Genomic DNA, 144,179 nt, shown 5'->3' on the forward strand with positions numbered 1-144,179 from the left:
AGTAGGGACCAGTTCAGCCACCTCCCTGCTGGGCCCCCCTCGGGCCCCGGGAGAGACACGCCTGGGCCAGGGGTTAGCGAGGAGTTAGTTAGGGTACTTCTGGAGAGGCTGGATATGTTCAAGTCCGCTGGTCCGGACGATCTTCACCCTAGGGTTCTACAGGAACTGGCCGAGGTCATTGCGGGACCCCTGGCGCGGCTCTATGAGCACTCGTGGTGCTCTGGCGAGGTGCCGGAGGACTGGAAGAGGGCCAATGTGGTCCCTATCTTCAAAAAGGGAAAAAAAGAGGACCCGGGAAATTACAGGCCAGTTAGTCTTACCTCAATCCTGGGTAAGCTCTTTGAAAAAATTATCCTGGCACACATCCAGGAGGGCCTTGCGGGGGAATGCATGCTCAGGGGCAACCAACATGGGTTCATCAGTGGCAGGTCTTGTCAGACCAACCTGGTGGCCTTTTACGATCAGGTCACCAAATCATTAGACGCAAGGGTTGCTGTGGATGTAGTCTTTCTGGACTTCCGGAAGGCTTTCGACACTGTCTCTCACCCTGTCCTCATCAAAAAGCTGGGAGACTGTGGTGTCGATGCCCACACGGTCAAATGGGTCGCCAACTGGTTAGAGGGCCGCACCCAGAGGGTGGTAGTGGATGGGTTCTTCTCGACCTGGAAGGACGTGGGCAGTGGGGTTTCGCAGGGCTCGGTCCTCGGGCCCGCACTGTTCAACATCTTCATCAGTGACTTGGATGAGGGGGTAGAAAGCACCCTGTTCAAGTTTGCTGATGACACTAAGATGTGGGGGGATGTGGGTGCACTAGAAGGGTGCAATAGGCTACAAGCTGACCTTGACAGGTTGCAACAGTGGGCGGATGAGAATAGGATGGGGTTTAACACTGATAAGTGCAAGGTGTTGCACATGGGGAGGAAGAACCGGCACCACACTTACAGGTTGGGGAACTCCCCTCTTGCCAGCACGGAGACGGAAAAGGATCTTGGAGTCGTCATTGACTCCACGATGAACATGGGCCGGCAGTGTGGGGAGGCAGTCAAGAAGGCCAACCGTACCCTGTCATGCATCCACAGATGCATCTCGAGCAGGTCCAGGGAGGTGATCCTCCCCCTCTATGCGGCACTGGTCAGGCCGCAGCTGGAGTACTGCGTCCAGTTCTGGGTGCCACACTTCAAGAGGGACGTGGACGATATGGAAAGAGTCCAGAGGAGGGCCACTCGTATGATCAGGGGTCAGCAGGACAGGCCTTATGAGGAGAGGCTACGGGACCTGAACCTGTTTAGCCTCCACAAGAGAAGGTTAAGGGGGGACCTTGTGGCCTGCTACAAACTGGTCAGGGGGGATCAGCAGGTATTGGGGGAGTCCGTGTTCCCCCGTGCGCTGCCAGGAGTGACCAGGAATAACGGTCACAAGCTGGCGGAGGGTAAGTTTAGATTAGATATTAGGAGGCGCTACTTCACAGTCAGGGCGGCTAGGGCCTGGAACCGGCTTCCAGGGGAAGTGGTGCAGGCTCCTAGCCTGGGGATTTTTAAAAGGAAGTTAGATAAGCACCTTGCCGGGGTCATCTGACCCCGGTGCTCTTTCCTGCCAAGGCAGGGGGTCGGACTAGATGATCTACCTAGGTCCCTTCCGACTCTAGCTACTATGATACTACTACTATGATACTATAATGGGGCCAATAGTGTCAAGGTGGTCCATGATGCTAACTTTATTGGCATCCACTGTGTGGCACACAAATTCCACCTCACAGTCAGGGAGGGGAACAGTGATTGTGGCATCACTACAACGCAGCTGATTTCTAAATGCAGAAAGATGGTGGGCTACTTCCACCACAGCATCAAGGGGGGAAGATGCTGCTGAGCAAACAGGCAGAGGTGGACATCCCACAGCACAACGTCATGCAGGATGAGGAGACTATGTGAATTTCATAGGCCCATCTGTGAAAAGTGGTTTGTAAATTCCCTTTGAGGATCAGGACTAAGAGACTGGAGACAGAGTAGTTTTCTTGTGAGAAATGTGCCCCAACAGGTAGTTGGGTATTCTTGTCTTTGATAGATTCTGGTGCATCGTTTGTGGGGGTTTCTGGAGATACATTGGAAGGTTTTACGTGTCTTGTCATGGCGTGTTCTGGATCCATTCAGTGTGTTTTGGGCTGTAGGAAGTTGGTTTTTGGTGATGAGATTAGTGAGGTTAAGAGCTTGTTTGAATTTACAAACCACTTTTCACAGACAGACATAGGAACTTCACTTCATCAACCTCCTAGAAACAGAAACTCATGGACTCAATGTAGACATTGGATTTATGACACACTGCAACCTGCCTGACATCTGACTTCCCAGGTAGCGGGTACCTCTCCACTTTTACCTGCTACATCCCCCTTCTACCCCTCAACCCCCGCCCCCACACACCCTCCCAGCCTGTGTCTCACTCCCTGATTCCTCAATTTACATTTTCACTGACTGGCTTTCTTGCCTGCACTGCATGCCAGCCTTTGGCTTCTTTGCTATTCCTTCCATCCAGAAAGAGCACACACACCAACTAGATGCTTCCTGAGCCTGATGAAAAATCTGTAAACCTGAAAGCTTGCAAAGAATTTCTCCAACTATTCAGTTGGTCTAATAAAGGATACCAGATTGACGCTAAGAATCTTGTCTGAGCTATGTTCTTAGACCAACACGACTACAATGTACACCCCTTAACACACACAAGTGACGTGAATTTTGCTTTCAGCTGTTTGAGGTGCAGTTTCACAGAAACCACTGCACTACTCTGCCTGAAATCTGGCAGGCCGCAAACCCGCATGAGGGGCTATGTATGTGGCAGGACAGGTGCTAATGAGGTTGGCCATTTAATGCCCCTCTCTCAGAGCTGGAGATGGTAGTTTAATTTCTCACCAGCCAGCAGGGGAAGAACATCTCTCTGTTAAGTTCCTGTGCCAGGAAGGACTTTCAGGTTTAAGGGCTGGGGCTGTATGAGGAGGAGGAGGCCCCACATCATCCAGGGCATAACCTAAAACTGCACCCTGCCAGGGTAGGGAGGCCTGGGTGGGACTGCTGGTGGCGTGGCAGCCCCAGGAAATGCCAGGACCACAAACTTCCCCAGTGAAGGACAGGTAGGAGGCACCTGAAAACAGTCCTGGCTAGGGAAAGCCCACACCTGTAAGATCTTTGAGATGCCTGAGGCTTACTAGTTGCAGTGGAGTTGTGAGGGTGAGAGCAGGGGCTACCTTACCTGAAACTTTCATCCTGCTGCACCTTAACACACACACAAAGTCACACATATAACTAGTTTTGCTTTGAACAGTTTGGTACCTGGGGCAGTTTCCCAGAAACATCTCCTTGAAACCTGGCAGGCTGCATGCCCTCAATAGGGGCTACCACCCTGCTGATTTCATCCAAACATGCCAAAAAAATGACAAAGTTACAGGTATTTTAGTGATTCCCCATTATAGTCTATGGCCAAATCACCAAATGTCTCTGAATCGGCTCCAAATCTTCTGAAGTTGATTTGGCCGAATCAATTTGGGACAGTGATCCAAATCTTTGAATTGAATCACTGTCCTCTAAATCAATGGAATCCAAATTGAACACTTCCCTATTCACTCAGGCATAGTACCTATTTTATTATTATTATTACTATTATTGTCTGAATCTAAATCTAATGTTTGTACTCTGGAGGTCCTGAGGCTTTGATGGGGGCTTCCTATTTTCTTCTCATTTAACATGAGAAGGTTAGTTGAGAGTGAGTAAAGGGAAAGTATTCACCCATTATGTAAAACATAATGGAAGTTCCTGTATCCTCAAGAGTCTAATAGTTCAATTCCATGCACGCTCTAGGGATTTCACCAGAGATTTGGCTTGAGTTTTAGCAAAAGTTTTTGTTTTTGAATGAAGACAGCCAAAATCTATTTGTTGGTTTCTTAGGATATATTTTACTTAAAACAGAGGATCAAATTATGGTACTCTTATTTACACTGAGCACCTTACTATTCAAGAAATGCAACTTACTTTGGTGAAATATTTTTGTGGAGCAAGGTGTTAATCTAAACAAGCAATGGCTTCACAATCCAGCTATTGAAATAGAAACTGTATCTAAAATCAGAATAATCATTTAATAGCATATTCAGTTGGCATGTGAAAAGATACTGGCGAAGTCCCTTCCATAAATAATTTTCAGATTCACTTCCTTTACTTTTTCCCTTTACCTCTTTATGATGTCTAGAATAGTTTTTCAGCCAGACAAAGTCAGAGATAATTCTGGTTTGCTGGTTGGGGTTTTTTTTCCAACTTGAAAATGTAAAAATTTCCAAAATTCATGAGATGTTAAGAAAGACATTAAGACCCTGGTCCTCATGGTGCTGCATACCTCAGGAATGAGTGTTAAAATGTAGAAATAAGTTTTTTACTCATTTGCTTTGTCCCAGCCTTTTCTACCTCCAAGAATTATCTTGTTCATACCCATGGCTTTCCACTTATATTTACCAAATTATTTTATTTAGATACCTAAAAGAAACATTTCAATTAAATATTTGTGGACTTTCAGACTAAAGCCTTTAAAAGGGACTTGTACTCCTATGCCCCTTAACAACCTTTGAAAATTCCACCTTCAGGGCCTAAAACTGCACTGAGCCTAGTATAGGAACAGCAATTATGTTCAAACTAAGTTCAGTGCTAGATTGGGCATTCTCTTCTTTGCGTAACATATATTGCCTTTAAACTATTTATTCGAAATTTGGGCTAAATATGAAAAGCAGGAGCAGACACAATGTACTCACTTTTTGACATGAGAGTGAAATGATTTTGTATGCCAGTGAAAACATTGCCAAAATGAGTAGTAGGTGTTTTGTATTTAGGAGCTCAGTGTCACAAATTCACTGCATTCTAACTCACTTCTGAATAATACATGGGTACCAAAATCTCAGCACTTCCAGCAAAACTACCCGGGTAATAAAATATTTAAAACACATTAAAACAATAAATGAGATCAAATATATTTAAAGAACCAAAAAATAATATTTTCACAATATATAGATTTTTTTTGTAAAACAAATTGTCTTTTTTATCTAAGTAATACATCACACTAGAGAATAAATTTAGAAAGGGTAGGTTATTACCGGGTAGTTTATTAGGTGCAATCAACTGTACAAGCAGAAAGGACATCCTGATGAGAAGTCAGAAGTCTTGAGGAAACTACTGTCATTGTATTTGTAACTAAGGACATGCCTACAGAAAGGCTTGGATTAATGATCTGTTACTTTCTGTAAACATACATTTCAAACCCCATGAATGCTTTACAACATCTTGAAAATTACTTAAAATAATAAATGCATTTAATGTTTCTTGGCATTACAGCTATAAATACCAACGGATTTGTTAAAAACAGTTATTCCACTAAAACATCAACCTTTTTACATAAACTATATTCTTACAGATAACTTTCTGGACATGAGAAATAGTTAACAGTTTAATATTGATAGCAATATAAAGAAACAAAACACTTATAGGTATGTTTCTTGATGGTGATGGTGATCTACCCACTAAATCATTATGTTGCCAAAGTTATCACAACAACCCAACAGTCAATGAAGTCAACAGAACTCTTTTCACTGATTTCACTGGGATCTCTAGCTGTTCCAACAGATATATAAAATCTTCTACATAAATCACTCCCTGCTTACATCCCAATCCATTTTTTATAAAATATGCCACAGTCAGACATCACACCAAGAATGAGGTTCTCATTCAGTATATGTTTAATTTTTTATATAAAGGCTGGACTGCAAATATCATAAACTTTGTATTAATAATTTTATTAATCATAAATGTTTAGGTGTAGGTATAACAGAGAGCTGAAGGTGGGGAAAATGGCTCATTATGAACTTCCAGGGAACAGATATCCAGGTATTTACCTGTTACAGGTACTTACTACAAAACTAGTTGTGCTGCAGTAGCACAACAGGCTAAAGCCCTGCATGGGAGACAAGATATTATTGCAGCAACAGCAGTAAACCTCCCTGGGGTTAAGCTGGCAAGCTAAATCAGGAACATGTGCAGCAGCTCAGGGAGTCACCTGACTGAAAGGGGACTAGCCAGGGAAATTATATATAAACACAAGCCCTGAGCTAGGGGAGGTGGTCTATCTCTGGAGGCTGCAAAGGAAATCACTCCAGAGCAAGGAGAAGCAGGAGAGTTCCTATCTGGCACTGAGGCTATCTTGAGGAAGGCAAACAGAAAGAGGAATGTTTCCCAGAGTAGGGGAAAGGCTTGTTATGCAGGCAGATAGAGGGGTTTAGTTTGTGTTCTAGCCGGGAGGCTTACTTCTTGGTTACAGTTTCAACTGGTAATTTAGCTGCAGCTGAAAGGGGAGAGTGCAGAGGCTGTGGTGGGACACCTGTGGGTCACATGGTGGTTTAACCCCCACAGTGGAGTACCAGGGGCACACCAATGTTTAGAGCCCTGCTACGGGCCTTGCTTCAGGGCATACCATACATAGGCTTAGGCCTGAGGGAGAGTTTAAAGCATAGAGAAAGAGAGAGAGAGAAAGACAGTAAGGCTAAAGCTTAGTTTGGACAGGAACCAAATGATGGCCGGGGGGACCCCAGTGCCCAGGAGAGGCAGAGCCAGGGCCAGGGGATCCTGTGTATGAACAGACCAGAGCCAAGGGCCAAGAGTCCCAGGGACCTTAAGCAGGCTTAGCAAGAGTATTGCCTAGGACAGGGCAAAGGCAAAGCTGGATTAGGCATTCAAGAGATGAAACCCAAAAGCCAGGTCAGGCACAGTGGGCCCTACTCTAGGGGAATCAGTGAGAGAAAGGGGCCTGATGCTGGTAAGGCTGAGGGCCCCAACAAGGATGCAAAGGCCTGAAGTGGCCTGCTATTGGGATGGGGCCAAGTACTCACCAAAGTTATTAATTGGTAACACCTGTGAGGCATATGTTAACCTTAAGATCCAATCACAGCCTCTTACCACATGCCCTGGGGTAGGGGCCACCTAGAGGAGGCAGGGTGGAGACCAGCAAGATCCAGGAAAAAACTAGCTGGTATCTAGAAGAACTGGGTCTAGCTCTAGGATCCATTAGACAGTCTCCCCACCCCTTTCCAATCAAACAACTGCATCAAGGCATGACAAAGCAAGTAAGAGTGGGAGGATGCCCTAGAGCTGGAGCAGGGTAAGGGTTGGATGGTTACCAGGGAGTGTCACAGCCACCCCTGGAGCCTGAATATTGTTACAGCAGGAGAAAATGCTTTTAATCTCTACATGTATGTTTTCTTATCTGCAAAACAGGAATAGTGAAATGTGGCCCACCTGCCAGATGATGCTGGCAGCAAAAAAGGGCTGGGTTCAGTTTTCACAGAGCTCCTGCTATTATTAGGTCCTAAAAGAAGATCAAAAGAATTAAATTCTTCATCTGCTTGACTCTGAAAAGCAATGCTTCTTTACTGAAGAGTCAAAAGATATAAAACAAATGGGAGGAAGAGATGAAGATAGACAGTAAATGTGGCAAAAGCAGCAATTGATAAAATCAACTATATCTATTAGATAAAACACTTTTACCTAGGAGGGTATCTCACAGGACTAATATTAGTATTGTCTCTCACATTACTAAATTTGGGCAGGTCTGTCTCTCATCCCTGAAGGGGGTGCTCTACATTTTAGCTTCTGCAATCTAATCAACCTGGAATGATTGCAGTTTTGGAGCTGGTGAGGGAGGGTAGTACTACAGTAGTACTACAGTACTTTTGCTAAGCTGCTACTCTCTGTGGTTTTGACCCAATATGACTCAGCTCCAGCTGCAGCCTTGACAATCCTCAGTCCCATGCTGAGTCTTTAGAGATATCTCAATACCCTTAGCAAAATCCCCACTATCAAGGAGACAATCCCAAAAGAAATCTGATGTGGGACCTTGTCCAAGGTCTCTGTCAAACCATTCAAAGACTTTGAAATCCAAAGTAATCCCTATCCAGGGATCTAGCAAACCTCCTGAGGCTAATAAGAAAGGCCTACAAAGGATGGAGGATGGGATTCACCTCCAAGGAGGATTATTCTGCATTGGTCTGGTCCTGCAGGGAGCAAACCAGGAAAGCCAAGGCTGCAAAGGAACTCCAACTAGCTTTGAGCATCAAGGACAATAAAAAGTACTTTTCCAGATATGTGGGGAGCCGGAGGAAAAGCAAGAGCAACACTGGACCCCTACGGAACCAGATGGGGCAACTGACAACTGACACCCAGGAAAAAGCCAACCTCTTAAATAGGTACTTTGCGTCGGTCTTTCATTAGTCCCATGGGACGCCCATGCCCACCATGGGACAGGGAGGTCCGGGTGAGGGAGTCCCCTGCCTTTCATTAATGCTGACCTCGTGAAGGAACACCTTGAGAAGCTGGATACCTTCAAGTCAGCTGGTCCTGACAATCTGCACCCCAGGGTACTCAAGAAGCTGGTAAGCATCATAGCCCAGCCTCTAGCATGGATCTTTGAAAACTCCTGGTGCTCTGGTGTAGTGCCCAAAGACTGGAAGAAGGCCAATATGGTGCCTATCTTTAAGAAAGGGAGGAAACTGGATCCGGCTAACTATAGGCCCATCAGCCTGACATCTATCCCGGGGAAGATCTTAGAAAAGTTTATTAAAGAGGCCATCCTTAATGGACTGGCCAATGCCAACATCCTGAGGGATAACCAGCATGGGTTTGTTGCGGGTAGGTCTTGCTTGACCAATCTTATTTCCTTCTACGACCAGTGACCTATCACCTGGACAGGGAAGAAGAGATTGATGTCATATATCTTGACTTCAAAAAAGCCTTTGATCTGGTATCCCATGGTCACCTCTTGGCAAAACTGGCCAATTGTGGCCTTGGGTCCACCACAATCCACTGGCTAGGAAATTGGCTCCATGGTCGGACCCCGAGGATAGTAATTGATAGAAGCCAATCATCATGTCCTGTGACTAGTGGGGTCCCCCAAAGCTCTGTCCTTCGACCCATTTTGTTCAACATCTTCATTAATGATGTGGACATTGGAGTCAGAAGCAGACTGGTCAAGTTCATTGATGACACCAAACTTTGGGGCAATCATCCACACCAGAAGACAAGCAGGTGATCCAGGCTGACCTGCACAGGCTCAGCAAATGGGCAGATGAGAACCTGATAGTGTTTAACACCAAGAAATGAAAGGTTCTGCACCTTGGGAAGAAAAACCTGCAGCATCCTTCTAGGCTCGGCAGTGCTACGCTGGGTAGCGTTACGGAAGAAAGAGACTTGGGGATCATGATTGACCACAAGATGAACATGAGCCTGTAATGCGATGCTGCAGCTAGTAAAGTGACAAAAATGCTGGCTTTCATCCATAGATGCTTCTCAAGGAAATCCCGGGATGTCATTCCCCCATTATACTAGGCCTTGGTGAGGCCACAGCTGGAGTACTTCATCCAGTTTTGGGCTCCACAATTCAAAAAGGATGTGGAGAAGCTTGAGAGAGTCCAGAGAAGAGCCACACGCATGATCAGAGGTCAGAAAAACAGACCTTACGATAACAGACTGAGAGCCATGGGGCTCTTTAGCCTGGAAAAGCTCAGGCTCCGGGGTGATCTGATCACCACCTATGTAAATGAGTGAAATGCATAGGCAATTCCATGCTAATGAAGTAAACCGTAAACAGAGGCGAGGCTTGAAATAGAAGGGAATATGGGTGGGACAAAGGAGAGGCAAAGGTGGAATAAATGTTAATGAATATGAACCAAGGTGTATCAATGTGGAAAGAACTAATGTTCGCTGCGGCTCCCTGGTTTCTTTGGGAGCTAGTCCAAAGCTGCCTCCATTTTGAATAAAGTTATTGGCTAGCAATGTGTGCTGGTGTTTGCTCCCTGTTTGCTTCCAGAGCAACTGGATCCATGGGCAATTGGATCATCATCTCCCTAGTCACTGGGTGCCGCATGGAGTCAGGGTCTAACACAGGTAAGAAAGACAGTCAGTGAAAATAGAAATGGAGGGTGAGGGACAGACAGGGGGAACAGGGATGTAGCAGCACAGGTGAAAGTGTAGAAGTACCTGAGGAGTCAGATGTCCGAGTTTTGCCTGCCTGTGGCCAGAGGTTCAGGGCCCCAGAACCCAGATTCTCCCTGCAGTTTTCACCCTCCGCCCCCGGTGCCTTAACACACACACAGTGTCACTTGTCATGAGTTTTGCTTGTTAGCAGTTTGAGGTGCAGTTTCCCAGAAACCCCTGGACCTATCCCCTTGAAACTTGGCAACCTTTGTGGCCTCAGCAAGAGCTACTGTCTGTGCAATTTTCACTCCATTGTGGCTTAACACACATGACATGAGTTTTGCTTTCAGGATTTGAGGTGAAGTTTCCCAGAAACCCCTGCATCTATCACCTTGAAACTTGTCAGCCTTCATGCCCACAGCAGCAGCTACCATTCCTGCAAGTTTCATCTGAATCAGCCAAAAACAACAAAGTTATAGATATTTCATTGATTCCCCATTATACCCTATGGCAAATCTCTGACTCGCCACATCTTTTCCAAATCTTTTCCAAACTGATTCGCCTGAATTGAATCAGAAAAGTGATTCAGATCTCCAAATCAAATCAGACATATCCAAATTAGCTGAATCTGAATCCAAATCAAATAGTTGCCTCTTTGCACAGGCCTAGTATTTGTGTCATAGAGGTCTGTGTTGCTAAGTCACCATAGGAAATACAGTCTGGCTAGAAAGTCTGATCAGAAGGAAAATGAAGAAATGAAAGGAGAATAAAGAAGCATGGGGAGACCAAAGTTTAACTCCCTTACAGGCACTTGAGCTAGATATCAGAATAAAAATAGATACTTTGTCTTTTTTGGATATTTAAAAAAAATATATTTGGAAGGGAAATATTTTCCACACAATCCAAAATCTATCTCAGAGTTGAAAACCCAACTTTGTCAAAAGCAGTTCTGATAGAAGATGTTTGACCTGCTTTATCTGCATCACATTTGAAAATAATTAGATTTATAGTGAGAGGAATGTCACAGCTCAGTGGCAGGTTTACTTTGTATGGGAACCATAGGAAGATCACAATAAGAGCAGTAAAATCTATGGACACCCATGCCTCACAGCTACTGTCTTTACCTGGAGGAAGCCATAAGTAATTATAGATATGTACTTTATATGGCTATTTATTTTATCCAGAATGGCACATATTTTGTTCCCATCTCTTAGCAATTGCCACTGCCTATACTTTCAGTTGTAACCCAGCCCAGGTCAACATACTTCACCAAAATACTACTAATCTGTTAAGGACAATGAAATAAATGGCTTGTCTCGTTGCAAGAAATGAAGTGTCCAAATTTAGCTTTCAGAATGCCAGTCACTCTACATTTAGAGTATTCAGACTTGCTTGTCAGTTTGCAGCAATATTCCCTGCTGCACTGAAATGTGCTCAGAATAAACTGTAAATGAAGAATGGTCAAAATGCTTTTCTTTGTAGAAAAAAACACAAATAAAGCAGAGTTGTTTGGGATTTTGCTGATTAAACTTCGATCTGTTCCCCTCACCTCCTTTGACGCTCTAAGGCAACTGCCATCCTAGCTTCAGGCTCTGCCTTGCTCAGTGAGTGAAATCATAATGCAGTGGCCATATTCTGAGTGGGCCAAAGCCCAAGGTAGAGTGGGAAAGTATGATAAAAAGTGCAACTGAGTTATTCTCAAGAACATAAACAGAGGCCAGTATTCTGCAATAACTGAGTACTAAAAAGGTTACTCATTTATAAAGCCTTGACTTAGTAAACTGGAGAAACATGTGTTTGATAGACTATTAACTAGTTGAACTAAAAATGGTAGAAATACAAAAGCAACTTATAGACATAGTGCACAATAACGTGACTGACAGGCAGTAAATCCAGAGCAATGAAAACAGAGAAAAAAAGAAACCAGGACAGCAAGTCAGATCATAAAATAAACTATAGGGGGAGTCATAGGAAAATAAGGCTGTAAAGGACCTCCTAACATCATCTAGTTCAGCTCTGTCCTCAAAGCCAAGTGTCTAACCTGCTTTTGAAAACTTTCAAGAAAAGAGATTCACAATTACTTTAGGTAGCCTGTTCCAAATCTTAACCACCCTCATAGTCAGAAAGTTCTCAATCTCCAACCTAAATTTCCTATACTTAAGCTTTAGGCCATTGTGTCATACCAGGTTATGGGCAGCCAGGTTTGGGGCCATGCAGAGATCAAGGTGCTGCCTGCAATCAGGGGGAAAGAGCAGATTCCAGGGACAATCCAGTGAAGAAGGCAGAGGGCAATCCAAGAACAGGGTCTAGGAACAGGCCATGTTAGGAGGCCTGAGGGCCAGAAAGCAAGTTGGATCAAGAAGCCAGGAGACAGAGCAGCGAGCAAACTGGTATCAGGTTGAGAGACCTGTTCCCTAGATACTTCCTTTTCCAGGCTAAGGGTTTATACTGGGGAATTGAAGTTTCAGCTGATCCTGGCCAGCCACTCTGATGCTAGTGAATGGACATAGGGTTAGGCCTGGCTGGAGGTTTCAGGACAGCCTTGCTTGACCAGCCTGGGTAATCAGCTATAGGGTTAAGCAGCCATGCTGGTCCAGACTCTGAAGATTTCAATAAGAACTTAGTAAGGTGGAAGTAATAGTGGACTCCTTAGCAATATTCTCAGGGAGAGGATAGGATAGTCTGTTAGATACTTGAACTGTTCATACACTAATGCAAAACTAATGGGGAACAAACAGGAAAAATTGGAGGTCCTAGTAGAATCACAGAATTACGATAAAATTGGGATTAGGGAAAGGTGGTGGGATAGTTCATGTGACTGGAATATGGTTATTGATGGGCATAGTTTGTTCAAGAAAAACAGGCAGGGGTAAAAAAGAGGTGTTGCCCTACCTATAAAGGTGATGCACATGTGTTCAGAGGTATCATATGAAGTGTAAGTAGGTCCGTTGAAAGCCTCTGGGTAAAGGTCAAAGGGAAGACCAATGGGGGCAAGGAAGGATGTCATGGTGGACGTCTGCTATAGGCCTCCAAACCAAAAGATGGACACAGAAGCTTCAAAATAGTGGGACTTTAATTATTGGGACATTCACTGCAAGAGAAACATAGCAGTGCACAAGCAGTTGTTTCGTGGTCACTGTCACCCAACTTACGTTCCACCTTCACATTCTGAATCAATTCTTCCCTGTCTGTAAGCAGTAAGTTGACAAGATCTTTTCTCCTCTCTGGCTCCTCTACCATTTGCATTAGAATATTATCTCCAAAACACTCCAGAAACTTTGCTTGTGAAGATCCCAGAAAACTCTCCAACATGCATGGAAGCAGCATATTGCAGATGTGCTAATCAAACTCTCCTATTTATCTGTGTCCAACTGTGAGCTGATTCTAAGCTATCCTGCATTTAGAGGATCAGGCAGAAGGGATACAAAAACCATGAAGAATTAGGCCGCTGTGTGAATGGCAGAAAACTCATGAATCTGGAATAACTCCTTTGCCTGGGTTTATTTGCTTGGGGTAAACAAATTGCTACTAAACCCATTACTAACTGGCATAAGTGTAGTTCATATAACTACCAGTCAGAAAAAATGATACTTTTTGCAGAGATATATTTAGGGCACAAAATGAAAGGAACACATTTAAACATAGAAAGATACAGTAGCTTATTGACAATATATGATATATTATTAAGAAAGCAACCATCAGAAGTAGTTTGAAAACAATTGCATTTTTTCCCACAAAATTGTAACTAATTTCTTATGATACCCTGGAAATCTATATTCCATAAACACTGGGTAGGTAACAGCTGGACCAAAAGGCAGACAGTGAAAACAAACAAAAGTGGTAACAAGGGGACAGAGGAAATAGAGATCATCTTTAAATGAATCCTTCAAAATGTCAGTGATTTGTTGGGATTTTCAGGATCTATCTTAGTGAGAGACTCTTAGACTAAGAATAAATAGGCTGTACCTCTTATGAAGTTACTTGCTTTCAGCCAGTAATCATCAGCCACATAAACTCTTCTATAACAAATACTGCATTAGCAAACCAGTCCACCTACCCTGAGATTAATGCTGGACCAATGGTAAATATTTTCCACACGCACTTGTTGAACCTTAAATTCTTAGTGATTTTCAATGCAATGCATTAATGATAATTTTACCTCCTGGTGGATAAGGCACTTGTCCAGGGAGAGGGACAGCCGTGTTTTATGTCCCCCTCACCTATATGGGTATAAATCTTAACCCCATAATTGCTATCCAAGTGTTCTAGCCACCAAGATATTGGCTTGATATTGCCCAGAATATCCTCCATCTCTGGCCCCCTGGGCAGTCAAGAAGGGACAATACACAGAGCCAGAGTAAGATAGCTGTGTATTGCCCTTGATGGGAGGGGGCTCCCTGCCCCAGCACCTTCTCTGTCCTTTAATATTCATTCAATAAAATTAATAGCTAACAAGGTTTTTTGAATGTTTTAACAATTACTTTTTACGATATTTTATTTGGTTCAGTTAATATGATTCTGCATGCAACTGAGATAAAGTCACAGCCTATCCAAAAAAAGCTTTAGGGCCCTGGAGCAAATTGGATGTAACACTGGAGGTAGGGACAGAAATTACACATAAACTGATATAAGTGATCAGAAACCAGTTCAAACCTGTAATACAGCAGAAGTTTGGTGCACATAAACCATTTCCAAAATGGCTGAATCTGATTTAAAATAGACTTGGATGGGTGTAGTGTAATACTTAACTGATTTCGGTTAAATCAGTTTATTGATTTTCTGTCCCAGATCCCTTCCAAATTAAAGTTAACGCACAGTCTTCCAGCATCTCAGGATGCTTTGCTCCTTCCCTGCAACCCCCACTCCCCGCTCCCTTGCAGGGTGGGTGGGTTAGCCTTCACCCAAGCTGTCTGCTCCAGTCAAGTAGGAGCCACTGCAAGCATGGGGCTAAATTTCCGGAATCAAAAGTGATGTCTGTTCACTTACTTATCGGTTCAACCTATGCATCTTAGATTAACCTGTGAAGATTGAATTGATTCAGCCTCAGGCTTTTTGACTGTCTGCACTTAGCCTGGTGAAACATTATTTCATTGAAACAAAGTATAGACAATGAATGGATAATAGGAGTGAAGTAGTCACCATTAGGAAATTATTATTTACAAGCCGTAGATGACTTGAAACAGTGATGCTATTTCATACATCAGTTGGTATGGAGACAACGGTATCTCTCTTACAGGCAGGCAGTAACTATTAAAAAAATTCTTGAATTTAATGACAACAACTGGATTAGATAATATCCAGGTTTTATACATGAGAGAAAATGGAGCCTTCTAGCTAGTCCTTGAAATGGCTAGTTACAATTGTAGTGGAAGTACAGGGGCAGTTAAAAGTGTGATTGCAGTTCGTGTAGTCATTCCTGAGCCACTTTTAAGTAGGTATTGCTAGCAGTGTAGTCAGGAGCACAGGATTTAGTACAGACTAGACACTTGCAGTGGACTTTTCTGTCTATACTGAACCCCATTATGTAGCATCTGTATTGTTAGTGTCCAATCTAGGCTCTTAAAAGCTCATTTCTACTTAAGAACAATTAAGACTTTGATCTGCAAAGCAGGCTAGAATGTGAGGGGACTGTGACCTAACTGGAGTCAGGAGGGGATCTGGAACAGAAGGCCGATTAGACCAGTCTAACCTAAACCAATTCAATCTGATACTATATCCATCCAAGTCCATCTTAGACCAGGTTCCTCTATTTTTAAACTATTCTCTGTGTGTTGAACTGCTGTTCTTTTACAGGTTTAGACCAGTTTCCAATCACTTATACCTAGCCTGATGTACTGAGTTGCTCAGGCTGACAGCAGAGAAGGATTCATTCTTGAAAAACAAGAGGAGAGAAAGAAATGTCCTCCAGGTTTATCTTCTCTGTAACACAGAAACTATATTTTGTTTTACAGGAATGTCTGAAAAAGTTTAATCCAACCCTATGATTTTTCATTTGAATGGACACAATGTTATTGATATGTAAAACCAGCTGAAACCACAATCCATGAATTTGAGTTGGGTAGAGCAGAAATGAACCTGAGCCATATAATTTCTTTTCAAATCAGAAACGAAAAGTTCCAAGTAAAGCAAACTGATTTGTGTTATTACTAAAAAAAGGGCCAACCATAATACTCTTGCCCAAATTTCATATTAAAATCAGCTAGAGGCTACGCTCAGTCAGGGCTGGACACAGGCATGGGTGAACTAAATATTTCCTTTTTCATGCCTAAGGGCCTAATTTCACCAGAAGTTTTGTCAGCTGCTTCAGTGGGACTAAGACAGAAGCAACTTTCTGAAAGTTCCTGGTTGCCTCAGCAAATCCAAAAATGCAATTGCACATTTCTCAGCTGTAACAAGCTGGCTTAATCTACAGGCAGAAGATCAATCTGTTTGAAAGTATTAAAAAAAACCCCATATTTTCTTAAAATATTAATCTTCACTTTTTCCCCTTTTTCTTTCTTTTCTAAGGCATCCTGCTTTATATCCAAATAAAAAATAGATTAAATAAAAACACTGAAAAAGTCTGTTAAATATTTGAAAGGGTAAGTAAGTAGTTTTCCTCTTATGTACTCGCACTTTGGACTACATTTTTAAAAGCTGACCTCTTTTCTAGAACAGCAATAATGTATAGGCACAATTCATTTCACTTGGACATCTTAACAGACTTACCTGTGCCCAGAAAATTGTTGTAGCAGGAACAGAAGCTGCCAAATCCAGGTCATTGTATTACCAGTGTCATCATTTCATTTCAGCAAGAGTTTTGTGGTTTTATTAATTTTTAAATTCGTTCAGCCCTTATTCAAGTCAGTGAGTGCTTACTTCTGTTAAATTTCCTTATTCCCAGCAAGAGTTTGGGTTGAACCCTCAAGTATATATATACTTACATTTTTTTTCTTCACAAAGTTTGATGGAGATTATAAACCTTGTCTGTTTTTTGCTTTTGAGTATTTTTATTCCTTTGAAGTATTAAACTGGAAGAAGATACCTCATGCACCATCAGGAAGGAATAAAGTATTACTCCAACAAATTCTGATACCAAAAATAATAAGGCCAGAGTGTATGTGATGATCAAGCATTGGCTATGTAGATAGGCATGCATTGGACCAGATTACCTAGAGAAAATGTGGAATCTTCATCTTTCATCAACAGTAGGTTCGACAGACACTTAGCTAGGAATGGCTTAGGAGGGACAATCATGCCTTGAGCAGGAGGCTAGACTAGACTAGACCTTGTGAGGTCTCTACCAGCCCCTCTTTCTGATGATCCTACCTTTCAGCCACATAATCTGGGAAAGGATTGTGGTCAGCATCTGAAGATTAATTATCTCATAAAACTAGGAATCACAATTTCTAATAAACTAATATCTACCAGTTCAGAAGTGATATACAATAGATCAGATGCAGTGCCAGACAAGACTTCCTTCTCCTGAGTAAGAGGTTCAGTCAATTGAGTTAAAATGATTATATTGTGCCTTAAAGTCGAAGAGAAAAAGGCTGCAAGGAGCATCGGTTTTTTATTGTGTTTATTATATTATGGCAGTCGTTGTTCAGAGATCTGTTCTGCTAGATACTTCACAAAAACAGAACAAAGATATGTTATGTAATTCTAAGCATAAGAATGTCTCTATCTGGAGTTTTTGAAGTTTCTGAATATGGGTGGGCAACAATGACTGGTTCTATCTTCCACCTCTTAAGTATATTCACCTTAAAGCTTCTGAGGAGTAGACACCTTTTGCTAGCTTCATCAGATTGTTTACAAAAGCATCTCATGTTCACAAGAACTTTGCAAATTTTAAAACATCAAAACCTTCCAATGATTCAATGGGATGAGGATTTGACCTTCTATAAATAGCATACCAAAAGCCTGAAAACCATTCTTTCCAGATGTAAAACAATAGATCTGATTATATAACACATCCTAATAGTAGAAGTAAAATAACCAGACTAACATTTAATTGATAAAACCTCATTTATAAGGAGGATTTCAGAAAGGTGTTGAGTGCTTCTGGATACCAAATCATATGGATAATTGAGAAAAGGCTATTTGAATCATTAAATGCAAGAAGAACAATTTTGAAATCAATTCTTTCTTAATCGAAAGCTATTACAGCATAGCTTGTACTGACTTAATTTAATGCTAGTCAATATTTGAACATCATGGGTTTGAACAAGCAGTAAAAAGGTAGATTTTGGAAGGATTATCAATAAACACATCTAATAGTTAAACCATGAAACTAAAACATGAGTAACAGAACCTTAGGGAAAATTATGGCAAAGTATAGGTGTTTGAGAAGCCCATGGCAAAAGCACTCTAATTTTTGAGCTTTACTTTAAGTGCCCTGTTGTGGGGTCGGGGAGTGGGCTCAGACCTCCCTGCATGCCCTGTGGACTCCCCAGGCTGTTGAAGGTTCCTGAGTGGAGCCAAGTGGGCAAGCCATCCCTGATTGTTCCATAGGAATATCATGGATACCCATCTGAATGCCTCCCCACACAGAACCCAGGCATCCTGGACACTCACACACACACAGAACCCAGTCATCTGGGACACAACTGAGCCATAGACTTTCATGTAGAAACTTAGGCTGATGCCCACCTCTTGCACAATTTTCCTCTGGGTCATGAATAATACATGCCCCTAGAGGCTGGGGGGCACAGCAACTGGGGGTGTCAGCAGCAGGGGTGGACTGAGCAGGGAGCTCCTGCAGGCAACTGCAGTGGTGTTGGCAGCAGGGTGGGGTAGCCAGTAGTGACCAGCTGTCAGCGACCACCCACAGCCAGCAGCAGTGACGGTGGCTAGAGGCAGATGCCTCTGGTGGTGTCAGCCGCGGAGACAGGGGGGCAGGGTGTGGCAAGCAGTGGCTGACCACAGGTTCCACAAGCAGCATCAGAGTGCTTTTTTCACGGAATTTAGTGCCAATCTCAGGAGGCGCACATGAATCTGCATGTACCTCCTACACGTCGCCAATGCCCTGGAGTGATAGAGAGTGTCACCAATGTCCTGGAGTGATGCTCCTGGAGTTCCTGATTTCATTATTGGTGATGTCATCCCCCACCCAATCCTCATTGGGATCCTGCACTACCCCCTCCTGCCCTAGCTCATGAACCCCTATGGGAGACAACTGAACCACTAAAAGGAGCACTTCAACTATGGACTCAGCCTAGCATGAGCACATATTGCACAGGGATAGGGAAGATGAGCCCCCTGCTGATGTGTGTGGCACTGGCCCCACACTGTGTCAGGTTGTCCAAGTCTATCAAGACCTGGCTGACTGCCATCTCACCCACATGGACCAGGAGCCCTCCCATGATGAATAAGGCCTGAGGGCGTGGAATGCCTATGCCCTGGCAGTGGACTTTGGGTCTCTTGCCACAGGCTCCTCTGGCCCTGCATCATTTCCCACTGCTTATTGCTGCTCAGACAGAATTATCCACAGCCCAGGCTGCCCAAGTACTGTTCCCCTTCCCTTCTCTTTCTCCTCTCCCTCCCCCCTCCACCCAGGGCATGCACTGGGGTCTGTGGGACTGCAATACAAGGGAGAGATATGTCTCATTTTAATCAAATGTTGAACCTGCCAAACTGTTAGTGGGTTGGTGGGATATGTCCCCTACTCCTCCCCACCATTTTCTTCGGAGCCCTGCACCTATGCAAATTACTACCAGTGACTGGGCTTAGCAAGTTGGCCCTGAAAGGCAGATTGAATGCTGGCCCTGGCATCAGGTTTGGGCAGCCTAGTCCCCCTTCCCTCCCACACTGCTGCTTCATGGAGTGGGCCCTGCCAGATGCCTTTCTGGCTCTTCAGACCACGGGCCATGGCTTGCATGCACCATATCACCTGCTTTTGGACTCCCCTGCCACCCAGAATCTCCCAATCAACGCACAGTGTGTAGTGTTCCCCTACAGCTGCCATCCAGGCCCTCTCCATTGGACTTTCAGGCATGTTGTCTGTCTGTTGGGGTCTTCTGCGGTAAGGGTTTGTGTCAGGTGAAACCAGGTAAACATGCTGGCTTCACTCAGCAAGGTAATACAACGCTGAGGGATGGGGTGGTCTGTTGATGGATCTTCAAAAACTCGTGGTGCTCAGGTGAAGTGCCCAAAGATCGGAAGAAGGCCAATGTGGTGCCTATATTCAAGAAAGGGAGGGAAGTAGATCTGGGGAACTGTAGGCCTATCAATCTGACCTCTATCCCAGAGAAAATCTTGGAAAAAATTATCAAAGAGACCATTGTTGACAAACTGAGTGAGGGCAACATCCTGAGGGATAGCCAGCAAGGGTTTGTTGCAGGTTGGTCTTCCCTGACCAATCTCATCTCCTTCTATGACCAGGTGACATATCACCTGGGCAAGGAAGAAGAGATTAACATCATATATCTGGACTTTAAAAAAGTCTTCGATCTGGTGTCCCATGATATCCTCATGGAAAAATTGGCCAACTGCGGCCTCGGCTACATCACAGTCCAATTGCTGGGGAATTGGCTCCAAGGTCAGACCCTGAGAGTGGTTAACAGGTGGAAATAAATCATCATGGCCAGTGGGGGTCCCCCAAGGATCTCTCTTTGGGCCTATAGTCTTTAACATCTTTATCTATAATGTAGACATTGGTGTCAGAAGCGGACTGGCCAAGTTTGCCGATGACACCAAACTTTGGGGTAAAGTGTCCACACCTGAAGATAAGCTGGTGATCCAGGCTGACCTCGACATGAAAACCTGATGGCATTCAACACCAAAAAATGCAAGGTACTCCACCTTGGGGAAATAAAACCCACAACATGCTTATAGGCTCGCCAGGGCTATGTTTGCTAGCACCACATCCAAAAGGGACTTGGGGGTTCTAATTGACCACAAGATGAATATGAGCCAGCAATGCGATGTCACAGCTGGTAAAGTGAGAAAAATTCTGGATTGCATCCATAGATGCATCTCAAGCAAATCCCAGGATGTCATCCCAGGATGTACTTGGCCTTGGTGAGGCCACAGCTGGAGTAAGAGGGGCTTCACTGACTCTTGTCAGCTACAGCCCCGGGGCAGGATCAGCCTACCACATGGGCAGAGGAGTCAAGGTCTGGCCAAGTCTAGACTGCCACCTTGTAGGAGGGACCAGGATACTACAAAGCTCTATGGGAGGTTAGCAGAATACAACATAATGTGAGTTGCAATCGGATGTGGCACAGATATTCATTATGGCATTCTAACGTACACCACTGAAGCCTGATACCACATCAATGCAAGGTTATCCTAGAGTGGGATCCACCATATTTATAGTGCTCTATGTGCCCTAACTGTTTGGTTATGGTTATACAGTGTTTTCTTAGTGCCTACCATGCAGTAAATGTAACTTCTGTACCTGGCCTATGAGTTCAGTTGACATGCACTGTGCTATTTAGAGAATAAGTATAAAGATTATTATCACAGAACAGACCCTCTTATGAATGCATTGCAACACCAGCAAAATGTGAAATACTATAAAGGTTAAATTCTTTTAAATATATATGAATAGCTTCGTAAATTATTTATCTTAAAAGGACTTGTTGTGATGATGTAGGGTAAGATTCAGACTGATTTTTAGGCATAGGTTAGGCACTAAATTCCATAGAATAATCCAAAATGGTCCTGCCCCGATACCTAAAAACACAATATGTGCTTCAGTTTTGGGCTGCGAAGTTATCTAGGGATCAATGCAAGAGCTTTGTCATCTAGCTCCTAACTTACTTCCACTGAGTAAGTGGAAACACCTAGCTCTTAACTTACTTCCACTGAGATTCAAATTGATAAGGTAAAGTGTTTATACCTTGCTTAAGACAGTGTGGGTGCCATGCAGCTTTCATTCAATTGTTTAGTGGTTAGATAAGTCCCCTGGGAAAACTTGGGCTCTAAGTCTTCTTCAACCTCACAGGACTGAAACCCACAATTCCCTCACCCAGGAGAGTGTGCTAACCATCTGAAAAAGAGAGTAGGCTAGGTCCTTTGTTGAATCTAGGATACTCAGAAGCTAAGAATGCACAAGCCATAGGGCCTAAGGATTATCGTATATACTCGATTATAAACAAGTTTTTCCCCCATTCAACATGAGGAAAATTAAGCCTCTTCTTATGATGGCATATGATTTACCTCAAACCAGAAAATGCTCATGACCAGCCAGCAGAGGGCTCCTGAACTCCCTTCAGCATGCAGATTTTCTGGCCTGAAGGCACAGGGTCACTCCAAGTTGCAGCTTGCCAGCATGTGCCAAGTTGCTTTGATATCCTCTGGCTGGAACCCCACATACAGCTCAAGATGAACTGTCAGGCACTGGCGAGGCATGGTCACTGCATCTTGTGGTGTTTCTGAAAAGCGTGTGTTGAGTTGCTCTAAGCTGCTGCCCAGCAGTAGGTGCTGGAGCAACTCATCACATGCTGGCAATCTGGCCAGGTCCCTTGTGGTGTGTCAGGTTGCTCCAGCACCTACCAATTGAGCAACAGCTCAGAGTGACCCAGTGTGCTGGCAAGAAATCCTGCATGCTGCAGAAATAGTGTCTGGCCAGGGCTTGCCAGGTAATTTTGACGTGTACAAGGAGCTTAGCCAGTGCATGCTGAGTTGCATCAGCACCCGCCAGACAGGCAGCAACTGGGAGCGATCTGATGACCTGGCAGATCACCCAGAATGCTGTGTGAAGAGGCTGGTAAGGCAGACAGCAGAGAGGGATGCTGGAGGGGCCAGCCAGCACACAGGAGGAGAAACCCCAGCCAGCACACAGCAGGGAGAGACCCCACAAGGGATGACCAGCACTCAGGGAGGAGAGACCCCCAGGGGCCATCCAAGTACCCCACATGCTGCAGGGAGGGACCTCACCGCAGTGACAAAGGACCTAGCACTCAACAAAGGACCCAGAGTGCAGTGAGGGACCCAATGCATGGCAAGGCTCCGGGCTGCAGTAGGGAGGGATCCAGCATGCAGTGAGACTCCTAGCAACAGCATCAAGGGATCCAGAACATGGCAAGTTTCCCAGCACTGGTGGCAAGGGACCCAGCATGTGGCGAAGCATGCAACATGCAGTGGTGAGGGACCTGGAAGCAGTGACAAAAGACCCAGAACGCACATGCTGACAAGGGATCCAGAACACAATGAGGGACCCAGAATGAGCATGCCAGTGAGTGATATAGCATACAGTGAGGGTCCTCTACTCAGCAGTGGAAAAGAAACCAGCATATGACAAGGCACCTGATAACAGCAAGGCAAGGCACCCAGCAGAGAGGCAAGAGCAAGGGAGCCCCAGATGAAGTAGCAGGGAAAGCAGCATGTTTACAGGACCTGATCACCACTGACTGGCCAAAACTTAAAACCACAGAAACACATGGTAAATTCTGTGGGGTGAACAGTGGCAGGGAAGCCCCCATGACAGACCATGTAGAAAAGAGAGGAAGTAGAGGTACAAATGCAAAGATACCAAAAGTAATGAGGTACAGCTATGATACAAATTTTAAAACGAAGGTTATAAATTGTGCCAAAAAAAAAAAAATAATTGTGAGGTAGGAAGGAAACGTAATGTCCCTGAAGCAAATGTGCTTCAATGGAGACAATTAAAAGGATAACCTGAGAATGAGAAGTCCATATGGAAAATGAGAAGTCCATATGGAAAACATTTGGATGTCCAGAACAAAGTTGATTTCCTGAAATTCATAAGCAATGTAGCAGGCACGCCAGCTGCAACGCAGCTTGTAAGCATCCTCTCAAATGCTTATATAACCCCGGTGCTGCCGATGGCCCCAGCCCCAGGCCCAGCCACATGGTGCCGGCAGGCCTGGGCCCAGCCCCAGCTGGCACTATGTCTCTACATGGAGCTCTCTCTCTCTCTTATGCAAGTCCTCACCCCCAGTGGAGCTACTTTGCAGGGCTTAGTTTCAATGGGGCTGGGTTCCTCCAGCTACTGACTCAGCTGAACACATACCTACACATACACATACAGAGATAAACGGAGCACATCTGAGAAGGCAGGGTTACTCAGGCTGATACCCTCATGTGCCACAGACTCAGCACAGGAACAGAGCACATCTGAGCCAGCCAGGTCAATCAGCATTTATAGGCTGACACCCTCATATGCCATGGACTCAGCACAGAACTTAGTTCAGAAGGGCAACAATAAAATGCAGTCAGACACATGCACACAGGTTAACAGAGCACATCTGAGCAGACAGAATTACTCAGCATTTACAGGCACACACCCTCAAATGCCACGACTCAGAACTTCCCAATCTCTTGTCCCACTTGTCCTGATAGCAACTCCCTTGATGAGCAGACCCCACAGGATTTTGGGGCTTTACAGGGATCTTTGGCTTAGGTAAAAGGAGTGTTGATGCAGAGCAAATGGTGGGGGGGTGGAGGTTGAGGAAAGGAAAGAGTAAAAAAGGTTCATTGAGACAGTATACCAACCGGCTTGACCATAAGTTATTTTATTACCAGGTATATGAAACTTACAATGATACTAGTAGTAATAACCATACAAAGAAAAACAAACAAAACAGTTATAGTATTACATGACTTGAATTGGGTATTTTGGGAAATCTAGCTCAACTCCAATCAACAAAAGTCAGGTTTATAAAGTAATGCCCAGAGAAAAAGAGGAGAGAGAGATTAAATCAACTCTGACGCTAAGAAACTGGTCTTAAACACATAAAGAGAGAGAAAGAGTTGGGGGTCTCACCATTCCATGAATCTTGAACTGGTCGAGGTTCCAATGTTTGTTGGAGCTTGCAGACAAGCTGTTCAGTTTCAGGGCCAGAGAACTTGAGACAGGCAGAGCCCCCAGCATGATCAGTGGAGGTATCCCAGGCAGAAAAGGAGAAGGGGAAGTCCCCATGGAACTGGTGCAGCATTGGGATCCAAGCACCAGAAGAGAAACTTGAGCTTGGGTAGGTGTTTTTGTAGGGAAACAACAATGGTTTGAGGGCAAACACTAGGTTCATTTATCGGTAAATGATGGCTCAAGAGAGTATACCAGAGTTGTTTTGTTATGCTGGAGGATGGGAGCTGATCATTCCTGGCTATGGATGACTATTACTCTGAGAGAGCTCACAATGCGAACAGGCAGATTTAGCGTTCTGGGTACCAATAAAGGAGTCCACAGAATTGGTCTGATAAATGCTGAGCTGGGTGTGTGCAAATGTGGGCTAATTAGCATTTGGAGCAGAGATCCTCCATCATGCAGTGCTCCCCTGATTCTTGGGTCCCAGAGTTCAATGCAGTCCTTGCCTTGGAATCTGTTCTCCAGTCTGAATACTAATGGAGGTGCCTCCTTGTCCCATCTTCGATGTAAATGAGACCAGGGGAGCTGCCTTACTCCTATCACCCTTGTCTGGAGGGGGTTAGGAGCGTCTCCTACTGCATCTTCTGATCAGTTTTGGTTCAGCATGGAGGGGAGGGGAAGGTGAGTCCTTTGTGAATCAGACAGCCTGGGTACTGCACCAGGATTCCGCAAGAACATTGAACAGACAGGTAACACGACATGTTCTGGAAATCATATTCTTCACTTCTCATTAAATACAGCATATGGAATACAACAATGGAAGATTGTTCCTGCTACTATTATTATTACTACCACTAAGGTTCAGATTTAAATCCTTTCCTATTTAAATCCTATGTAATTAGATGCTTCCCTATACAATAGCTTTCCTTTGAAAAAAGAATTCATGAGATTTAGCATTTTCACATTTGGGAAGTTCCAAATCTAGAATTTATTATTTGGAAAATTACATATATTTTATCTCAATATACGCTTTATATGAGACAAGTGAACATTTGTGAAGCTTAAACAGAGAATACTAGCATTAAATATAGAGCATTGATTCTTAAGTGTTTGCTATATTTGGGCCTGAACATAGAATCCTGTCTAAGATGTCTACTGCTCTACTCCTTTGGTGGAAGAGTGGGTACAGTATAGGCACACGAACAGACTGTTTTATTTGCCAAACAGGATTTACAAACAGGATTATGTTTTTCCTTTTACTTTGTATATGATTATGAATAATGTAGAAATATATTTTGGGGTTATTTTTAACACATTTTGGGAGTAGTTTTTTTATTTCTGAGTTAAGCAAAAATGAAAATGAAATAATATAGTACTGTAGATTTATTGCTTAGAAGTCTGCAGGTTCGCCTCTAGCTAAAATGTACTACTTGCAAACACCTTGTTTTAAAGCCAAATAGCATGTCTAGATACCTAAATATAAAGTATAACATTATTATTTTTGACTGTAAGAAAACTTGCTCTTAATTTTTCTTGTCATTCTGCCTTCTGGGCTCCCAGGATGAATCTTTAGAATGTCCATGTTAAAGATGTTTATATGTTTGAATTCAGGTATAATAACAATAGCTGACATTTATATAGCACATTCCTACTGAACAACTCCATAAATTTTAGAAACTGTTTACAAATTATATTATCAGGGATCACTTCCCACATCACTGAAATCCCTAACTCTGGGGTGGAAAGCAATAGCCTTTAAAACAAAAACATGCACACCAACAGTATGAAACAGCTTGAGATAGAAATGATAAATATTGTGTTAATCTGAAACCTAGATAAAATGTGTGTAGGCAGACGGTGGAATTTAATCAGAACATCAAGGTAAATGCTACAAAAAGGGCCATAGTTTTCAGTAGTAAAAGAGATGATACAAATAAATCTGGAAGAATCAGCATGGTTGCCTGATCAATGAAACAGTATAACCTCTTCAGTGTATTCTGGCATAGATAACTGGACTGACCAGAGGCAAAGGAAAATCTGGTCTCCAGACAGGGTGGATCCAGGGCAGTGCACTTTCACATCCCTTTCACACCTACTCTCCCCAAAATTTAAAACCAGCTGCCTAGCAATGGTAGCTGTATTTCTAGTCAGGCACTGCAGAGACAGTCAATTGAGTTCATGGCTCATTATAATCTACCAGATTCCTTCTAAATTCTTCATTCCACAGGTGTTAACAACCCTCTCTTCATTTTAATGGCTAAACAGGATATCTTTTGTCTGGTTGTTCTGCAATTCTGCAGTGTGTTAGCTGCTCCTGGTAATGAAGCTTCTGTTTCACATCCCTGTAGATTTTTTTTAACTTAGTCCAATTAAGTTACATTTGCTTATGCTTCAGTCTTAAACTGAGTAATACATCCTTAGGCACCTAGTATGTTAGTAAAGCTTCTCATTTGTTTAACTGGAGAAAAAAATACATGCTCCTTCGAATGTGATGGTGCACATCAACACGTGCATCTCCCTTTTCAAAATTCTGGTTCTTCCCATTCCTCCAGGTACAGAGTCACTTGAAAAAAGTAGGATTCAGTGGAGCTTTTTTGGGTTCCACACTTTTTGCAAGACATTAGTCCCCACCTCACTCTTCCTAAACATCCCAGGCCTAGGTTTTTAAGTGAAAGCAACCCTAGTGGTTACCTTGCCATAATGTTACAGGGGAAGAAGCCCACGTTGTCAACCCTAAAAGACCCAGGTTATCTAGATATGGGCCAAATTCTGTCTCACTTTATGCCCTGAATGCTACTTCTCCCTTTTGTCCCATAACCTGTTTACATGGTGACTTCACTTCAATAAGAGCGGAAGACACTTTCACTTTAGTACAGACCTAAAGCTTAGTGCTTAAGGCAATTTCCTGAGAAGTGAAATATGTGGGTTACAACCCTCTTAGCCTGGGGGTGCCTAGAACTCAAGTCTTGAATCTCCCCAGACAAGTTTCCTAATCAGTAGGTCATAGAACTACTCACCTTTTACTAAATCTCCTTCAGAAGTTAAGTTTGAGTCATGCAATATTCAGCCCTAAGTCAGACTCCAGAGAGGGCAGGAGCTCATACGTACCACTATGCCTGGAATTCCCTCCTGGTGGTCTGTTGGTAAATAATCTGCTCAGTGCCTATGTGCTTGAGGTACATCAGGCTGCCCATTACTGTAATAGAAAAGTGTGTGCCTCCCCAGCTTGGAACAGGATCACCATCCTCAAGCCAGACACAATTTTTGATTAAGCAGCTGCACAGGCCTAGACATCAGGCAGGCAGAATAGGATCCGAGCTCACAGGCTTTTGACTACTCACTGACAGCAGTGGCCATCTTGGTTCATCCCAGAAGAGCCTAGAAGGAAACTTCTGTATCACAAGTAAGTAGAAGAGTAACTGTTTGTCCTTTCATGATCTTAAAGATGAAGTCATGCCTTTAGGCCTTTCCCTGTAGAGGGCTGTTCCAACTGTCAAAGTAATTAGGAACAGATAAGAGAAATAAAGGTATTCTTCTAATACTTCATATAATAAAAGATAATACCTTTCAAACTACATCCTGCTCCAATATTTTGTTTTCAATTAGTTACTTGTCCAGTTAGATGACCTGTTTGAATAATAAACAATTAAATAAACATGATATAGAAATTATATTATCATGAATATTTTAATTATGGGTTTATGGGTCCTCTTTGTATTTTATAATCCCATAAATACTATCCTAATTTAATTTAACACTAATCTGTATATTTTTTCCTCTTATAAAAATGTTATCACATTTATTTGTCACTACCTCAGTAATTTCCTGCGCCACTACATTTTACAAAATAGTATTCAGGAGGGCAATGGAGGATTAATGTGCTAGATACAATAATTGTGTTTATTGGGTTACAAATTACATGGAGTAATTGTTTTATGTATCAAGAGAGGAGAAAACAAACTATTCTGGAAATTAAAGGTCTGACAATGTGCTGCACAGTTCCCCTGTGTATTGAAAGATTAATTAAATGCATTTAAGAAAGCAAAGTAAATGTCACAGCAAAAGACTTGAAAGAAAAGAATAACTATTACAAATAGTGAAGGAAAGAAATAGACAAAATCATTTTGAGTCTTATGTTAGCTAATGCATAATAAAGCATATAAAGTACCATCCTCCTTTTGGATCCAACATTAGTCACAAATAGATATTGATAATAATGATGATGTGTAATAGGTAATGGGGTACCTTGGGATTATGGTAAAGATATGATTTCTTTTCATGTGTATATTAACATCTTAGAATCTGCAAATAAAGAAACAAAGCTCATATTTATATAAAAGTTTCTGGTTCATCTGTGCTAGATTTTCCTTTTCTAAGTAAAATTTGAGAGATCTTGAATGACATACTGTGGAATGATATTGGGTAGAAGTCTGACCCAGTGAAAGCACAAAGAACATTAATGTAAGGAAATAGGAATTACTTATGTATAAGCAGAATATCATCAATGGGAAATTCTTGATTAAAGTATTGGACACTTTATGGACTACAATGGAATGTTTTCAGTCTTAATAGCTTTAGGACAAGGACTGATACTGAGGATGGGTTTTCTTCCTGTTTCTGACCTGAGTTTGGGTAAAGCAGTAAGAATTCCTAAGACAGCAGGTTGACAACGGGTGGAAAAATGGAGACAGAGATGGAAGGTATGAGTAGATTGGGGGAGAAGGGTGAGGGAGGCAATAAAAAAAAGAGAACAATAGGAAAAAGGGATCTATATTCTTTTCCTCTCTGTGTTACTAGCTCCTCCTTTTTTCTCCATTCCTCTGCCCAGTTTTACTGCAGTCCCTCTCTGACTTTCCCATCAGTCCCAATTTACTTCTTCATGTCACATGTCCTCTTTTTCGTTTTCTCTCCTCTCTTGCTTTTATACTTTTTGCATTCTCTTAGGATTTCTCAATAACTTCTACCATTTAGCCCTTTCAACAAAACAGCCTTTTTTTTCCCCTGGCAGTTACCGCGCAGTCATTTAGTACTTGCTTCAGCAGTAACAACTATGCAGTTGGGTGCATAGGTAGATGCATCCTTGTGATCGATTTTGATCTCAAGACTTCATCATGATAAAATAGATCTATAATTCTGCTGATACCTGAAAATAGCATATACCTTATTTAACAGCCTGGCCACTGTTATAACAACTCCTTTGAAAGTATTGACCTCAGGTCTCAGCTCTACCATTGCTTTGTTTGCTATCCCTAACAGCCCTTTCAACTTATCTGATACAATAATATCAAGCAAGTAAACTGAGCAACATAGCATATTCATACAACGTAAAGTAGATTTTACCTACCAGATGTATATATGGTAAAGAACCAGAGAAAGTGAACTGCAACAAGTCTATTTGTAATCAGTTAAGCTTTGACATGAAGCAAGAAAGAATAAATTTTGCAACCACAAACATAATAGTTGAAATAAAGGCTTTCAAGTCATTGAACTCATTCTTCAAAGGATTCTTAACACCAGAGGAAAACAGAACATGGGTAAATCAGATGAGGTATTGGCATGCAATGATTTTAAATCTCTCTGAGCTTCTAAAGATATTTCAATATTCTTCTGAGAAGCAAGAGATTTTTTTCTTATCTTGGTATACACATCAGATTGACTAAGAATTATTCGCTAAATTATCATTCATCCACCTCATTTCTCTGTATATGCACAACTGTGAATTTGTATTTCAACAGCACACACAGCTGATGTATAATATTTGACTGACAGCATATTCAAAATTGAGAGATAAAACTTCTAGGAAATAATTTCATCACCTATATTTTGGCTCATCACTTTACAGCTGGACAACAAAGCTTCCAATCAACTCTTAGATTAGAAATTGACATCACCAGATTAAATGAATCAGCTGTGCCAGGATCCATTTCATGGGGAGCAACGCTGGAGGGGTCCAATTCTGTATAGTAATTCCTGGTAGTGGCACTGCAAGCCCCTGGAGCACCTGCTTGGGGCAGCTAAACAGGAAAGGCAGTTGTTAATTGCTGGTGCTCTCACACCATGAAAGAATCAGACATCTGTATCTAAATAGGACTACATTTTTTATTGGTGGCACAAAGGTAATATCTGTTTCCACCCTAAGATATGGCTTAATAACAAAATAGAACAAAGAAGAGCAAAGATAAACATTATGTTAATGTTTGTATGTATTCAGCTTTCAATGGCCTTATTTCATAGATTTCATAGACGTTTGGGCTGGAAGGGACTTTGGAAGATCATCGAGTCCAGCCCCCCGCCCAAAGACAAGGAAGTCAGCTGGGGTCATAGGATCCCAAAAAGATAAGCATCTAATTTGTTCTTGAAGGTGTTCAATGTAGATGCTTGAACCACCTCTAATGGCAGGCTATTCCAGACCTCGGGGGATCAGACAGTAAAGAAATTCTTCCTTATGTCCAGCCTGAAATGGTCTCGCAGTAATTAATGCCCGTTCAACCTCGTCATCTGTTGGGGTGCTCTGGTGAACAAACCCAGATACTGGTGGTCACCCCTAATAAACTTATAGGTGGCAATCAGATCACCCCTCAGCTTGCACTTTTCCAGGCTAAAGCGCCCACCCCATGGCTCTCAGCCGGTCGTCGTAAGGAGTGTTTCCCTGACCTCTGATCATGTGCATGGCTCTTCTCTGTACTCTCTCAAGCTTCTCCACATCCTTTTTGAATTGTGGAGCCCAAAACTGGATGCAGTACTCCAGTTGCGGCCTCACCAAGGCCAAGTACAAGGGGAGAATGACGTCCCAGGATTTGCTCGAGAAGCATCTATAGATGCAAGCCAGCGTTTTGGTCACTTTACTAGCCGCAACATCACATTGCAGGCTCATGTTCATCTTGTGGTCAATCATGACTCCCAAGTATCTTTCTTCTGTAACGCTACCCAGCGTAGCACTGCCGAGCCTAGAAGGATGCTGCAGGTTTTTCTTCCCAAGGTGCAGAACCTTGCATTTTTCGGTGTTAAACACAATCAGGTTCTCGTCTGCCCATTTCCTGAGCCTGTCCAGGTCAGCCTGGATCATGCGCCTGTCTTCTGGCGTGGATGCTTTGCCCCAAAGTTTGGTGTCATTGCAAACTTGGCCAGTCCGCTCCTGACTCCAATGTCCACATCATTAATGAAGATGTTGAACAATATGAGTCCAAGGACAGAGCCTTGGGGGACCCCACTGGTCACAGGACACCATGATGAGTGACTGCCATCAATTACTACCCTCTAGGTCCAATCATGAAGCCAATTTCCCAGCCAGCAGATCATGGTGGACCCAAGGCCACAATTGGCCAGTTTTGCCAAGAGGTGATCATGGAATACCAGATTGAAGGCTTTTTTGAAGTCAAGATATATAACATCAATCTCTTCTCCCTTGTCCAGGTGATAGGTCACCAGGTCGTAGAAGGAAATGAGATCGGGCAAGCAAGACCTACCCGCAACAAACCCATGCTGGCTATCCCTCAGGATGTTGGCATCTGCCAGTCCATTAAGGATGGCCTCCTTAATAAACTTTTCTAAGATCTTCCCTGGGATAGAAGTCAGGCTGATGGGCCTACAGTTAGCCGGATCCAGTTTCCTCCCTTTCCTGAAGATAGGCACCACATTGGCCTTCTTCCAGTCTTTGGGCACTACACCAGAGCACCAGGAGTTCTCAAAGATCCGTGCCAGGGGCTGGGCTATGATGCTTGCCAGCTCCTTGAGTACCCTGGGGTGCAGATTGTCAGGGCCGGCTTACTTGAAGATATCCATCTTCTCAAGATGTTCCTTCATGAGGTCAGCATTTATGGGGGGCATGGGATCTCCCTCACCCGGACCTCCCTGTCCTGTAGTCGGCATGGGCGTCCCATGGAACTGATGAAAGACCGATGCAAAGTACCCATTTAATAGGCTGGCTTTTTCCTGGGCATCAGTTGTCAGTTGCCCCATCTGGTGTTGCCCTTGCTTTTCCTCCAGCTCCCCACATACCTGAAAAAGGACTTTTTATTGTCCTTGATACTCAAAGCTAGTTGGAGTTCAGTTGCAGCCTTGGCTTTTCTGGTTTACTCCCTGCAGGACCAGACCAGTGCAGAAAAATCCTACTTATATTCATATGTAATTATATATAAAAAGCATGTAGAGAGATATATATACATATGTAGACAGACACATGTATATTCATAGATTTTTGTGTCAGAAGGGACCTCAGCAGATCAACAGCCTGACCCCCTGGCCTGGGCAGGAAAGAGTGCTGGGGTCAGATGACCCTAGCAAGGTGCATGTCTAGCCTCCTTTTAAAGACCCCCAATGTAGGGGAGAGCACCACCTCCCTTAGAAGCCTATTCCAGATTCTGGCAACCCTCAACATAAAGAAGTTCTTCCTAATGTCTAACCTAAATCGTCGCTCTGTCAGTTTGTGGCCGTTGTTCCTAGTTCTCCAAGGGGTGCCCTGGTAAACAGAGCATCTCCTGCTCCTTGCTGCCCACTCCGCCCCCCCCACCATGAATTTGTAGGCAGCCACAAGATCACCTCTCAGCCTTCTCTTGAGGAGGCTGAAGAGACCCAGGGCCCCCAATCTGTCCTTGAAGGGCTTTGCCTGCAGACCCCTAACCATATGAGTGGCCCTCCTCTGAATCATTTCAAGGTTATCCATATCCCTCTTGAAGTGTCGCGCCCAAAACTGGATGCAGTATTCCAATTGTGGCTTGAGCAATACCGCATAGAGGGGAAGCATCACCTCCCTGGCCCTGTCTGTCAGGCACCTGCTAATGCATGATAAAATGCAGTTAGATTTACTAATTGGTTTGTCACATTGATGACTCATGTTCATCTGGGTGTCAACAATGACTCCAAGATCCCTTTCCACTGCTGTACTGTCCTCTCCTAGTTTGTAAGCATGCTGGTGCTTCTTTCTCCCTAAGTGCAGCACCTTGCACTTGTCCTCATTGAACTGCATCCTATTCTGTTCTTCCCACTTTTCCAACCTTTCCAGATCTGCCTCATTTCATTCCCTACCCTTTAGTGTGTTAAGTTTACCCCATAATTTGGTATCATCTGCAAATTTGGAAAGAGTGCTTTCCACACCCTCACACAAGTCACTGATGAAGACATTGAACAGCATAGTGCTGATCCCTGTGGGTCTCCACTGTCCACATCTTTCCAGGTCAATACCAACCTATACATCAGTGCTCTGGTGTGGTGCCAGAGGACTGGAAAAGGGCCAATGTGGTTCCCATTTTACAAAAAGGGAGGAAGGAGGACCCAGAAAACTACATCAGCGACTTGGATGAGAGGGTAAAAAGCACCCTGTTCAAATTCACAGATGATGCTAAGATGTGGTGGGATGTGGGCATGCTAGAAGGGAGAATTAGGCTGCAATCTGACCTAGACAGGTTACAGGGGTGGGCAGATGAGAACAGGATGGGTTTCAACACTGACAAGCACAAGGTACTGAACCTAGGGAGTGAGAACCAGAACCATACCTACATGCTGGGGAACTCCCTTCTCATCAGTGCACAGGCAGAAAAGGATCTTGGAATCATTATTGATGCCAAAATGAACATGGGCCGGTAGTGTGGGGAAGCGGTCAGGAAGGCCAACCATACCTTGTCATGCATCCACAGATGCATCTCGAGCAGGTCCAAGGAGGTGATCCTCCCCCTCTATGCGACACTGGTCAGGCCACAGTTGGAGTACTATGTCCAGTTCTGGGCGCTGCACTTCAAGAGGGATGTGGACAACATGGAGAGGGTCCAGAGAAGGGCCACTCGCATGATCGGGGGGCAGCAGGGCAGGGCCTATGAGGAGAGGCTACGGGACCTGAACCTGTTCAGCCTCCAAAAGAGAAGGCTGACAGGGGATCTAGTGGCCATATACAAACTAGTCATGGGGGCATAGGGGACCAGCAGGCATTGGAGGAGTCCCTGTTCCCCCGAGCACAGCCAGGAGTGACTAGAAATAACAGTCACAAGCTGGCAGAGGGTAGATTCAGGCTAGATATCAGATGTTTCTTCCCTGTCAGGGTGGCTAGGATCTGGAACCAACTTCCAAGAGAAGTGGTGCTGGCTGCTGTCATAGGGTTCTTTAAGAGGAGGCTAGATGAACAACTTGCTGGAGTCATTTGACCCCAGTACTTTTTCCTGCCATGGCAGGGGTTGGACTTGATGATCTGCTCAGGTCCCTTCCAACCCTACAAACTATGAAACTATGAAACACCATCACTCTCTGGGTGCAACTCCAAGGGAATTTGCCACCTACTTGACCATGTAATCATTTTATGTCAGAGCCGCTCAGTTTATCTGTGAGAATAGGATGAGATATCATATTAAAGTCTTTCTTAAAATCCAAGTAGATGATATCTACCTCAATTCCTGCATCTAAACAATTTGTAACATGGTCATGAAAAAAGAAACATGGTTCATCAGGCAGGATCTACCCTCTATGAATTCATGGTGATTGCCTTTCAGCATTGTTTTTCCCACTGGACTCCCACAAATGTGATCCTTAATAAATTTTTTCAAAGGTTTTTCTGAGGTTAAAGTTGAGACTATCTGGTCTGTAGTTACCTGAATCCTCCTTCCTCACCTTATTGAAAATAGGGACCACACTGGCCCTTTTCTAGTCTTCTGGGACCTGGCGTGAGCACCAAGAGTGCTCAGACAGCCTTGCCAGTGGCTCTGCTATGACACTGGCCAATTCCTTCAGCACCCTTGGATGAAGATCACTCAGGCTTGCTGACTTAAACACATCCAAACCCTCCAAGTGTCCCTTTACTAAGTCAGTGCTAACAGTTGGTGGGCTGGTTTTCCTTTTGTGCCTGCCTATGGTCCAATTGGGAGATTTGTCCTGATCCATGATCATGAGGAAAAAAACTCATTGAAGAGCTCAGCCTCATCCCCCTATCTGTCACTAATTGCCCTAGTTTATCCTGTAGGGGTCCTATGCTATTCTGCACCTTCTTTTTACTGCCTATATACCTGAAAAATAACTTTTTGTTGTCTTTAATTTTTGCTGCCAACCTAAGTTCCATTTCTGCTTTGGCCTTTCTGACTGCCTCCCTGCAAATGCAGGCCAAGTAGGTATACTCTGCCTTGGTAGCTACCCCATGATTCCACAACCTATATGTCTCTTTTTTCCCACAGGCTTTCCTGGATTTCCCTGTTCAGCCAAGAGGGTGTCTTGGCCCCTTTGCCCCCATTTCTGAGCAGTGGGATTGTCTCCTTCTGCACGTGTAAGATTGCTCCCTTTAGGAACAACCACCCTTCCTGGACTCCCATCTCACCAATGCTCCTGTTCGTCAGTGCCTCACTAACTACATATACATACATGCATACACACATTTTATGAATTAGAGTTTTGGAGGTGATATAGCAGGAATAACCTTTTAGGAAGGATGTGACTATAAAGGTTTGTAGCTTTTTCTGTCCAATCATATTGGTAAGAGAGCCCAAAGTTTGACCGATCAGAACTAAGCTTTGAAACGTAAGAATGCCCAATAAGCAGAAAGGAATGAAGGTAACTGACTCTGTTGGATGCACTTGTACATTTGTCATCTGCTCCCAATATTATTGACTACAGTCACCAAACCGTTAACAACCATTAACGGTTAACAAACTTCAGAACTTAGCAAGGGGAAATTAGAGTCAGACTTGACTTGCTCCATTCATTTACTCCTGAATAAATGTAGAAATCAGTATTGGACACTTGCATTTCATTTTTCTGGAAGATTCCACAGGATTTATAGTTGTTAAGGTACTGGGGGTGGGAGGATTTTTTTTTTCTTTCTTTAATAATAAAGTAGTTTATTGTGATCATATTACTTGTCTTTAATTGTGCAGTTCTCCAAGGCATGGCTCATGATCCCCTGTGATTAATATTAATCACACCCTTGAACTGGTAAAAGAGAGAGAATTTTAGGATTTGGCATAATAGTTTTGGTTTATTTGGATAATAATTTTTAGTAATCTTTGAAAAAATATGATATTAAATACCCTGTGTTTGTCTCTTTGACTGTGAATATAATCTATGAGACTTATCTCATGGAATGATATTGTCATTATTCATGATAAGTGTATAGTATACCACAAAGTGATGCCATTTTCTCAGTAACATATGTAAAAGGTTGATAGCTTCAGCATTCTTCTGTATATCCAGTTGACCACATCTCAAACTATATTTTCACACTTTTGTTAATATCTTCCACCAGCAAACCAAAAACCAGTACCTCAATTCAAGTCAGTTAGTCTTAAATTTATGCTGAACTGCTTTCTTATATTAAAGCGCCAAAAAACATGGGGAGTTAAGGAAACTATATTCTCATCCCTACAGATTCCATAAGGAGTAGTGGTGAGAAACAGAAACAAACCTGTTATGCTATTGCTTAGTGTCAAGCCGGAGTTGGTAAACCAAGCTCACGGTGTCACGGTGGGGCAGCCGGGTGGTGGCAATTGGGCACAGAACAGGTGGGATCAGCGGCGGTGGAGTTCTGAGCAACACAGAGGCATGTGGTTTTCAAACAAGGGTGATTTATTCAACTTACGCTTTGAGGCGTAGGTACTGATGTTCTTCAGTTACAGTGAATAACGAAACGAGAATAACAGCAACGGGGGTATGTTGGCCTACGAGGTTCCAGAGTGAGCCCTTGCTTTCTAGCCAAAGGTAGGTGTGGCTGCCCACTCCTTAAGTCCCAGGGCTGGTCAACAGCTCATAGGTGGGGAAGACAAACAAAACTGTAACGCGGTGAATGATGAAATGAGATGTGACGCCAGTCCAAAAGGGACGGTCGAGGTCAATGAAGAGCGGTGCCAGAGTTGAATGCCAGGTACGGTGGGACAGATGGATGGTCGAGGATGAAGGCCGAGGTCGGAAGCCATGGAATCAAGGTAAGTTCGGTTTGAGAGTCCGTTAATCAGTATTAAAGTCATAGTCGTAGCCGGTGCCAGTGAGATCGAGAGCCAAAAGATCAATAGGATAAGCGCAGAACGAATCAGAAGAACCGCAATGGAGGAGACCGATAGGCCGCAGAGCCTAACTGAGGGACAGTCCCTGAGAACCAGCCTCTGTCCTCAGTTGAACGGATCTCCCCCCGAGGGAGGGGCCCTCAGACTTTTTATAGCAGCCCTATAGCCAATCAGGCTGCTTGGCTGAGAGAAATTTCTAGAGGTATTACCTCACTCCAGTTGTACACTGGGCATACTCTGCAATACGGTCTGTGTAGCAACTGAGCACGCGCAGGGCTGAAAGTGGGCCAGGGCTGATTGACAGCTCCTGAGGTCACCCAGGGGGCACATACTGGGTCTGTTTCTATGGCACATGCTCATACAATTCCTTAACTCCTGTAGTGTCAGCAGTCAAATGAAAATTTACCATGACACTTAGGATGCATCACACTATAGCTTTGATAAAGCTTTAAAGTTCTAGAACAGTTTGGTGCCTTTGATAAGCAGCAACATAATTGTTTCAATATTCAAAGTTATAAAACTGATTAATGATGGCTGAAATTCATGAAGTCTGGCAGCATATTGAGTTGCTTATAAAAACATATTTGCAAGAATCTCTGCTGGGCTTGATCCAGTACCACTGAAGTCAGTGTGAATTTTTCCTTTGACTTCAGTGGGTAATGAGGCAATGAATAGATTTTCAAATGTACAGTGCTATCTATACTCAAGAAGTACAATACATTACTTTAAGGTTGCAATTTCTACAAAAAGTGTTTAACTATTTAGCCACTAGTTAGAACACATGTTTTCCTTTCTTCTTTTTCCTGGTTGACCTGTCTGAGATGCAGAAAGAAACTAAATAGTTAATGCATACCATCATTGGTACAAATAATTTTTCAGGAATGAAAGTGTGACATATGTGACTTATTATTATTATTTTATTTATTTATTTTACACAAGAATAAATCATTCTGCCCTTTAGCTGTCAGGCTGTCAGCTTCACCTCTGTAATTTGGAGACAGCACTTCCTACTCTTTCATAAAATGGCAGATTTCAGGTCTGCAACCTTCTTTGTAAGTAATTGCTAGTTTCATGAGAGTCAACACTCTCCTTCCATAATAGCTCTTAATATCTTCAGGAATTAATTATTTTATATAGAAAGAAGTCTCACCACATATTTCCTTCAGTCTAAGTAATTAATCCTGTGTATGAAAGGGAAAAATATTCACAATTAAGATTTCACAAACATATTTTGTTTCTGCCATATGTAACAGAAAACTGATTTTGAAGCCATTCGTTTTTTCCAGAAACATGGTGTGCACCAAGTTAAACTTAGTTGTTTAGAGCCAGATTTGTATGGATTTTTGGGTACCTAGAGAGAAAGCTAGACACCAAGTGTGGTTTTTAAAAGGCATCTAAGGATATAACTCCAATTACTACACCTTGGCCACAACTACATGAGATGCTTACTGTACAGTAGCTTGTTAGTACTACACAGTAGCTCATTAGTACTTCACAGTAGTGTTGCAGGGCACTGACCTTGATGTAATGTTACTGCACTGTAGTAACAAGCAACTGAGCAGTCAGCATCACCCAGAAGCCGTGTGGGGACGCTACTGTTCAGTAACATCAGTTACTACAGTCATTTACTACTTGGTTATGCACAGCCAACAGCCCATGTAGGTGCAGCCCTTTTGTTCAAAATGTATTGTCAACAGACCCTGATTTAAGTTGATTACATCAGGATTAAATTTGACTTACTTTTCCTGCTTTGTTTCCTCATCCTGTAAAATAATAGCTGTATTACCCAGATGTTATTGCTGTTTTTTCTTCTACACAGGTTTGCAAAAATATTGCTAAAATAATGGTTAGAACTGTTGTGTAATCTGGGCAACACCAATATACTTCAATATCAGTTGCCTCATATATCTTAGCCTAAACTGCTCTTGAAGAATTTATACTGTATAGTAGAACTGGCAAGAGAGGGCATTCCCTTAGTTAACTGTGAAGGAATCTGCTATATCTAATATAGTTTCAATAATAGCACCAACAGCATGGTTGTAAAAATAGATTATGAAACAGTATTATTTCAGCTAATAACAACTAATAATTAAGAGCTCATTCCTGCAGTCATGTCATACACAAGACTCCTACTGATTTTGTTTATTCCCTTTGTGTCCTACACATGGAACCACTGAAGAATTAATTCTGATACTGGAATAATTCATGAGGTTTACATATAGATAAGATGGGAATGATTGGTCCAAAAGTTCAGAGAGCTTCAAAGGGCTTGTTTTTTCTGGTTAGCAATCACGTTTTTTCCCAACAATTTCTGAGGGGGAAATTCAAAGACACACCCAATACAGGGCCATAAGCAACAATATAGTAGATTTGCACAACATATACTCTACCCAACATATATTTATAACTCTATAAATATATGTGAAAGTACTTATGGGACATGTCTACACATTGCTGTATGGTAATGTTGCTATGGTGCCATGCTTTATTACTTCCAAAAGAAAGTACTAAAGCATGGCACAATAACTACCCATGCTGTGTTGTGCATGCAGCTCATGGTTAGATGTCACTGCTACTTTAGCAGTGCACTAAAACAAGGGAGCATGCGTCTATGGCAAAGTAGCTGCTGATCACATGTAGACTTCCAAAAGAATTAGACTCACATGGTCATTATATGACTGTAGTGTGCTGTACGGTGATGTAGCATGTCTCTACGGCAACACAGGGTGATGTGTAGACATGCCCATGTGAATGCATAGGTTTAATGACAAAATCTGATCCCAGTGCCTAGGTCAAGTGGCTGGATCAAGTAATAAACAGCTGAATAGGAGAGGGATGAAAGAAATGAAATTTGGGACAAGACTTATGAAGGACTAGCAGTAGCCTGGTGGTTTGTATCTCTCCTGATTGGCAGGGATGAATAAGGTTCCCCTGCTTCCTGGAGAAATCCTCTAATCAGTAGGCCAACATATAACAGGTGGATAGCAGAAGCATCATCACCACCAACTTCTTCTCTAGCTGTCATAATGAATGAAAGTGTAAATGTACCAATCCATTCAGGACCCTCAGGGAAGAGAGCTTTTTTGTACATCTCTAACAGACTTAAGCAGGATACCAATGCTGAAGCATTCAGCTCAGCCAAATCATAGCACTTCTGAATATGCACAGTAGCTGAATTTTAGGCACCCAAGTAGATTTTCTTCTGGGTATCCGAGGGTTGGGTTTCTGTGACTCAGCTTCTTGGATTCCTAAATTCTACTCAAGTCCAATGTTAAGCAATTAAGTTTCATTGTGAATCCTACCATTAGATGTTAATCTACACAGCACCTGCCAAACTACTTTCAGAAAATGATAATAGTTCAGTACAGCTCCCTTTACTTTCCATATGGATTCTTGCAAAGAGAGAAATGGGAGGATTCATACATCAAGAGCGATATCTTTGCTTTCTTGTTCTGAACATTCAAATATTCTTTCCTAAAAAGCTTACCTAGATCAGAGCCACTGCCTGCACTCTTTATATAACTTTGGCTTTGTACAGACATTCAGTTTCTGTGACAGGTTTGTGATCCAGGGGCAGCCATGATGCCTCCTGGTGACCACACAATTCCTGCCTCAGCTTTAACTCTAGAGGCCCTTACATCTTCTACTCACTTGGCATACCTCTGATGTTGTTTGGAAAGGAGGGAGGCTGCTTGAGGGACCCAGAACAAGCCTGTCATTGTTCCTGTGTCAAGATTCAGCCTTCTCAGCCTCCGCCCCTTTTTCCTCTACCTTTAGTACACTGACTGAACCAAGCTTTGGGATTTGCAGCTTCCTATCTGACTTCCAACACCTTATCTTTGCCCTTTCTCAGGCTGCTAAGTCTCCTGGTCTCTCTCTGTTTGTCTGGGCCTCAGGCTTATCTGTTCCAAGTCCTGCGTTACCCCTTTCAGGCACTAAAGGATCACCCCTCACAAGCTCTATGAGACAACCCCTCTGGGTGTGCTCAGTGCACCTCCCTAGGTTCTCTGCGATTGCCCCCACGGGCTCTATGAGATCACCTCTCTAGGTATGCTTGGTGCTCCCCTCACAGGCACTATAGGATTGCCTCTCTCAGGCACTTTAGGATTACTGTGCCCCCTAGATGCTTTGAGGTTACTCCATAGGCATTCTGGGATTGCTGCACACCTCTAGGAGCTCTGGGACCTCCAAGCTATCCCTCACAGTCCCCATACACCACTGGGTCTTCTCAAAAATCCTTCCCCCCCTCCCATATCTTCCCTGCCCCTGGGAGAAAATGTTGCCCTCAATTCTGGTGCTCCAGCAGGGATCAGAAAACACCCCCTTCACATTCTGCAGGAATACACAGGCTGACCATGGGCCGTATGGTGCCCCTAGTACATGTCACCAAACAAAAGAAGGGAACCGGCAGAGCATGTTGAGATATGGGCACAGAGCTCCTCCCCACTCCTGCAGATGCACAGTGTCAGCCCTGCAAGTTTTTCAAACTTCAGTGCCTCAGCATTCAAATGTCTGCACATGTGTTTTTGAGTAAATTTCTGTACCAGGAGAACAAACCTGGATGAATTCTCCAAGATTATTTAAATGTGTGTAAGTAGCCTTGGCTTAAATATTAATACACCAGTGTTAAGTTTTGTGTGTAACAGCTGCAAAGACTAGCTTTGCTGCAAGCTGAGTGAGCTGCACCTAAGAACTTTGCAAGAACCATGGCAAAAAGTTTGCAGAGGGTGCAATAGCTTTTTCAGGCAGGAAGGTATGCTCTGCACAGTGCATGCTTTTTACTGGAACATTTGAACTGTGACCAGAGCTCCCACTGCAGACCAATACTGGAGATAAACTACACATGAAATTCATTAGGTTCGTTTCAGCTTCTCCCTGACACAAATAACATCTACACTGTGCCAGAAAGACAATCTATATAACATTGTTTCAGATAAACAGAGAAACTCTAGGGCAGAATGGGTAGTAGAAAGCAGATACCAAGGTCTCAATACCTTGCTCTATCCACTTGCCTATGTTGTCTTGCACTGTTACGAGCAACTTTGGCAGCAATAACTCAAAGGGACAGTATATTTGATACAAAAATATAATTCCTATAAACAAGGAATCCTTAAAACACAGGCAACATTTCCTCTCCCACAGCATTGGCAAGTCAGTTTAGCTCACCATTGTCTGTGCACTGGCCAGTGTGAAAGGGTTTGTCTCTTTCAGTAAATTTTGTCCCAAACCATTCTTAGCCAATGAAAGAAATAGCAATGGCTCAGCATGGTACATCTTTTAAAAATGTTCTCAGGTAACACTTCTCCACAATTAAGATCCAGTTAGAATTTAACTGCTACTGATAAAAATGTGAACGTGAGTATTTCAGTTCATATCCAGTACATTCAAATCATTTTCCTTCTGTCCCAGGGGAAGAACAAAATTATATTGCAAAGGATAAAGGCTGCACTAGAACATTTGCTGGGCATCCCATCTGTCCATTCTTTTACTTTAATTACATAAATGTAATCCCTTTCCTAAAGAAATCAGCAGGCTGGCTAACCTGCTCCACTGGGCTTTAAACTAAGCCCGCTGAGGGATGGGGGGACTACTGCCCCTCCTGGCCCACTGAACGGCCCTTGCAAAGCCAGCGGACCAAGGCACTTAAGGGGGCACTTAAGGGAGCCCACCCCTGCCCCAGCCCTGGCACAATCTGTGGGCAAGGCAAGAGCCCCCAAGGGCACACTTGCCTGCCTGGACACTAATGCCAGGAGCCTGGGCAACAAGCAGGACGAGCTCGTCCTCCTGCTCAGTGCAAAGAAATATGATGTCATTGGGATAACAGAGACCTGGTGGGACTCCACCCATGACTGGACCACAGGGATAGAGGGCTATACCCTGTAAAGGAAGGATTGTGTTGACAAAAGGGGTGGGGGTGTAGCTCTCTATGTGAAGGAAAGCTACATGTCCCTGCAAGCTGATGTTGGTGACCGGCATGGACAGCTAGAGACCCTCTGGGTAAAAATTCATGGGGAATTCGGCACAGGGGACACAACGGTGGGAGTCTACTACAGACCTCCCACTCAAAGTCCCCAGCTTGACCAGGAGTTCGCCCGGGAACTGACTGAGGCCGCTTGCTCCAGGACCTTGGTTGTCATGGGTGACTTCAATTACCCGGACATCTCCTGGGAAGATCACTCAGCAAAATCCATAGTAAGCTCGAATAAGATCTGTCCACCACCACTCTCTGGGTGTGCACATCCAACCAACTAGTGACCCATTTGACTGCGTAGGTGTTGACGCCACAGTCTCCTAGTTTTTTAATGGGAATGGGGTGAGAGACAGTGTCGAAGGCCTTCCTGAAGTTGAGAAAGACTACGTCCACTGCTACACCTGTGTCTAAGGGTCTTGTGACCTGGTCATAGAAGGCCACCAGGTTGGTCTGATAGGACCTGCTTCTAATGAACATGGGTTGATTGCCCCTAAGCATAATATCCTGTGCTGGCCCCTCACAGACATGCACCAGAATAATTCTCTCAAAAAGTTTACCCAGGATCAAGGTAAGACTGACTGACCTATAGTTTCCTGGGTCCCCCTTCCTCCCTTTTTTGAAAATGGGAACCACATTTGGGTTCCCAAATGGCTCTTTTCCAGTCCTCTGGCACCATACCAGAGCACCATGAGTGCTCATAAACCCATGCCAGGAGTCCTGCAATGACCTTTTTTAATTCCCCCAGCACTCTGGGGTGGAGATCGTCAGGACCAGCTGATTTAAATATGTCCAGTCCCTCCAGAAGTTCTCTGACTAGGTCCTCACTGACCCTAGGCCTGGGTGTGCCTCCCCTGGGTCCTATGGGGATTTCAGGGGGGAGGGGGTGACCTGCTCCCTGCTCAGGAAAATGGAGGCAAAGAAACTGTTAAATAGGTTAGCTTTGCTGTCTGGTGCGATGACCAGATTTCCTATCATGTCCTGCAGAGGCCCCACATTACCTGGTACCTGCTTTTTACCCGCTATGTATTTAAAAAAGGACTCCTTGTCCTTAAACTGGCCCCTGTGGGCTCCTGTGGCCTCTTCTCATATCCAGATGTTGGCTCTGCAAAGACAAGAGACAGAAGGTTTTTGTGAAGGTTTGCAACATTTTAGAGATAAGATGCTCAGCTCTATGGCCCTGACCTGCCTGGCCTCAGATTGGAGGTCAGCTGCATGCAGGTGCCCAGGGACCATAGTAAGCTCACTGGGCAGGCCTGGGTGCTGCCCGAGCTCCATGTCCCCACTTGCTCCCTGGGGGCTGGCCACAGGCTGACTGCATCCCCTACCCCCTTTCCAGGGTGGGCCAGGCCAGGCTGCTGGCAGCATCTTCTGCTACAGCTCCAGCCCCTGCTGACCCCCACCCTTGAAAGCCCACTGTTCTGCAGCACTGTTGCTGAGCCCTGGAGCCTGGGCTCAGGGTACAGGGATCTCTGGGACAACTGGAGTGATGAGCTGGCTACACCCGTGGCCACCCTGCTTGGGAGCCTCTCTGGGAGAGCACCCCAGAGCTGGCCATCTGCCAGGCTGCCACTGCTTCCCAAGTGTTCCCCCCCTGTGTGTGCCATGGGTGGTGCATGATGAGCTGTTTGTACAGGTTGGGGGCTACCCAAGCCACTATGCCTTGCTGCTGTTGATCCTGCTGGTACCCTGGGCACACCTGTGCCCCTGATTTGGGACCCTGAGCTATGATAGTGCAGAAGGCAAGTTTGGCTTGCCCTGCAACCTACAGTGCCACTTGAAGGGCTACCTGTTTCAGCTCTACACATCCCTGCTCCCGGCTGCCAAGAAGGAGACCACCACTGGGATCAATGCCTTCCTTGGCTCATGAGAGGTCCATACCAACCCAGCCACAGGAACATGAGCTGCTCAATAAAGGTCTGACCTGTGTCCTTTCTGTGTGCATGCTGTGGGGTAGAACTTGAGGCCAGGGGAGTGTGGGCAGGTCAGGCTAGGAGTGGGGCCAGGGCTGGAGCTGGTGCCAGGGACAGGTGCAGGGAGGAGGGAATCTGGCTGGGCCCATCCATTGTTCTGAAGCTGGTGAGGCTGGACACTTAATGCATGGATACTCATCATAGATAGCATCCAGCTCTTTCCAGTCTCCATGGCCTACAATGTCTGGCAAGCCCTCTTCCTTCACCCCTCAGGGAGGGGTTGGTGCTTCTGGTGTCTGGTGATGGTGTAGCTGGGTGCTCCTCATGGGCAGCTGTGGGTCAGATCTGAAGCTGAGGCAGTCATTGGCCAGGGTTCCCCAGGCTGCCAGTGGGCACAGCAGCCAGGGAGGAGTGCAGGGTAGGGTGCTGAAGAGCCGTGGTCCCCTCCTCCAATGATGTGTCATTGGAGGTGTTAGTGTAGGGCACAGGCATGGGATATTAGGGTGCCAAAATGTTGTGGATCAGCTCCTGCAAGAAGGGTGGGGGCATGGTCCCGACCAGACTGATGATTGTATCTAATCATGGCCACCCACTGGGACCAGGTCCTTGGCCTCCATGCAGTACTGCTGCTCCAACTGGGAGTGGTTCCACACATGCAGGCTCTGGAGCGGTGAGAGACACGCGGGTGAAGCCCGCTGCGCCCCCACTCCCCCTCAGCAGCCGCCGAGCCCCCTGCCAACCCCCAGCACAGCCGGAGGTGAGCGGGCTCTTGGTGGGAAGGGGTTAACTCCTCGCTTGCTGGGAGGAGGCTGCTGCCTGGTGCCGGGCCGGGTCAAGCCCCCGCCAAGGCCCCTACTTGGCCCAGCCCCCCACGGAGAGAGGAGTGAAGGAGGGGGTACTCACCAGTCCCCCTCCTGTAGGGCAGGGCCCCCCAAATCCCGGGCAGGGCCCCCCTGGCCTGAGAAGCCAGTGTTCCGCGATGGCAGGCCCACTGCGCATGTGCGTAGTTTAAAAGGGCCCGCCAAACAGGGGAAAACAAAAAACAAAAAAACACACTCAGGCAGGCTCTGGAGCGGTGAGAGATGCGCGGGGGAAGCCCGCTGTGCCCCCACTCCCCTGAAGCCCCCCAGACACCCCCTTAGCAGCTGCCGAACCCCCTGCCGACCCCCAGCACAGCCCGCTGAGGGATGGGGGGACTACTGCCCCTCCTGGCCCGCTGAACGACCCTTGCAAAGCCAGCAGACCCAGGCACTTCAGGGGGCACTTAAGCGAGCCCACCCCTGCCCCAGCCCTGGCACAATCTGTGGGCAAGGTACGAGCCCCCAAGGGCATACTTGCCTGCCTGGACACTAATGCCAGGAGCCTGGGCAACAAGCAGGACGAGCTCGTCCTCCTGCTCAGTGCAAAGAAATATGATGTCATTGGGATAACAGAGACCTGGTGGGACTCCACCCATGACTGGACCACGGGGATAGAGGGCTATACCCTATACAGGAGGGATCGTGTTGACAAAAGGGGCGGGGGTGTAACTCTCTATGTGAAGGAAAGCTACATGTCCCTGCAAGCTGATGTTGGTGACCGGCATGGACAGCTAGAGACCCTCTGGGTAAAAATTCGTGGGGAATACGGCACAGGGGACACAACGGTGGGAGTCTACTACAGACCTCCCACTCAAAGTCCCCAGCTTGACCAGGAGTTCGCCCGGGAACTGACTGAGGCTGCTTGCTCCAGGACCTTGGTTGTCATGGGTGACTTCAATTACCCGCACATCTCCTGGGAAGATCATTCAGCTAAATCTGAGCAGGCACAAAGCTTTCTCTCGTGCATGGATGACCTCTACCTGACTCAAGAAGTCTATGGGCCAACGAGAGGCAAAGCGCTGCTTGACCTGGTACTAGCTACGGGGGACGACCTAATCGGCAACCTAGTGATCAATGGGAAGCTGGGTGACAGCGACCACGAGCTGATCACCTTTCACCATCCGCCGTAAAGCTGGCAAGTCAGTCAGCAACACAGAAGTCCTTGACTTCAGAAAAGCCGACTTTGACAAGCTCAAGAGGCTAGTCAGTCAGGCCCTCAGGGACCATGACCCCAGGGAGAGGGGAGTTCAAGAAGAGTGGTTGCTTCTCAAGGAAGCGATCCTCAGTGCACAAGCTAAATCTATTCCAACATGGAGGAAAGGCAGCAAGAAGGCACAGCAGCCTCCCTGGCTCTCCAGAGACCTAGAGGACCTACTGCGGCTAAAAAGGAAAGCCTACAAAGGATGGAGGATGGGATTCACCTCCAAAGAGGATTACTCTGCGCTGGTCCGGTCCTGCAGGGACCAAACCAGGAAAGCCAAGGCTGCAACTGAACTCCAACTAGCTTCAGGCATCAAGGACAACAAAAAGTCCTTTTTCAGGTATGTGGGGAGCCGGAGGAAAAGCAAGGGCAATGTTGGACCCCTGCTAAACCAGATGGGGCAACTGACGCCCAGGAAAAAGCCAACCTATTAAATAGGTACTTTGCGTCAGTCTTTCATCAGTCACATGGGATGCCCATGCCTGCTATGGGACAGGGAAATCTGGGTGAGGGGGATCCCCTACCCTCCATCAATGCTGACCTCGTGAAGGAACACCTTGAGAAGCTGGATACCTTCAAGTCAGCTGGCCCTGACAATCTACACCCCAGGGTACTCAAGGAGCTGGCGAGCATCATAGGCATGCCCCTGGCACGGATCTTTCAAAACTCCTGGCGCTCTGGTGTAGTGCCTGAAGACTGGAAGAAGGCCAATGTGGTGCTGATCTTCAAGAAAGGGAGGAGAGTGGATCCCGCTAACTACAGGCCCATTAGCCTGACTTGTATCCTGGGGAAGATCTTGGAAACGTTTATTAAGGAGGCCATCCTTGAGGGACTGGCCCAGGCTAACATCCTAAGGGATAGCCAGCACAGGTTTGTTGCGGGTAAGTCATGTTTGACCAATCTCATTTCCTTCTACGAGCAGGTGACCTATCACCTGGACAAGGGAGAAGAGATTGATGTCATATATCTTGACTTCAAAAAAGCTTTTGATCTGCTAACCCATGATCACCTCTTGGCCAAACTGCCCAGTTTTGGCCTTGGCTCCACCATGATCCACTGGCTAGGAAATTGGCTTTGTGGTCAGACCCAGAGGGTTGTGATTGATGGCAGTCACTCATCATGGTGCCCTGTGACCAGTGGCGTCCCTCGAGGCTCTGTCCTGGGACCCATACTATTCAACATCTTCATTAACAATGTGGACATTGGAGTCAGGAGTGGACTGGCCAAGTTCACCAATGACACCAAACTTTGGGGCAAAGCATCCACTCCAGAAGATAGGCGGGTGATCCAGGCTGACCTGGACAAGCTCAGCAAATGGGCAGACAAGAACCTCATGGTGTTTAACACCGAAAAATGCAAGGTTCTCCACCTTGGGAGGAAAAACCTGCAGCACCCTTATAGGCTCGGAAGTGCTACGTTGGATAGCACTACAGAAGAAAGAGACTTGGGGGTCATCATTGACCAGAAGATGAACATGAGCCTCCAATGCGATGCTGCGGCTAGTAAAGCGACCAAAATGCTGGCGTGCATCCATAGATGCTTCTCGAGCAAATCCCGAGATGTCATTCTCCCCATGTACTCGGCCTTGGTGAGGCCACAGCTGGAGTAGGGGACTCTTTATCCTGGAAAAGTGCAGGCTCAGGGGTGATCTGATGGCCACCTATAAGTTTATCAGGGGTGACCACCAGGATCTGGGGGAATGTCTGTTCACCAGAGCGCCCCAAGGGATGACGAGGTCAAACAGTCACAAACTCCTGCAAGACCGTTTCAGGCTGGACATAAGGAAGAATTTCTTTACTGTCCGAGCCCCCAAGGGCTGGAACAGTCTGCCAGCGGAGGTGGTTCAAGCACCTACATTGAGCACCTTCAAGAGCAAATTGGATGCTTATCTTGCTGGGATCCTATGACCCCAGCTGACTTCCTGCCCTTTGGGCAGGGGGCTGGACTCGATGATCTCCCGAGGTCCCTTCCAGCCCTAATGTCTATGAAATCTATGAAATCTATGAAAATCCCAGCATTTGTGTGCATTCCCTGGGCAAACTGCCTCAAGACATCCTTGCCACCCTACACTGCCACAAGGTTGCAGACCTAGTCCTGGGTCCAATTTGCATCCCTGGGGCTCCAGACAGATGAGCATATGTGGACAGGGCCAGGGCTGAACGTGGGGGAGGAGGGGGACATCATGCCCCATGCTGGCTGACTGGCCCTCTCGTGGCTGGCCCTGTGATGCTGGACCTGGAGTGCTGCAAGGAGCACCCCAACAGGTGCATGGCCCAGGAATTGCAGCCACATGGCTGAGGTTTCCAAATTGTCCTGCAAAGAGAGAGATGGGATATGAGTAGCAGTGGGGAGCAGGTGCTGATCATGGTGATACAGTCAGCAGGGCAAGCAGCCCTAAAGGGAATTACAGGGCTGGGCAAAGGACACTGCACCCACCTGTATCCAGAGAGAAGCTCAGGAGGAGGACAGCCCAGGCAGGCCCAGCCTGTGGGCTGTCCAGGGGGTGCACCTGGGGCCTGCTGGGGTGCTGCAGCCACAAGCAGATCCTGCTGGCTCCCTGGAGTATGTTCCCTAAGGCACAAAATGGCTGCAGGCTTTTATACCTTGTAGCTAGGGGCTGGCAGAACAGCAGCAGGAGAGGGGGCCAGCAAAAAGCCCTAGGGCTGGGCTCTCATGCCCCCCTACTGGCTGGGCAGACCCAGCAGGGAAGCCCCTGGATTACTGTGCAGTAATGAGTCTAAATGTGGGTTACTGCACAGTAACTAATCAAGCATGATGCAGGTATCAAATTTATGCTCAAGTCAACATAAGTCACCATATATATTATGCAGTATGGGTGGGCATGTGTAAGTTAAGTTACTCTGCAGTAAATGTGCACATGTAGATTATAATGTAAACCCACCTTTTCTGGAATAGACTTAGGAGTGTTTGTGTCTGTTTGCTAGCAATGGCAGCCATATTTCCAGCACCATCTGATTTGAAAACTAGTAGTATCACATGCATGAATGATCTGGCTTAACCTTACAGAATGTGTAAAAAATGCACTCCCATAAAGTAAAGGTGGCTTTTGAAATCTCTCATAGACAAAGATATGAGATGAACAGCTTTCAACATAGTTCAGTCTAGTAAAATAGTACTCTGTTTAAGTAAACATCAAATAAATGGTTTATGCAGTTCTCCTGGAAAACAGTAAGATTAACTGGTGCTTCAGAGGGTCTAATTCCTAAGAACTAAAGTATAAATGACAGCTTATAAAAGAGTTTATTGAGTGGATGAAAGTCAGTTAGAAAAGAGGATGACTTTTTTTAAAAGCATACTAGGTCAGCAGTAAAGTGAAGGGAAAGATTGAAATAAGACCGGTATAAATGACAACTGAAAGGGGGGAAGTAGAAAAAAATCAATACAAACTTAGAAATTTTGAAGAGCACTAATGGTTTCAGAGGAAAAAAATCTGTGGTTGGCTGGGTCCAGTAATATAAAGATGGCTTTTTAAAAATATTTCAGGAATAAAATATAGCTTAGCCACACTCTATATGTCATATTTATGCCATGATTAATGTGTTAGTCACAGCATAAATAGGAAGGATGCTATATGTGCACCCAATTTACAGTGCAGTAAAATGGGGAACAAGCCATAACAATGTTTCACATATAATAAAGAACATTTTTGTGGCTTGTTTGTATGGCAGCTTAAATTTAACCTATGGACAGTAGCTGACAATTAATTGATTGTCAGGACAGTCATACAGAGAAGATTTGATTGTTTGGTAAACTGAACCTACTTAAAGAAAAAGTATTGAACATGGTCAAATATAATCTTGCCCATCTAGGAACATATTGCATTTACATGAATACAAGACGATTTTGAATGTAACTTTCTGTTCAGTTTTGGGCCTCCCACTACAAGAAGAATGTGGACAAATTGGAGAAAGTCCAGAAGAGGGCAATGAAAATGGTTAGGAGGCTGGAGCATATGACTTATGAAGAGAGGCTGAGGGAACTGGGGTTATTTAATCTGAAGAAGAGAGGACTGAGGGGGGATTTACTAGCAGCCTTCAACTACTAACCTGTTCCAGTGCATTACTACAATCCTTATGAAAAAGATTTTCCTCATATCTAATTTAAACTTCCCTTGCTGCAAATTGAGACCATTTCTTCTTGTTCTATCATCTCTCACCACTAAGAACAGTTTAGTTCAAGGATGGGCAAAATATGGCCTGTGGGCTGGATCCAGCCCATGGAGGGGCTTTGTCCAGCCCATGGTGGTTTCCTTGGTTCCACCTCGCCCAGGCACCATACCGCTGTAATGCATTCTGCCACCCCCTGGGCATGCAGCTGCCCCTGGCCCCAGTCCCATGGTACTGGTGGGGACCCATGCACAGCCCTGCCCCACCCCACAGCTGCTGCAGACTCATGTGCTCACACTGAACAGGTGCAGTAACAGCAGCACCAGTGGGACAGAGTGTGCTCAGCACAGGGGAAAAGCCCTCATGATCCATCATGGCTGCCCAGTGCTTCCTGCAACAGGCAAATGGAGCCCATGCTGCAGGAAGCCCCACACATCTCACAATATACAAAAGTATATTGACTATTATGCAATCACCTCTATATATACAACACAAACACACACAAATAAGACAAAAATATCTTTTAAAAATAAAATTAAAATATATTATTGTGGATGTTTTATTTTTAGTATATATTTTTTTTCCAGTTCCAGAATAGCAAACCCCCTTCCCAAAAGGAGTACTTCTGGGGCAAGGGGAGGGACTTCTGGTGGCAAAGGTCAGGGATTAGGGAGCAGGACTTCTGCTACCAAGGTGGTGACCCCAGGGCAGGGCATTTGTCAAGGGGTGGCCCTCAACAGCTCACCAAAACCAGTTAAGTGGCCCTCCAGCCAAAATAATTGCCCACCCCTGATCTAGCTCCACCTCTTTGTAACTGCCCTTCAAGTATTTGAAGCCTGCTATTCAATCCCCTCTCAGTCTCCTCTTCCCCAGGTTAAATAGCCCTAGCTGGAATAATATAATTGGAAATGGTCCTGCTTTGAGCAGGAGGTTTGACTAAATTACCTCCTGATGTCCCTTCCAACTTTAATTATCTATGATTCTATGATAAGGTGATTTCAAATATTTAGATTCTAGTTATGGAAAATTATAAAATTCTTGTATTTTCCATGTTTATAATCTAATTGTTGGAGGATTGTTTTAAATTCATCTTCCACATTGCTTTGCTAGGAAAGCAGTGGTGGGGTGGAAGGGTGGGGGGGAAAGTCAGGGGGGCAGGAAGATCTGACAAAATCAGGGGCAGGGCAGGGCAGGGGAAAGCAACCTGAAGTGGGGGAGAGCAGTAGGGTGCTGCTGTCCCTGGCTAATCTAGGTGCTGTGGGAGACCCAGAGCTGCTTCTTTCTCCTGCCTCACAATAGAGGGAGCAAGTGGATAAGGATCCTGGTTCAGATGGGGACATTGGGTACAGCATGCAGGTTCCTATTTCCATCTTCAGCTCCCTGTCTGGCTCCCCACCCCACTGTTTCCCCCACTGGCACAATGGCAGGCTGGAAAGAGATACCCATATGCTGCCACAGCTGGTTCCTGCAACATGGGACAGGAACAGCTCTGTGACTCCCTCTATGTTTCAGCTGGGAGTCAGACTACTCCAGCTGGCATACGTGGGTAGCAACTGTGCATGGAGCCCAGTTCAGCTGAGGACTGCAGCAGTGGCATATATTTCTTCTTTTAGCATGTGCTATCTGCCAGCAAGGGAGACAGGAGAGGTGAGCCAGGCAGAGAGCAGATCCTAGGAGCAGGAACCTGTGTGCTGCTTATGCTATCTCCATGCAACCCTCTCCCTCAGCCCTCTACCCAGCCCATACCACCTACAGTGCCCATCCCCGCTGCAGAGGCCCCCCAGGTGGAAGGGCTGATGCCTCCATTTGCCCCCTGCCCACCCAAACTACCCTGGGCCCTGTTGGACAATAGGGCTTGGCTCTTCTCCAAGCCACCCTCCACCGTGGCCTTGTCTGAGGTGGCTGGCCCTGGGGGGGGGGGGGGGCGAGCCGATAGTGGTCAGTCCCCTATGAAGGGGGGATACCTACCCCTAAGAATAAAAATAAGGAGAGTAAGATGAAGATAGCATCTTTTCTGACCCATCTCAGCTTTTTGCTCTGCTCTTGGGGGCTTGCTTTTTTATCTACACGTTATCTCGCTCGTCCTCTCCCATACCCATACTCATGGCAGCCACAACCATTGGTACTTTTAACATCAATGGCTGTTGAGATCCGGTGAAACAGGAGGCCCTCCCAGAGCTCCTGTGCCAAAAGCAGCTGCCTGTCATCTTCCTCCAGGAGACACATTCCGACAGGCTTAACCAGTTGGCTTGGCATGCTGCCTGGCAAGGCCAGTTGTTGTTGAGTCATGGCAACAACCTTAGCACCGGGGTTTCAACTCTCCTATCATCATGACTACAGCATGACATGGCGGTGGCATTGGAAATTGTCCCCAGCTGCCTGCTGACTGTCTGCGTCACCCTAGCACAACATCACCTGCTACTTGTCAACATCTTTGCACCTACTGATGGCCAGGACAGGGTCACTTTCTTCGAGACCTTGGCCGCCCTTTTGCGCAAAGTTAGCAAGGAAGATGACCTGCTTCTTGTAGTTGAGGACTTTAATTGTACCACTGACACCCCGCTCAACTGTACGGGGCCTGAGCCTCATCTGCCTTCAGCCTGCAAGCAGCAGTCCATCTTGGAGACTGCAGGCCTCGTTGACATTTGGTGAGCCCTACACCCTGACCTGCGCCAGTACACGTGCCCCAGGATGACTGCCAGTTTTCTCACTATGGCCCACTTTGACCACATTTATGTCACCAGGCAGCACCTGCCACTCATACACAGTGGCCACGTCATTGCCTCAGGCCTGTGAGATCATGGCCTGGCTTGCTATGAATTTAGCCTGCTGGGGAGAACCTGCGCACGAGTGCCCTATTGGTGTTTCAAAGTCAGCCTGCTTCAAGACTCTTACTTCCGGGACTGCTTTGCCAACTTTTGGCAGGGCTGGGAGGCCACAAAACTCAATTACACTTCCTGAAAGCTATGGTGGGATGTAGGCAAGGTACAGATCTGGGCTTTTTGCCAGCGGTACACTCAGCTGGCCACAATTGAACTGCATGGCCATATCAGAGCTGGAGGAAGATTTGGTAGAGCTTGAGGCTGCCCTGCTGGCTGCCGGCAATGATGCAGTGCTGCGCGAGAGCCTCCAATTCCATAGGAAGTGCCTGCGTGACTTGGCGGAGAGTGTGGCCCATGGAGCAAGGATCCGTGCCAGCTGCCAAGAGCTAGCTGAAACAGATGCCCCAACCTGCTTCTTCTTCCACCTGGAGCAATGACAGGCAGTGAGCAAAGTCTTAGATCACCTCAAGACTCCTGAGGGCCAGGTAATCACTGAACCGGTTGAAGTACATGAGGACGCCATTGCCTTCTATCGTGACCTGTTTGCATCTGATCCGTCCTGCCCTGAGGCCACACGGGAACTCCATGTGGGCCTGCCACACCTTGGTGCCCTGGAGGCCAGCGAGCTTGAACAGGAATTGTCTCTGGCAGAGCTGGCAGCAGCCACAGCTGGTCTCACCTCCAGCAAAGCCCCAGGCCTCAACAGGTTACCTGCTGAGTTCCACAAGACTTTCTGGCCTCTTCTCATCCCCTGTCTCCTGCGTGTTTTCCAGGAGAGTCTTGCCGAAAGGTCTTGCCGATCAGTTGCCACCATGCAGTGCTCATGCTGCTGCCCAAGAAAGGAGACCTTGGCTGCATTAAGATTCTGGCCAAAGTGCTGGCCACTTGCCTCCGCACCGTCATGGCCTGTCACTGGGTCTGAGCAGAGCTACTGCATGCCAGGCAGAACCATCCAAGACAATCTGTTTCTGCTGTGTGACCTACTTACAGCCAGTGAACTCTAGACATTGACATTGACATAGACCCTAGGCCTAGACATTGGCCTTATCTCTCTGGATCAGGAGAAAGCCTTTGACCGAGTGGACCATGCCTCCTTCTTTCAGACCCTGGAGGCCTTTGGCTTTGGGCCCCTTTTGACTGGGGCCCTCCAGGTCTTGTAGCAAGACACTTCCAGCCTGCTTAAGGTGAATGGGGTGCTTTGTGCCCTGTTCCCTGCATACAGAGGTATCCATCAAGGTAGCCCCCTGTCAGGCATGCTCTATGCTCTGGCCATTGAGCCACTGCTGCATGCACTGTGGCACTGCCTGAGTGGTGTGGCCTTGCCACCAGCCATGGGCCTGTCCATTGCCCCTCTGCTCTGGCTATCAGCATATGCAGATGATGTGACCATCTTCCTTAACACCCAGGAAGACGTGGAGGCCCTGATAGACTGCCAGTGAGCCTACGAATGCACCTCTTCAGCCCGTATCAACTGGGCCAAGAGTAATACCCTGTTGCTTGGTGCATGGATCACCATGATTTGCTACAAACTGGTCAGGGGGGATCAGCAGGTATTGGGGGAGTCCCTGTTCCCCCGTGCGCTGCCAGGAGTGACCAGGAATAACGGTCACAAACTGGCGGAGGGTAAGTTTAGATTAGATATTAGGAGGCGCTACTTCACAGTCAGGGTGGCTAGGGCCTGGAACCAGCTTCCAGGGGAAGTGGTGCAGGCTCCTAGCCTGGGGATTTTTAAAAGGAAGTTAGATGAGCACCTTGCCGGGGTCATCTGACCCCGGTGCTCTTTCCTGCTAAGGCAGGGGGTCGGACTAGATGATCTACCTAGGTCCCTTCCGACTCTAGCTACTATGAAACTATGAAACTATGACCCCCCCCCCCCCAGATTTGCCAGGGGGCTTCACCTTGCTCTGCAAGGGCCTTAAGATCCTGGGTGTGTTCTTAGGGCCATTGACCTTCATGGCACGCAACAGGGACAGCCAGAGTTTGGTTGACCTTGTGAGCAAGGTGGTCGCCTTCCACTTGCAGGTCCTTCAACAACTCCTGTACAGTGAAGAGCACCTACCTTGTCAACAACTAGCATGCTGGTTTCTGCAGAAGGTGGGGGCCCTTGGCTTTGACCAGGAGCTCTTCCTGTTGGACTTCACACTTTTGAACTGGGCAGTGCTTCCGGCTTTCTATCGTGGCGTGGTATGAGCCAGGGAAACCACTGTCCTCCTCCAACCCCAGGCCTGTCACCTGCAGTTCCAGCAGTTGTTGAGGGAACCCCTGGTGCACAACCCAGCTCTGAGGCATCCTGTGCTGAGCCTGGCCTCTGCCAGTCTCACAGCCATTCTCATCCAGGCAAGTGTTCTCTGCCTGAGCCATCTCCTTGACTCCACTTGGCTCTTGCCCAAGGCCTCGATCACCTGGCTGGGCATGCGCTCTGTCCACAGCATGGGCCGTCTCCAGGACCGGCTCAGATGATGCCCTGCATCTTTTCTAACTCCTGGTGCAGGTGTACCTCTCACTGAAGTTTGAGCACACTGTGCTCTGGCAGGTGGTGCCTGGCTTTGAGACACACTGGGCCCTTGAGGGAGCACTGTGCCATGTGGAGAACAGCCATTTCCAATACGCGCTCTGATGTCATGACTGGTCTGGGCGACCGGGCTAGCTGAGTGTCAGACTATGACTTCCAGCTTGTGCCATGTCCTGGGCCCTCACCAGGCTGTTTTTTTGCTTTCTTTTTGTGTGGGAAGTTGGAGGTGTTGTCACGTGTGTGATTGGATAGAGTAGGGTAGGAATTGTTTATTTATAGTTATGACTGTGTAGCCAGCACTCCGACCACATAACTAGCATGTAAGACATGACATGGAATGTAGCGAAGGTGTCTGTCACGGTGTGATGTGTTGACTAAAATGACATGGAGTTCTTGGTTTACTACTAATTTGTTTGTTTTTGTGCTTTGTAAGTGGCCACCCTTTTTGTACCCCTGAATAAAGTAGTTAAAAAGTCCTTCCTTCTGCTTTGGACGCACCGGACCAGGCTTGCTTGGAGCTACATGGGGAGATCCTGAGCATAAGACTCCCTGGCTTCCTATCTCTTTTCTTTTCTGACTCCCACCTGTCTGAAGGTCTCTTGCTTCTGTTTTTCTCACTGATTCTTTTCTTGCATTTTTGAAGTGTTTTTTCTTCTTTTTCTCTGCTCTCTGTCCCCTCCCCCTGTACTTCCGGTCTCTGTCTGCAAGTTGCTTCTTTACAGCTTTTTTTTCTTACTTCCTCTTTTCCTTCCTTTTTTTCTTTTCTGCTTGTTGGTTGTGGGGAGTTATCCTTTCCAATATCTTGCCTTCTGAGGGGTGCACTTAATTCCTCCGCCCACACACCCTTTTTTTCCTTTTTTCTGTTTCTGGGTTTGGTTTTTTTCTTAACCTTCATAACCCTCCCCTTACCCTGTCTTTTTTCCCTCTGCCCCTCCCCCCCATTTAGTTTTTTATGTCTGCATTCCCAGGCACTTATCTTTTTAGTTAGTGTAAACATCTTTGTTTTCATTCTATCAGTCCCAATGATTTACCTGAGCGATTCCACCATAGTAGACAGAGTATGCACAGAGGGCCTGGACATTGCGGACACACACTATTCTGTCACGGCCCTAGACACCCCAGCAGTGAGGGTGCTGATTTCTAATGTGCCCCCACCTGTAACTGATCAGGAGCTGGCCAAGGAACTCAATCCCTATGGGGTTCCGATGAGTCCCTTTCACTGACTGATAATAGGAAGTAAGAACCCAATGTCCTGTCTTTTTGAAGGCAGGTTTTCATGTTCCCCAGGGAAGGCCCGCGGTCCCTTCCTCAGTCCTTGAGCCTCATGTTCAATGGGCAGAGGTTTGTGATCTATTTTGATTTGGGGAGACCACATGTTTCCAGTGTGGTAGTGTAGCAAAACTCCCAGTTTTTTCTATTTTTTTTTTTATTATTTATCTTAAATTGCATTCCCTCTCCTTCCCCAACCATTTCTGACTTTTCTGTCCCTCTCTATTCCCTATAGATAAGTATAAGTGAGCTCAAACTTAGGATAAGCTTTAAACGTTTTAATTTTGGTAGCAAGTTTTTGGTTTTGGATATCCACTATTTTATATTGTATTATTATTAGGTTTGTATTGATTTTTACTGTTGTATATTGTATTATTATCATTCTTGTATTGATGTTTGTTGTTTCATATAAATATTGTATGGTTTAGGCCTGTTTTTTGTAAGTGAACCAAAATCATGTCAAGTTTACATTTAATATGTCAAACCTCCATCTTCTGTCCTCTGCCTAGGCATCCCATGTTGCAACAATATGATTCATTGTACCTCTCCCATGTAAATTGGTTCCCTAATGAATGAGAATTATTGGGCATGATTGAAATACAATGGTAGCAGGCCTCTACTGAATGGCCTGTAAAGACTGGGCCATCACCTCGCATTGATTCATCCAGGAACCAGGGACCTCACCCAGGAACAGAGACAAGACCAGCCTTTGAAAAACAAAAGACCCTGCAAAACCAGCAACTCTCACCATTACAGACACCTGAAACTGCACATCCCTGCATGGAGCACACATGCTCAGTACGTCAGGGGCTGACCTTTGCCTGGGCATGCCTCCTGTCACTAGGGTCTCACACACGGTCTGCCCCTATAAAAAGAGGCAGTGAAGACAGACCCAGTGGAAACGCCATTTCCATCTGGACCAGGTCAGCTTCATGTCACCTATCCACCCCAGAGGCCCTGCCACCGACCCCCTCTGGACAACATCTACTGGACAAGGACCCCTTTCCAGCCTAGATAGGTAGATATTACCTGCATACCTCCCCCTACAAGTTGGACTCTCTCTCTCTCCTCCTAGACTTCAGTGGACTTCAGCCCCTGCACCAAGCCTCTTTAACTCATGCTGCCATTGGGTGTGTGTGTGTGGGGGGGGGGAGGGTGCAAGGCACAATTTGGCATTGTGTCACCATCTCTCCTGTTCAATAAAACAACTGTCATTTGCAATCCCAGTCCCTTCCCTATCTTAAATTCCAGCCTCATTCTCTCTTTCTCTCTCAGCTCCAGTTCCCAAGCTGTCTGCTAGTTTCCCCATCTCCTCCCAATTCCATCTCCCCTTTTCTGCCACCTCGCAACCTCTCCTTGCTTCTTGCTGTCCTTGCTGCTTTTCCTCTGACTTTCTGCTGCCTCTCTCTCTCTGTTTTCAGGCTTCCCTGCCGCACCTTCTGTAATTACCCCCCCTGCAGCTTCCCAGCTCCTATTAGCAGTTTTGCAGTTCTTTCCCACTTCCAGCACCTACTGCCACTCTCTGCAACTTCTCTACCTGCCCCAGAGCCATCCTCTGGCTCCCCACACCCAGAGCCCCTCTTTAACACCCACACTTTCCCTTAGTCCCATTTTCCCCCCTCCTCATCTACCTTTTCAGCTCCCCCATAGCTCTGGCTCTAGTCCCACACTCTGTGCTGGCATACTTCCTTGTTCTGCAGGCTTTGGGCATTGTCTTTTAATCAATTGAGATCAATTAACCTGAAGTTACCCCTGAGCCTCAGTTCTTCAGTCCATCCCCTGTAATCTACCAGTTCTAATCCCAGCCCGGGGAACTTTAAACCCCTACACTTCTACTTTCTTACCTTAAGCTTTCTCCAGATATCCCAAGTACACCAAGAACATACATATATACATATCACAATACCCAACTTAGGAACTCATTTGTGTGTATGTGTAGGTGGGTGGTATGTGTGTAAATTAGTGAATACACACACATATATAGATATAGATACTGTGTGTGCGTGTGTAATATATGAATTAGTAACCCACATATGGGTATAGAATGTACAGGTGTTGGTAACTGGTAACTGATTCTGTCTAAATTTGGTGTGTGTAGTGCGTGAACCCAGACTACTTATTTTGAATGAGTGTGTATCTGAGTTGCTAGTGTGAGAGTGTGTGTGCGGGTGCATATATTATACATATATATGACATTGTGTGCGTGATATATGAATTAGTGATCTGTGTCTAACTTTTGGGGCGTATAGTGCATATGCCTGACCTGGTAGTGTGAGTGTGTATGCCTAATAAGGATGTATGCACCTAGTGAGTGTGTGGTTAATTGATTTTTATGTGTGCATGTGCAATTGTACATCACACCCTCCTGTCTAACAGTGCAATATTGAGATCCTGAGCATTGGCCTGACCTCTCAGGGCAACAGTAGCTCTTCCCACCTAGCAGCCCAGTGTCCATGGGGGAGAGCAGCCAGAACATCGGCGACTACAGTGGCTCCAAGAGATGGCACATCCACCTCTAGGACACAGGCCCCACCCAGTAAGGCTGAGAGCTTTTCTTGACCTCCTTCCACCCCTGTGCCATCTGAAGGGGCTGGAATCTCTGGTGTGAGAGTGCCACCCAGCGGAGCGGCTGGGACTAATCCCCAACCCTCCCCGCTACAGTGCCCACCCCCACCAGTGCAGAGATGCCACCAGGTGGAGAGACTGAAGCCTCCACTTGCCCCCTGCCTGCTCTGAACTCCCTGATTGAGGCAGCTGGGGTGGCCAGCGACTGTGGCGCCAAGGCCCTGTCAGATGATGGGACTCAGACCTCCTGCCAGCTGCCCTCCAATACGGGTGGGCCAACTGCCACTAAGAAGAAGAAGAACCAAGAAAAGAAAGTGAAGGGGACCATTCAGGACTCCCCATCCCCACCAAGACCCCCCTCAGCTGGTGCTGGGGGGGGCCCTGCTGGAAAGCCTGGCCCTGCTTTGGCTGTCATGTTAGTGACTGTGTCGACCAGGGACAGAGGAAGCTTGGAGATGGGGGAGGTGAAGGCAGGGATCATGAACTCCTCACCTGCCTCCCAGCTTTTGGAGGTGGGTGGCAATAAAAACTATGCACAATGCCTCTCTTCTGGAGATCTGACCCAGGGGGTGGCAGAGGAGTCTGCTGACCTCTTGGTCATTTCCCAGATGAGGAGGCTAGTGAGATGGAGATCTAGCTTTCTGAGTGTTGCAACTGACATTGAGAGCAGGATGACCTCTCTTCTCAAAAAAAAAGTGGGGATTGCTCTTCAAGAGCCAGTCCTTGACCTGGACGATCAAAAGGAGGCTGATGTGTCTCGATATTGAGGGTGTAGATGCTGCATTTGTGGGTGAGCTCCCAACTAGGGTGCAGCCTTGCCATGCATCTGCCAGAAATGTCAGCCCATGTTGGCAGACCCCCTCTGGGTCGGTCCCGACTATGGGAGTCTCCTGACCTTTTTGAAACAGACCAAAGGACAGAAGAACATAGCAGGGCACATCACCCAATGGTGCGCAGCTCCTAAAGCTTTTATCAAGGCTGCCAGAGCTGTGGCCAAACTTCTGCAACAAGATCTAGGCACTCGACAGATGGCTTACCATCTGGAGAAACTCACACAGTTGGTGAGAGACGAGTGGGGCCTGGCGGGGTCCCTGGAGTAGAGGAGGGCATGTTAGGCCTTTTTTGACCTGTCTCTACTTTTTTGCTCTGCTCTTGAGTGCTCGCTCTTCCACCTACACCTTACCTCACACTTCCTTTCCCATACAGCCACACAATGGCAGCCACAACCATTGGCACTTTTAAAATCAACAGCTGTCGAGATCCAGTGAAATGGGAGGCTGTCCTGGAGCTCCTGCTCCAGAACAGCAGTAGCTGGCTGTCACCTTCCTCCAGGAGACACATTCTGACAGGCTCAACCAGTTGGCTTAGCACACTGCCTGGAAAGGCCACTTGTTTTTGAGTCATGGCACCAACCTTAGTGCCAGAGTTGTCACTCTTCTATCATCACAACTACAGCATGATATGGTGGTGGCATGGGAGATTGTCCCCAGCCACCTGCTGACTGTCCGCTTCACCCTAGCACAACATCATTTGCTACTCATCAGTATCTATGCACCCACAGATGGCCAGGAGAGGGTCACTTTTTTTGAGACCTTGGCTGCCCTCCTTCACAGTGCTAGCAAGGATGATGACCTGCTCCTCATAGGTGGGGACTTTAATTGTACCACTGATACCTCACTTGATTGCACGGGGCCTGAGCCTCACCTAACCTCAGCCCACAAGCTGCAGTCCATCTTGAAGATAGCAGGCCTCATTGACATCTGGTGAACCTTGCACCCTGATGTGAGCCAGTACACCTGGGCCAGGATGGGTGCCAGTGGTCTCACTATGGCCTGCCTCAACAACCTTTATGTCACCAGGCACCATCTGACACTCCTATGCAGTGGCCGCATCATTCCCTTAGGCCTGTCAGATCATGGTCTGGCTTGCTGCAAATTGAGCCTGCTGAGGAGAACCTGTGCGTGAGCTCCCTATTGATGCTTCAATATCAGCCTGCTTCAAGACTCCTACTTCCGGGACTGCTTCACCAACTTTTGATGGGGCTGGGAGGCCACATGACTGAATTACTCCTCCTGGTGGGACGTGGGCAAGGTACAGATCTGTGCTTTTTGCTAGCAGTACACCCAGCTGGCCACAAATGAACTGTGGTGCCATATCAGAGAGCTGGAGGAAAATGTGATAGAGCTCAAGGCTGCCTTGCTTGCTGCTGGCAGTGATGCGGTACTGCGCAAGAACCTCCAATTCCACAGGAAGTGCCTATGTGACTTGGCGGAGAGTGTGGCCCATGAAGCAAGGATCCATGCCAGCTGGGTCCCTGGAGTAGAGCTGGCTGAAACAGATGCCCCAACCTACTTCTTCTCCAACCTGGAGTGACGGTGGGCAATGAGCAAAGTCTTAGATCACCTCAAGACCCCTGAGGGCTGGGTAATCACTGACCCAGGTGAAGTACATGACCATGCCGTCACCTTCTATCATGACCTGTTTGCAGCTGAGCCGTCCTGCCCTGAGGCCATGGAGGAGCTCCATGTGGGCATGCCACACCTTTGTGCCCTGGAGGCCAGCAAGCTTGAGCAGGAATCGTCTCTGCAGAGCTGGCAACTGCTGTAGCTGGCCTCGCCACTGGCAAAGCCCCAGGCCTCAACAGGTTACCTGCTGAGTTTTACAAGACTTTCTGGCTTCTCCTCGACTCCTGTCTCCTGCATGTTTTCCAGGAGAGCCTTGCCGACAAGGCCCTGCCAATCAGCTGCCACCATGCAGCTCACGCTGCTGCCCAAGAAAGGAGACCTTGGCTGCATTAAAAACTGGTGGCCAGTCTCCCTACTGTGTGCAGACCCATCCAAGACAACCTGTTTCGGCTGTGCAACCTACTCACAGCCAGCAAACTCTTCAGCCTAGACATTGGCCTGATCTCTCTAGATCAGGAGAAAGCCTTTGACTGGGTGGGCCATACCTACATTTTCCAGACCCCGAAGGCCTTTGGCTTCAGGCCCCTCTTCACCGGGAGCCTCTGGGTCTTGTATCAAGACATTTCTAGTCTGCTCATGGTGAACTTGGTGCTTTGTGCCCCGTTCCTCGCATACAGAGGCATCCGTCAGGGCTGCCCCCTGTCAGGCATGCTCTATGCCGTGGCCATTGAGCCACTGCTACAAGCAGTGCAGCACTGCCTGAGTGGTGTGGCCTTGCCATCAGCCATGGGCCTGTCCATTGCCCCACCACTCTGGCTATCAGCGTATGCAGATGATGTGACCATCTTTCTTAACACCCAGGAAGATGTGGAGGCCCTAATAGACAGACAGCAAGCCTATGAATATGCCTTCTTGGCCCGTACCTAGTGGGCCAAGACCTGTACCCTGCTGTTCAGTACAATTTGCCAAGGGGCCTCATCTGGCACTGTGAGGGCCTTTAGGTTCTGGGCATGTTCCTAGGGCACCACTAGCTCCCATGAGATGCCCTTTACCTATCTGCAACTGAGGTGTGGCCAGAGTTTGCTTGACCTTTCAAGCAAGGTGGCTGCCTTCTTCCTGAAGGCCCTTTAACGACTCCTGTATGGTAAGGAGTGCCTACTTTGGCAACAACTGTAGAGCTGGTTCCTGCAGAGGGTGGGGGCCTCTCTGCTTTGACCTGGAGCTCTTCATGTTGGACCTCACGCTCCTGAACTGGGTGGTGCTTCTGGCTTTGTACCACAGCGTGGTATGAGCCTGGCAGGCAACCTTCCACCTCCAGCCCCAGCCCTGTCATCTGCAGTTCCTGCAGCTGCTGAGGGAATCCCTGGTGCACAACCCAGCTCTGAGGTGCCCTGTGCTGAGCCTGGCCTCTGCCAGCCTCAAAGCCATTCTCATCCAGGCACATTTTCTCTGCCTGAGCCATTTCCTTCACCCTGCTCAGTTGGCCTAGCTCTCACCCGAGGACTTGACCACATGGCTGGGCATGGACTCCATCCACAGTGTGGGCCATCTCCTGTGTAACATCCAGGCTGCCCTCCCATCGGAGGCAGCAGCCACCCTGGATGACCATCTCCAGGTGGGCCGTGTCTCCTATGCCACAGATGCCCCGAGCAAGGTTTTTCCCACACTGCCAGTCACCCTGGCTGTGGCTGGTGAGCTGGCTGGCAAACCTGGCACCCTGCTGATGCTCCCTGTGCCTCCTGACAGTGACACAGGTTGCCCCTTTGCTTTTCTGTTGCAAAGAAGCCTATATGCCTTGTGGTTCACATACGTCACGCCCAGGTGCTGGTGGGCAACCTATCCCAGTACACCGTGGCAGTGGCACCTGGGGCCTCCAGATTCCCCACTGGCCCACCCGGCTTGGCGTACATTGTAAAAGCCGCCAACCACCAAGAAGACTGGTGACCTGCAGTAACAGTTGCTTAATGGCATCCTAGCCCCTGGCACGTTTGCGTCCCACTTTGACCCAGCCACCTCGATGGCCTGCCCCTTCTGCCCTGGGGGTGTTGAGGAGACCCTCTTTCATGCCTTCCTTGACTGTCCCTGCCTGCGGCCGCTCTTTGTCACCCTCGAACTGCTGCTGCGAGTGCTGGGCAGGAGACTCTTGTAGACCACCTACATGTGCTCCTACCCATACCAGGTGGCTGAGAAGGGTTCCATCTGCCTAGCCAACTTTCTACTGGGTCAGGCCAAGCTGGCTGTCCTCAACAGCCGCCAAAACTGGCTTGCCAGGACGAGCTCAGAAGATGCCCTGTGGCTTTTCTGCCTCCTGGTGCAGGCACACCTCTCACTGGAGTTTGAGTAGCTGAGCTCCGGCAGGCCAGAGCCCTCTTTTGAGACATGCTGGGTCATTGAGGGAATTCTGTGTTATGTGGAGGACAGCTGTCTCAAATATGCGCTCTGATGTCATGACCATTCTGGGCAACTGGGCAGGCTTGATGTCAAACTTTGACTTCCAGCTCGTGTTGCGCCCTGGGCCCTCACCAGGCTGATTTTTTTGCTTTCATTTTTTTGTGTGGGAAGCTGAAGGTGTTGTTACATGTATGATTGGATAGATCACGGTAGGAATTGTTTATTTGTAGATATGACCATGTGGCCAGCTTTCTGACTGCATAATAGCATGTAAGACACGACGTGGAATGTAGTGAAGATGTCTGTCATGGTGTGATGTGATGAATGCAATGACATGGTGTTCTTGGTTTGATGGTAATTTGTTTGTCTCTGCTTTGTAAGTGGCCAAACTTTTTGTATCCCTGAACCCCTGAATAAAGTAGTTAAAAAGTCAAAGTCCTTCCTTCTTTCCTGTCTCTCTTTTAGTGTGTTGACTAGAACTATACTTAGTAGTTTAAATGAAGAAGATTGGGCAGGTGTCACCTGAGAGAATAACTGGTTCAGAGATGCATGAGCTTTTGTAGGGAAAAACCTCCTTTGTCAGATGTTATGAACAGACTAACTGGTTTCTCGCCAATGTTTTGTATAATGTTACTACCTCCCAGGCTCTACTAAAAAAGATATGCCATTCAATATACCTTAGAATTCTATCAGCCTTATGCACAACCACACCACGGTATGTCATGATCATCCTACAATGATCAATGCATCCTTTTCCTCCAAAATCTTGAGCTATGATCCCCATCTTGTAACAAAAGCCCTTTATATCAATTCCTTCCAAAATGACTTTGTACTTCAGAATATTTCTATTATTCCACTTTACTAGAGTATTCAGTACTTCTGGTATGATAACTAGATCCTCCTTCAGAACACCTCCCAACCACCTGCATATGCAAATTTCATGAGTGAACATGAGCCATGTATCAAGGTTGTCAAGAAAAATATTCAATATTTGAAAACTGATCTCTGAGGAACAACAGGAATACCTTTTCTCTCATCAGAATATTCCCCTTCCAATATAACCCATTGTTTTAAGATCTTGCATTGTATAATTCATAGTTTCGTAAGTGTTTGGGTCAGAAGGGACCTCAGTAGATCATGGAGTCCAACCCCCTGTCCTGAGCAGGAAAGAGCACTGTGGTTAGTTTACCCCAGCCAGGTGCATATGTAGCTTCCTCTTAAAAAAGACCCCTAAGGTAGGGGAGACCACTTGAAAGCCCATTCCAAATTCTGGCAACCCTTACCATAATGTCAAACCACCAGGCCTGTAGTTCCCCAAATCTCTTCCCTACTCCTTTAAAAAAAAATAAAAAAGCACTTTTTTTGCTGCTTTCCAGAAGTAAGAGTAGTGTCTACAAAATGAAAAATTCATTGCAGATCCATGTTACAGAATTTTCAATTCTTTCTTTTTTCTAAGCTGAAAATTACCTGGGCCCCGTGATTTCAAAGTAAGGAAATTAAAGTTTGAATTCTTACTGAAATAATAACAGTAATAACAACAACAACAGCAGTAGCAATGAGAAGAGGAATTACTGGAAGATCCAGAGTTAGCCCTTGCCAAAACAATTACAACTTGCTGCTCAGCACAAGTTACCCAGTCCAGATTGAAATTATGGAGAGTGGATGGGAGTTCTCAAACTGTAGCCATCTAATACAATAAAGGTATGTGGAGTTCAAAGTCAGAATAAACCAAAGACAATACAAGAAGCTGTATATGACGCAGCAGCCAACAAAAGCCAGAATAAAGCTTGGCGAGATCTGAAATGGATTACATTATTTTGTAGAAGTTTGCAACATCAGTATGTACACCAGGAGCAAAGGTGATGATAATGCTGCTAGCTCAGATTCATTCTTTGCAGGAAAGCAAATGGGACATTTATTAAATTTTAAGCTGGGTACTGAATTGCTAGAAACACTGTTAACTTTAAAATCCAGAGATAATAAAATGTAAACAAGTAAAAATGGCTTCAGGCATTGCATTTATTCCCACTAAAAGAAATTTGAACTAGATAAATAGTTAATAAACTTGGAATATATAGAATATACAGAATAGATCTGGAAGACTCCAACACATGTCCTTAAGAAAGTTTCCTTTGCAGTTATACAAAGGCAAAAGGTTTTGCTTGGAAAGCAGAAAATAAAATAAATAAGAACAGTGAGCCACTGTAAATAAATAAATAAATAAATAAATAAATAAATAAATGAAGGGTTCCAATTTTCTATTGAATTTCATAGGGCTAAAAAGATTGCACTACAATTACGGCCATCATGGATGTTTCAGTGGGCAGTCTTCCCTGGACACTAGGGAGCTCTGAAAACATTTGTGTTCCTTTGCATCAGAATTCCTTCCAGAGCTCCCCTACCAGTGCACAATTCTACCTAGCAATAATTGTGCTGCATCTTACAGCTAAAATTGAGGGCTAAAGTAATAGACCCCAGTGGAATAGAAGAATTAAGAATGTTTATCACTCCTGCTAGTTGAGTTTATTGGCTTTTTTTTTTTCTTTCCCCCCCCCATCTGTCTTTAAATAACTGACTAAGATCACTTTCAAAACCCCCACTGATATCCCTAATTTAACAGGCTTCTTTGTAACCAACTCCATACGTGGTATTTTTTATAATTGCACACTTTTCAGGTATTTGTGTGGTTTATGCTACAGAGTTTTAATTTTTAAAAGCCCTTTCTGCTTTGCCAGTGTCTCATTATCATTTTGTGCTACCACCTCCTTTTGTGTATGCCCCTGTGTGGGTATCCATTATCTGATAGCATGCTCCAAAGACACCAGATGAAACTTCAATTGTTTATTATGGGTAAGTTCAAAACAGTTTTCTTCAATTGTTCCAAAGTATTTGAAGGCATGTAGCTCTTTTTTGTCTCCAGCAACATACAACTACACTTGGTTATCCTTCAATTCTAATATTTACCAGGTTGCATTAAAATGTATTGAGATGTATCATGCTTTTTCTTTTTTAAAGTGTAAGAGGACTGCTTATGCAATTATATTATTTCAGAGTTTACATTTTAGTATTCACTCTCCAGATAGGGAGATTTAAAACACTGTTATGGGATTAAACAGCAGGTTACAGTACCTGGTTTCTGTATTGTGCTTTCTTATATATTATTTAAATTCCCCTGCCACAAATCAGTGTTGCACTTTGTTTGACCTGATCTGCAACAAAGCAAAAGACAATTCTAATACCTAAATAATTAAACAAGATAACATTTTGAAACTCATACTATGCTGTGCCTTGTCCAATTCACTGTATAAATCACACAAAAAACCCCAAAAGAAAAAGCCCCTATGACAGGAAAGGCAGGGCTGATTGCATTGGGCAGCCATTTGCTTGGTGGTTGCTGATGAACCCAAAGCTTAATTGACAGGGCATGCTCTCCATGTCAGGTATCTTGCATCTTCAGATTTTATCTTATATCTAGGAAAAACTCTCCACTGGAGCTGAATGGATACAATAAGCCACTGGAAGAAGATTTTAAAATTCACTGAGAATTTTAAGACTAGAAGTTATTATATACGTAACATAACAATTCTTTCTCCTTTCACGTATCTGATGGAAGGAGAAACAGAAAGGGAAACTGGAAAAGGAAGTAAGAAAATTCACTAAAGTATAAACACGTTAACCTGATTTATGGCACCATAAAATGAGAAACACGCCATGAAAATGTTCCACAAATAGTGTAGAACACTAATGACCAGCTTCTAAGAAGCTTTAAATGTAATGTGTGGGGAGGAGTGGCAATCAACTGATTGTCAGTCCCAGCACCAAGACAGCAGGGTAGTCCAAACTGGTCCCAGGACTGACAGTCAGCTGAATCTTAGCTCCATCTTAAGGGTGGAGAGCTAAAGAAATTCCCTACCTGGACTTTAAACTAGAGTTTGCAGAAAGCCTTTGGCTCCCCTTGCCAAGAGCCTCTGATCCCCAATGCCTGGCAGCTTAGCTAGAGCTGTTGGGCATGTGGTTTATTGGCCACAGCAGGGCACTCTTTTAATTTGCCTGTGCAGGGAAAGCCTGGGATCATGGATTTCCTTGATTTCATTACATGAGTTTACTGAATCACTTCTGGTCCTGCACAAAAACTCAAACTGAGGCATTGCTTTAAACACAGAAATCTGCTGAGCTTTGTGAAGCAGGGCCAAAATTAGATTATTCTGAAGATAGAACAACTAAATTCTTCATAAATCCTATTTAAGCATCTCTAAGGCCCAGTGGATTTAGCACCAGAGATACAGGTCCAGAGAAAGTGATTACCAAAAGATAAGATTCCCATGCTACATGAAAGACACATTTCCATCTTTGCAGTCAAAGCTATTAAATACCTGTTATCATATTCATTTTGAAATAGTCAAAACTTAACTTTTAGGGTAAAACATGCTATGTTTTCAGAACCGTGTGTTAAACAGGTGTAGTATGAATGTAGAAAAAACCCATAGTGGAATTTTAAATAGAAGTGAGCTGTTGCAAAATGTTTGTGCTAGAAGCCTACTTTTTATTTATTTATTCTTATCAGCAAAACAGACTCAAACAAGAAAGCAGTAATCTTTGGGTCAACCATGTCTAGAAAGAGGTGGAAGATGGAAAGGGAGCGATTCAATCTTTGTTCTGAACGTGAATAAGGAAACCAAAAAGTAACAATTCATATTAGTTGCAATTGTGGATTTTGTTACTTGAATCTCTCCCCTGGTTTGGATTAGACTAAAAATGCCAGTTAATTTCACACTGTGCTGTGGTAGTATACATTTTCTGTAAATAAATATCGTATGGACCGGTTTTAACAAGTAATGAAAAATAAATGGATCTCTGTGCTACTGCTTGGCCTCCAAAAGTTCCAGCATATACTTATTTTTGTTTGTGTTTATTCTGCTTCCTTAATCTCTTGTACCAAAGAGAAAAACAAAATGCTGTGTTAAAACTTTAAGATAAACTATGAGTTATAAAGAAAAGTCATATCCTGAGCACTAGATAGCTGTGCACGTAGGGGATGACTTTTTTAAAAATTGTAATCCCTATTGACCTTCAATGCAAGAATCACTTTTAACAGTGAAATTTAGAACTCTAAATCACTTAGGTTCTTTTGAAAATGTGACTAACTCCCACTAGGTTTGGGATTTAGAAGCCCAAGTTTCATTTTGAAAATTTTATCAGCTGAATTCCTTTGCTGAATAGAATGCATGTTCAGTATAACTCTGTGCAAGGAGCATGTACCCCCAGTACTCCCTGGACTGGAGGTTGGTATAAATATTTATTACAATTTAAAATTTCTTCTTCATATGAGTGATGCATGCAAAGCCAAGCTGACAAGAGACAGATGAACGCTAATATTTCTGACTTTCCCAAGTATCAGTTTGCTTTCATATTAACACAGTCCCTTCTATTGTCATGTTCAGTATATTAAAAAAGTTATTTTAACTGTCTGAGTCTGTTATAACATCACTAATCACAGTCCACTTCAAAACATGGGTGGGAAATTGTTGGGTTATTTCCTAAAACTCAGTTTCATTACCTGCATGATCTCACCAAGACATCACTATTAGTGTGGATTTCAGAAACAATAAAACACTATAATCATTATCAAGGCTTTAAAAAGTTCTTTTGATATTTCCCTCTAAGACAGATCAGCTTGAAATGGGGAAACACTTCTTTCATGTTAGATGTGGGTCTGAGCAACTATTAAAACTCCAAGACTAGTGACTTCAGTAAATACAATTAAATATAATGTTAGCCACCAATCTGTATTCATCTGTGTCTTTTCTAGGAGAGATTCACATTTAAGTGTAAAACTTGAGTATTTGTACCGAGTATTCTGCACATCTCTATCCCACTCTGTTCATGAGTGGAAGATGGCACCATATTAAAACAAACAATTTCACTCAGCCCAGTCGTTTTTTGTTGTCAGGGTCAAGAAACCGTTCTCTCCCACCTGCCCCGTGTCCATCGTCTCCTCCACATTCTACGAATTAAGGGTTAACTTGGTAAATGCAACTTGGAATAACCAGAAAACACCATCACATTCAAGTGATGCCAATCACATATCCCATTAATATAACCAAAGTAATAACCAAATTAAAAGTTAATTAGAAATATGGTGCCTATAGACATGTGGGGACAGTGCTCTGACATGCTGTAATTACAGTACATCAGAACAGACTCAGATAATTCAGTCTGCTGGAGCGTACCCTCCAGCAGCCTGTCTCTCATGTATTCCATGCCCCTATACTTCAAAACGGCAGCAGGAGCACTTTAAAGCTTGTCGAAAAAGCTTCAGTTACAGTGTCCATGCTGCCATTTTGAAGCACAGGACACTGAATACAGGAGACACTGTCGGTGCTTTAGTTAGAGAGGACTCTTGGAGCCACTCTGATTAAAGCACCCTCGTTCCCATCCCCCAGAGCACATGTAGTAAAGGCACCTATTACACTTAAATCAAACAGAATCAGTCTTTGACAAAAACATATAATCAATTTAATAAAACATTTTTGATCAGAAAGCACCAAAATTAATCAGACAATACATGCAGGGTGGAAAATACTAAGAAAGACTAATCAATCAACAAAAATTAATCTTGGAAAAATAATGGGGAGTCTTTGTAATGCTCTACATCCAGTACTAAGGCAACAATGTTGTTGCATGACTAAGGTGAGTAAATGTGTTCTGAGATGCAGAAAGATAGTCAACAACCATTTGGCTGAATGGAATAATAACTTAAAAGAAAGAGCCAGAATTGCTTTAGGGAATAAAAACAGACAAGGACACACTATACCATGAGAAATAGTATATATGAGCTTCATCATATTTGTTTGAATGCATCCTCTGCTGAACTACTACTGTCTTGCTTATTTTATTTCAACACAGATATTCATCTGATTTAAAAAAGGAAAAACCTAAATCTCAAATCAAAAGAATGTAAATTTTGTCTCCTCTATTTCATTTCAAGATATGTCCAGTTCTTGTCACTTGTATGATTTTATCCAAAAAAAATACAAGTTTCTACAGTAGTAGTTCCCAAACTTCTTTTTCCATGCCCCGATGCTGGGAGTGGAGTGCGGCAGCAGCAGCAGCAGCGCATGGGGTGGAGCCGAGGGAGCTCCCAGCACATGGTGCAGTTTCTCATTTCTGTGCAGTGCTGCTGGCATTGCCCCCACAACCCTCATTTGGGTTGCAACCCAGGGTTGGGAACCGCTGTTCTACAGTCTGCTTAAGTTCAAACCGCCATTCTGAAAACTCCCATGCAGTTTCTGCTTATGCTAGCAGTTCCTAGAATATATTGGTACCTTAAAAAGAAAAAATATATATATTTGGTTTACATTTAAGGTGCCTCTCTAATGTATCACACAAAGAGTAAGATAAATTAACTCCTCGCTCCCAGGGAGGAGGCCGGCTGCGTGGAGCCGGGCCGGGTCAAGCCCCTGCCCAGGCCTCTACTTGGCCCAGCCCCCCAGGGAGAGAGAAGAGAAGGAGTGGGGTACTCACCAGTCCCCCTCCTGTAGGGCAGGGCCCCCAAATCCCGAGCAGGGCCCCCCCAAACCTGTGAAACCAGCTTTCCCTGACGGCAGGCCCACTGCACATGCACGCAGTTTAAAAGGGCCCGCCAAACAGGGGAAAAAAGCTCAGTTAGGCTCCGGAGCAGTGAGAGACACGCAGGTAAAGCCCACTGCACCCCTGCTCCCCTGAAGCCCCCCAGACACCCCCTCAGCAGCCGCAGAGCCCCCTGCCGAACCCCAGCACAGCCGGAGGTAAGCGGGCTCATGGTGGGAAGGGGTTAACTCCTCACTCCCTGGGAGGAGGCCGGCTGCCTGGAGCCGGGCTGGGTCAAGCCCCCGCCCAGGCCCCTACATGGCCCAGCCCCCAGGGAGCCACGTGACCGGAGTTGCGTGAACAGGCTGCGTAAACATGCACTTGAGTTAGCGTGGAATTCGCGCAGGAGAGGGCGTGGGAGGGCACGAGACCCTGCCTGTGACCCCCCAGAGTAGTCAGCCCCAGCTGTAGCCAACCAACCAGAGGCATGACACGGATGGGCAGGCACCACACCCCGAGGGTCCCCTCGGGCTCTGCAGCCCCCACAATCGGGCACCTCAGAGACGGCCACCCAGACGGAGCCCATGGTCCCCAGCTCCACACAGACAGAGCCGCTGGATCTTGGCTGCAGGGACTGCCTGTCCCTTTTTCAGACTCTGGGGCCCAGGAGCATGGCCACCTCCCCTTGCGGGGTCTGCTCCCTACTGGGATCTCTGGTGCACCAGCTGGAGGAGCTCCAGGCCACAGTCCAGAGACTGTGTGCCATCAGGGACTGTGAGCAGGAGATAGACTCCTACTGCCAGGCTCTTCTCCTCCGGGAGCCGCAGGGTAGAGCACCATCTCCCTCCAGGACTAAGGAGGACTCTGGGACCTCCTGCTCTGCCCAGTCAGGGGCATGGACCAAGATGGTCAAGGGCCCTAAGGCCCATAGCAATAAGGCCCCTCCCTCGCCACAGCTTAGCAACAGGTTCGCACCTCCTGCAGCCCCAGCAGAGCCTGCTGAGTTGCCAACTCCCACACGCAACCCAGGCTCAACCACAGCTACTGCCTCCGCTCTCCCCAGACAAAACGAAAGGTGTTTGTTGTGGGAGACTCCATCCTGCGGGGGACTGAGGGGGCAATCTGCCGCCCCGACCCCTTAGCCTGGGAAGTCTGCTGCTTCCTGGGGCCCACATCCGAGACATTGTGGAGAGGATCCCACAGCTCCTCCAGCCCACAGACCACTACCCCGTGCTCCTTATTCATGTGGGCACCAATGACACAGCTCAGAGCACCCCCAGCCAGGTCATGAGGCGCTACAGGGAGTTGGGAGCGGGGCTTAAGGTTCTGGGAGCTCAGGTGGTGTTTTCGTCGATCCTCCCAGTCTCGGGCTATGGGCTGAGGAGGGAGAGGAGGATACACGCAGTGAACCAAAGACTGCGGAGCTGGTGTCATCGGGAAGGTTTTGGCTTCCATGACCACAGCCCACTCTTTGGCGAGAGAGGCAGCGAGCTGCTGGGAAGAGATGGCCTCCACCTCTCCCCCTTGGGGAGGAGGCTCTTCTCAGCCAGGCTGGCTGACCTGCTCCACCGGGCTTTAAGCTAAGCCTGCTGGGGGATGCGGGGGCTACTGCCACTGCTGGCCCACTGAGCAACCCTTGCAAAGCCAGCAGACCAAGGCACTTAAGGGAGCCCACCCCTGCCCCAATCTGTGGGCAAGGCAAGAGCCCCCAAGGGGACACTTGCCTGCCTGTACACTAATGCCAGGAGCCTGGGCAACAAGCAGGAGGAGCTCATCCTCCTGCTTAGTGCAAAGAATTATGATGTCATTGGGATAACGGAGACCTGATGGGACTCCACCCATGACTGGACCACGGCTATAGAGGGCTATACCCTGTACAGGAGGGATCGTGTTGACAAAAGGGGCAGGGTGTAGCTCTCTATGTGAAGGAAAGCTACATGTGCCAGCAAAATGATGTTGGCGACCGGCTTGGACAGCTAGAGACCCTCTGGGTAAAAATTCGTGGGGAATACAGCACAGGGGACACAACGGTGGGAGTCTACTACAGACCTCCCACTCAAAGTCCCCAGCTTGACCAGGAGTTCGCCCGGGAACTGACTGAGGCCGCTTGCTCCAGGACCTTGGTTGTCATGGGTGACTTCAATTACCCGGACATCTCCTGGAAAGATCACTCAGCAAAATCCATGCGGTCGCAAAGCTTTCTCTCGTGCGTGGATGACCTCTACCTGACTCAAGAAGTCTATGGGCCAATGAGAGTCAAAGCGCTGCTCGACCAGGTACTGGCGATGGGGGATGACCTAATCAGCGACCTAGTGATCAATGGGAAGCTGGGTGACAGCGACCACGAGCTGATCACCTTCACCATCCACCGTAAAGCTGGCAAGTCAGTCAGCAACACAGAAGTCCTTGACTTCAGAAAAGCCGACTTTGACAAGCTCAAGAGGCTAGTCAGTCAGGCCCTCAGGGACCATGACCCCAGGGAGATGGGAGTCCAAGAAGAGTTTTTGCTTCTCAAGGAAGCGATCCTCAATGCACAGGCCAAACCTATTCCAACACGGAGGAAAGGCAGCAAGAAGGCACAGCAGCCCCCCTGGCTTTCCAGGGACCTAGCGGACCTCCTGCAGCTAAAAAGGAAAGCCTACAAAGGATGGAGGATGGGATTCACCTCCAAGGAGGATTATTCTGTGCTGGTCCGGTCCTGCAGGGAGCAAACAGAACCTTGGTTGTCACCCATGACAAACAAGGCTGCGACTGAACTGCAACTAGCTTCAAGCATCAAGGACAACAAAAAGTCCTTTTTCAGATATGTGGGGAGCCAGAGGAAAAGCAAGGGCAATGTTGGACCCCTGCTAAACCAGATGGGGCAACTGACAACTGACGCCCAGTGTCACGGATGGCCCCGCGAGCGGCCGTGAGCTCGCGAGCGCCCCTTTGCCGTGCCAATTAGGGTGATCTGACACCCTCTACTCGCCCGCCACGTCTTAGATCTTATTGGTTCAGTATGGGAGGCTGCCTACTCGCACCTAACGGCGCCGCAATGGTATCACTACCGCTCCAAAGTGGGGTCCTCTCCCCCAGCCTTATGGGCAAATGCGTGCCTCCAAAACCTCCCCTTTAGCACGCCCCAAGCCTCGCAGCTGTCCCGGGGGACGTTGTCTGGTCCCCTTCCTGTTCTGCGCCCTCTCCGGGCCTCGCCCTCTCTCTGGGGCCTGTACCGCGCTCTCGGCGCTCCGCCCTCTCTCTGGGGCCTGTATCGCGCTCTCGGCGCTCCGCCCTCTCTCTGGGGCCTGTATCGCGCTCTCGGCGCTCCGCCCTCTCTCTGGGGCCTGTATCGCGCTCTCGGCGCTCCGCCCTCTCTCTGGGGCCTGTATCGCGCTCTCCGCGCTGCACGCCTTCTGCGCTTGGGGCTCAGGTGGCCGTAGCCGTGCCTGGCCCCCTTGACCCCTTCTTGGGTCTTTTGCCCCACTGGGCAAAGTGCACCGTGCTCACCGCACTGCGCCCTCTCCGCGCTTGGGGCTCAGGTGGCCGTAGCCGTGCCTGGCCCCCTTGACCCTTTCTTGGGTCTTTCGCCCCACTGGGCAAAGCGCCACCCTTCCGGGCCGGGGTCCAACCCCATGCTCTGTGCCACTCCGGCACCACTGTTGTGCCCCCCTGGCACCGTGCCCCTACTGGGCACCCGGAGCCCCCAAACTGCTGGGGAGCCCCGCTGAGGCCTCCTCGCTCCCCTACAGCCTCACCCGGTCCTCCGGTGTAAACTGTAACTTAAAGCCAAGCCCGAACGGCTGTAACAAAATCAACGATGAGCCTACCTGCTCGTAAAGCCAACGCTCCGCCCTACCTCTCATCAGGGCGATCTTGTTCCCTGCATCATTGCAGCCTGTTAGGGGTAAGGCTGCAACCCCCGACTCTGGCCGCTCAGCTCAGCCGCAGAGCTCCTGCTTCTGCGGCAGCCAGAAGGGAACTGCTCCCTAGGCTTTGGCCTAGCTGTTTATAAGGGCCTGGCCCTGCCCCCTCCTGGCCACATGACCTGCCTGGTTGCCCTAGCAACCCCCATCTGTGTTGCTTCAGGCCTCTCCTCTTCCTGGTCTCTCCTTAGGAGCGGGGCGCGGGAGTGCCCCGCGACACAACCCCCCCCCTTAAGTTCAACACTCACCGGGCCGGTCTTCCATTTTCCTAGGCAGTGTTATTACTCCCAGGTCCATTCTGTTCTTGGGTTTTCTTCAGCATTCAGCAGCACATAAACTGGAGGCGGAGGTTTTAAGGCGCCTCCTACTCGCCTTTTACCCAAAGGCGCATCATGTGGGACTTACTGGGGTTTACCCGCCACAGGTAGCCCCCCCACACTAGCTACCCTTGGTAGATCGCCTACCTTACCAGCTGCTCTTCTGCCTGTTCCCTGCGGTCTCCACTCTCTTCTCACCCGCCTGGGAGCTTCACTCCTGAGGGTCTGTCGTGTCCTTGCTCTTTCGTGATCCGCCCGGATACCCTGGAGTCTTTCCCATATTTCCCATTGGGAGCTCCGTGCCTTTTGGGCGTCTTCTTTTCTCCAGAACTCTACCCGGCCCTGGCCCGTGTATTTTCCTCTGGGCCCTTTATAAATGCGCACAAAGGCCACCTTTCCAACTTTCTCCTCAATGCTCTTTCTGAGGGTTTTCCATGTAACCTGTTCGGGTATACCACGCATGTATAAATACGGTCTCTTCTCAGGCCCTAGTTTTCGCCCAATTAAATAGTCCTCCCTCTTCTGCTCATATGCCTGGGCTCTCTTTTCCTTTTGGGACAGCCTCACTTCTCTGGTCCCGTCTCCCATCCTCTGTTCACCTAGCCCTCGGTGCACGTCCCTTGGTGCATGGCCCCCGTCCTTTGGGCATAAGGTCTTCCTCCTTAGGGAGGCCTTCTTTATCTCTCCCTCTACTAGGCCCAATGACTCTTGCCGTCCTGAGCTAGGGGACATTTTCTCTCTCTTGCCCTGCCCTTGGGCCATCTTCTCCACCTGGGTTTCTAGTTGGCTCAGTCTTTGTGAGTGGAGCTCCTGCCACTGGGTCCACTTCAGCTCCCAGTGTTCTAGGAGGGCTGATCGGATCTTCTTAAACCAGGCCTCTCCTCGCTGGCCTTTGAGGCCTTCCTTCCGGGCGCTCCTCTCCAACCCTTTTGTCCCGTCTTGCTCCCTGTAACCCTCTGGATTCTGGTTACTGAGAGGTTCCTCCTTTCCCAGTCCTTGTGAAAGGACAGCTTGGAGGTCTCTAATTCGTGCCTCCGTTTGCCTTAGGACTTCTATAAGCAACTCTCTCTCCTGGAGTTCCCGTTGCGTGGCTCCCACGTACTCTGCTAATTGGCCTTGGAAAACCTCTAACTTTCCCGCTAGGCTGTCTGTGTTCACCCTGGGTTGTGATTCCTGCAGACGCCCACTCTCCTCTCTATACCTCTCGGCCTCCTGGAACTGACTGAGCTCCAAGGCCGCTCGGTTCTTTATCTCTGAGAGCTCTTCCCTCAGGGTTTGCAGTTCTCCCTGCAACTGACCCTGTTCCGTGATGAGACACGTCTCTCTGGCTTGACTCTCAGCTAGGAGAGCTTTAAGTGTCTGGGTCTGTCCCTCAAAACAGTCTTTTGCTGTCTGCAGACTCTGCACTTCTTCCTTTAGCCCCTCCTGCTCCTTCTGAGCGGCTGCTCTCTCTCTGGCTACTTGTCCCTCAAGTTCTTCCACCTTCTGCTCGAGTGGGCTCACAGTCTCTATGACCTGTACTCCCCGACTCTTCAGGGTCATGGCCTTTCGCGCCTCCGCTTCCCTAACCTCCTGAACCTCCAGAGTCAGTTGGTTATTGGCCTCTAGGAGCCCCTGTATCTTTTCCTCCAATATCTGTTTCTCTTCTTGCAGCTGTTTCTTGTCGGTAGCCAGTCCTGTCTCTTTACTCTGGCTATTTCTTAAGAGAATCTCCCATGACTGGGCCTGCTCCTTCACATGTTCATTCTCTACCCGCAGGTTCTGCACCTGAACCCTTAACTCCTCCTTTTCCTTTTCTTGTTCCCCTAGTTCTTCCTGCAGGGACTGACATTGTTCCTGTAGCCCCTCGTGATTCTTCAGGAAGGCTTTTACTTTCTCCATCTCCTGCTTCATTATTGTGCTCTCTCGCTCTATTTGGGCCCGGGATTGGTTCCGCTCTTCCCGTAGCTGCCTGACCTCCTGTTCGGCCTCCAAACAGCCTTCCCGCCACTTCTCTCTATCTGCCCGTAGCTCTTCTATTTCCGTTATGTGGCCCCGGGTCTCTCTCTGAAGAGCTCCTATTAAATCCCTTGCCACCTCCAACTTCCGCTGCGTCTGTAGCTGTTCCTCTGTCGGGGTTCTGCCTGCCCCAAGAGCCTGCTCCTTCCAATTCCCCAACTCTGCCTGCATGTGGCACAGTTTATCCTCCCTGACCTGGCTTTTCTTAGCTTCTTGGGCCATTACTCGTTCTAATTCCTTAGTTTTCTCCGCCTCAGCGGCTAGGAGGCGTCTCAGTTCTTTTATCGCCCCATCCCTTTTTCCCGACACTACCTGTCGTTCGAGGGCCACGGCTCTCGTCTCGGCTCTTTCTTTCAGAGCCCTAACCAATCCCAACTCCTGTTCCAGGCGAGCCACCGTCTCTTCTAGCTCCCTTGTTCTTAATTCCCATGCCAGCATTTCTGGCCCTTGTCTTTCTAGAGGCCCTTCCTGGTCTCTATCTAGGCTCTGGCCATCTGCATAATAGGCATCCATACCTGGTTCTGCCTCGGGGTCTGTGGTCAGCAACTTTTTCTGCCCGCGCTCTAATCGGGCTATCCTTTCTTGCATTCCCTCCATTTTTAGCAGGTCAACAAAATTCTCTGGCCTCTGGCCGTTCGGCTTTTTCTTCTGAGTCAATATTAGCCCTACCCTTATCTGCCTTGGGTCCGGGCCTCAGTCTTTCCTCCCCAATTCTTAGCAATGGGTATCTTCCCGTTGCACCACCACTAAACTGCGGCACTCTCCTCTCACTATAAGAGTCCGACTACTAGTTTAGCCCTGGGTCCTCTATCCCTCTAACGGGACACGGGCTTCCTGCCCGCGCACGGCCGGCTTCCCGGCCAATGCACCACTTTGTCACGGATGGCCCCGCGAGCGGCCGTGAGCTCGCGAGCGCCCCTTTGCCGTGCCAATTAGGGTGATCTGACACCCTCTACTCGCCCGCCACGTCTTAGATCTTATTGGTTCAGTATGGGAGGCTGCCTACTCGCACCTAACGGCGCCGCAATGGTATCACTACCGCTCCAAAGTGGGGTCCTCTCCCCCAGCCTTATGGGCAAATGCGTGCCTCCAAAACCTCCCCTTTAGCACGCCCCAAGCCTCGCAGCTGTCCCGGGGGACGTTGTCTGGTCCCCTTCCTGTTCTGCGCCCTCTCCGGGCCTCGCCCTCTCTCTGGGGCCTGTACCGCGCTCTCGGCGCTCCGCCCTCTCTCTGGGGCCTGTATCGCGCTCTCGGCGCTCCGCCCTCTCTCTGGGGCCTGTATCGCGCTCTCGGCGCTCCGCCCTCTCTCTGGGGCCTGTATCGCGCTCTCGGCGCTGCACGCCTTCTGCGCTTGGGGCTCAGGTGGCCGTAGCCGTGCCTGGCCCCCTTGACCCCTTCTTGGGTCTTTTGCCCCACTGGGCAAAGTGCACCGTGCTCACCGCACTGCGCCCTCTCCGCGCTTGGGGCTCAGGTGGCCGTAGCCGTGCCTGGCCCCCTTGACCCTTTCTTGGGTCTTTCGCCCCACTGGGCAAAGCGCCACCCTTCCGGGCCGGGGTCCAACCCCGTGCTCTGTGCCACTCCGGCACCACCGTTGTGCCCCCCTGGCACCGTGCCCCTACTGGGCACCCGGAGCCCCCAAACTGCTGGGGAGCCCCGCTGAGGCCTCCTCGCTCCCCTACAGCCTCACCCGGTCCTCCGGTGTAAACTGTAACTTAAAGCCAAGCCCGAACGGCTGTAACAAAATCAACGAAGAGCTTACCTGCTCGTAAAGCCAACGCTCCGCCCTACCTCTCATCAGGGCGATCTTGTTCCCTGCATCATTGCAGCCTGTTAGGGGTAAGGCTGCAACCCCCGACTCTGGCTGCTCAGCTCAGCCGCAGAGCTCCTGCTTCTGCGGCAGCCAGAAGGGAACTGCTCCCTAGGCTTTGGCCTAGCTGTTTATAAGGGCCTGGCCCTGCCCCCTCCTGGCCACATGACCTGCCTGGTTGCCCTAGCAACCCCCATCTGTGTTGCTTCAGGCCTCTCCTCTTCCTGGTCTCTCCTTAGGAGCGGGGCGCGGGAGTGCCCCGCGACACCCAGGAAAAAGCCAACCTATTAAATAGGTACTTTGCGTCAGTCTTTCATCAGTCACACTGGATGCCCATGCCTGCTATGGGACAGGGAGATGGGGATCCCCTACCCTCCATCAATGCTGACCTCATGAAGGAACATCTTGAGAAGCTGGATACCTTCAAGTCAGCTGGCCCTGACAATCGGCACCCCAGGGTGCTCAAGGAGCTGGCGAGCGTCATAGCCCAGCTCCTGGCACGGATCTTTGAGAACTCCTGGTGCTCTGGTGTAGTGCCCGAAGACTGGAAGAAGGCCAATGTGGTGCCGATCTTCAAGAAAGGGAGGAGAGTGGATCCGGCTAACTACAGGCCCAGTAGCCTGACTTCTACCCTGGGGGAGATCTTAGAAAAGTTTATTAAGGAGGCCATCCTTGATGGACTGCCCCGGCTAACATTCTAAGAGATAGCCACCACGGGTTTGTTGCAGGTAGGCCTTGTTTGACCAATGTCATTTCCTTCTATGACCAGGTGACCTATCACCTGGACAAGGGAGAAGAGATTGATGTCATATATCTTGACTTCAAAAAAGCTTTTGATCTGGTGTCCCATGATCACCTCTTGGCCAAACTGCCCAGTTGTGGCCTTGGCTCCACCACGATCAAGTGGCTGGGAAATTCGCTCTGTGGTCAGACAGAGAGGGTTGTAATTTATGGCAGTCACTCATCGTGGTGCCCTGTGACCAGTGGGGTCCCTCAAGGCTCTGTCCTTGGACCCATACTGTTCAACATCTTCATTAATGATGTGGACATTGGAGTGAGGAGTGGACTGGCCAAGTTTGCCGATGACACCAAACTTTGGGGCAAAGCAGCCACGCCAGATGATAGGCTGGTGATCCAGGCTGACCTGGACAAGCTCAGCAAATGGGCAGACGAGAACCTCATGGTGTTTAACACCGAAAAATGCAGGGTTCTCCACCTTGGGAGGAAAAACCTGCAGCACCCTTGTAGGCTCGGCAGTGCTACGTTGGATAGCACTACAGAAGAAAGAGACTTGGGGGTCATCATTGACCACAAAATGAACATGAGCCTGCAGTGCAATGCTGCGGCTAATAAAGCGACCAAAACGCTGGCTTGCATCCATAGTTGCTTCTTGAGCAAATCCCGGGACATCATTCTCCCCTTGTACTCGGCCTTGGTGAGGCCGCAGCTGGAGTACTGCATCCAGTTTTGGGCTCCACAATTCAAAAAGGATGTGGAGAAACTTGAGAGAGTTCAGAGGAGAGCCACACACATGATCAGAGGTCAGGAAAACAGATCTTACGATGACAGGCTGAGAGCCACGGGACTCTTTATCCTGGAAAAGCGCAGGCTCAGGGGTGATCTGATGGCCACTTATAAGTTTATCAGGGGTGACCACCAGGATCTGGGGGAACGTTTGTTCACCAGAGCGCCCGAAGGGATGACTATGTCGAACGGTCACAAACTCCTGCAAGACCGCTTCAGGCTGGACATAAGGAAGAATTTCTTTTCTGTCCGAGCCCCCAAGGGCTGGAACAGTCTGCCAGCGGAGGTGGTTCAAGCACCTACATTGAGAACCTTCAAGAGTAAATTGGATGCTTATCTTGCTGGGATCCTATGACCCCAGCTGACTTCCTGCCCTTTGGGCAGGGGGCTGGACTCGATGATCTCTTGAGGTCCCTTCCAGCCCTGATGTCTATGAAATCTATGAATTTAGGGCATTGTAAGTGCCTTTTGCCACTGCAGTGGTCAGTTCCTTAATTCTATACACAAACTCACTTCAATGAGATGTTTTAGGGGAGGGTGGGAGGGGGGTCCTAAGATAAGCAGATTTGCTCTTATAAGCTGAGTGAATCACAGGTTCACAACAAAAAGGCCCTGTTGGACAATGATCCAACACTAGTTTTAGATTGATTTTTTTAGTTAACCCTTGAATGTTTTAGTCAAAGATATGATAAATTGTTGGGAAAAGAAGATTTTCTAGAATATCTACTAGGTTTCCTGTCAGAAACACACTGCATTCATATTTGTTTTTACAGCTTCTCAAACGTGACTTAGCTTGATAAAGGTAGATAAGTTATTTAGTGTTGAACTAAAAATCGATCTTTCTACTATTTGGAACAATGCTAGGTTAGGTCTGTATTGGATGGCACATGAATTGAAGGTTAAAATTGCAAAGTCATAGCAAAGGTGAGCCTGAAAGGACTTCCAGAGGACATCTAACTCAACTCACTGGGTCAAGGCAGGATCATCCCTATCCAAACCATTCCTTGTCTAGCCTCTCCCTAAAATTACACAATCAGTCTTGTTAAACAGCTACAACAAGACACATTGGCCAAAGACACAAAAAACATCCCAGCCTGCCACAGGTAAAGCAAGAGAATAATGGTTGTTACAATTCGCTTGATAGAACCAAGGCAGAAGACCATGCACCCTGCATGGTCCCATTAGGTATCATGCCATCAGCTTTAAGTACCTAAATGCTTTTGCAAATCTAGCCCCAAGACAATAGGTGACAGACTGTTCAGCAGTACTGCGGTGTGGCCTTTAGGGGTGTGCAAGAAGGGCCATATTCGATTCAGATGCAGCCCAAATCAGGGACAGTGATTTGATTTCTTGATTCAGATCACTGTCCCAATTCAGTTCAGCCAAACCTGAATCTGAAGATTCGATGCCGATTTGCAGAATCAGCTATTCAGCCATAGACACAGCTTTTAACGTTTTTTCTACATACCTCAAGGTACCAGGCATGGCTCATGAATGCTACAATAGTGGGGTGGATGGAGCATCCCACAGGAGTGCAGAGGGGACCCCTGCATGTTCAGCGACGCACCCAGAAGTGGGCTGGAAGTACATCTGGTCCACTTCTGGGTCTGCCAGAGAGCATGCTGGGGGGTCCTCTGTGCCCCCACAGCTCAGTGATCGAGTGCAGGAGGATCCCAGGGGCACCCCCAGATCCAGGAGGTACCAATCACCAAGCTGGAGAGGCACAGGGGCTCCCCAGAATGCCTCCTGGTGGACCCGGAAGTGGACCGGAAGTGCTTCTGGTCCACTTCCAGGTCTACTGCCAAATCACACTGGGGAACCCCCACATGCTCCTGTGGAATGCTCCATCTGTCCCACCATCTTAGCAGTCACAAGCCACCTGGTACCTTGGGGTATGCAGAAAACACATTTAAAGCTGTGTCTATGTCCAAATCGTTGAGTCTTTCTGAAACTCTCCAAATTGATTCAGAGGGTTCCAATTCAATTTCAGAGAAATTAAAGGGTTCACTGATTCATAGATTTCATAGACATTAGGCCTGGAAGGGGCCTTGGAAGATCAAGTCCAGGTCCCCGCCTGAAGGGCAGGAAGTCAGGTGGGGTCATAGGATCCCAGCAAGATAAGCATCCAATTTGCTCTTGAAGGTGTTCAATGTAGGTGCTTGAACCACCTCTGATGACAGGCTGTTCCAGAGCTTGAGGGCTCGAACAGTAAAGAAATTCTTCCTTATGTCCAGCCTGAAATGGTCTTGCAGTAGTTTATGACCATTCAACCTCGTCATCCCTTGGGGCGCTCTGGTGAACAAATGTTCCCCCAGATCCTGGTGGTCACCCCGATAAACTTATAGGTGGCCATCAGATCACCTCTGAACCTGTGCTTTTCCAGGCTAAAGAGCCCCATGGCTCTCAGTCTGTCATCGTAAGGTCTGTTTTCCTGACCTCTGATAATGCGCATGGCTCTTCTCTGGACTCTCTCAAGCTTCTCCACATCCTTTTTGAACTGTGGAGCCCAAAACTAGATACAGTACTCCAGCTGTGGCCTCACCAAGGCTGAGTACGAGGGGAGAATGACATCCCAGGATTTGCTTGAGAAGCATCTATGGATGCAAGCCAGCATTTGGTTGCTTTAGTAGCCACAGCATCGCATTGCCGGCTCATGTTCATCTTGTGGTCAATGATGACCCCCAAGTCTCTTTCTTCCATAATGCTAGCCAGTGTAGCACTGCTGAGCCTATAAGGATGCTGCAGGTTTTGCTTCCCAACGTGGAGAACCTTGCATTTTTCGGTGTTAAACACCACCATGTTCTCATCCGCCCATTTCCTGAGCCTGTCCAGGTCAGCCTGGATCCCCCTCCTGTCTTCTGGCGTGGATGCTTTGCCCCGAAGTTTGGTGTCATCGGCGAATTTGGCCAGTCCACCCCTGAGTCCGATGTCCACATCATTAATAAAGATGTTGAACAATATGGGTCCAAGGACAGATTCAATCCAAATCTTATTCAATTCAGATTTGGAGATTCAGTCATCAAATTGAGCCAAATCTCTGCCGAACTGAATCAGCAACTGAAAAGTCGCACAGCCCCACTGGCCTTGCCCCAGAGCCCTGACTGATAAAGGAATGAACAATAAGAGAATCAACCCTTCCAACCTTTTCAGGGCACTGTCTAATTGGAGATCTGGCATAAAATCCTTTCCCCAGTAGCAGTCCTGCTATGTGGAGGATGCGTGTGAAACTGCTAGTGCTACAGACACAAAGGCTGAGTTAGGGCAATCTCCAGGAACAAACCTGAGCATCTTGCCCTTGAAAGCCTGTACCACATTGCACTGGATGGGAAGATCAGTTAGAGCCCACAGGCAATGGGTCCCTTAATTGGTGTCTGAAGACTGATACTGAGGGAAGCTGGGTAATTTTGATGTTTAGAACTTATTACTGATAAAAATGGACTGATTTCCCTACATTCCCAAAGGCTGGAAGAGAGTTTTCCAATTCAAAGCAAAGGGAAGTAGTTTAGAAATAATTACCATAAAAGGGAACCTCACCATATATTCATTCATTCATTCATCTAATTTGTCTATGGTTTATCGATTTACATGGCTATAGGACTATATAGAAGAGGACCCAGGACATGTCTTGTTTATATGCATTTGTTCAGTATTCTTGCCAGGCTTGATCTAACACTCACTGAAGTTAATAGGAGCTTTTTATTGCCTTTAACAAAAGTGTGATTGGACTCAAATTGCCCATTTCTGCACACACATTACCAGGCACAGCAGTTACTGGTGTCACTAGCTGTACTGAAGTTACCAGGTCTGCATCCTTAGTTTCTAGTTAAATTAAAATAGTTAATTTAGTTTAGTTAAATTAATATAGTTAACTTAATTTCTAGTTGAATTAAAATAAATTTAAACATTTCTGTATGTCTTAATTTCTTGGCTATAGTTCTACGCTTCCCCAAGTTTAGCATGTAACAAGACTGGTTTACTATGACAGCTGCTTCAGAGGAAATAGGTTTCTATGGCGATTACAGGGCAGGCAGGTTTGTTTATTTGAAACAAATGTTATATAAACTATATTAATTTAGCTTTCCAAGTTACATTAAGTCCTTTGTAGTGAACAGTTGACCCCCTTGAAAGCAAGAAACAAGAGCACTCCTTCTCAGTAGGAGTAATAATGATGAGCTGCAATGTGCTGCCATTGCTCACTTGCATCAAGGAAGCCACAAGACAGAGCCCCATGAGCCATTTAAAAAATAAATTAAAATTGATGAAAGGATATCATTGTTAAGACAAAAGCTGATAAGTTAGACAAACTCTCAAAAGTCTTATAACCTTGTATATTCCTTAGTGGGTTAAATAATTAATTGCAAAGTATAAGCTTTGCTGCATGATGAAAACAAATGATATAAAAATGTACTGCAAGAAAGATATTATAAATATTAATTTTATTTCTAGGCATTTTGATATTCCTTATTTTTCAAAAGGAAAGTGTTTCACATTAAAAAAATTGATTTTTTTTCCATTCAAAAGGAGAAATTCACAGGATTAAATATTTGATCCTAACCTCAGTTTCCAATAACTCAGATTCAGACATTAAACTAATATTGAACTATTGTGATCTACTTAGACCTTGTGCAAAGCAGAGGCCGTAGAGTTTCACTAAGCAATTCCCACATCAGTTTTCCATTTCATAATTGCAAAATAGGAAAATATTATGGCTAATATCAAAATAGATTGGAATGTGGGCTTAGAACTGGACTTAGATGAACCAACTCACCAGCCAACTAATAGTTTGGTGGGCAGGAGACTGGTGAGCATGATCCAAGCTCTAGCATCTGTGAACTAGATACTCAGACTGCCCTAACAGGGATCCAAGGTAATTTAACAATGCTCTCTGTTAGACCCTGAAACCATGTGGTGCCCAATGACTAGGGGACAACAATCCACTTGCTCATGGATCCTGTTACTCATTAGCCAGAGCAAGCAAAGAGCAAACACCAGCACACATTGCTCACAACAGCTTTATTCAGAATGGAGACAGCTTTAGGCAGAGGTCCCAAAAACCAACAAACGAGGGGCCTGCACTGAACAATACTTCTTTTCACATTTTATATACCTTGGTTCATACATATTAACATTTATTCCACCTATATCTCTCCTTTGGTTCCACCCATTTGTCCTCCTATCTCAAGCTCCTCCTCTGTTTACTGTTTACTTCATTAGCATAGAATTGCCTATGCATTTCCTTCATTTACATGGCTCTCTGATAAAAGCATATGCATAAGGCCATGAACTTGGGTACTCTCGGTCACTTGCTGCTCCTTTCTAGTTTTCTGCTGACTCTAGAAGCCTCTCCAAGGTCTGGTTTCTGTCTCATCTCCTGACAATAGCTGATGGGCTGCATCTTGTTCTTCTTACACAAGGAATATTGTATCCTGCGCATTATTTCATTGTTAAAGAAACTACTTGCCTAAGCATTTGCAAAGTTATTTTAATGCATCATTTTGCCTTTCCATCTTGCTTTGCTGAGACACAGATTAAAAGCCTTGTTCTAGCTGCAGATCCAATGCTCCTCAATAATCCAAATTATTGTCACCCTAACACTCTTGGACAAAGATTTTAAACTTGAACAAATTGTAACTGTTTATGAAACACCACAAATGACAACCAAGAAATATAAAAGCTATTCCTAGTACACTGTATTGAAACAACCACTTACGATAGTAACCATACACTAATCCCTGCTATTTACATTATTACATACAGGGGGACATACTAGACTAACAAACATACCAGGAAAGGGAGGATGGGTGATATTTACCTAAAGAGATAATGAGGTAGCATGACTGGGGACAGAATAGGATGAACCAGGATTACCCTCAAGTATTCTCCTGTCACAATGTTGACAATGTAGTTTTGGGATACAGTAGTACACTTCTATCAGTGTTAGGAAACTTCAGTCATGGACTATCCTTCAACAGATATGCTTCCTTTCACAGTCTTGCACTTCTCTCTTGCTAACTCTCTTCACACTACTCTGACAGACCAACCACACTGTCAGGTATCTACAGACACACACAAGCTCTGAGGTGAAGGATCCTTTTATAGCTATACTACACACTGTACTAAAGGGTTTTCCACATGACACACAGTTAATCTTCACATGGCAATCAGGTACTTCACACGGCACTCTAACTTTTACACATGTCCCTCTACTTTCCCTTACCTGCAAGCTGTAGGGTCACCAAAAGTTCAAACTATGTATACAGCCTTACATAATTAATTTAATTAAATTATTTAATCTTTTTGAAAGTGTAATAAACTCATCATTATCTTTCAAAGTTTCTGAAAGTATGTATGACTCATTAGGAAACACTTAATTGTCTTTTCTTAACAATATAAAATACTGTAAATAGCAGACATTAAAAACATTGAAAAATATAAACAGCTACTAGTTCTAGAGGTATTGTACACTTGGTCAAACAAACATGTTTCAGGTTTTAGAATTTACTGACTTTTATTTATTTGCTCAACGATGAACTCAGTTAGACACGCAACAAAAAGTAAGCATACAGTTACTACCAATTCTATAAAGAACTTCTAGAACCTTTTAATCTTGCCAGGAACACTGGTCACCACACAGAGAATAAGTATTTGGATATTTCAGATCCACTCTGCTTTTATGAAAGTAAATAGCTTACTCTAGAACCAGTAGATTTTACCCATAAATTAATCAGAAATTCCTTTGCATCGGAAGTATGCAAACCAGCCGTTGAGAGGCAACATGGATTAAAGTAGTTGAGCACAAAGAAGTAGTTAGCTGTGTTAGTGTGAAGTCAAGCATTTCTAGTTTAGTTCCTAAAGTGCAAATCTACCCTGCTTCCTGCCTTAATCTCATTGCCCACCATTAGAAAAAGGCCCACTGATCAAGACCTTATAGATGTTATAGTACAGCCAGATTTTCCCCTGACTTTCTGATTTTTTTCAAAAAATCTTGAATTACTATTTCATATAAAAATATTATTATACATTTTGCAAAACAAAACAAAGTTGGAACATGATTCCTTACTGGTAGCTAACATTTGTGAAAGTATTCAGCAACGGGAAGCTTGATTCCTCCAGAGTAGGACTGTGCAAAATGGCACCGTTCTGTTTCAACTTGCATTTCAACATTTCAACGGAACAGCATTTCATTTCAATCCCTGTTTTGATTTGAAATGACTGTTCCTTTTGTTTTGTCAAAACAGTGATGCTGTTTCGACGTTTCACCCATAGGCTATAATGGGGAAGCTTGAAACAGCCTCTCTCATCCAGCAGGCAAATCAGGGCCCACAACCCTGGGAGGGCTGCAGGGGCTGTGCCAGTACTCCTGGGATTGCAGGCCTCTGATCTGTTTGCCAAATGAGGGAGCGAACCTGGCTTCTCTCATTCAGCAGGAAGATCAGGGGCCACAACCCTGGGAGGACTTCAGGGGCCATGCAATCAGGCTCAGTTCCATTCCCCAGCCCAAACTCAGCTAGCTGGGCCGAGTTCCCTTCCCCAGTCTGATCCTAGTGCTGGGGAAGGGAATTCAGCCAGGCTGCTTTGAAACTCAAAACGTTTAGAAACTTTCAAAACATTTCAACTGCCCTCGTTTTGTTTTGAGGCTGTTTTGAAGACCTTTGTTTCAATTTCAATTTCACTGTTTTGAGCTTAAAATGAGTTGAAACAGTGTCAAAATGAAACAGCTAGTGAAATTTTGCATGGGCCTACTGCAGAGCATTAATCTTAAAAAATTGACGCTTTTGCTGGTATAAGTGATTGGAAACCAGTCTATACCTATAACAGAATAGGTAGTTTGGTACACAAATCTGGTCCATTTCCATAACAGAACGGAAGTTAGGCACACAGTCTGATTTAAAAATGGCAGAACTTGGTGTAAGATTTGCCCTCCCGACACCAAAGGGCAAAGATGTGTTCTGTTCATTACCAATTTAAACTGCTCCACTTCCAAAAAACATGCAACTTAGATTGATCCTGCCTTGTGCTTTTTGAATGTCTGTACCTAGCGTGAGTGTAATATACTGATACCCAATAACAGGTTGGCTTGTATTAATAATAATAAAAGATATTTTAAATAGTACAAGTTATTTCAAATAATATTACAAGTTATTTCAAGAGGGTCTCTTTTACTGAACTATGCTGTTCCTCTGGGAAAAAAGATGATTACACAGACACATACATTTTGATATTTTTATAAAGTTTTAAAGGGTTCCAAGTGACTTAGGAACTTCTAACAAAGGGTTTTAGGTTCATTGGGAGTTTATACATGTGCTCTGTGAGGGGGTGGGGCACTTTAATTACAGCAGCTCTCGGAGAGTCTCCATATCAACAGAGTCATGCGCCTGGAGAGTCACGCATATCAGCATTCCCACACTGAAAAATGGTGGCAGGGTGCTGTACCTCCCTCTGCCATTTTTCGGCTCAGGGACACTGATACACATGATACTGTAATGTTCTCTGATGTGCAGTAATTACAGCTCATTGGAGAACCCTCACTGCACATGTATAGGCATCTTTAAGCACTTAGGCACTTTAGAAAATAAATTATTCATTGGATCGGGTTTTCAAAAGAGTCTAACAATTAGGATAACCCCAATTTTGGGTTATCTTGTTTGAGATGTTTGGGCCTGATCTTCAGAGATGTTGAGTAGTCAGTTATCTTTGGAAACCAAAACCTCTTTGTGGCATTTCAGCAGGGCCACCTGTAACAGGATGGCATCCTAGGGGTCGCCGTGCTCTCCCCTAATGCCCCCTTTACAGTGCCAAGTTAGCCTAAAAAGACCCTCAAGTCTCACCCGCCACATCTTTGATGTTAATGTATAATAGGGAGGCTGCCTTTTCATTCTCTTGGACATGGTTATCCTGTTGTACACTGGCCCAGTTCTGTAATGGGTGATTTGGTGCACCCTAGCCTTATGGGCTATGCATGGCTCCAACCACCCCTTTACCACACCCCAAGATGCAACTGACATTCTTTGGTCTCACACTGTCTCACTGGCACTCGGGCTCTCTGCAGCCCAATCTTGCTCTGCACCCTCCCTGGCACTCGGGCTCTCCACAGCCCTGTCTTGCACTGTGCCTCACAGGTGCTCATCAAATCACTACCCCCTCTCTACAGCTTCTCACTGCCCCCTCTCTGGAGCTTGGGGTTGGCGCACCTCAATGCACCTCCCTGGCACTCAGGTCAGCTCACCCCTAATGCTGCACCTTCTCTGACGCTCAGGCCAGCACACCCCCAATGCAATGACTTCTCTGGTGTTCAGGGTCAGCACACCCTAATACTGTACCCCCTCTGGTGCCTAGGTCCCCATGCTGCTGCGGACCCCCTATGAGGCCTCCTATATCCCCTTACCACCTCACCCAAATCACCAGTTAAACAGCAAACAAAACACCAGCCCCTGGGTTATAACATAAATTCATGCCGCTCGGCTAAAACGTTATTCCTGCCCCACCAGAGGTGGTCCATCTTTCCCCCATTCTTGAAGCTGTACCCACCATCTGGCCTCTCCCCTCTGCTTGCTCTGGGAGAGCTCCTTCCACCATGGCTCCTGGCAGGAAACTCCACCCCCTGCCCTCAGCGCTAGGGTTTAAATGTGAGCCAGGCCCTGCCCCTTCTGGTCAGCTGACCACTGCCAGGTGTGGGTGACTAGCTCCCCCTGGTTGCCCTAGCAACCAACACCTGGGTAGTTATCCTGGCCCTACAAATAACAGGCACCTTAGTACCCTGCTACACCACCCAAGAACAGAGGCTTTTGAAATGACTAATCACTTTTTTAAACTTTTGACCACAGCTGTATGTCTTTTCTTTTTTCAAACCCAAGAGACTTGAGTGGTGAAAACCGAGGCTTTCAGAGTGATGTGTCCAAAAATGCTAATGTGTAAGAAATTGCCCTTACTTCATACTTCCACAGACATAATATCCTAAAACTATGAAAAAGAAAAATGAAATGTGACCTTAGAAAAGAGAAATATATTGGCTCCACACAGTGTAAGAAAAATACTTTCCCCAGTACCGTGAATGTCAGCACTTTAATCACAGAAGAGATATCTTTAGCAAGTCAAACAATACTGAATATACACAGCAGAAATGGAGCAGTATGCTTGGAATATTAAGGTGTCTCTGCTGTATGCCAAACACATGAACTATTTTTGCTTCAGCACTGATAGCGACGAGTGTCCACTGATATGCAAGACTTGTAGTGGATGTGCAAAATTAAAGTCCAAGACACAACAAACTACTGGAATCCTCAAAAGTCTTTTTGCCTTCTACAGCAAAGCTTACATTATAAATCTTAATATCTAAACTTTTAAAACTATATTTAATCAATACAAATAACTATGGCTCAAATACATTTACTTTACCACAGCAAAAGGGACTATACCATGACTTTACAATCTGCAGATGCTTCATTGTCATACTCTAATTAAAACAATTGAAATTTAGGAACATAGGAAATAGGACTAGAAGAGACCTTTGATTCATTATCCCTTGCTATATGAAGCAGCTACAACTAAGCCATTCAAACTAATGGAGCTTAATCTTAATAGGGAGCTTTTTGTCCCAACTTTCGTTATGGAAGGCTTTTCCAGAATTTCATTGCTTTGAGGCTAGAAAACTAATTTCCTGCCAAAAATGATTCAGGGCATGTTTATACCTATCTCCTCTGGTTCCAACCTTGTTCATTACTTCTTCCTCTGAAATGTATTTATAGAGAGAAATTGTGTTCCTAATTAAGCTTTATGTGCTAGGCTATGGGCATCAAAGATTTGGCCTGCAAGCTGCATCTGGCTCACAGATCCCTGTTATTTGGCCCCTGGTGCTACCTGTGGGTCTCGAGTGGACTTACAGGCAGCATGAGAGATGTGCTGGATGGCCTTGCCCACTGTATATTGCAGCTGCACTGGCTACTCTGAGAACTGCTCTAGCATCAATCCATTGTGTGCCAGATCCAGCTCAGTTCTGATCAGCCAGAGCATGGCTCGAGAAGGACCAGAGCAGCTACTACTTGTGGTATAATCCCAGACTAGCTGCTTTGGGGCACATGTTGTATGCAGCACACACTCAGGGAATGTACTAGATCCAGCATGGAGTGTACAACATGGTCCTGAAGTGGCTGGTCTGGGACTGAGCCATACAGAGAGCCCACCCCAGGGCTGCACTGTATCTGGCATATAGATCTTGATTGTGGGTCTGATCTGGTCCATGGACTGGCCCCATGCCACTCATCCAGTCCACAGGGTCAAATGACTTTGACATCCCTAGTTTTCTGCCAGATAACCTTTGATATCTCTTGGTAAACCTAAAAGAACGTTCTGTGTATCACAGAGTTATGTTTCTTGAATGTGGGTGACCAGAAGTATGTATGGTATTTCATGAGGTCTTATCAATGAAATGCTTCACTCTCTATACAGTAAATGCCTTTGCTGATACATCCCAGAGTCATGACCAAACACTGATGAATCATTGGCATCCAATGATCAACTAATCACCAAGGTCTCTCTTTATGTTGTTCCAAATGCTAAGTTTCCATTATATATTTATCCATAAGAACATGACTTTGCATAATATAATTTTTATTGCTCCAATTCTCAAGGATTGAACAATGCTATCCAAATTTTGCCCTCACCAAATTCCATCATCAGTTCATTTCTACTTTTTATTTCATGGTCACTAATTAAAATGGTAAATAAGATTGGTTTCAAAACCATGTCCAGGGAAATTGCAAGGACAATAGAAGCTGAATGAATATTCTCCCCACCTCATTAACTCCATACCTATTCAAAACCTTTGTCAACATCCCTTGAGCTAGCATCTTACCTGTTTTACAATTCTTGCACCAATCCTATCTCCTTCAGTTTATGTAATAATTTCCTGTATGGCTCCAAATAAAATACTTTATTGAAGTCTTCATATATTATTTCCCTTGTCAAACAAAATTAGTTATGTTATGAGAGAAAAAGACTATATTAGTATGAAATGACCTACCACTGGAAATCATGTCAAATTTAATTCCAGTTCTCTTTTACTTCCATGTCTTTTTTTTTTTTCAAGATTTATTCTAAATCCCAGTATACTATTGAGGTCAGGCTAATAGACCTGTAGTTGCTTGGATTACATTTTTCCTTTCTTAAGCCCCAGCTTTTTTTCCTGTCTTCCAGTTAACCAATACCATTCTTGACTGGATACAAATTTAAATTGATGCAATTAATAATGTGGTGACTTTTATATTTTCTTATCATTATATTTTCCTGTAATAATATCTCAGATTGTAGGCACTTCATGGGCTGTGCTTCTACAGTGAACAAGGAAGTTAGCCTCTCAGAAACAAGTTTTTAAGCTCTTTGGGACACAGTTTGTTTCATCTGCATTTAAATGTAATCACCATCTAACATATATTGTATGTAGGATATGGTAGATTTTGTTTAGTTAAATTCCTATGACAAATAAAATATCTTTACAATATAGAAAAAAGTTACAGGAGACTTTTTGTGATTTTTTACCACTCCTTAATGTGCAACTATGTTGGCTTTTTGCTGTTAGATAGTTCTGAGTTTTCTCTTATCGCAGGGCTTTTCCATTATCTGTAATGTGGAGCATTTTTAATTAAAGTAGTTATCCATTTTTGTAGTATATGCAATATAGTTGCACCTGATTCCTTTTTTAAATTAGCTGCTGCTTCTCCTATGAGATGTGTTTTTAGGATGCATGATCTCTGGCTGTAATTTTTAAATTTTCTGTTCACTTACTGGTTCTTTGAGATTATTTTTCCCAAAGAGTATTTACTAATTCTTTTAGTCTCCATAAAAGCAAAGAAATAAATGGAATGAAACTGGATGCTGTTTTGCCTTTGTCTGGTAGATGAAAGAGTCCTCTTCTTTCAAAATTTTTCCAAATACTTATAAATCATGAGCAATCATCAACTTTTAACCTTCTCTTTGAATACCAGAATTGTGTTTCTTTAGTGTGTCACCTAAGGGCATGTTTTCCATATGTAAGATCACACTTTTTTGACCCATTTTCAACTTTCAATATTTAAAGTGTGGCCACAAGAACTGGAAACAGTTTTGTAATACTGTTTTCACAAAGGCCATATGAACTGATAATGCAGGTTCTCTCCTTCTGCAAAACACTTTCATAGATTTCATAGACATCAGGGCTGGAAGGGACCTCAAGAGATCATCGAGTCCAGCCCCCTGCCCAAAGGGCAGGAAGTCAGCTGGAGTCATAGGATCCCAGCAAGATAAGCATCCAATTTACTCTTGAAGGTGTTCAATGTAGGTGCTTGAACCACCTCTGCTGGCAGACTGTTCCAGACCTTGGGGGCTCGGACAGTAAAGAAATTCTTCCTTATGTCCAGCCTGAAATGGTCTTGCAGGAGTTTGTGACCATTAGACCTAGTCATCCCTTGGGGCGCTCTGGTGAACAAACATTCCCCCAAATCCTGGTGGTCACCACTGATAAACTTAGAGGTGGCAATCAGATCACCCCTGAGCCTACACTTTTCCAGGCTAAAGAGTCCCATGTCTCTCAGCCTATCATCGTAAGATCTGTTCTCCTGACCTCAGGTCATGCGCGTGGCTCTCCTCTGGACTCTCTCAAGCTTCTCCACATCCTTTTTGAATTGTGGAGCCCAAAACTGGACGCAGTACTCCAGCTGCTGCCTCACCAAGGCCGAGTACAAGGGGAGAAGGACGTCCCAGGATTTGCTCGAGAAGCATCTATGGATGCAAGCCAGTGTTTTGGTTGCTTTATTAGCCTCAGCATCGCATTGCAGGCTCATGTTCATCTTGTGGTCAATGGTGAACCCCAAGTCTCTTTCTTCCATAGTGCTAGCCAGTATAGCACTACTGAACCTATAAGGATGCTGCAGGATGGGAGGTCTAGGCTTGGGAGTGGGGCCCTTGCCTTTCCCACCCCCAGGTGTGGATGAGGCTGAAGAGGACCCCTTCCCACTGCCCTTGCCCTTGGTCCCTGATGGTAAGGCAGGAGGCTTGGGAACCCCTCCGGGGTAGGGGGCCTGGCCAAGGGAGATCCCCCCTGGCCCTGTTGGCTCCCTGCCGGAGTCCCACCTGCCCCCGCAGTAGAGGTTGCAAGCTTCTCTACTCCCAGAGGAGGTTGGTTGGACTCTGCCTCTGGGGTGGGGGCTGCAGGGGTATGTATCCCTTTGGGGGCTTGGCTGGAATCTGCCCCCATAGTGGGGGCTGCAGGAAGCTCTGTGGGGGTATCTGCCCCCACCAGGAGGTTTCTGCCCTGCCATTGCTTCACATGAGGGAGGGGAAAATAATTTTTAAAAACCCCCAATATATACAGTGGGGCTGATGAATTTAATAGGGTTGTGGGGAAAATGGGGCAGGGGCAGGGCTGAAGCAACTGAGCTACAGCCCTGCAGGAAAAAAAAAAACAAAACAGGGGGGCTATGCTTGGGGAATGTGGGGGAAGGGGAACACACACGAGGGCTGGGGAGACTCGAGTTGGCTTACTCAGCCACAACAAACATCAGGGCAGGGGGAGTGGACCACAGAACTTGCTACACAAGGGCAAAAAGACATGGGAAAGGCTGCTGAAACAGACATAAAAGATGGCTAGAGCAGTGGAGGAGCTTTGTTAGTTGAAGATCAGTCCAGGAGCCCATTAGGTGCTCCAGCCAGGCATTCATCAGCAGAGCAATAGGAAGGAAAACAAAGCAGGATCAGATGCAGTGAGGCAGCTGTGGGGGAATGCAGGAGCAATTAGTCAATTAGGGAGTAATCCAGTGCAGGTGTGGTGTTGAATAGTGCAAAGTGGTGCAGCAGGGAATCTCCCTCTCTCCTGAGAGGGGGCAGCAGCAGAACAGACAGCAGCAGTAGCAGCAACAGCAGTAGTGATGGTAGTAGCTATCCAGTTCAGCCACTCAGGGTGTGTTTCAGGTGAAAGTAGAGGTGAAGGCAGGGGGTGGCCTGCCAAGGCAACTGGGGCAGGCAAGGCACTTTTAGATTCTGGCTGTGATGGTGGGGGAGGGGCCCATAGGCAGTGCAGGGTCCCTCTCCAGGCTGTCCCCTGACCACCTGGGGTACAACCATATATAGCACAGTCTGGTGTTCTCCACGCTTCAAGGTCATACTGCCTGTGCGTGTGCTGTGCTGTTGGGGTTTCCCCCCGCCCCCCCTTGGGTTTTTTGATCCAAAAATATCTTCACCAAATACTTTTGCCAATGGTCCTGCAATAACTCTAGCCAATTCCCTCAGCACTTGTGGGTGTAGTCCATCTGGTCCTGCTGTTTTGAAGACATTCAGCCACTTTAAGTGCTCCCTCACCAGTGTGATACTGACCATTAGCTGGCAATCATCACCCTCCCATATCTGTCTAGATGGGAGACTACCAGCTGCAAGCAGGAACACCAACACAGTATTCTTTAAAGAGTTCAGCTTTCTCCTGACTCTGTGTTATCAGCTGTCCCATCCTATTCTGCAAAGGCCCAACATTTCTTTTGGTCTTCCTCCTGCTCCCTATAAGCCTAAAGGAGGACTTTTTATTATCCTTGATTTCAGTCACCAACCTAATCTCAGTCACCACCCTTGCCTTCCTTATCTTCTCTCTACAAATACAGGCTATACTTGTGTATTCCTCCTTGTTGACTATCTACTGTTTGTAAGCCTCTTTTTTCTTTTTTAAGCACTCCTTGGCTCCTCTGGTAAGCCAAGAGGGCTTCCTAGCCCCTTTACCACCTTTCCCACATACAGGAATGGACCTCTTCTGTGCACTGAAGATCATTCCTTTGAGGAATGACCACATTCCTGAACTCCTTTCCCCTCCTGTCACTCTTTCCATAGGGCCTCTCCCACTATTTTCCTAGTGCAACTGAAGTCAGCCTTCCTGAAGGTGGTCACTGCCCTCTCCTTGCTGCCACCATGGCCACTGATGGCTGCAGGCAGTCCCCACTCACCGCTAGCTGCCATGGTGCCCCCCCAGTCATGGGAGGCACCAGTCATTCATGTCCTCATCCCCACTGTATCTTGACCCACAGCATTCCAAGTTGCCCTTGTCTCAAACCAAGTTGGGTCTGTAAGGAAGCATACTATTCCTTTACATGGAGAGCTACACCTCCTCCCTTCTTCCTTACTCAATCCCTTCTGTGCATCCTATAGCCCTCTATGCATACAGCTTGGTCATGCATGGCATCCCACCAGGTCTCCATTATTCTGATGATATCATAGTCCCTATTTGCTAGCAGGACTGCCAGTTCCTCCTGCTTATTCTCCATACAACTAATGTTTGTTTACAGACACTTAAGTCTCCCATTAGTAACCCCCAGCTCCCCACTGCCCCAACACTGTTCCAGGCTCTCAACTTTCCTGACTGCCCTCTCTATGTCCTTCCTGCTTGGCTGTCCCCTGACTTGCATTCCCATCTGCTCACCCATCCCCCCATGCACCTAGTTTAAAGCCCTCTCCAGCAAGTCAGCCATCCTGGGAGAAAATGTTTTCTTCCCTCTTGACTCCATCTCTTCCCAACAAGCTTCTATCCCAGAACAGCATTCCATGAGTTTTGTAATCCTTTCTGTCACATCCCACATATGGCCACCCCAGAAGGCAGCAGACCTCCCATGCAAAGGGACTCAGCCAGCAGATAGCACCCTGTGTCCTCTTCAGGTGCAAGTCACCCACTATCACCACCCTATGTCTCCTCTTCTGGACAGAAGCTTGCCTCCTTTTCTCCTCTGGAGCAAGTGCCTCCTGTCCTTCTTCCACCAGTAGTACAAGGGTCCCATACCTGTTGCACAGCTGAACTGGAAAAATTTCCCTTGCAGCAAATGGCCTGGAGCCTGAAGTGACCACTTTCCACTCAGCTCCATTCCGGTCCTCCTGCTCCATCTTCTTGTCCTCATTCTTTTGTTGCAAAGACTTGATGTACAACTCATCTCTCTCCTTCTCGTCAGCACTGACCACTTTTTCCTGGAGCTCCTTCACCTAGCTCTCTAGAGACTCTATCAGAGCACTCCCCAAAATGGGACTATCCCTGTCCCTGCCCCCAACCACTGGGGGCTGTGATAGGCACCCCTGAAGGCAGTCTGCTGGGACCTAGGCCAAAGCCTCGACCACTGAGAGTTCCATCTGTGTAGAAGCCTCAGAGAAGCTAGAGGTGTGGGACATGACAGTAATGGGAGGTCTGACTGTGCTGTGTCCCCCCACCATATCCAACTCCTCCCTTGGAAGCCTTTCCTCTGAAAAAGCTTAAGACACCACTTCAAAGAAAGGGGTGGCAAACTGACCTGTGAACTGACTATTGAACTGCTGTCAAACTGTCCTGTTTGCTTTACCCTGTTCACTCACTCCCTGGTCACTTGGACAACCTGCTTTTAGGCTCACCTCCTGAGCTGAACTTGTATAGTTCCTTCATTCCTGTCATTGGCTAGCCCTTCCTCAAAAATCAAAAGATTAAAGAATAATGATTTAAATTTAGAATATGAGGTTAGCTTTCTCAAAGAAAAATATTGATTTTAAGCCTTATATTTCCACTGATAGTTTATTATGTTGTAACCAATAGTGAATGAGGCTGCCACATTATATTAAAGATTAATTTTTATACTTTTTAGGCTTTGCAGAGCACTTTCTTTAACTCAAAGTTGCCATCACAAGTCGAATACAGAGGAGGTTTGAGAAGAGACAGAAGTGGCAAAAAATCTAAAGCCTACAGAAAATAAGAACTGAGGCAACTTCAAAAGAAAGGTTCATGAAATACTTAGGATCATGCCCTGGGTGATCAACAGGTATCTAAGTTTTCTGTTTCCCATAGAAAAACAAGAAAAAATGCCTTTTAACTGAGAAAAATGTAGCTAGCAGAGTCCTAGCCTACAAGGGGCTGTGGGAAGTGGGAGTGGGAGTGGTCAGGCAGGAGGACACCATGCACATGTACATGCTCATGGCCATCATGCAGCCTGGAGAATAGCTCCTGCAAGTAAGTTTGGTGTGGGGGAGGCAGGGATTGAGGCCCCTCTGAGGCTATAGCTGGGGCTGGGGCTGGGGCAGGCAAAGCATGGGGCTTGTGGCCCAGGGCCATGTACAGCTGCAGGGCCCCAGAAGGGTGTCTGACAGGGCCATGGGCAGCTCCTCCAGGGGGCGGGGGGGGGTGGCTCCCTGCCACTGTTCACACTCCTAGGGCAGCAGGAGACAATATGTTCCCCCCCAGATCTGTGCATGGGTTAAGGATGGGAGTTGGTATAGGATGCCCACTGTGGGCTCGGGCTCCTCACTCTGCTAACCTCCTGCTGGGGCCTCCACACCCCAGTGAGTGGACCCAGTACTGCAGGGCAGAGGGGGAGAGGGTGGAGAAGCTCCTTGCCACTGCAAGCCCTTCTCTGCCTTGGTGATGTTCTCCCACTTGGCAGCAGCATAGGGGCACAACTCCATGCTTCCACCCTTGCTGCTGACAGATAGGCAGAGGGCACTGTACCAGGGCAGCACAGGGCTTGCAATGGAAAGGAGTTTCCCCATGTGGCCCTGCTCTCCCCTGAAATGCCAGGTCCTACCTGCTGTGCTATGGAGGCCCCAGAGGGAGGGCAGCAGGGTGGGAAGTCTGAGCCCATGGTGGGCAGCCCACACCAACCCCACCCGGGCTCTACTCCAGCTATATCACCCACAGGGGAGGGGGAGCTGGGCTCTGTGCTCTGTCCCACTGGGGCCACCACAGCAGGGCTGGCAGGCTGTGGCTTGGGAGTGAGGGACTTGGACCTGCATCCTGATGCGAGAAAGGGCAGGGAGAGCTGTAATATTTCATGATAAAAAAACAGAAATCAAATACCAAAATGTATAGGTATTTAGAATTCATATTATACTAATTGAGGTGCTTTTCCTGGATACGTACCTACTGCAGGTGCTTCCTCAGCCTGACAAAGTGTCCATATACCTGAAAGCTTGATAAGAAGAATTTTTCCAACTGTTTGAGTTGGTCTAATAAAAGATACCAGATTTACTTAAAGAACCTTGTCTGCCTATGTCCATAGACCAACATGGCTACAACCTATACCCCTTAAAGAGTTCAAAATATTCATAAATTCCATTTGCATTTTTTTGGTTGTTCATTTTTTTAAAAAGAAATGAAGTCTTATTTTTTGATCAGTTCAAATGAGAAACCCATTCTAAACCACCAAGGACATTACTTTTGGTATAAATTAAATTATTTTCTCTGCCTATTTTATGCCAATAAGTTGATCTTAAATTCAACCTTAATTTACAGGAAGGAAATTTTCACAAATAACAATCAATTTATAAGCTCCGCTGTACTATTATCTTAGGCTTTAGCTGACTAAAAACAAAATTTTTTTAGGTTTTTGTACTGTGTGAGGAATAAAGACTCTTTAAGTTTCCGAATGTATGTCCTTTTAAGGATGGTAAGTTAACAATAATGCTGAACAGAACAGAGAGTCAAGGGACCACTTACACAATTCTCCAGAGCATCTCATTGTACTTATGAAGTATTCTCAGCTGGCATGGGAGCCTCTTTTTTTTTTTTTGACAGATATACCAATTGAAGAATTGACACACCCCCATTTCTCCATCTTTGGGTATTATTTATAGTTTCTCAGAACAAGACCTGATATTGTTAATCTAGTCAACATCCATCTCCTTAGATTACTGAACAATAAGTGTTAGAGTATATATAAGCATTCAAAATATCCAATAGAAGTCTACAGTTTTAGTTCTCTCAGTAGAAAAAACTACCAGTAGGACACTATACAAACATTATAGGGCTCAGCCAGGTGCTTTTCAGACAGCTTGTGCTGTTAATGGCACCCAGCCCAGGGGCCCTCTGCATGCATCCTCATATACTATGCAGGCTCCCCAAGACACAGGTCAGGGCTGAGAAACTGGCTACCTGGGGAAAGGGGAGTCCCCACAGCAACTTCTTACTTCCTTCCAGCTATCAAGCTCTGAAACAGAAGACCCAAAGTGTCTTTTCAAACCTGTCAATTTTCCCCCTAGTAGCCTACAATAGATCCCTACTCCCCCTGGCACCAGCCAACAGACCCAACTGCAGCACAGGTCGTGCGCTGGCAGGTTGAGGCTACGTGAGGGGGTGTGCTCTGGGACTAGATAGAGTCAGACCTGTCCATTCCCATGGGTGTGCACTGGCAGGAGGTGGGGGTAGGGAGAGGGATTGTCTGGGCTCTTCCTTCCCAGAGGGGTCAAGGTTAGAATGTTTGAGTTTTGGAAGGGGTGGAGTCTGGCTGACCTGGAGCCAATCACACTAGACCTCGTTCCACCAAATTCCATCCCTTCCAGCAGGGGGATCAGGGGTCTGTGGTGGGGGAGGAGTCAGAGTCAGGTGTTGGCAGGTGGAGTTACCCTTCCTAGTCAAGGTGGCCAGGTTGATAGCTTCACAGCCCCAGTGCTGTGGAGAGGAGTTAAGCTTTCCTAGACCCTCCATATTCATGGGGAGTGATTTGCTGCATCTTTGGCTGCAACAGTACATTGCAGCCCAAGTTACAAACTGTTTCTCTGGAGTAGAGAGGGGAGCCAGAGCAAGCCATATTGGGATGCTGAAATACAAAGTATGAGATTCTATAGGAGCTCTAAATGTATACGCATCCATTTCTCCTGCAGAAACTTTACTGCAGGCCAGTTTTACCTCACTGGACAAGGTAGAAGTTTCTACTACACACAACCTTTTTGGCCCAGTAGAAACTGCTTCAATGCTTGTATACTTAGGGTTTCTACCAGTGGAACTGTGATTTTGCCAGTAGAAATGTAATACTTCCACAAACTCTTAGTCAAAGTCTCTGGGGAAATAAAAAACATTCTCTTTTGTCTCTCTTCTCTATGCAGTTTACAGCAGCCAATCTTTTTTGTTTATGTCAGTCTTTATTTCCTTTTTAAGTGAGGAAAGGTATTTGTAATGAGTTCTGTTCACATAAGTCTTTAATTCTCCAGGTTAACTTGCCCTCCATAAATCATCAAATCACCAAATAAACAACACGTAAACAATGGGCTCATTTACACATAAGCTTTAATGCATATAAGCCTATTTTAAATGTACATTAAAGCATAAAAAAGCCCCATGAACCTTCTCTAATGCACATTAAAATAGGCTAATGTTTTTTTTTCTGGTACCTCACAATGGAGGTACTAAATTTAATGTTCATTAATGCACTTTTGTTAATGCACATGTAGACACACTGAATAAAGTGTTAACTAATACCCTTCTGTCTTTTTCCAAATACTGAGACAGTACCCTAGCTTGGTGCTGCCATTTTATGCTTGACTTAGCCTCAGTCTTTGCTCTTTCTGATCCCTGGGAACTTTTAACTTCCCCTGGGCCCCATTCTCCCCTCCCCCCGCAATCAGCTGGCTCAGTCCTCCTAGGAAGGCCTGCAATCACCTTCTCACTAGCTGCAGTTGGGTTGCAGCCCTGGAGACATGCAGCCTGCTACAGTATTATTCTAAAAATATGTATAATATTTTGTTTAAGAGAGCTAACAAATGCTACCTCTATTCCATTTTTTTTTATGAAGACAGTTTAATGTAAGTTCTTGGAAAATAAGTAACACTTTTATACATATTGAATTCTCCTGTATTCCTTCTCAAATGTCTCTTGTAATCCTCTTAAAGGAAAGGTACTTAATACTTTTCTAGTCTGTGTAAAACTAGTAAAAGATACTGTAAACATGGAGGCAATGGCCTTGCATTTCAAGCTTTAAAATAAAATTAGTAATACTTCTATCATGTAAGAAAGATCTTCTAAGAAAACTAACAAACAGTCTGTTAAATTCTTTACAACTAAACAAGTATTATTATATATAGTTCTTCAGGAATGTTTGGCTTGGAACATTATTTATTATAACTTACTGGGCACATCTACACAAGATGCTTCAGTGTAACTGTAGACTAATCTATGATGTATAAAATGTCACTGTGTAACCATGTGCAGCAGCTAGTTAGCTAGTATATGTAAATACAAATAGAGCAGACCCCCGATTTACATGAGTATTGCGTTTCATGGGAATTTCATGTAAGTTGAATTCGTGTAAGTCGGGACGACTTTCTCCATAGGTAATAATAGAATAGTGAGGGGTTTCTGTCACAGGATGGGGTCCCCAAAGATGGCTGTGATACCCCTATGACCCCTCGACCATGCCAATTCAGCCCAGTGGGAACCTTCTTTTCTAACCCACCACGTCTTGGTGTAATTGTAATAAATAGAGTGGCTGCCTTCAAGTCTAGTTGGACATGGTCCTGATTGACCCTACTGAACCCCGTTGGTTCTTAGACCTCTTGTGGGTCCCATTTCAAAATGGATGTCTCAGGACACCCTCACCCTTCTGGGCTAGATGCGCAGCTCCAAACTGCCCTTTTACCATGCCCCAAGCCTCACAGATGGTATTCCCTCTGAGGCTTTGGTTTCATTCGGCCTTGGGTTGTCACTGGACTCTCTACAGCTCTGTCTCTCTGCACCCACACTGGTACTGGGATCTGCTCTCCCCCCCTTGCCACTGCACCCTCTGGTGCCAGGGCCTGTGCACCCCGAACAGAGCTCTTTCTGGCACCAGAGCCTGTGCACCACAAATACCATGCCCTCTCAGGCACCGGGACCTGTGCACCACAAATACCGCACCCTCTCTAGCACTGGGGCCTGTGCACCCCAAATACTGCACCCTCTCCGGCGCCAGGGTCCCCACACTGTAGTGGGCCCCCAGTGAGGCCTCCTCCTTCCCCCAGTAGCCTCAGCCCAAACCACCAGTCTTATAAACAGAAATCAACATGCAAGCCCCTAGGCTATAACATAACTCAAGCCGCACAGGGTGTGCTCTGTCTCTTAACATTACCAGAAGCTGAACTTGCAGTCAGGACTCTCTCCTTTGCTTGCTCTAGGAGAGCTACTTCCCCCTTGGCCACTGGCAGAGAACTGCCTTCCCGGTCCCAGCCCTGGGGTTTATACAAGTACCAGGCCCTGCCTCTTCTGATCAGCTGAATGCTGACAGGTGTGGGTCAACTAGCTCATTCTAGCTCATTCTACCCACAGCTGGGAGGTTCCTGACTGACTAGTAGGGGTCTCTTCCTAGCAGTTTCAGCCCTTAAAGGAGCAGGACACCTTAGTGCCCTGCAACAGTTGTGTACCCCAGACATACCATAGTCATAGCTTTTTTTTCTCCTTTTCTCAGCAGAAATCACCATTAAGAGGCATGTCTAGCATCTCACCTATTCATCTTGAGATGCTGCTATCACAATGGCAGCACAATCGTGGCACAATGGTAGCACAGCTCCATTTGATCCCACCTGCAAATCTTGTGAGGCATTCATTTATATACATGAATCTCATGACCATTCGCATATATATGCAAGTGACATACATCTTGAGGGGCATTTTCCAGTCTGGGCCGTAAAAAATAAAAATAAAAAATGCATAAATGCATAAATGCAAGATGCATAAGTCAGAATCGTATATATTGGGGGTCTAGTAGATTAACTGTGCAGCAGTTACTGTGCAGCAGAGCTCATGCAGATGCCGACTTGGGTTCTCCTAGTCAGCGATACCCAGCAGGGGGCTAAACCAGAGCTGTCCTCCAAGCTGAATGCTTACTGACAGATGCCCCACCAGTTTATCGTAGTAATAGGCTAGGAAACAGCTTTAGAGGAAGGGACACTTTCCCCCTATCAGGGCAGGGGGATGTGAAACAGTTGCTCTGGAAGCAGGACAGCTCTCCACAAACCCCCAGAGCCTAGGCCTGACCCCAGTCACACATATATGCGCTCCCAGGGAAAGCTTACTGCATAGTATTTTCCTGCACAGTAAACTTTCTGTGCATTAATTGCACATATAGATGCATCCATTGGGCCTGGGCTCTCCATCTGCCAGAAGGTCTAAATGCAAGTGACATACATCTTTAGATGGATAACACAACCATGTAAATGCACAGAATATATTAAATGCCCAAAGGAATCATTTGAAAAGCAAGACATTCTGTTATAAAACTATATAAGGAAAACAAAATGTTCTCTGTGAAAATATCCTAACCTTCCTTGTCCATTGATTATTTGAAATGAAAAAGAACATAACCACTTAGCAGGAGGACTAGGGTCCTATGTATTCTGCACTACTTTGAACTAAAATTTTGCCATAAAGTCCCCCTGACTTTTGTGACAGATCAATTTGTAAAGCATGCTGTCATAGTAAAAAAGTGTGCAGCTGGCTCAAGTAAATTTAGAACAACACTTTTAGTTAATTGGATAATATTGAACACAAGAATATACAAAAAGAAAAGAATGCCTGAACTTGAGAAAGGTCACATTCCTTTTACAATCAGTTGTTCTTTTTTCCCTTTGTGATTTATAATCATCATCACTAAAACAGAGTCCTATATCGTATAAGGACTTAAAAACTTGAATAACCTTTCATATTCAGTAGAAAAACATAGAGTTTTTGAACTGTAACTAACAAAGGTTTGGAGATGTCAGAAAGTCTGTAGAAGAAAATACACCTACTTGCTGATAAAGAAACCACAGATTTTGAAAATGTAAGTTTTTGGGGACACGTTGGTAATACATTGGCCAATACTGGAACTCTGGAAAAATCAGCAGTCTAAAGAGGAATGAAAATGAAAGTCAATTTCTAGTTGTGAGCAATTATCAATAGCTGATAATTGAATGGACAATGGTAGGGAATTAGAATGACTGTGAATTAAGCCAAATGGTGAATAATCTCAAAGGCATACTAACCAGAATGTATTCCATCTGGTTGGAAACTGCAGATTAAGAATGCTATTGCAGATTTTTTTTAAAAATCTGTACATTTTCTTTTTTAAATTAAAATCCACATTTAATTCCCTCCCTTGTTGAAGGAGATTTGAATTCATGTCTTTGACCTCTCAGGACAGTGCTGTAACCACAAGCACCCCACTCTGGAGCAGATTGCTTTCAGTCTCTCCAGCTGATGGTATCTCATGTGACAGGCAGTGGGCAAAACAGAGGCAGATACAAATGAACGAATCTTTAACCCTCTGATTAGCTCTTTCCCTTGAAAACAGAACAACTTGTTTCAGACTCCTGGACCTGTAAACAGCTGTGTTTCATACAAAATGAAAGAACATCAGTAAGAGAAATTGAGTAATATATCCACAGATAATATGATGGCTTAGGACGGACACGTGCCTGGGAGGCAGGATACATGGATTCAAATTCCTTCAAGCAGATGAGGGGGCTGAACCCCAGTTTCCAATATTTTGAGTGAGCAAGCTAAACACCACTGCAAATCTAACCCTTTGTTTTCTTAGCTTTTATTCCATGTTCTCAAAACCAGAAGCATTTCATTCAAAATGACTTGTAATTTTTGTTTCAGCCAGAAGGATTTAGCAGATTTCATCTGAATTTGTTTAGAGATTCAGCTTCCCAAAATTGCATGAATTCTCTTTTTAAGAAGTGCTGACTGTACTAGATAGTGCTATGGATGACCCATGACATCTCACTAGTGTTGCTGTTTCACTATTCCTGACACTATTTCATTACTCCTAACTCTAAGAAACTATTTTTTTTTCAGCTAAGCCTGTCCCACACAATACATAGAATAGAGACATTTCAAATACTATTGCTTCTTGACCTTGTTGCAATAAATAGAGCATTTGACTACAAATTCTATTTCTGTCTTGAACATTGATCTGAGCATGGTCAATGGATAAGTCACTGCCTCTGTCTGCAGCAGTTTCCTGATCTTTCCCAATTTGTGACAGTGATAGTTCATCCACTGTTTTAAAGTCATAAAAACTATTGATGAAATAGATAATTATTCACCAGACAGGTTATAAGGGTGGGCGGACGAGAATAGGATGGGTTTCAACACAGACAAGTGCGAGGTGATGCACCTCGGGAGGAACAACCAGCACCATACCTACACGTTAGGGAACTCCCCTCTTGTCAGCACAGAGGCGGAAAGGGATCTGGGGGTCATCACTGACTCCAAGATGAACATGGGCCGGCAGTGTGGGGAGGCAGTCAGGAAGGCCAACCGCACCTTGGCATGCATCCACAGATGCATCTCGAGCAGGTCCAGAGAGGTGATCCTCCCCCTCTATGCGGCACTGGTCAGGCCGCAGTTGGAGTACTGCACCCAGTTCTGGGCGCCACACTTCAAGAGGGATGTTGACAGCATGGAGAGGGTCCGGTGGAGGGTCACTCGTATGATCAGGGGGCAACAGGGCAGGCCCTATGAGGAGAGGCTACAGGACCTGAACCTGTTCAGCCTCCACAAGAGAAGGCTGAGGGGGGATCTTGTGGCCTGTTATAAACTAGTCAGGAGGGATCAGCAGGCATTGGGGGAGTCACTGTTTCCCCGAGCACCGCCAGGAGTGACCAGGAATAACGGTCACAAGCTGGCAGAGGGTAGGTTTAGGTTAGATATCAGGAGGTGCTACTTCACGGTCAGGGCGGCTAGGGTCTGGAACCAGCTTCCAAGAGAAGTGGTGCAGGCGCCTACCCTGGGGTTTTTAAGAGGAGGTTAGATGCACATCTTGCTGGGGTCGTTTGACCCCAGTACTCTTTCCTGCCATGGCAGGGGGTTGGACTAGATCTGCTCAGGTCCCTTCCGACCCTAGAAACTATGAAACTATGAAACTATAATTGATATAAGCAATCTGGTTAAAATGGCAGCTTGAAATCAGGAACAAGCTCCCAATTTGCAAGGCAGTAACTGACCTTAACTGCAATTTGAGTTAATAGGAATCTTGTTTGCTCAGCTTTGTGTTACTCAGCATCTCATACAGTTAGACCTCAGCATCCCATAGCATTACCTAATTAACCAGAACAAGAAAGCCTGAGAGATCAGGAAGTGATTGCGATTCTATTATAAAGCCATGTTTCCTGTTGGCATAAATACTGAGTTCAAAAGAGTTTTGTCCATATACAGACAGCAAATAATAAAGCTCTATATCTTTTACAGGAAAAACGCAATCAATTCCAACAAAAATGCCAGGGGATCCTTAACACATTAAAATGAATGCTAAATATAAGGCGTTTCCAATCTAAAAAATGTGCACCAGAATCCCACAATTTTAACATTTTTGCTCCAGAATTTATTGTTAATCAAGCCTAGTTTAGATTTTAAAAAGAGTTATTGTCCTTAGTCAGTGTAGAAATAATTAAATCATATCCCTCTATTATTACCTCTGGGTTGGAAACATTCCCTTCTGTCTTCATTACTCTTATACCCAACTGCTCATATTTTCTCTTGCTGGCAGTAATTGTTTCATGCAGGGAGTCCAGCTGTTAGGCCATAATATCATTGTACTAATCTATCATATCTGATGACTTCTAGATAGTTAAATCACTCTCAAATCTTACAACTGAGGAGGATGCTGAAGAGAACTCTGCATCTTGACAAGAGGTTGTTTATCACTGAAAAGGTTACTGCTTTGAACTCCCCTGAAGATGTGTTGTTATCAGGTATAGGAATCCTCTGACAAAAAAGAAAAGAAATCATGTTGCTGTTTTGCAAAGTTAAATTTTCTTGCTTGTATGGCAGTTGAGTCTTATGGGTATTATTCATAAAAAAAATATAACCATTGCCCACAATTAATGGAAATCTCTCCTGATTTTAGGAATCTTTTTGAGCTTCATCTCCAGTCTTTGGAATTTCTTAAGTGAAATTTTATTTGTACTTCAAATTATTTAGGCTTTTGGTGAAAACCAGGAGCAACTCCTGATTTTGTATCATCGTAACCTCAAATTTTATGAGTTTGGATAAACCATTTCAGTTTCTTCATAAGAATTAATATGTAAGTCACATGAATTTGAACCATATTACTTCACTTGTCCTAAAATAATCAGCTTATCACTAATGCTGCAAATGCATTATGATACCACAAAAGGATATGTTTTGATTTTGGGTGAAGCTCTAGCAAAAAATACAGGCTACAAATTGTTTTGATAACTTTCCAATTGAAAGCTGTGATATAAGTATAATACCTTGTATTTATATGAGTTATGGTGTCACTGGGCCTTTCTTTGTGATGATATAATCTTCCAAGATTATATAAAATGTTGCATCTTAACCTTTGTGGCACTGATCATTGACGTGATGCTCACTTAATATTCTTCACTCATGCTCTGCAGACCCCAGGCAGCTTGTCATCCAGGGTGTATTAACTAATGTGACAGAAACTATAGGGATATTTTGACACATGTCAGATCGGGGTAATAACTATATTTTACCAGGCAGCATAAGGAACTGATTATAAAATTCCACCATGTACTGAAAACCTGTCACTGGAAGACAATCTGAATTGATATGGCAGAAGAGATTAAAAAACCAAAAGTATACTGACCTAGATATACTTATATTTGGGCAGATCCAATTTTTTAGCCTAAAGAATCCTGATTTCCTGCATCAGTGATCCTATTTCCTAGTGAAAGAGAAATTCTAGATAAGAAGATTTAGCTGAGCTTGGGTGAGCAGTAAGAATGCCGTCCCAGTTTTCTCACATGCTGTTGACGGATCGACAGATAGAGTAGTTAAAAAACTTTCAGGGCCCCCAAGTTTAAGTGGATGGCAAAGCCCTTGAATGCAAACATTGGGCTGCCTACATTTGCAATCACAATTAATACTATTGCACATGCAAATGGTTATTCAGATATATTAACTAGGAGCGGGTCAATGTTTGGCTACACGGCACCTACTGGGCTATGCGTGGTGTTCTGGGGAGCTCAAGGAATACTATGAGGATGCTACAGACCGCTCCCATAGTACAAGTGATCCATTCCAGAGCTAGGTGTCCTACTGCCCTTTTGAGAGCGACTGTGTGCAACAAACAGTAGAATTGGTTCCTGTATGCCTCTGAGCACCAAGATCAACTATATGATGGGTCTTTTTGGAGGGTGGAGTGACCTCTCTCCTACTTCCCTCCTGACCTTGCGTAGCATGATAAGAAAGTATTGTGACTATACACTCTAATTTTTCTTATGTTATAGTGATAAGAAAATGTAGTTAACATGCGTACATCTGCACAGGCACATTTATAGAGGCTCTCTACTAACCATTGCAATGTTATGTGAAAGTATAATTTCAGCTATATAATTTCAGCTTTCCACGCCACCCAGGTTTAGGAGTAACTTCTGGATTTCCCTGTGCTCTATATGGAATTATTTAATGGCAATCTCTGTATTTTCAAACACCTCAGGAAAGAGATTTCTTCTCCCATAACCTCACCTGTATGTAATGACAGTTATGAAAGTGACAGAATAGAACAGACATGAATTATAGTGTGAGGTTGGTGGAGAATGTGTCCATGTTAACATGAAGTGCATAGTGTGGAAGGCAGTTCTCCAAATGAAAAACTGTTCGATTTCTTGCTTCTGGTATTTTGTTTCATGATTCCTGATATAAGATACAATATTTTAATTGTATTTTTTTCAGGAATGAAAAACTCTGTACTTGATGTCACAGAGCAGGGTCTTAGGGGTGGTCATGATCTCCCCTAGCGCCCCTACCATGCCAAGTTCATCTCAAAGCACCCTCATTCTCACCCGCCACATCTTGATCTTTTATATGTAAGGGAGGCTGCCTTTCATCCCCTTGGACACAGTGCTCTGTTGTATCCTTGCTGCTGTTCTGTACTGTGTAACTCAGCACACCCCAGCCTTATGGGCTATGCATGGCTCCAACTGCCCCTTTACCATGCCCCAAGCCTCACTGATATCCCAGATGTTGTTCAGTCTGTCTGGCTCTCTGCACCCTTTCTGGTGCTCAGGGTTCCCATGCTACCATGGAGCCCCTATGAGGCCTCCTCCAACCCCTAATAGCCTCACCCAAACCACCAGCTGTAAACAGAAAGCTCAAGCCCCTAGGCTGCAACATAAATTTAAGCCGCTTGGCTATAATATTAGTCCCACCACATCAGGGGTGTTCTATCCTACCCAGTCCCAAAGCTGTACCTGCAGTCTAGCCTCTCCTCTTTGTTCAGTCCAGCAAAGCTCCTTCCTCTATGGCTGCTGGCAGGGAACTACCTGCATGACCTCAGCCTGGGTTTAAATGGGAGCCAGGCCCTGCCCCTTCCAGTCAGCTGACTCGCTAGTTTCCCTGGCAACCCGCAGCTGTGCTTCTTTATTACTACTGTGGCTGCCCTGGTAAGCAGCAGCTGGACTCCTTACTTGCTGCTCCACAAGTAGCAGGCACCTCAGTCCCCTGCTACACTTGAGATTATATTAGATCAGTACTTACACTTTATCCGTATTGCTAAAATTAACATTGCATTCTTTCATGTAGGTAATTATGATGTTGGCATCATTTTAGCTAATATAATCTGCCAACTGCAGTTCCCTACAGCATTTTTAAAATCCTACTTATATCACGTGGAACAACTTGCCTTTAAGATTACTGCCAATAAATTCATTCATTACTGAAACCCCCAGCATTATGTATTTAAGGGAAGATTTTACTTATGCTTGCAAGTCAAGGTTGTAACTACTTCACAGCATAATAAAATACTTCCAAGTGGTTTAATGACTAAGATTTAGTAGCAGTAATGCACATGCAAATTACTCAGCTACTCAAATGAGTAAGTTTTTCTCAACATAAGTGATCATATGGCCCTTTTTTATGTTAATATGGCACTGTAGAAATATGGTAAAAGCAAACTCTTCAGCTGTAGTCAAGCTATTGGAAAGAAACCGATCTTAAAAATCTGTAAAATAACTCTCAATAGCCACATGTACCATGTAATTTAGCAGATTTTCCCAGAAAATAATTTGATACATGTAGCCCATCTCACTGACAGATGTTACTGGAATTATTTCATCTATAAGCAGTACTGGTGTATGCATGATCACATGTCAGAAATTTGGCAGCCATTCCCCTCTACGCTTCACCTCATTACACAGCTCCCATTTGTCATTTAGTGTCACAAATCTTCAACTACTAGCCATTAGACTGCTTTATCTAATACACTGGTACAGTAGTTTAAAAGAAAATCAGAGCTCACTTTCTAAATAGAGTCCTGGGAGACTGACAAGTGAGATTACTCATAAGCGCCTAACAGTTGATTAACAGGTATATTTCTATGGCTCAGCTTCTTATACTGAACCATAAAAGTGCAATAATCACTCCCCCCCGCTTACCCCCCCCCGGCTTCTCTATTAAAACAATCCTTCTATTAATCCTCCCTCCCAGGAAAGAAAAGAAAGCCATTTAAGATGATTATTGTCTCTTTCTTTCTTTCATTTTACCTTCTATTTAACTTGTCACAAAACACTCTTATGTCTGTCTGACTGGTTCTGAACCCTTTAATTATAGGTCATATTGCTGAAAGAAACTGTCTTGGTAAATGAGTAGTTAGGTTCATTTTTTTAATTTCTTTTAAATTTTACTGTAGCATAAGACAAAGCAAGTATATGAAAGTTGCTATTTTTATTTCTCTGTGGACATTAAAATGAAATAGTGGCATTTTCAACTGTCTTTTTGTTCTGCTCACTGGACTATGACATGCTTCCATTTGTATTAAGAAAAATTATCTGTGAGAGTTTATTAGAACAATTTGTGCTCTGGTTTAGTGGAGGACAAAAAATCATTTTCTGCAACTTCAAGACTTTCACAGACCCAAATATATCCTTAAAACAGGTCTCTGGTAACACTCACTTACCTTCTTCTACAGACGTATTCATGCATTCCACTATAGTCTTATGATAATTCCTTCTATAGACTTGCCTATCTATAGTAACTGTAAGGATACATTTCGTAACCATCTCATAGTGACTAAAAAGATAAATTATCATTACTGCTGTTTCATAGTTTCATAGTTGGTAGGGTTGTAAGGGACCTGAGCAGACCATCAAGTCCAACCCCCTGCCTTGGCAGGAAAGAGTACTGGGGTCAAACGACCCCAGCAAGGTGTTCATCTAGCCTCCTCTTAAAGGGTAGGAGCCAGCACCACTTGGAAGTTGGTTCCAGATCCTAGCCGCCCTGACAGTGAAGTAGTGCCTCCTGATGTCTAGTCTGAATCTACCCTCTGCCAACTTGTGCTTGTTATTTCTAGTCACTCCTGGCAGTGCTCGGGGGAACAGGGACTCCCCCAATGCCTGCTGGTCCCTTCTGACTAGTTTGTAACAGGCCACTAGATCCCCCTTCAGCCTTCTCCAGCCTTCTCTTACGGAGGCTGAATAGGTTCAGGTCCCGTAGCTTCTCCTTGTAGGGCCTGCCCTGCTGCCCCCTGATCATGCGAGTGGCCCTCCTATGGAACTTCTCCGTGTTGTCCACTCCCCTCCTAAAGTGAGGCGCCCAGAACTGGACGCAGTCGTCCAACTGCAGCCTGACCAGTGTGGCATGGAGGGGGAGGATCATCTCCTTGGACCTACTCGAGATGCATCTGCGGATGCATGACAAGGTATGGTTGGCCTTCCTGACTGCCTCCCCACACTGCCAGTCCATGTTCATTTTGGCATCAATAATGACTCCAAGATCCTTTTTTGCCTCTATACTGATGAGAAGGGAGTTCCCCAGCCCGTAGGTATGGTGCTGGTTCTTCCTCCCCAGGTGTATCACCTTCCACTTGTCAGTGTTGAAACCCATCCTGTTCTCATTTGCCCACCCCTGTAATCTGTCTATGTCAATTGCAGCCTAATCCTCCCTTCTAGCATGCCACATCCCCCCACATCTTCGTGTCATCTGTGAATTTGAACAGGGTACTTTTTACCCCCTCAGCCAAGTCGCTGATGAAGATGTTGAAGAGTGCAGGCCCAAGGACTGAGCCCTGTGGAACCCCACTGCCCACATCCCTCCAGGTCGAATAAGACTCGTCCACCACCACTCTCTGGGTGTGGCCGTCCAGCCAGTGACCCATTTGACAGTCTAGGTGCCAACACCACAGTCACCTAGTTTTTTAATGAGAATGGGGTGAGAGACAGTGTTGAAGGTCTTCCTAAAGTCAAGAAAGACTACATACCCAGGATGGAGGTAAGACTAACTGACCTATGGTTTCCTGGGTCCTCCTGCCTCCCTTTTTTGAAGATGGGAACCATGTTGGCCCTCTTCCAGTCCTCTGACACCACACCAGAGCACCACAAGTGCTCATAAAGCTGTGCCAGGGGTCCTGCAATGACCTCTGCTAATTCCCTCAGCACTCTGGGGTGGACATCATCAGGACCAGCTGATTTAAATGCATCCAGTCTCTCCAGAAATTCCCTGACTAGATCCTGACTGACTCTCGCCCTGGGTGCACCTCGCCTGGGGTCTATGGGGGGGTCCCGCTGGGGGAGGCGGTGACCCAGTCCCTGCTCAGGAAAATGGAGGCAAAGAAGTTGTTAAATAAGTTAGCTTTGTCATCTGGTGTAACAACCAGATTTCCTAGCATGTCTTGCAGAGGCCCCACGTTACTTTATTTCTGTCCCTTTGTGTCAATGTATTATATTACATGTAGTCCTTGTACATGTAGTCTATATGTACATGATCACATACTGTTTTTCCAACCTGAAAACACTTGCAAAAACATCCATATAGCAGTGTCTCCTTAGACATTTGGAAATCATACTTATGTACCACTCTCTACAAGAGGAATGAAAACATACCAAGTCATATAACAGTTTCATACAGCCAATGTGATGCCATGGGTGGCAGAGCTAATCAAACACTGGCATGCATCCACTGAGGCATCTTGAGTAGGACAAAGCATGTCATCCTCCCACTCTACTCCACCTTGGTCAGATCACAGCTGGAGTACTGCATCCAGTTCTGGGTGTCGCATTTCAAGAAGGATGTGGAGAAGCTCAAGAAAGTCCAGAGGAAGGCCACGTACATGATTAGAGGCCTAGAGACCAGGTCATATGAGGAGAGGCTGAAAGACTTGGAGAAGAGAAGACTCAGAGGGGACTTGGTGGCAGCCTTCAAGTATATTGTGGGCATACATCAGGGCTTCAGGGAGCATCTATTCACCAAGGCCCTGCAGGGGAGGACAAAAAATAATGGGCACAAACTGATTGAACATTGCTTCAGGCTCAACATAAGAAAAAACTGCTTTACAAGTCGAGTACCCAGGGTTTGGAATAGACTTCATTAAGACTCTAATAGGTCCTCAGCCTGGACATCTTCGAGAAAGACTGTTTTTGGACAGGTAGAACTGCCATGGATCTGAGTTTAAACAATATAGAATTGCACTTGCTCAACAACTTCGAGAATTTTTCTCAGTATGAGGGAAGTAGTAATCTATTCTGGAGAATAGATTGCAGAGTGCCTATTGAAACTTAACCCAATATAAATTTTGATATTTAAAAATTACATGGTATATAAACGTTCTCCAGAAGTTCTTTAAATTATTCATGGGAATAAAAATCACAAATTTAGTTCTGGGTGGTGAGTAGTTGAACATCACACAGATGACTAGTATGCTAAAGGCCAGGTAAAAATAATCTAGCTAGCTCAGCAACTATGTGAATCTGCAAATTATGGCAGAGCTATCAGTAGTGTCATGGGTTCCCTTTACTAATGTAGTCTTTGTGCATCACACAAGCTATCATGGAACATGTACATTAAGGAATGTTCACATGCATGGCTTCACCTTCCACACTGAAATGTCTCCTGGAGCTCATTCTGCATATTCATGAATCCCTGCTGTGGACAGCAGGGCCTACCCATTTGAAATCACTTTGAGTAACACTTTATACTTTGCAGGCCTTTTGTTCCTTATATTTCATCACGGCATGAGGTAGAGCTCACCTTAAATAGCAAAATCTGGCCTTTAAGTATCTGTAAAGGAAAAACTGCCTTTAGAAAGAGGGAATAAAAATGCCTATGTTTATATATAATATTTAATACACACATGCACAAAATATTCATGGGATGTGATTAACTAAGGTTTGAACCCTAATACAGTATATAATAAAAGGTGTTCCTTTCTTATTTTGCATTTGTAATTCAAGGTCCATTTACAAAGATGCCTTCAATGTTTAAAATTTTCAATATTTCTCACTGAAACTAATTTTTTTTTTTTGCAAGGAAGTCAGTAATGGATTTGCTATTGACTTCAGTGATTACTTGTGATTACAATTAATGGAACACAAACTCTTTCTTGCTTATAGTGCCAAGAGAGAAAAAGAGCCATTCCCCATGATTCCTTTGGAAAGTGGACTGTTTTGGGTCCCTGCCTATAACAGGGAACTTTTGCCCATTTACTGGGAGAAAGCTATGAGGCTAGCAGAACCAGCAAGGGCCCTTTAAAAGCAAGTTCTTTGAAGTCCAGAGAAAAGGGAAGTCAAGGGAGGGAAAAAAAGTAGCTGCAAGGATGTCTAGGGAGAAAACCTGGGTGGCAAGCACCTAGAGGGAAAGGGACAAGGTCCCTGCAATGGCCAGTATCTCTACCCTTGGGAATGGCTGAATGCTGAAATGACTGCAGCCAAAGGCCAAGCAGCTGGCAGGGCTGTAGAGCCTAATAATAAGCAACCTCTGTGCTCAACCCGACAATAGGACTGGCTGGCTGGAAGGGGAGAGGCTCATGGAATAAGAAGGTTTTTCCTTAGGTCAGAGAAGCAGTGTAGCCCCGGCTGAGGAAGAGGCAGGACTCCTGATTGGTGCATGTTAACACCCAAGAGTGCAAAAAAGGTAATGTTACTATATTTCCAGTTTCCAAAATTAGGACACCGGAAGGGGAGGTGGGAGCAGTGGTAAGCCTGTGCCCTGGCTCTGCCCCTTCCCCTGCCCCTCACTTCCTATCCACAACTGCTCCAGCCCTGCTGCTGCCCCTCATTCTCGACCCACAGTACCCAGCCCCCTGGGCTATGCTGGTGCCTCTCACTCCCAACCTGAAGCCCCCCACATTCCTGCTGATACCCCTTACTCCTGACCCTCAGCCCTGCCTGTGCACTGTGCTCCTGACCCAAAGTCCCTCACCCCACTGGTGCCCCTCACTCCCAAGTCACAGCCCTCCTCCCCAGCCCTACTGGTGTCCCTCACTCCTGACCCGAAGCATCCTGCCCCCTGCAGACCTGCTGCCTATGCAACTCCAGCCCCCAGCCAGAATTCTATGCCCCCAGCCAGAATAAGTGTCCAGCCACCCCTCCCCCCCAGCCCTGATCACTGGCCCCTAAAATTGCCGTCAGCCATTGTTGTAAGGCAGGGAGGGTGTACCCACCTGTGGTGGACAGGACCATGGGCACTTACTGTGTGTGGGGTGGGATTTTTCACAATCAAGGGGTGATTGCTGGGAATCCCTGCAGGGTGAAGGTCATGGAGTAACCATTTGAGCCCATGGTTCAGATGGAGTAGTGACCTTGCATAGCTGCTGGCAGAGAAGCAGGCACATGCTGGGACCCATACCTTTGTGAGTACTTCCAGGAATTCTTCCTTCATAGATTTCATAGATATTAAGGCTCGAAGGGACCTTGGAAGATCGAGTCCAGCCTCCCCACCCAAAGGGCAGGAAGTCAGCTGGGATCATAGGATTCCAGTAAAGATAAGCATCCAATTTGCTCTTGAAGGTGTTCAATATAGGTGCTTGAACCACCTCCAATGGCAGGTTGTTCCAGACTTTTGGGGCTCAGACAGTAAAGAAATTCTTCCTTATGTCCAGCCTGAAACAGGCTTGTAGTAGTTTATGACTGTTCAACTTTGTCATCCCTTGGGGCGCTCAGGTGAACAAACGTTCCCCCAGATACTAGTGGTCACCCCGATAAACTTATAGGTTGATCAAGGGTCACCTGATCAGATCACCCCTGAGCCTGCACTTTTCCAGGCTAAAGAGCCCCATGGCTCCCATCCTGTGGTCATAAGGTCTGTTTTCCTGATCTCTGATCATGCGCGTGGCTCTTCTCTGAACTCTCTCAAGCTTCTTCACATCCTTTTTGAATTGTGGAGCCCAAAACTGGACACAGTACTCCAGCTGTGGCCTCACCAAGGACGAGTACAAGGGGAGAACGATGTCCCAGAATTTGCTTGAGAAGCATCTATGGATGCAAGCCAGCATTTTGGTCGCTTTACTAGCCACAGCATCGCATTGCAGGCTCATGTTCATCTTGTGGTCAATGATGACCCCCAAGTCTCTTTCTTCCATAGTGCTAGCCAGCATAGCACTGCCGAGCCTATAAGGATGCTGCAGGTTTTTCTTCCCAAGATGCAGAACCTTGCATTTTTCAGAGTTAAACACCATCAGGTTCTCATCTGCCCATTTGCTGAGCCTGTCCAGGTCAGCCTGGATCTGGTGTGGATGCTTTGCCCCAAAGTTTGGTGTCATTGCGAACTTCCTGGCATCCTATCAGGCATCCAGTGATTCCTGCTAAATCCCAGGTACCTTTCTACCTTTCCAGCTAGGCCCTCATCATTCTGGTTTTGTTGAGACCTCACGGGCTACATTGCAGACCAGATCCTTCCTCCTCCAGCAGCCAAAACCATGTTCACAACTGGAAGTATGGGGAAGTGAGGGATCTTATCACTGTCTGGGGCAAGAAAAAGATCCTGTGTCAGCTACAGAAAGGGCACTGAAACAGGAATGGACCTCTTTACACATATCACCCAACAGATGCAGGCCCATGGCCACAACAGGGACTGGAGGCAAAGACTAAGGTGATGAAGAGCAAGTTCAGCAAGGCACAAACAGGAGATCCAACTCTGGACTGGAACCAACCCCTTCAGATGAGAAGCTGATGGGATGCCCCACCATAGCGATAGAAATGGATACACAAAAAGGGTTTCCCAGGGGCTGCAATGGAGGAGCACAGCTGCTGGTGCCAACCTCCAAGGAGACAAGCACATTGCTCCTGGTCCATGCTTCATCTTAGGATTCATAGATTTCATAGAAGTAGGATTAGAAGGGACCTTGTAGATCATCAGGTCCAACCCCCTGCCCTGGGTAGGAGAGAAAACCGGGCTGAAATGATCCCAGCCAGGTAGACATCAAGCCTCCTCTTAAAGACCCCCAGGGTAGGAGCCAGCACCACTTCCCTTGGAAGTTGGTCCCAGATCCTAGCCACCCTGACTGTGAAGTAGTGCCTTCAGATGTGTAGTTTAACCTACTCTCTAAATATATGGGAGCAGAGGTCCAGTTGCAGCTGGAAATCTGCTCTCTGGACACTTTCTTGCCCTTGTGAGAGACCGTGGAGTACATTGTGCAGGAAGAAGAGGCAAGCTCTGATGACACAGACATGAGATGCAGGACCTGGATTCCCAGGAGGTGCCCTCCACCTTACAGAAGCACCCCCACCCCCTGACCTCAACCCCACAGACCCTGGCCAAGCACATGGGCACTTGTACAGAATTCCCCACACAGGAACCATAGCCTAAGTGACCCACAACCAGCTTTTCTCACCCTTCTGATGACTCAGGCCCAGAGGAAAGATGCCCAGCAGCCCTGGGGAGCATGACTAGCCACAGCTTCCTGCATCTGGGTGGACCTGAAGCACAGGGCAGGAATTTCCCCCTCTTGCCCATGCACAATGAGGTGGGCCAGGCACCAAAGTGAAGGGTTCAGCATTGTTAGGAGAACTGATCATCACACACCACTTCCCCTTCTCTCTCCCTTCAAACCCTACAGCTGAAGAGGAGCCATTAGCCAGCCAGGATAAGGCAATTAACAGCTCCTCTCTCTGTGGGAGCAAAAATTGTTAATACTAATTGATAATACAATGCCTTGCTAGTTCCCACATCCATTGTGAGTTCCCACTGTGAGGAACCAGGACAGAACCCATAGCACCAGCGAGCAATGGATAAAGCAATCAAGATGCTTATTGAGCACTGCAGGCAACTTCTAAAATGTTTAAAGGCAGCAGATAACTGCCATCTTCAGCACGGCAAGAAAGGGAAAGTCCAACCCCTTTGTTTGAAAAGCTATCTTTTCCCCTCCCCCTCAGACTCCCTCTAAAGTACTAAACAGATATGCATGTGATGAATTACAGCAGTGGTTCCCAATCTGTGGTATGTGTATCAACAGTGGTACAGACAACCTGTAAGTAGTACATGTTAACAGAAACTGGCAATGCATAGGGGGTGCACATGCACCCTCTGAGATTGGTGGTGCACCCCCTGCAAAAAGCACCACTGACACTGCTGGTGGCATCTACAAATAGTTGCCATCTGCTAGTCAGCAATTGCCATCCCCTCCCCCCCCCCCCCGCCCTCACCAACACTGCTGTGGCTGCCTCTGGGAGCTCCCAGCTTGCCGCCGCCATAACACCACCACCACCACAGCCTGCAGTTAAACAACATCAGGTTCTCGTCCGCCCATTTGCTGAGCCTGTCTAGGTCAGCCTGGATCATCCACCTGTCTTCTGGTGTGGATACTTTGCCCTAAAGTTTGGTGTCATCGGCGAACTTGGCCAGTCCACTCCTCACTCCAATGTCCACATCATTAATGAAGATGTTGAAAAATATGGGTCCAAGGACAGAGCCTTGGGGGACCCCGCTGGTCACAGGACACCATGATGAGTGACTGCCATCAATTACAACCCTCTGGGTCTGACCATGGAGCCAATTTCCCAGCCAGCAGATCATGGTGGACCCAAGGCAATAATTGGCCAATTTCACCAAGAGGTGAGCATGGGATACCAGATGGAAGGCTTTTTTGAAGTCAAGAGATATCACATCAATCTCTTCTCCCTTTTCCAAGTGATAGGTCACCTGGTTGTAGAAGGAAATGAGATTGGTCAAGCAAGACCTACCCGCAACAAACCCGTGCTGGCTATCCCTCAGGATGTTGGCATCAGCCAGTCCATTAAGGATGGCCTCTTTAATAAACTTTTCTAAGATCTTCCCCGTGATAGAAGTTAGGCTGATGGGCCTATAGTTTGCCAGATCCACTTTCCTCCCTTTCTTGAAGATAGGCACCACATACACTTTCTTCCAGTCTTCAGGCACTACACCAGAGCACCAGGAGTTTTCAAAGAGCCCAGCCCCAGGCACAAATATGATGTTTGCCAGCTCCTTGAGTACCATGGGGTGTAGATTGTCAGGGCCAGCTTACTTGAAGGTATCCATCTTCTCAAGCTGTTCCTTCACGAGGTCAGCATTTATGGAGGGCAAGGGATCTCCCTAACCCGGACCTCCCTGTCCCATAGTGGGCATCCCATGGGACTGATGAAAGACTAACAGGCAAAGTACCCATTTAATAGGGTGGCTTTTTCCTGGGCGTCAGTTGTCAGTTGCCCCATAGGGTTCAGCAGGGGTCCAATATTGCCCTTGATTTTTCTCTGGCTCCCCACATATCTGAAAAAGGACTTTTTATTGTCCTTTTGCTCGAAGCTAGTTGGAGTTCAGTTGCAGCTTTGGCTTTCCTGGTTTGCTCCCTGAAGGACCCTAGCAGTGCAGAATAATCCTCCTTGGAGATGAATCCCATCCTCCATCCTTTGTAGGCTTTTCTTTTTAGCCTCAGGAGGTCTGCGAGGTCCCTGGAGTGCCAGGAGGGCTGCTGTGCCATCTTGCTGCCTTTCGTTTGAGATGGAATAGACTTAACTTGTGCATGGAGGATTTCTCCCTTGAGGAGCAACCACCCTTCTTGAACTCCCCTATCCCTGGGGTTATGGTCCCTTAGGGCCTGACTGACAAGACTCCTGAGCCTGTCAAAGTCAGCTTTTCTGAACTCAAGGACTTCTGTGTTGCTGAATGACTTGCCAGCTTTACGGTGGATGGTGAAGGTGATCAGCTCGTGGTTGCTGTCACCCAGCTTCCTATCGATCACTAGGTCGCCAATTAGGTCACCCCCTGTAGCCAGTAGCAGGTCGAGCAGCACTTTGCCTCTCGTTGGCCCGTAGACTTCTTTAGTCAGGTAGAGGTCATCCATGCATGAGACAAAGATTTGCAACCTCTCGGATTTTGCTGAGTTGTCCTCCCATGAGATGTCCGGGTAACTGAAGTCACCCATGACAACCATGGTTCTGGATCATGCAGCCTCAGCCAGTTCCCGGGCGAACTCCTGGTGAAGCTCAGGACTTTGGATGGGAGGTCTGTAGTACACTCCCACCATTGTGTCCCCCATGCCATGTTCCCCATGAATTTTAAGTCAGAGGGTCTCCAGTCATCCACCCTGATCACCAATATCAGCTTGCAGGGACATGTAGCTTTCCTTAACATAGAGAGCTACAGCCCTGCCCCTTTTATGTACACCATCCCTCCTGTACAGGGTATAGCCATCTATACCCAAGGTCCAGTCATGGGTGGAGTCCCACCAGGTCTCCGTTATCCCAATGACATCATAATTATTTGCATTCAGCAGGAGGACGAGCTCCTCCTGCTTATTCCCCAAGCTCCTGGCATTTGTGTACAGGCAGGCAAGTGTCCCCTTGGGGGCTCTTGCCTTGCCCACAAATTGTACCAGGGCTGGGGCAAGGTTGGGCTCCCTTAAGTGCCTTGGCCCGCTGGCTTTGCAAGGGTTGCTCAGCGGGACAGAAGTGGCGGTAATCCACCCCATCCCCCAGTGGGCTTAGTTTAAAGCCCAGTGGAGTGGGTCAGCCAGTCTGGCTGAGAAAATCCTCCTCCCCAGGGGAAAGAGGTGGAGGCCATCTCTTCCCAGCAGCTTGCTGCCTCTCTCACCAAAGAGTGGGCTGTGGTCATGGAAGCCAAAGCCTTCCTGATGATACCAGTTCCACAGTCTTTGGTTCACTACTTGGATCCCCCTCTCCCTCCTCAGCCCATAGCCCAATACTGGGAGGATTGACGAGAACACCACCTGTGCCCCCAGACCTTTTAGCCCCACTCCCAAATCCCTGTAGTGCCTCATGACCTGGCTGGGAACGCTCCATGCCATGTCATTGGTGCCCACATGAATAAGGCGCATAAGATAGTGGTCTGTGGGCTGGAGGAGTTATGGGATCTTCTCTGCAATGTCCTGGATTTGGGCCCCTGGGAAGCAGCAGACTTCCCGGACTAAGGGGTTGGGGCAGCAGATTGCCCCCTCAGTCCCCCTCAGGATGGAGTATCCCACAACAAACACCTTACGTCTTGTCTTGGGGAGAGCAGGGACAGTAGCTACAGGTGAGCCTGTGTTGCCTGTGGGAGCTGGCAACTCAGCAGGCTCTGCTGGAGCAGCAAAGTGTACCTGTTGCTAAGCTCCGGCTGGGCAGGGGCCTTGTTGTGGCAGGCCTTAGGGCCCTTGACCACCTTGGTCCATGCCCCTGACTGGACAGACTGGACAGAATGGAAGTTCCTAGAGTCCTCCTTTGTCCTGGAGGGAGAAGGTGGTCTACCCTCCGGCTCCCAGGGGAGAAGGACCTGGCAGTAGGAGTCAATCTCCTGCTCACAGTCCCTGATGGTACGCCATCTCTGGACTGTGGCCTGGAGCTCCTCCAGCTGACACGCCAGGGACCCCAAAAGGGAGCAGACCCCACACGGGGAGATGGCCATGCTCCTGGGCCCCAGAGCCTTAAAAAGGGACAGGCAGACCCCACAGCCAAAAGCCAGGGGCTCTGTCTGTGTGGAGCCTGGAACCATGGGCTCCGTCTGGGTGGCCATCTCTGAGGTGCCCGAGAGGACCCTTGGGGTGCAGTGTGTGCCCATCCATGTCATACATATGGTAGGCTGACTACAGCTGGGGCTGTCTACCCTGGGGAGTTCACAGGCAGGGTCTCGGGCCCTCCCATATGCCCTCCTGCGCAAACTCCATGCTAACTCACGCGCAAGGAGACAAGCACGCCTGTTTGCGCAGCTTGTTTGCGCAGCTCCAGTCGCATGGCTCCCTGGGGGGCTGGGCAAAGTAGGGGCCTGGGCAGGGGCTTGACCCAGCCTGGCTCCATGCAGCTGCCTCCTCCCACTCAGAGGATGACTCCCAAGTCTCTTTCTTCCATAGTGCTAGCCAGCGTAGCTCTGCCGAGCCTATAAGGATGCTGCAAGTTTTTCTTCCCAAGGTGGAGAACCTTGCATTTTTCGGTGTTAAATGCCATCAGGTTCTCATCTGCCCATTTGCTGAGCCTGTCAGCCCGGATCACTTGCCTGTCTTCTGGTGTGGATGCTTTGCCCCAAAGTTTGGTGTCATTGGCTTTAGGTTGTATTGTTTTTAATTGACAGTGTGCAATCTGTCAGAATTTGGGAACCACTGAATTACAGGATTGCTACATAGGAAATGTGAAGTCTGAACGTCCATTCCCACAGAGCAGCCCCCCATCCCATACATCAATCATGACCCCATCTCAGCTCAGGAACAAACCACTCCCCATACTCCAAGCCCGTGAAAGCAAAGTGCCCTCCCCACCCTCCAAGGGTGATATACTGTGCTGTCAATAAAAGGGCTGGAAAGACACAAGGGTGGCACATGGCAGGGATCTTGTTAGGCAGTCAGGTTTCTGGGAATTGCCCTTCTGAACATATCATAGGCTGAGCAGAATGGCAAAAGTGTTGGCAATCACAAATTCCTCCTGGGGTGTCAGCACTTCAAAGCAGAGCCAGAGGTACCACTGGAGGCAGAGTCTTTTATTGTATGACAAACCCAGCTTCCCTGGGATGCCATCAAAGCAGGTTACTCTTCTCCAGTTGTCAAGATGCACCCAGATCAATATGTCAATCTGGAATAGTGGCTGTGGCTGTCCTGGGACAACTGGAAAAGCCCAGTTGTCTGCCTAACTGAGCTCTTACTATGGATATGTTTGGAGCATAGAAGTGCATTGTCAGAGCTGCTGGGTCAAGCTGCAACTCTAAAAGGGAGAAATGGATGAGGGAGAAGGTGTGTGAAGCCTATCATCTCAGCTGGGTCCCAACCGAGCAAAGTTGGGACTGGCACATCAGTACTACAGGGACCCAATACTGAAATGCTTCTCCTTAAAGGGAAGGGAATGTTGTAAGAGCCACATCAACATTTCCTGATGTGGTGATTCCCTGACTGCTCCCTCCTCCAAACCCACCCAGACCCTCCTTTCTTGCCAAGTCTTATATTTCTCCCACCCCATAGCTGTTTGTTTTGCAAAGAACATCTGGTGCACTGGTTTGGGGATGGGGAGGAGCAGCACTGACACAGGACTCACCTTGACTCGCTGAGGTGTATTTGCCTTCATGTTCAGGTGAAAAGAGGGTTCAGGAAGCCCATCTTTATTATACACTCTTATTAGTGAAATTTTCAAACTCACACAAAGCCTTTGTGTCTCCCTAGTCTGCAGACACCACATCTGTGCATGGGAAGCTGGCTCACAGTAGACTGGATGGTTCATGAAGGCTGTCTGGGCAAACATCTGCTGAATGCATGAGGGCTATCGGGAGCTGTTGTCAAGGCTGCAAACTGAAAATGTTAAAGTTTCTGGTTTCACTCTGTGACATCTGTGTGCTTACTATGGGCTCCTGGCATCAGGAGCTGTGGGCCCTGCTTAAGGAGAGACCAGAGGTCTGGAGGGGGGAAATGGACAGGCTGGTCCAGGCATAGGAGTGGGCTGACACAGCTCAGGAGTGGGCTACCATAGCACAAGATCAGGGGCTCCAGATGGCCGAATGCAGTCTGGATGAGGCAAACCATGCCAGAGCTCAATGAGCTGCTGCTTCAGGAGTGGGAATTGAGCCACATGATCCTGAACTGATTGGCAGTCACATGTGACCCCCGCAACTAAAACCAGTGCTCCGTCCTGTGAGGAGTACGTAGTACTCCTGCCCAGGAGTGCTGAGATGGGAAGGTGCCTAGTGCCCCACATCATATTGACCCATGCCCTAGGGAAGTTTCCATGGGGCAACAGGAATGGGGGTCCCATGGTGGCAATCTCCAGCTGGAGCCAGTGACAAACAGTTCCCAGTGTGCCTTGAGTTGAAGATGGTGGAGAGCCAAGGGTCCATAAGATAAATGTGGCATGACAGAGCCACTGAGTGGAGGTCCTAGGCTGCTTAAAGGCATCCAGAATTGCCTGTCCTTGGGTGCAGCAGTGGGCAAAGGGAGTGGGCTACTCAAGATCTGATCTCAGGGCCTTTGGGGACAATGATGCCCTTCATGGCTCCACCCACTCCCCCTGGCCACAGGTGTTTGGCTTGAAGGCACAGGTTCCCCAAAGCATTTTCAAACCATCTCTGAAGGGCTTCAGGAGTGCTTGATGGTCAGGGGATGGGGGGCCAGGCCACCAGACCACCCAGCTGAGTTAATGCTGAGACAGCTTCTCCCACCACAGGCCACTGGCACTTGAAAGGAGACACTGAGCTTTGGTGCTTAGGCTGAGAAGCAGAGAGTCCCTTGAGGGACAGCCAGGAGGACAGGGTGTCATGTCCCCAGTGAGAATCCCTGAATTTCATGTCTCGTGTCCATAGCTCTTTTTTCCCTCAGTTCTAGCCCTATGCCAGAGACTCCCACCCCACCCTCTCTAACTGTCCCCTATCCCTGTCCTAACCAACCCTGCTATGGTCATTCTCCCCCTGTCTCCATCCTACCCCCGACACAACCTTCAAAGATTCAACAGTTCATGTGAATTGGGAATGGGGAGGAAATATGTTGTGCAGGTTTTCTTTACTAATAAAGCAAAATTGAAATTGCAAGTTCATCACACCACATTCCCATGAAGTCTGCTTTGTAGCATGACCCACATGACCCTATTCCTTGGCGCCCTCGTCCATGAGAGTAATGAGATAATCAGTCAGGGCTTCATTAATACAGACAGCCTGCTGTTGTGTGGTGCCAGTGCCCCCAGTGTGAGCACTCGTGGTGCTCTGGCGAGGTGCCGGAGGACTGGAAGAGGGCCAATGTGGTCCCTATCTTCAAAAAGGGAAAAAAAGAGGACCCGGGAAATTACAGGCCAGTTAGTCTGACCTCAATCCCGGGTAAGCTCTTTGAAAAAATTATCCTGGCACACATCCAGGAGGGCCTTGCGGGGGAATGCATGCTCAGGGGCAACCAACATGGGTTCATCAGTGGCAGGTCTTGTCAGACCAACCTGGTGGCCTTTTACGATCAGGTCACCAAATCATTAGACGCAGGGGTTGCTGTGGATGTAGTCTTTTTGGACTTCCGGAAGGCTTTCGACACTGTCTCTCACCCTGTCCTCATCAAAAAGCTGGGAGACTGTGGTGTCGATGCCCACACGGTCAAATGGGTCGCCAACTGGTTGGAGGGCCGCACCCAGAGGGTGGTAGTGGATGGGTTCTTCTCGGCCTGGAGGGATGTGGGCAGTGGGGTTCCGCAGGGCTCGGTCCTCGGGCCCGCACTGTTCAACATCTTCATCAGTGACTTGGATGAGGGGGTAGAAAGCACCCTGTTCAAGTTTGCTGATGATACTAAGATGTGGGGGGATGTGGGTGCACTAGAAGGGTGCAATAGGCTACAAGCTGACCTTGACAGGTTGCAACGGTGGGCGGATGAGAATAGGATGGGGTTTAACACTGATAAGTGCAAGGTGTTGCACATGGGGAGGAAGAACCGGCACCACACTTACAGGTTGGGGAACTCCCCTCTTGCCAGCACGGAGACGGAAAAGGATCTTGGAGTCGTCATTGACTCCACGATGAACATGGGCCGGCAGTGTGGGGAGGCAGTCAAGAAGGCCAATCGTACCCTGTCATGCATCCACAGATGCATCTCGAGCAGGTCCAGGGAGGTGATCCTCCCCCTCTATGCGGCACTGGTCAGGCCGCAGCTGGAGTACTGCGTCCAGTTCTGGGCGCCACACTTCAAGAGGGACGTGGACAATATGGAAAGAGTTCAGAGGAGGGCCACTCGTATGATCAGGGGTCAGCAGGGCAGGCCTTATGAGGAGAGGCTACGGGACCTGAACCTGTTTAGCCTCCACAAGAGAAGGCTAAGGGGGGACCTTGTGGCCTGCTACAAACTGGTCAGGGGGGATCAGCAGGTATTGGGGGAGTCCCTGTTCCCCCGTGCGCTGCCAGGAGTGACCAGGAATAACGGTCACAAACAGGCGGAGGGTAAGTTTAGATTAGATATTAGGAGGCGCTACTTCACAGTCAGGGTGGCTAGGGCCTGGAACCAGCTTCCAGGGGAAGTGGTGCAGGCTCCTAGCCTGGGGATTTTTAAAAGGAAGTTAGATGAGCACCTTGCCGGGGTCATGTGACCCCGGTGCTCTTTCCTGCTAAGGCAGGGGGTCGGACTAGATGATCTACCTAGGTCCCTTCCGACTCTAGCTACTATGAAACTATGAAAGTGGTGGTTGAGGGTTCACCCTCAGCCCTATTCCTGCACTGTGCGTGTCACACTGACATGCCCAGTCAGCACGCCATTCCTCCTCTGCCCAGGATTTGAAGAGTACCTCCCCTCTGATCTCACAGAAGTTGTGCAGTTATAATGAGTTGTGGCAGGTTCTTCTTGTGTATCTCAAGGGACAAGGTTAGAGCCTACCAACATGCCTTCAGCTGGCCAAAGCCACAGCACCTGCTCAGCAGTAGTTGAAATGCACCTTCCTGTGGTCCAGCTGCTTCCCGTAAGGCTTCATAGATGCATAGTTTCATAGTAGCTAGGGTCAGGAGGGACCTGAAGACATCATCTAGCCTGACCCCCTGCCACAGGCAAGGATGAATGCTAGGTTCACAAGACCCCAGACAGGTGATCATCCAACCTTCTCTTGAATTTGCCCAAGGTAGGGGTTAGGACCACTTCCCTGGGAAGTTGGTTCCAGATTTTGGCCATCCTAACTGTAAAATATTGCCTTCTGATCTCTAACCTAAACCTATTCTCCAGCAGCTTATTACCATTGTTCCTCATCACCCCAGGTGGTGCTGGCGAGAAAAGGGCTCTACATATTTGCTGTTGATCTCTCCTGATGAGTTTGTAGGCAGCCAGCAGGTCCCCCCTCAGCCTCGTCTTGCTGAGGATAATCAGTTTCAGGTCCCTCAGTCTCTCCTCGTAGGGCCTATCCTGCTGCCTGCTCACCAAGCGGGTGGCCCCCCTCTGAATCCCCTCCAGGCTGGCCACATCCCTTTTGAAGTGTGGCTCCCAGTGCTGGATGCAGTACTCCAACTGCGGCCTGACCAAAGTCACATAGAGGGAGAGTATCACCTCTCTAGACTGGCTTGAGATGCACCTTTGGATGTATGACAAGGTATGGCTGGCCTTGCTGGCTACGGTCTGGCATTGGTGGCTCATGTTCATCTTGGAGTCAATAATGACTCCAAGATCCCATTCTGCCTCTGTGCTTTCAAGAGGGGAACTCCCCAGCCTGTATGTATGCTGTGGATTCCTTCTCCCGAGGTGCAGCACCCTGCATTTGTCTATGGTGAACCCCATCTTATTCTCCTCTGCCCACTTTTGTAGTCTGTCTGAATCTAGTTGCAGCTTCTCTCTCCCTTCAAGTGTGTCCACCTGGCCCCACATCTTAGTGTCATCAGCAAACTTCGACAGCGTGTCTTCCACCCCCTCGTCCAAGTTGCTGATGAAGATGTTAAACAGTGCGGGCCTGAGGACCAAGCCCTGGGGTACCCCACTGCTCACACCCCACCAGTTTGAGTACAACCCATCCACCACTACTCTCTGAGTGCACCCCATCAGCCAATTTTTTACCCATCCAACTGCGCAGGCATCAATGCCACTGTTGCTTAATTTATTGATGCGGTGAGAGACAGTGTCAAAGGCCTTCTTAGAGTCCAGAAAGACTACGTCCACAATGACACCATCATCATAGGATTTAGTTAGTTGGTCATAAAAGGCAATCAGGTTGGTCAGGCAGGACCTGCCTTTGATGAACCCATGCTGATTCCCCCTGAGCATGATCTCCCCTGCTGGCCCCCCACAGATCCCTTCACCAGCAGGGATCCTTGTTTTCTCTGGTTTTAAAAAAAATCCCCAATTTTCAGTTAAAAAAAATAATGCCAAATCCACAGTTTTCCATTATTTAAATGATACACCACTAATATATAGACATATATATATCTTCATGGTGTTTCATTTTAAAAATCAGCCAAGGCAGGAGGGGGTAAACTGGGTGACTGATAATAGGGGGAATAAACAATGTCACCAATGACACAATTTGGGAGCCCAGGGGCACAGTGCCTGCTCTTCATCTGGATTTTGAGCAGAGTTTCAGAAGGCAGGGGCATCATGGGTATTGTCCACCCAGCCAGTGTAGATGTGAGTGAAGCAGTACCAGTGATCAACAACACCCTGCAGGACAACAGAAAAGTAGCCCTTATAGTGGATGAATGCCCAGGCACCTGGGGTGGACAGATGATTAGGATGTGCAGCACCTTCATTTACTACCTGATTTACTATCTATTTAAATTTTTCACATGATGATCTGCAGTTTTAAAAGCTGTTTGCAATCATGCATGTGTGTTATAACATGGCTGTAGAGCACTTTTACAGCCAGATCATGTGAAAAATATCACTTCTGTCTGCACCCTCAGTGCCATCTTAAGAGTCCGTTTTTCATTATTTGATCTCCCAAGATCTTATCAATCAGACTTTTCCTAATTCAATCTTTTAGAGTAACCCTGTCAACGGACTGCCTACAATGAAACAAATTAATGTTTAAAGGTTCTCCATGTGCTCCTTTTACCTAACCTCCATCTATCGCTCTGTATCCCTAGAATGTAGTGAACAGGAAATTCATCTTCTTGAGTAGTCAAAAAGCATCCAGTACACTGGAGGCTACTACAAGCCACTTATACATTTTAATAATGTATTTATGTACCTAGGAGAGGGTAAACCTTGAAGACTCAAAGCCAATATGCTGTGCCTACCTCACCCGTCAACAATATGCTTTCTTCTGGCTAGATTGCAATACAATGGGTAAAGCAAATACCTTTTAAACATTTCAGACAGATAAGTTTATTTCACAAACAGCTCTCTAAAGTTGGGAGACCTTTGGAATAGCGTATTTTTTGAACTAGGCACACCACTATGGAATGGGAGCTTAAAGGTAACATTGTATGAACCCAGTGTTAGTTGCAGTCATACAATACACAGGTTTAAGTCATCTATTATCACCATAATGATTCTACATCTGATTTATACTGATGTAAACAGGAAGACCATGCTCACATTTTTAACACGTGGCTTCAAGGTTGGAAGGCATTTCAGAGATGTTACTTCAAATTGTTACGGTCTTGATCCTGAAATCTACACAGTAAATGCAGAAATACCTGCTTTTACTATATGCTTGACATTTTAATGAGTTTATTGTACCCACAGAAAAAAAAAGCAAAATGAGTGTTTGAAAAAAGGTAACAGCATAAAATGATTTTACATTTTTTTTATCTTGTAGGGCAGTGATTTTTAACCTTTTTCACTTACAGACACCTAAAAAAAATTGAATGGAGGTGCAGACCCTTTGGAATTGTAAGTGTGGGTATTCATATGCTTTTGATTGATCAAACTTATCTTTTACAGTCCCCTTAGACATAAACTATTGACTTCTAGGGATCCACAGACCACAGTTTGAAAACCACTGTTCTACAGACTTCATGGGCCAAATTCTGTCATCACTAGCACCCGTGAGCATAGTATAACTGAAAGATCTGCTGTTTTTTTATCTAAAACAGAAGTTTGTAGGCCTTTCATTCAACCTAAAAGATAAAATGAATGATGCTATATATTCTGGTTTGTGTGACATTAATCCAGATCCTAGCACGCAGCTATTTATTCAACAGAAAACAACCGTAACTGTTGTCCAGCAGCCTAACTTTCTTTTGGAACTTTTTCTCTTCATAATGTTCTCTTCCTGACTTCTCTAACTAAAATATAAATTTTCATTCCCCTGGGCTTTGAAGAAACTCATTTTATTTTGCTTTGAAAGATTTCAGAATGGTTGTAAAGCTGAAACGGAGGTAACTAAAGCAATATCTTTTAAGTGATATTATAATAATTTTCCACTCAGGATCACCATGGAGTTGAATTGGCTGGAATTTGTTACCATCCTCTAGGGAAGGAAATAATATGGCATCAGTTTAACTGGACATGGTAGTCTTCAAAAAAGGGAGAATAATGCCTCTCTCTCTCTCTCTCCCCCTCTTCCCAGCCCGCTGCAAGACCGAAGTTGGACAGCTAACCCTAAATGAGTAACCCCATGAAGGGCATGGCAGGGAGGGGGTTTCAGAGCTTTCGAGATATGTTATTTTTCTTGCTGACAGGTGTTCCGTACTCAGCCCTTGAGAGAGCCACACATTTTAGCACATTTTGGGGGGTTTTAAAATATTTTTGTAATGAAGATATAAAAAGTAAAAGTTTCTCACCCTCTCTCCTTTCTGCTTCACTGATCATATTTATGTTTGTGCAGCTATTGGCATTCCTTTTTTCTTCTTAACTGTTTTTATAAGGACACAATACTATATTTTATTACATCATTCTTCCCCATCTCATCTCAGACTTCCTTCACTTGGCAAGTTTTCTCCTAGTACCCTATGCCTGACCACATACTATGGTGGCCCCTTCATTGAGGGGAAACTGATGAAACACTGCATTTTCACAAAATTTTTGTAGTCTTAAAACTTGCAGTCTTCTCTGATATGAATCATTTTTAAAATTAACAACAGGATTACAACTCTTGCTATCAACAGTATTCAGTCATAACTCTGTCTGAAAATATTGTATATTTTATTTGAAGTTTTCAATACTTCACAGCCAAACTTGAAGAGAGGATCCCAGGCATACGACTTAGGATGTAACAATCCCATGCACTGATACAGAACGCAGATTGAATGGATAAGCAACAACACTGCAGAAAGGGACCCGGGAGTTACAGTGGACAACAGTTGAATATGAGCCAGTAGTGTGCCCTGGTTGCCATGAAGGCTAACAGCACACTCAACTCCATTACTAGGAGCAGCTGACAGCAAATCAAGAGAAGTGATTCTTCCCCTCTATTTAGCACTGGTGGGGACACATCTGGAGTCCAGTTTTGAGCCCCCCAACACAGAAAGGATGTGAGATTCCAGCAGAGGGCAATGAAAATGGTTAGGGAGCTGGGGCACATGACTTATGAGGAGAGGCTGAGGAAACTGGGCTTATTTAGTCTAGAGGAGAGAAGACTGAGAAGGAATTTAATAGCAGCCTTCAGCTACCTGAAGGGTGGTTGCAAAGAGGATGGAGCTAGACTCTTCACAGTGGTAGCAGATAGCACAACACTTGTCTCAAGTTGAAGCAAGGGAAGTTAGGTAGTAGTAAAACTCTCTCACAAGGAGGATAGTAAAGCACTGGAACAGGTTACCTAGCGAGGTTGTGGAATCTCCATTCTTGGAGGTTTTTAAGACCTGGCTAGACAAAGCTTTGGCTGGGATAACCTAGCTGAGGATGGTCCTGCTTTGAGCAGGGGGTTGGACTAGGCGACCTCCTGAGGTCACTCCCAACCCTAATATTCTGTGATTCTATTATTATATGTTAATGAAGTACATTTATTCTGTGCACATATAAATAATAAGATGAATACATTCACTTTCAGACTATAAAAGAAAGGATAATTAGCAACTGATAGGAGTGTGATAGGGGAAGCTGTAAAGACAACAGTGTGGGTTATAAATAAAGTCAGAAGAAAGGGTTGATATGCACCTTTATAGATAAATGAAGTGACATATATGTTAGCTTCTTTTTCAACGCCACTTTATTTCCACAAAAAATATTGTAATATCAGTATAGCTTGCCACAGTATTTTGACATAGAGGATGAAAGGTTCTGGTCCCAAACAGAGTTACGTAAGCTTGGACACTTCAGCCCTTTCAGTTCTTTTCATCAAATTCTCATTAGCTCTGGTTTCTGAGCTCCAATTTCCTGCTTTCACAAAAATCTAATAATGTCTGCATTGGAAGTAACGAAGTCAATTAAAGCTAAGGTCAAAGCTATGTTTACCTTGCTGCAGCGTCTGTGTGGAGCAAATTTTTAAATAGCTGTGGTTAGTTGTGCTAATCTATCTTTTTGTCAACCATTGATAAAAATTAGCATGATTCAGCCATGACCAACATTAACCTGTAAACTTTGATATCTTGGCTTTGTAAATGGAATGGCCAACTGACAAAGTGAGTTAATTGATCACAACAAAACAACAAAGACATAAGGTATCTGCTTCCCTTTTGATTTTGTTCTATTTTTATCCTTTCACATTTAAAGAATTTACTATTAAAAACATTAATTATCCTTTCACATAATAATTTGTAAATAAACTCTTGTGAGTGTTTGGAACATTTTTATATACATTTATTCAGATCATTGGGCCATAAATGCTGAATTTTTGCACTTAAGATGAAACTGAACTTCTGAATTCAATCTTAACCCGAGGTGCAAGTATTTCTGATTAGAGAATTCGACCAGAAGTGTCATGTGGTGATAGAGGCTGTAGTTTGGAGGCTATCCCTTACTTAGAATACAGAAATTGGGAATTTGGAGATGGTCTCTCAGTTAAGTTAGTTAGGGAAAGCCAAAAGATCAGCACAGCTTCACCTGGAGGGATGAACACCATATGAACCTGTGAGTTGGTTTCTTGGGAGATAGAAGAGTGTGTTTTCAAATGCTTGAGGCAGAAGAGAATTGAACCTGCCTCTCCCACTTCCTGAATGTGTGCCTTAACCATCAAATCCACTGTATAAAAGGGCACCACCATTTTTTAAAGGTGTGATAATTTATAACAAGAAAAGACATAGGTGCCTTCCCTAGAAGTCCAGTTGTATACCCCATGTTGTCAGAGGAATCTCCCTGAAACCTTGAGTGAGACATCTGGGGTATAGGATTTAAGACTTATCCTTGCTCTCTGTAGTCTCCTAATTTGCATGCTAAATGTATCCTGTTTTTAGTTGCAGCCCCCCTTAGCAAGTGTGGATTTGGGGATCATTATTTTAAGGGATATAACTTCCTTACTTACTATGTAAGGAATTGAAATGGGGTTCTGGATTCCACTCAGGAGGCTAGGCACCTAAAAGTTTTACATACTGGGTGCATCTACACATACAATTAATTCGATTGAACAAACTCCAGCACAGTTTGAGCTGAGGAGCTGGGAGGAGCAGTTTAGGACAGGGCCACTCCTGCCTTGTTCTGCCCTGCTCCAGGCTCCAGCTGTAGCTGCCCACATCCACCTGCAACCAGCCACAGACACTTAGGCACTAGGGCTGTGTGAAGCTTTGGTCGCTGATTCAATTCGGCAGAGATTTGACTCGACTGTAGTTTGGGGATCATGCAAGCACAAGCACCAGGGTCCATAGTAGGTTGCTTGGGCAGCCCCTTCCATAGGTGGCCACTGGGTGAGCCTTCCTTTGCTGCCTCCACAGGGGAGGCAGCCTGCCTTCTCCATACCCTACCCAGGCTGAATCATGCCTGGCCCTTCCCAGCAGCTGCTGCAATAGCTCTGAAACAACTCTGCCCCTTCTCCTCGCTAGAGCCCAGGCATTTTTCTCACATGCACCCAGGTTTTGGGGGTCAGAATCTCTTGCCTGGCTGGAACATTGACCTAGTGATGTCCTGCTTCACCCTTCCTGCCAGTAGGTTTCTCTGAAGAAGCACCTGGACCAGGGCCCCACTGTATGTGGGCTGTGCCCCAACCATGCTCCTGCTCAGACTCACCCAGGCTCCTCAGTGAGCTGGCTGATTGCTCCAAGTGCTGCCTGACCCACTATGCCCCACTGTTGCTGATAGCAATGGTTTGCCAGCAGCAGCTGAGAACCCAGGACAGGGCCCTGAGTTTTGAGGGTGCCCCAGGCAACCCATGCTTCCCCACAACATGTGCTGCCACCTCTGGCAATGCTGCTATGCACCACTGCCTCTGCAACATGGCAGGTAACTCTACCAATGCTACAAGTGCCTGACCCCTGCAGCTGAGGAGAAGACCATCACTGCCACTGGTGAGTTTCTCCCCATGTAACAGGCCCCTGACTGCCTAGCTGGGAGCCTGCTGGACTCTCAAAGTGACTCCTGCTTCCCTGACTGTTGGGGGATGGGAAACTCTGGTGGACTGGGGAGAGCTCATCCAGGCATGGTGGGAAGGGGAGGGCCCTCCACCCAACCCATGTGGGGCCCCTGTCTCCAGGTATGTACCTCTTCTTGCCCCATCCCTCCTCTCTGTGCAGTGCTTACCGGGCAGGTATGGAAGCCACTCCTGGTGGACAGACAATGTCCGTGGCCATGGAGATGAGGTCCACGTGGCCAATGCATCCCAGAGTGGTAAGGCATTGGCACCCCAGGGTGGTTAGGCCTGGGAAGCAGCTAGCAGCTCTGAGCTGTGGTTGGCAGTGGCAGTGTGGCCCAGTGTCTGGGGGCAGGCCCAGACTGGCAGGGGCCACAGAGTCCCAGGCAGTTGGTGGCAGCATTCAGTAGTGGAGGATCTGGCTGCAGGGACAAGGCTGCTGAACCTGCTGAGCCCAGGCAGAGGTCTGCTGCCCTGCTGACTGGGATGAACAGGTGCAATTTACACCCAGGATCAGCATCTACCTGTGTGTTTAATGGCAGTTATTTACTCTGCCATAAAAGAGTACTTGTTCCAGATAGTACTATCTTACAGCAGAGCTAATTAGTTTACTTTGGCCTAATATGGCCATATGTGTAGACAGTGACACTTTACTGTGGAACTAATTACTCTGCTCTACAGTAAAGTGCATGTGTAGATACATCCACTTAGTCCTTTATTAGATCCAACACCCAACCCTCTCCTGGAGCTGTGATTTAATAGAAGCATGTTAAATTGTGTAGAATCAGCACTTGTCTATGCATTATAATTAACCTTAATATATTCTATATTGTAAGAGTAAAGAGTAAATTCAAACATAGCATGAGTTACTGGTAAAAGCATCAAAGTCGGTTGACATTCAAGCTATACAAGTTTCTACTGATAGCCATCAAGGACTGCACTCAGACAGGACAAATACGTTAAGATTTTCTAATGTCATTGTGTATTCTTCCATCCTCCTGCTGGAATTCAGTTGTAATGTTTATTGGAATCAAAGGTATTCCTTTGTCCTATCTACTAATAGCCATAACAATTCAGCAAAATCAGGTGTTAGTCTTTCCCTGATATTTTTGTCAGTATATTAACAGCAGTTGATTATAGTGTGATTGATATACCATAAAAGCATCAGAACTTAATCATAGGCTACTGGGTTTAAAGATGCTTTCAGAGCAACACTTTCACATAATTTTTCTGGAGCAGATATGTAGAATAAATGAAGGCCTTGATGTAACAACACTGATACCCTTTCATGTGAATCTTTTACCATGGTCCTTTCAGAAATAATTAATTGTCAGAACCAAGAAAGCTCTTCTTGTTTCCTATTGCTTTTATCAACATATTGTGTGTGTGGTGATTTCAGTGCTTAGAAGCCAGATCACAAGTGTTCCTTTCTTTTGATGGATGGAAGGCTTCTCTTCAAAACAAATTCCCTCATATTCTTCTTTCTTATAGAGATTTGCTCATTTCTTTCAATATTGCACAGCTAAATACTGACTGCATCCTTACTTGGTTATGAAATCCACAAAAATTAAGAGAAATAAATTAGATGTAACCAAGGAGAAAGAGACAGATGAAACTGAGAAATAAGAGCTTCATAAACAGAAAGTGTTCAAAAGAGAGAAAGTAAACAGGGGTATAAAATGAAATTTACTGTAGTACAAGAATCAAAATATTATTTATTCTAGCAGAGATTTTGTCAAGACACAGAATACAAGAGTTCAGTAGATAAGTTGGGGATGATAACAATGTAATTTACTCTGCAGTTTTGTGAAAGAATTTATTTAGGCAACACTGGGCACATCTACACAAGATGTTTACTGTAGTTGCCTAATTAGCTCTGCAGTAAATATCTCAGCAGTTCTACTAGGATGAAATAAACTAATTAACTCTGCAACAGGTTAGTATTTGTAAATACAAGTACTATTCTGCTGCAGAGTTTTTTTTAACTCCACAGCAATGTATGTGTATACTCCAACAGGGCTGGCTGGGACATGAGGGTGATTCAGTGCAGGGGCTGTCTGATGGTTAGCCCCACACTGGAGCACCTTTGTGCTCCACTAGCCCTTCTGCAGCATGTTAAGCTATGTTGAAGCATCCCTGGGCTGGCAAGTTAACCCGTCTTCCTCCCCCCAGAGCCCTTCCCAGCTGGGGCTGCTGCGACCCAGCTCAACTTGCTGTGATCCTGGGCTCACATCCAAATGATGCACCTGGGAGCAATACATTCCAGCAAGATATGTAGCAGAGTTTATTACTTCAACTTAATTCAACCCCAGCTGACTTCCTGCCCTTTGGGCAGGGGGCTGGACTCAATCTCCCGAGGTCCCTTCCAGCCCTAATGTCTATGAAATCTATGAAATCTACACATGTAGCAATGACCACTGGGTGCATCTATAAGTGCTTTACTATGGAGTTGATTAATTAGATCTGCAGTAAAATGCCACTGTCTACACGAGTATTAGGGTGCAGTAGATTAACTCTACTGTAAAATAGTACTGTTGAAGACAGTACTGTTTTATGGCAGAGTAATTACCTCCACTCAAACACTCATGTAGATGGTGGCCAGGAATAGCTGGGGCATGAGGGTGCTAAAGTGCAGGGACTGCTTGCCACCCAGCCCCACACTTTAGTAACTTCATGCTCCAGCTAGCCCCTGTGCTGCCTGACACTGCCACCCAGAGCCCAAGACAGACTTCCTGAGGTCCTTGTCAGCCCAGGGCTGCTCTGCCCTGGCTCTAACTGCTGTGGTCCCAGAAGCACATGAAGATGCTGCACCTGTGAGAAGCTGATTCTGGTATGAACTGTGCCAGGGTTTACTGTGTCTCATTAATTGCACATGTAGATGCACCCACCATAGTTAGAGGCTGTGGCTTTGCAAGACATGAAACCAGTAAACTTCAGTGTATTAAATACAACCTGGAATTTACTTCATGAACTGATACCTGCCAGTTCCTGGGAAATGCTTGATTATCCATCCAGTCTAGGAAGAAGCAAGAGTTGGCTATTCCAAAATATGTATAGTCAATAATGGGACAGGTGGAATTTACACTGTCATACATATCGTTTAGAAGAATTTGGGATGGAAGGAAGGGGTAGGTAAAGAAAGAACAAAGGATGGTGTTCTATTCCCTTTCTGGTCATGTAAGTGGCCAATTTTTGGTCATCAACAGGGCCTTTTTGGCAGCCATATATCCAGACTGGATATGTGGATTGGGAGTCATTAAGAGCCGGGACAGCTGGTAACAGACACTCAGGAAAAAACTGAATTCCTGAATGCCCACTTTGCTTCAGTATTTCACCAGACCAAGGGGAAAGATGAAAGTGATAAGAATCACAGGGGGCAGAAAAGACATTTATAGGTCAGCAGGACCAGATGGACTTCACCCAAGAGTGCTGATGGAGCTGGTTGAGGTCATTGTGGAACCCCTGGCAAAACTCTTTCAGAAATCGTGGCACACAGGGGAGATCCCTGAGGATTGGAAGAGGGCCAACATTGTGCCCATCATCAAGAAGGGGAAGAGGGAGGACCCAGGCAACTATAAGCCAATCAGCTTAACCTCCATCCCAGGGAAAATCCTGGAAAAACTCATTAAAAAAATCTATGAGTGATATGCTCATTGAGGGTAAGATTCTGAATGACAGCCAGCATGGCTTCATGGTGGGTAGGTCTTGTCTTACCAATCTCATCTCCTATGATCAGGTCTCTCACCACCTGGACATGGGAGAGAAGGTCGACATTATAGACCTAGACTTCCAAAAGACTTTTGATCTAGCATCCCATGATATCCTTGTGGAAAAATTAGAAGAGTGTGGACTTAACTGCTCAACAGTTCAGTGGGTGGAAAACTTGTACAATTTGGTTAAACTTCTTTTTTTTATATGTGTCGCGGGGCACTCCCGCGCCCCGCTCCTAAGGAGATGCCCAGGAAGAGGAGAGGCCTGGAGCAACACAGATGGGGGTTGCTGGGGCAACCAGGCCAGTCATGTGGCCAGGAGGGGGCAGGGCCAGGCCCTTATAAACAGCTAGGCCAAAGCCTAGGGAGCAGTTCCCTTCTGGCTGCCGCAGAAGCAGGAGCTCTGCGGCTGAGCTGAGCGGCCAGAGTCGGGGGTTGCAGCCTTACCCCTAACAGGCTGCAATGATGCAGGGAACAAGATCGCCCTGATGAGAGGTAGGACGGAGCGTTGGCTTTACGAGCAGGTAGGCTCTTCGTTGATTTTGTTACAGCCGTTCGGGCTTGGCTTTAAGTTACAGTTTACACCGGAGGACCGGGTGAGGCTGTAGGGGAGTGAGGAGGCCTCAGCGGGGCTCCCCAGCAGTTTGGGGGCTCCGGGTGCCCAGTAGGGGCACGGTGCCAGGGGGCCAGGCACGGCTACGGCCACCTGAGCCCCAAGCGCGGTGAGCGCGGTACAGGCCCCGGAGAGGGCAAGGCCCCGCAGAGGGCGCGGCGCGGTGAGCGCGATACAGGCCCCAGAGAGAGGGCGAGGCCCGGAGAGGGCGCGGCGCGGAGAGCGCGATACGGGCCCCAGAGAGGGCGAGGCCCCAGAGAGGGGGTAGCGCCAAGAGAGCGCGATACGGGCCCCAGAGAGGGCGAGGCCCCAGAGAGGGGGTAGCGCCAAGAGAGCGCGGTACGGGCCCCAGAGAGGGCGAGGCCCGGAGAGGGCGCAGTGCGGTGAGCACGGTGCACTTTGCCCAGTGGGGCAAAAGACCCAAGAGAGGGTCAAGGGGGCCAGGCACGGCTAAGGCCACCTGAGCCCCAAGCGGGGGCCAGGCACGGCTAAGGCCACCTGAGCCCCAGGCCCGGAGAGGGCGCAGAGCGCGGAGAGCGCGATACAGGCCCCAGAGAGAGGGCGAGGCCCGGAGAGGGCGCGGCGCGGAGAGCGCGGTACACAGGCCCCAGGGGGGGCAAGGCCCGCAGAGGGCGCGGCGCGGAGAGCGCGGTACACAGGCCCCAGAGAGGGCGAGGCCCGGAGAGGGCGCGGCGCGGAGAGCGCGGTACAGGCCCCAGAGAGGGCAAGGCCCCGGAGAGGGCGCGGCGCGGTGAGCGGGATACAGGCCCCAGAGAGAGGGCGAGGCCCGGAGAGGGCGCAGAACAGGAAGGGGACCAGACAACGTCCCCCGGGACAGCTGCGAGGCTTGGGGCGTGCTAAGGGGGAGGCTTGGAGGCACGCATTTGCCCATAAGGCTGGGGGAGAGGACCCCACTTTGGAGCGGTAGTGGTACCATTGCGGCGCCGTTAGGTGCGAGTAGGCAGCCTCCCATACTGAACCAATAAGATCTAAGACGTGGCGGGCGAGTAGAGGGTGTCAGACCACCCTAATTGGCACGGCGAGGGGGCGCTCGCGAGCTCACGGCCGCTCGCGGGGCCATCCGTGACAAAGTGGTGCATTGGCCGGGAAGCCGGCCGTGCGCGGGCAGGAAGCCCGTGTCCCGTTAGAGGGATAGAGAACCCAGGGCTAAACTAGTAGATGGACACTTTATAGTGAGGGGAGAGTGCCACAGTTTAGTGGCGGCGCAACGGGAAGATACCCATTGCTAGGAATTGGGTAGGAGAGACTGAGGCCCGGACCCAAGGCAGATAAGGGTAGGGCAAATAATGTCTCAGAAGAAAAAGCCGAACGGCCAGAGGCCAGAGAATTTTGTTGACCTGCTAAAAATGGAGGGAATGCAAGAAAGGATAGCCCGATTAGAGCGCGGGCAGAAAAGGTTGTTGACCACAGACCCCGAGGCAGAACCAGGTATGGATGCCTATTATGCAGATGGCCAGAGCCTAGATAGAGACCAGGAAGGGCCTCTAGAAGGACAAGGGCCAGAAATGCTGGCATGGGAATTAAGAACAAGGGAGCTAGAAGAGACGGTGGCTCGCCTGGAACAGGAGTTGGGATTGGTTAGGGCTCTGAAAGAAAGAGCCGAGACGAGAGCCGTGGCCCTCGAACGACAGGTAGTGTCGGGAAAAAGGGATGGGGCGATAAAAGAACTGAGACGCCTCCTAGCCGCTGAGGCAGAGAAAACTAAGGAATTAGAACGAGTAATGGCCCAAGAAGCTAAGAAAAGCCAGGTCAGGGAGGATAAACTGTGCCACATGCAGGCAGAGTTGGGGAATTGGAAGGAGCAGGCTCTTGGGGCAGGCAGAACCCTGACAGAGGAACAGCTACAGACGCAGCGGAAGTTGGAGGTGGCAAGGGATTTAATAGGAGCTCTTCAGAGAGAGACCCGGGGCCACATAACGGAAATAGAAGAGCTACGGGCAGATAGAGAGAAGTGGCAGGAGGGCTGTTTGGAGGCCGAACAGGAGGTCAGGCAGCTACGGGAAGAGCGGAACCGATCCCAGGCCCAAATAGAGGAGGAGAATACAATAGTGGGACAGGAGATGGAGAAAGTAAAAGCCTTCCTGAAGAATTATGAGGGGCTACAGGAACAATGTCAGTCCCTGCAGGAAGAACTAAGGGAACAAGAAAAGGAAAAGGAGGAGTTAAGGGCTCAGGTGCAGAACTTGCGAGTAGAAAATAATCATATAAAAGAACAGGCCCTGTCATGGGAGATTCTCTTAAGAAATAGCCAGGGTAAAGAGACAGAATTGGCTATCGACAAGAAACAGCTACAAGAAG

The sequence above is a fragment of the Crocodylus siamensis genome, chromosome 1 (genome assembly GCF_052110815.1).
Source record: "Crocodylus siamensis isolate JL-2025a chromosome 1, ASM5211081v1, whole genome shotgun sequence".
Taxonomy (NCBI): Eukaryota; Metazoa; Chordata; order Crocodylia; family Crocodylidae; genus Crocodylus; species Crocodylus siamensis.